At 37.1% G+C, this 141415-nt stretch overlaps 13 protein-coding genes and 1 long non-coding RNA gene across 19 annotated transcripts; 8 read left to right on the plus strand and 6 right to left on the minus strand.

Annotated features, from left to right (window-relative positions):
• Positions 1-14212: 14212 nt before the first annotated feature.
• On the minus strand, positions 14213-18376 carry LOC137735297 (uncharacterized). 2 transcript variants are annotated; one of them, XM_088697800.1, is made up of 5 exons: positions 18224-18376; positions 16996-17162; positions 15074-16145; positions 14534-14700; positions 14213-14428 (listed from the first exon to the last, which is right to left on the minus strand). In XM_088697800.1, the coding sequence occupies exons 2-5, from the start codon at positions 17127-17129 to the stop codon at positions 14320-14322; spliced, it is 1482 nt and encodes a 493-aa protein (XP_088553926.1). In that variant the 5' UTR covers positions 17130-17162; positions 18224-18376; the 3' UTR covers positions 14213-14319. The 2 variants fall into 2 exon arrangements, with proteins under 2 accessions (XP_088553926.1, XP_088553927.1); XM_088697801.1 differs by having other exon boundaries at positions 16996-17177; positions 18224-18311.
• A 1791-nt stretch (positions 18377-20167) lies between these two features.
• Positions 20168-33387, minus strand: LOC137734178 (UDP-Glycosyltransferase superfamily protein). The gene is given in 18 exon segments (XM_088697202.1): positions 20168-21018; positions 21097-21178; positions 21282-21434; positions 22553-22698; positions 22700-22921; positions 23053-23174; positions 23177-23452; positions 23455-23548; positions 23638-23841; positions 24150-24300; positions 24302-24465; positions 24587-24758; positions 27795-27913; positions 28000-28116; positions 28610-28696; positions 30320-30392; positions 31630-32311; positions 33048-33387. Coding segments are annotated over 18 exon segments (3594 nt in total). The 3' UTR covers positions 20168-20628.
• On the plus strand, positions 26159-27094 carry LOC148695497 (uncharacterized). Its single transcript, XR_015963958.1, has 2 exons — positions 26159-26213; positions 26896-27094. It is a non-coding gene; the product is annotated as an uncharacterized LOC148695497 (long non-coding RNA).
• Positions 33388-36279: 2892 nt separating the features above from the next.
• Positions 36280-39108, plus strand: LOC137734608 (SWR1 complex subunit 2-like). 3 transcript variants are annotated; one of them, XM_088697809.1, is made up of 12 exons: positions 36284-36516; positions 36615-36684; positions 36798-36869; positions 36971-37017; positions 37096-37342; positions 37474-37549; positions 37678-37797; positions 37933-38001; positions 38092-38134; positions 38253-38318; positions 38463-38660; positions 38798-39108. In XM_088697809.1, exons 1-11 carry the CDS (start codon positions 36446-36448, stop codon positions 38650-38652), a joined length of 1071 nt encoding a protein of 356 aa, XP_088553935.1. In that variant the 5' UTR covers positions 36284-36445; the 3' UTR covers positions 38653-38660; positions 38798-39108. The 3 variants fall into 3 exon arrangements, with proteins under 3 accessions (XP_088553937.1, XP_088553936.1, XP_088553935.1); XM_088697811.1 differs by having other exon boundaries at positions 36280-36516; positions 37678-37775; positions 38463-39108; XM_088697810.1 differs by lacking the exon at positions 38092-38134 and having other exon boundaries at positions 36282-36516; positions 38463-39108.
• A 134-nt stretch (positions 39109-39242) lies between these two features.
• On the minus strand, positions 39243-41454 carry LOC137734609 (uncharacterized). Its single transcript, XM_068473849.2, has 2 exons — positions 40994-41454; positions 39243-39497 (listed from the first exon to the last, which is right to left on the minus strand). The coding sequence occupies exons 1-2, from the start codon at positions 41348-41350 to the stop codon at positions 39468-39470; spliced, it is 387 nt and encodes a 128-aa protein (XP_068329950.1). The 5' UTR covers positions 41351-41454; the 3' UTR covers positions 39243-39467.
• A 1045-nt stretch (positions 41455-42499) lies between these two features.
• LOC137734610 (exocyst complex component SEC5A) lies at positions 42500-61688 on the minus strand. The gene is made up of 21 exons (XM_068473850.2): positions 60930-61688; positions 60682-60839; positions 60505-60593; positions 60177-60371; positions 59515-59642; positions 59262-59420; positions 58458-58562; positions 50979-51053; positions 48821-48958; positions 48542-48727; positions 47247-47390; positions 46604-46730; positions 46317-46527; positions 46053-46168; positions 45751-45976; positions 44912-45005; positions 44369-44446; positions 44210-44266; positions 43759-43908; positions 43218-43430; positions 42500-42950 (listed from the first exon to the last, which is right to left on the minus strand). Exons 1-21 carry the CDS (start codon positions 61365-61367, stop codon positions 42735-42737), a joined length of 3303 nt encoding a protein of 1100 aa, XP_068329951.2. The 5' UTR covers positions 61368-61688; the 3' UTR covers positions 42500-42734.
• An 814-nt stretch (positions 61689-62502) lies between these two features.
• LOC137734611 (SEC12-like protein 1) lies at positions 62503-67771 on the minus strand. The gene is made up of 10 exons (XM_068473851.2): positions 67514-67771; positions 67250-67350; positions 65385-65517; positions 65178-65269; positions 64329-64428; positions 64136-64208; positions 63927-64047; positions 63382-63501; positions 63064-63134; positions 62503-62971 (listed from the first exon to the last, which is right to left on the minus strand). The coding sequence occupies exons 1-10, from the start codon at positions 67697-67699 to the stop codon at positions 62775-62777; spliced, it is 1194 nt and encodes a 397-aa protein (XP_068329952.1). The 5' UTR covers positions 67700-67771; the 3' UTR covers positions 62503-62774.
• A 279-nt stretch (positions 67772-68050) lies between these two features.
• On the plus strand, positions 68051-74146 carry LOC137734612 (putative U3 small nucleolar RNA-associated protein 7). Of its 2 annotated transcripts, none has more exons than XM_068473852.2 (9): positions 68051-68166; positions 68602-68696; positions 69023-69091; positions 69173-69262; positions 69539-69671; positions 70518-70636; positions 71295-71362; positions 72147-72195; positions 72913-74146. In XM_068473852.2, exons 2-9 carry the CDS (start codon positions 68643-68645, stop codon positions 73948-73950), a joined length of 1620 nt encoding a protein of 539 aa, XP_068329953.1. In that variant the 5' UTR covers positions 68051-68166; positions 68602-68642; the 3' UTR covers positions 73951-74146. The 2 variants fall into 2 exon arrangements, with proteins under 2 accessions (XP_068329953.1, XP_068329954.1); XM_068473853.2 differs by having other exon boundaries at positions 68071-68166; positions 68596-68696.
• A 1001-nt stretch (positions 74147-75147) lies between these two features.
• On the plus strand, positions 75148-78563 carry VTE5 (phytol kinase 1 VTE5). The gene is made up of 5 exons (XM_068474846.2): positions 75148-75715; positions 76911-76978; positions 77111-77242; positions 77336-77451; positions 77764-78563. Exons 1-5 carry the CDS (start codon positions 75281-75283, stop codon positions 78063-78065), a joined length of 1053 nt encoding a protein of 350 aa, XP_068330947.2. The 5' UTR covers positions 75148-75280; the 3' UTR covers positions 78066-78563.
• A 27844-nt stretch (positions 78564-106407) lies between these two features.
• On the plus strand, positions 106408-112369 carry LOC137734099 (glucosamine inositolphosphorylceramide transferase 1). Its single transcript, XM_068473379.2, has 4 exons — positions 106408-107012; positions 107398-107520; positions 109964-110131; positions 110362-112369. Exons 1-4 carry the CDS (start codon positions 106413-106415, stop codon positions 112042-112044), a joined length of 2574 nt encoding a protein of 857 aa, XP_068329480.2. The 5' UTR covers positions 106408-106412; the 3' UTR covers positions 112045-112369.
• A 1036-nt stretch (positions 112370-113405) lies between these two features.
• On the plus strand, positions 113406-115488 carry LOC137735576 (pentatricopeptide repeat-containing protein At1g08070, chloroplastic). The gene has a single exon (XM_068475007.2). It carries the CDS (start codon positions 113531-113533, stop codon positions 115346-115348), a length of 1818 nt encoding a protein of 605 aa, XP_068331108.1. The 5' UTR covers positions 113406-113530; the 3' UTR covers positions 115349-115488.
• Positions 115489-117564: 2076 nt separating this feature from the next.
• Positions 117565-120071, minus strand: LOC137735658 (transcription factor bHLH91-like). The gene is made up of 3 exons (XM_068475103.2): positions 118769-120071; positions 118123-118551; positions 117565-117928 (listed from the first exon to the last, which is right to left on the minus strand). The coding sequence occupies exons 1-3, from the start codon at positions 119774-119776 to the stop codon at positions 117824-117826; spliced, it is 1542 nt and encodes a 513-aa protein (XP_068331204.1). The 5' UTR covers positions 119777-120071; the 3' UTR covers positions 117565-117823.
• Positions 120072-123285: 3214 nt separating this feature from the next.
• On the plus strand, positions 123286-130529 carry LOC137733309 (transcription factor bHLH91-like). Of its 2 annotated transcripts, XM_088696348.1 has the most exons (7): positions 123286-123495; positions 123533-123753; positions 128606-128922; positions 129110-129123; positions 129331-129495; positions 129641-130069; positions 130264-130529. In XM_088696348.1, exons 1-7 carry the CDS (start codon positions 123286-123288, stop codon positions 130363-130365), a joined length of 1458 nt encoding a protein of 485 aa, XP_088552474.1. In that variant the 3' UTR covers positions 130366-130529. The 2 variants fall into 2 exon arrangements, with proteins under 2 accessions (XP_088552474.1, XP_088552473.1); XM_088696347.1 differs by lacking the exon at positions 129110-129123 and having other exon boundaries at positions 123286-123569; positions 123619-123753; positions 128606-128925; positions 129299-129495.
• Positions 130530-133023: 2494 nt separating this feature from the next.
• LOC137735317 (COMPLEX 1 LYR-like protein) lies at positions 133024-134811 on the plus strand. Its single transcript, XM_068474734.2, has 2 exons — positions 133024-133346; positions 134534-134811. The coding sequence occupies exon 1, from the start codon at positions 133074-133076 to the stop codon at positions 133344-133346; it is 273 nt and encodes a 90-aa protein (XP_068330835.1). The 5' UTR covers positions 133024-133073; the 3' UTR covers positions 134534-134811.
• Positions 134812-141415: the final 6604 nt, after the last annotated feature.

Raw genomic sequence — 141415 nt, forward strand, 5'->3', positions numbered from 1 at the left:
AACACAATACCTTGTGAGTTGTGCTATAAGACAATATATCAACGGGAATCTGTTTCCATTTGTCATTTCTCTCCTCTTTCAATGTTTCTTTGAATAAATTATATACAAAGAATACTTTCATTTTTAATGATATCGATGGAAAAACCCAAACACGACGGGAAGATACAGGTTTGGGATTGAAATAATATCACTGTGATTATACTAAGTTGTTGATTCATCTTTCTAAAATCAAAAGAATGCATAAATAATTGTTATGAAGCTTGAGAATTTGAAAGTCCAACTCAAAGTTTATTATATCTTGTTCTTGTTCTCCAGTTGAGAAGATAACAGTGGACTGGTTTTAATAAGTTAATTTTCCTGTTTAAGACTGTAATTAATTTGCAGAGATAAAGAAATAAGGAACACGAGTTCTCAGAGTATGTAGGTTTGTTAGCCAAGTCATTTTTGTTTTCAGGATGCCTTATTATCGAAACAGACTGTCCAGTCAACTGCTCCACTGCATACGTCCTGGGTTCTGTCACAAACTGGCTTGGCCAGTTTCGGCAGTGTTAAAGACAAATGTCAACAAATTAAATATTCTTTTTAATATATGATTATTTTCTTAACACTATATAAAAATTTGGAATAAGATTACTTTAAGCTTATTGTTACCCACTTTTTGGCTAACATTTCACCGATTAATTTATAAAATATTTTCATTAAAAAATATACAATAACCAATGGATAAGTCCCATTTATAGCATGTCAAAGAAGGCATGAGTTGAAAGTATACCTTAGAGATTTTTAATTTATTTCCCTTTGTGTTTAACATTTTTCGTTGTCATTACGAGTTACTTTAGTACTGTGGCAAAAGCTAAAATAAAAACTTTCTGGGGTGTGCAGAAAATATGGGTTTAAAATAATTAAGTGTTTTTAAATAATTAAAAACACTTATGATCATGTTTTTTTTTTTTTTTTGAAGAACACTTATGATCATGTTTGGTAGAAAAATTAGATGTGATTATGAGTTTCAAAAAGGATAATGCTTGGGTACTGACTGTTCAGTACCCAAAACACTGACCAATGACATGGTCCAGTGATCATTTAAACTCTCCCCAAACACTCGTTGTCTTGTTAACCAAACACCCCACTTTCATCTTAAACCCATAACCAAACACTCATATTCTTCCTTGCTTGTTCCCATGCCCCGTGTCCCCCACCTATTTCTGTCAATCTCATCCCGCAAACCCCTCCTCCGACCACCATTCCAACCACATCCCCTCCCCCGTGGATCCACTCCCATCCCCTTCTCTGTTGTCCCCACCCCAATCTCATCTCCAATTCTCTTTCATAAATTCCATTCCTAACCCCACAAACATGGAGAAAGGAAGACCCATCCCCACCGTCGACCGAGCACTTTTCTCCCTTTGCCGGAGACCTCGTCGCCTCCATCCTTGATCTGGAAATATACCTTATTGCTTGTGAAGGAAAAATTAATAAGTGGTACTGAGATCTATAGCCATAGAGGTTGTTAAGAGATGGATGGTGCATATGGGCAACAAAGAGGAAGGACATGAAAGTGGAGTCAGAGAGGCGAGATGTTTGGTTGCAAGAATTAGCTGATAATTTTAATATATGTAAATTATACACGTGTATCATTGTTAGTGGGCCAAGTCATAGTCAGTATACTTGTGGCACTAAACAGTCAGTGCCCAAGTATTGCTCTTTCAAAAAAGTATTTGAAGTATTTTCTAAAATAAATAACTATTGATGAGGTGAAAATCATAGGCCAGATTTTTTTTATGTGTACGTCAACTTTGCACATGTAAATAAATATAAATAATTAAAATAAAAACAAAATGGTTACCAACTAAAGATATATATATATATATATATATAATAAAAAGAGAGGTCTTTTAAATTACTTTTTTTTAAGGAAATTGTTATTAGCACTTCTAAAATCTCATTTGGCACTCCAAAATTTATATAATTAGGAAGAAAAGTACACTTGTGTGAAGTGTAGAATGAGACTTTGAAGTACTAATAACAGTTCCCTTTTTTAATTGTCTTTTAAGTTACTTTGAAAAACATTTATAACTTCCAAACATAAAAGTATAAATCTTGGGAAGTAGATTGAAGTGAGACATGATTTAACTGTAATTTTGTGCTAATATATTGTTTTATGAGTGCATTTTTGCTCACCACCCTCAAGTGGTGGTAGTGTTCACCACCCTCAAGTGGTGGTAGTGCTCACCACTCTAGTTATCATCATTAGATGAGTTTGAATTTTGACATTTACGCATATTCACTACATTAATCTCGAAATTCAAACTCATCTAACGATGATAAATAGGATGGTGAGCATACATCATAATAAATGGTGGTGAGCAAAAATATCTCCTTGTTTTATGCAACTTTCTAGGTAGGCAATTCCAAATCCCAGGAAATTCTTTTCCCTATTTGCCAGAATAACATGATGATGTAGTATAAAGTCTACTATACTACCTCAATTCCCAAGAAGCAAGATTCCTTCTTAACCTTTCAATTATAAAAACCCCTGTCTTACCCTACTTACTTACCCTATGAATATTGAAAACGAACAAACACTAGAAGTACAAAATGGTTGGTCTTAAGCTACGAGGAGCCCTTTTCTTTCACTTTTCCACGAGTTTCTTTTCCAACTTGTCATTTCTGTTTGATTTTCTTTTCCTTTGGTCTCCCTTTTGCCTGGTTTTGCCTGAGATTTTGATTCCTTTTGGCATAAGAGAAAGCAATACGTATTGCAGACGATAGATATTGGATACTCTCTCTGTTTAGGGAAACTGAAAGTAAATAAAGCAGAGTTATTGGTGTGATGGCTTTAACAACACGTTTTTTGGACGGTAGACTCATCTCTCTTTTCCTCTTCCTTAAAGCTTTAATATTCTCAAGCTCTCAAGCTACTTTAGGACTTAAGAATGAAGCACCAAGACAATATCCCACACTTTCTTTGCTAAAAAAAAAATATATATATATATATATATATATATATATCAAGACAACTGAAATGAATTAGTAAGGAATATTGTATATCTTCCGAAAAAATATGAAGTAAATATGAATAACTACCGATTGATTTTTTTAAAACATTTCAATTAATAACTTAATGTCTTAAAAAATGGATATTTGTTAGGTCGCCAGTTTTAATTTTCTAAGTAGCCCTTTAAATTCCGCAATACTATTTGATAAACTGTTTATTTTCTAGGTCATCCTTTAAATTTAATCACGCAAAAAATCAACAAAATGAAAATTCATTTAACCATGTAATTATTGTTTCATAATTTAAGTATTTAATTGAAATCATGATCTTTCTATACCCAATGACAGTTTGATGACTGAGTGATATCATATTTCGTTGATTTTGACTGAGATTATATTTGAAGAGGGACCTAAAAAATTTTGATATACTTGACTATTTGCAAAACTGCAACATCTAGTTTCCTCTTAAACAGAATATCTTTTTTTTGGTAATTGAAGCCTTAAGAACATTAATACTGATGACTGCTGAACTTGTGGAATGAGGATCCTCTTGGGATTTTCAAATCGTGTCCATTTATCATATATTATGCAGTTAGAAATTATTTTAAATATTTTTATTTAAAATTAAACATAAATATAGTATCTTACGAAAAATGAGCGCATAATATACAATGAACGGACACGATTTGAAGATCTTCGGAATCCTCACAAAGAGAACCCTCGTTTGACGTTGTGTATGCCTCCCCAATTCCCGATGATGATCTCCTCCTATTTTTGTCTTTGGCAGTGACACCGCCAAACTTACGTACCAGTGATTGGACAGTCATTATTTCTTAACAGTGAGGAACTAGCTAGCTGGGCATCTTTCTGACGAGGAAAAAAAGGAACCACACATCGTAAAGTTTATGCTCATCTTTCTAATTAACCAACCACCCTTCTTACCGTCGTTAAAGTAGGATTATATAGTTGCCCTTTAATTTGTGCTGTCAAAATTAAGAAACTGCGAAAGAAAGAGTAGCTTATAATCTAAGCTCTCCTCTTGCGATCATATGATTCCCTTCTTGTCAATTTTATAATATGGTCTACGTACCCTACCTTGTATGACAACTTTAGAACACGTAAAACTCAAGCCAGCCCCTAATTTTAGGATTAAGATAATAGGCATGAGATCGATCTAGATATTGTGCATATGGCCCTTGTCGTCAATATTTGCAGAGATTGATGTGTCCCGGCTGGACGAGAGGCCTTTGTGCATGTTATTGCATGCATTATTTTAGGTGATTAACTAGTTTCCCTGATATTATTGGCACATGGGGTATCTTTCTTAATGAATAAATCCATTGCTCCCAAGTTATATTAACCAGTAATTAACCTTCATTATCAATAATCCATATCTTTTTTCAGAGATTGAATTTCTCTACCTTCGATTGTATTGAGAAAAACTACTTAATAAATAAATCCCTTGCACTAATTATTGTTTTTTTGTTTAATTAGAATCATCATTCTTTTTCATTATTTTTGTTTTTGTTTTTCAAATTCCTGATAGCCAAATTTGGTAGCATAGTCGATATATGTATGAATATCGCTTCAATTCACATATAATACACGAACATAATAATCTATATGTTATAGATAGTGAATATTTGTAATGTTATTCATGTTCCAGACAAACAGAAAAAGATATTGATTTGTGCACTGCTTACAATGATAAGACAGTTAACACTGGCCTTTTCTGAAACCCGAAGGGTTTTTCAACTTTTATTATATATAGATAAGATACGTGATGAGATACGATGTTAGGTTTGAGGGTTCCTCAAAATAGAATCCAATGAAAAAACTATTAGCATTAATAGTCAACGAAAACCAAAAACTACTTACGGCAATTTGAAAAAAAAAAAAAAAAAAAAAATTGCATATGGTGCTTTACTGGCAGAAAGTAATAATATTTTGGTGAATGTTTAATCCCTATCGATTTTCATTCCTGCTAACATTTAATACCTTAATTCATTAACAGCATTGTTTGTCTAAAGATATTAAATCGATGTTCCGAAGCACCATAATTTTTTTAGTTAAGAAGATGAAAACTAAGAAAGATCATGTATGATCATGTGTGCATTTAGAGCATCTCCAAAAGAGATGTCAAAATCCTAGGTGGAATGTTAATTACTGTGCATATTTGACATCAAAAGTCTTTCCAACTGAAGTGTTATTTGCTTATTGGATTTGAAGGCTTAATGATTTGATGTCAAATTTGACATCAATGTCAATTTTATTTTTAATTCATTTTAATAGTTGGTCCCTTATTCCACTAACATTTCAACCAATAAAAAATTTATTTCAACATTTTTTTTAATAATTACAATCATTTAAATCTCTATTTAAATAATAAATAACATTTGACAATTCGGTTGGAGAATTACAAAATTTGACATAAGGCTTCAGATTGCCACATTAATCATCAATTATATTTTGACTCTTATAATTTGACATTTCCTTTGGAGATGGTCTTATTATCTTGTGGAGAAAAATTTGTATATTATATGTATATATGTTTCTACAGTCGTCAAAACAGATAAGATACGAACATGCATTGAATACTAGCTAGTATGGTTTATGACATCCCATAATATGGATCATTCTTGGGATTGTTAAACAGTACAAATCTCTCATTGTCCCAAAGAAAAAGAGAGTGGATTAAGAAGGACCTAAATTTCTTTCTCTCTTGTTTCACACGCACGCACACACTATCTCACAGAAAACTTAAGAAGGACCTGATTAATCTAGTTAATCAGAGTTTATGGATCCCAAAGCCGTGTCAATCACTCAACTTGAAATGTCAAACGCTGGACAGATCAACCATCTTAACCAACAGCCATTAAATTACGCCACAAATAAACCCACCTAAAGCTACCTTAATCCTAACTTATCCTCTTCCTTCCAAACAACACGAACAAAGTAATATTCACACCAACCCCTCATCTACCATCTCTCTCTCTCCTCGTTCATCATGCCTGTCAAAAAAAAAAAAAAAAATATATATATATATATATATAATGAAATAATTTTTTCTTCATCCACACACTTGCATTGAATTATTCAATCTAACGAACTATAAAAAATAATTAGCAATGCGCAAGAAGAAAAAAGGAGAGTAAAAAATCACATTTGTGTATTAACCTCTATTTTCATTACTCATAATAAAAAATAAAGAGAAGAAAATTCAATCCAAATGAAAAAGAAAAGTCAAATTATACCAATGAAGAACCTAAATAATAAGAATTCAAAGAATACCAATTAGCTAGCTAGTAGGAAAGGTAATTCATATGATTGATTGAACATAATTAAACAAAAGATGTACATCCAGAATTTACCAATTGGTTAGTTGTGAAGGAATTGAAGTAATTCACACTCACAGATGATGAAGGAATACAAATATAAATCCAGATCCAACTGTCTGAAAAACCCATCCAAGTACCCCTCCTATATATAATCTGGAAATTCAATCTTGCCCAGCAGGCTTGAATCTGTCCATGAACTTGTAATACAAATTATACGGACGTGATTGCCACGTTTTGGACAGTACCTATCCCACATATATAAAACCCAGAAACCAAAAATCGTGAAAAATAAATAAGAAAAAAGGTGTAATAATAGTAGTCCGTTGAATTGAATTGGCACCGATCCATGAAGCAGCTTTGATTTATGTACATGGGCAGCTCCTTTTGGCACGAGAGTTGATCATAAAGCTCGATCTGAACATATCTTCAACCTCTTCGCTGTTCTTGGTCTCGAAGAACTGCAGTTTCCTCTTGCATGAAGAACCCACCCTTCTGGCCGGCTTTCTCGGCGCAGGCGGACATGTAAGAATCGTGGGGATTTTGTTCTCTTTGGATGTTGGCGTGCGGCACTCGGAGACAACGCTGTCGTCGATATGAGATGGCGATGGTTGCGGTCGTGGATGCGGGGCTGAGATTTTGATGGTGGGGAGTCTTGGATTTGGGAGGTCTTGGCAGAAGTCCAGACCAGTGGCCATGGTGGTTTTTGTAGTGGAGAAATGGAGGAGGTAGGAGATGGTGTGACAAATATATATAAAGAGGTGTTTTTGTTGGGAGCGATATGTATGTTTTGTGGGGCTATTATATATTTATGGATTGAGGGAGATGGGAGGAGGAAGGGATAAAGAGGTCTCATCACAACGTGTTAAAGAGTGGGAAGTCGTGCGTTAGAAGGTAATACAGCTGAGAGAGACAAAGAAAGAAAGGTCATTGATGCTTCTTTATTCTATCTTTTAGCTACAAGCCTTCTCTTTGGAAAATGACCCCCCCTCTTTTATCTTCTCCCTCCTATATCAAATTTACCCTCATTTTTAACCTCAACCACTATGTTACCAATACATATTACCAATCTCTCTCTCTCTCTCTCTCTCTCTCTCTCTCTCCCAATAAATAAATTCACACATAAAACTCTTTGAGTTTGAGACCTTGAATGAGCTGGAAAAATTACTGTTTTTTAGTGTTGTCTGATACTGTGAACCGTTTAATGAAATTATATTAGGAATAAAATAGTTATATGGGTTGAATAAGTTATTACCAAATTCCTCTCTCTTTGTCTAGCTTTGGGAAGGATTTCCGACCACATTGTTTTTGCATGCATTCTTGTTGCTTGATTGTATATGGATTGGATAAATCAAAGAAAAATTAAGGAACAAAAATAAATAGGGGTATGTAAAAGGAGGACAAGGGTTGCGAAAATCATTTTCGTATTACCAATCTTTCTCAAGTAATTAACTTTACATTTACAAAATTATAAAATCTTAAATTTTAAAAACATACTCACCCTTGGAGAGTCAAGGAGAGAATGTGTCTCAACAATACAAAAATTGAATTTTCATAAAGCTTTCCGAGCATGCGACCTTTTGTGAGCAGGAAAAGATACTGGGTTTAATGCTGCATGGTATTGTGAAACGTTTTATGAAATTTTATTAGGAAGTATCTATATATCTATATCATCAAAGAAAATAATTGTAACATTTTTGTTTAATTTTGGGCATAGTTTCTATTTTTGAGTGGTTGAGTTGTGAGGGTTATTATATGGAATGTTCTTTTAGGTCATCGAAATGAATGAATAACCAACAAGTAGCTAGGCAGCTTAGAGATTTAATTAGCAGATTTTTATCATCTTAGCTTTATCAGCATCTAGTGTCATGTCAATATCGATCCTTAATTTCCTTTTGGAGTTACATATTTGGCATTAAAGTTACATTCATTATTATCGTTTTCTATCTATAAATTGTCAAATTTATGGTAATGTATTAATATCGTAAAGAGTATTTTAAGTTACATAAGTGAGCCGGTCATGTTATTAATTAATTTGTTTCTTAAACGGTAATGGCCAATTTGATATGTTTACTGAAAAAGAAGTATTGATGGAAAATATTAATTCAAAAGTAACCGAAGACATCTCATCCGTGACATTTTTTTAGAAGATTGTGTTGTTTAACTGTGAATAGAATGCTACCGTTTTGATTCGAAAAAGAATAAATGGAGAGAAAGTAACTGAGATAAAAGATTTAGCTACCAAAGAAATATCAAATAAATAGTTAGAAATTTAGTCGATATAGCTGTACAATAGAAGCATCGAGTTTCTGGGAATCAGATCTTATTCTTCTTGCTTCTTTTTTAATTTTTAATTTTTTTAGCTTTTGTTTTGGATCGACATGTTAACGTAAATCCTACGATAGGGGCAAAAGGTGGTAATCAAAAGCCTTAGGTTATAACGACGCGCCCTGGAAGATGGTGTATCCCACTCTCTGCCAAAGCTGGGGCTTTGACATGATACTCACGTTTTCTTTTTCTTTCTTTTTGGCAGCCGGCACGATATTCATGCTCCGTGCATGTAGACCGTTCAACGGATCCGCAATTTCTTTTATTTCATAAATAAAATACTTATGATTTAAGATGAACTTCGTAAAATTTACAGGTATATTTTTCTCGTTTTTGATTATTGCATAGTTCGTGTTAATATATATTTAGACATTAAAGGGTGGAGAGCTTATTGGTCTGTAATCAAAAGTTACTTATATGGTACGTGTATCATGTTACTGTAATGTCTTGTGACAATGACATAACTATATGTGCAAGTTTCTCTATGTATGACGTGTATTAGCATGATACACTACCATAGCGATATACGCATACTATGTAAGTGGTTCTCTTATGGACAGACCAAATTTTTTTCAAAAGAAAAATAAACTTAAATAAGGATAGCCAACCCAACTTGGTCCAACTTTTTTCACTACATATAATTTTAGGGTTTTGACATTTTAGAAGTATACATTTCAGATTTTTTTTACATTTTAGACCATCCCTGGTACGCAAAAATCATATGTATCTAGTTCAAATTATGTTAACTGCATCCTTGGTCTCTAACAATTTAGGATCTATTTGGATTGTTTCCAACAAAACGTTTTCTAACAATTAAAAATGATAATAATTGTGTTTGCCAGTTTACTTCACCCATAAGTGTTTTTGAGAGAAGCTTCTACTATGTGCTTTTTTCAAGAATCAGTTAAGTTTTTAAGTATAATTCGACGTGCTTATGGTGCCACTTCTAGCAGAAATGTTATGAGCAAAAATATTCTTTTAGAAGCAATTACAAACATACCCAGTAACTTAGTTTAATTTGTTTTTGTTAACAAACATTAGCCAACCCCTTAGAAAATTCTAGTTCCACCCCTATGATTAGAACCTAAAATTTTGCCCGACCCTTATAAATTTACACTACTTTGTATACTAATTTTTTTACAATTAATATTCAAATGCTGTGCTAGTATCTATGTAAACTTTGGAAGTACATGGATTCAAATTTATAAAAAAAATAAAATACTTGTGTTAATTCCTCATATAGAACCTACTTATCTCCACACTTATAATTAATGTATCTTTACTGTGAAAATATTGTAATCAAAACTGTTCATTACTTTATTATCATTAAAGATATAATGTGCAAAAGATCATTCAGTATGGAGATATTTTAGCCATTCACATGCGTCAAAACAAATGGATAGTTCATCATAAGGATGTTGCTTGTTACCCAAACCATTGATTGGTTTGACATGTAGGGGTGGCTAAGGGGTTTCTAAAATGGTATAATTTTTTACAGATGTAATTTTTAGATGATGATAAAGAAAATGAACGATTCTGATTATGATATTTGTCCGATAAAAATATATTGATCATAAACAGGAAGACTTGGGTATCATTATTCACCTCATTAAATATGTGAGTAGTAGTGTATAAAAAAGTCATAGCAATTTCACCCACCAACAGGTATACTCTTGGAGTTGGAGCATTTTATCCTTTACGGTAGATGATACCTACCAATATAATTAAGTAGCCTAGCTTTAATAGGTGATCTTTTCTTTTGGACGTTTACATAATAATTGATTGAAATGTTTTTAGATTTATATGTTTTGGCCTCATCGATTGTGTTCAGTCCCACCATGTGCGCGTAGAGATGTATGTGTATATATATATATATATATATATATATATATATATATATTAGCCAAGTCTAATAAAACAGAGGAATCGTATAAGACGATCGATCGAAACGGTGCGTCCAGCAGAGCAGCAGCAGCAGCATAGGATTCCATGCAAAGAGCCTTGAATACGCTTATCTACCAGCTACCAAACATGCATGATCTCTCTCTCTCTCTCTCTCTCTCTCTCTCTCTCTCTCTCTCTCTCTCTCTCTCTCTCTCATACTATTAAAATCTAAAAAAAAAAAAAAAAAGAGTATAAAATATGAAGTGTGGATTAGGATTACCAAATACCAACCCGTCGTGATATATATTGAATTTTTCCACGTGAAGTGTCCCCTTCCTTGCTTGGTTTTCAGCGTCAATCTATATAGGAAAGTGATATATATTGACATATGAGAAGAATAATGTTTGATTACTCAAAGAGGAGTAAACATCATGTTTTGTTTACAGAATTTTGTATTTATAATATGAACCATTCATATTATAAATCACTATATAAAGGTCATCTTATTAAAAATAAATTAAAACTAAGGCAGTTAAGTAAATCAACTGTAGTAAATAAATAAATAGTTTGTAATGTTTTTACCATTTTCGTCCATTTGTTCATAGACAATTCGATGTCAAAACGATCTTAGTTTTAATTGATTTGCTAACATGATCTTTATAAAGTACTTCATAATATGATCGTTCAGATCATAAACACAAGCTTCCATGAATTAGAAATGAACAGTTTTGAGTAGGAGCTCCTACTCATTCTTTGAGTAGCCAAGTATTATTTATATGAGAAATGCTAAGGAGACTCTCTCAAAGTGAGACTCTTTATAGACTTTCTGCTGGCTATACCTCACAATTTAATGTTAATTCTCATTCCAATATTATAAACATTGTGTTAAAAATATGGGATGACAAAAAATCCATGGAGAGTCCAATTTTCAAGAGAATCTCTTTAACATCAGAAACTTCTCATGAAAATGCAAATATTATTCCCTTCACTACGTACCATACATTTTCCTACATTTTAATTATTTATATAACATGGTTCCAATTTTTGCCGAATGTTCCCGAAAGTAATATTATATTTTTTTTGTATGATATGATATGGTGCATGCATGTATCTTAATAGTTTAGATTCAAATGAGTTTAGAGCTACCAACAAATGAAACATGCACTACGTAAGCACTGTCATAATTTGAGATCCAATTCATGAGATTCGAATGTTTGGAATTGTCTTGTATGGTGTTTTTACCATTAGTCATTGTATACATTAACACTAATTCAACTTTTTGGACTTTGATGGCTATTATTATAATTGGTAGCCAAATTAAAAAGGGTGTTGTCAAGTTAAAATTGTTGTTTTGTGAGTATTGCTAATATATAATTAATGAGATTGTGTGTCTACAATTATTTGGATTAGACACATTCAATCTTTAAATTTGTTAGAATATTTCAAGTTCAGATCTTATGAACGGTGGATTTGGACAATAATAATAATGAGATTGTATGTAGGTATTTGAGTTTGGTTGTGTATCGTTCTCAAGGTAAAAAATACGTACAAGTGTGGCTTCAATGTTATGTAGTACTTAATGATATATAGCACTTACAGCTACAAGTGCTTTACGTATTAGATTCGATTTCCACAATTATTAGGTCCTTTATTTTTAATCTTAGTCAATTATTTTCTATATTACTTAATATTGAAGAAAAGTCCAAAAATACATGTAATGCTTACAATTATATAAATCGAATCCAAAGAAGTGTTCACATGGCTTACTTTATATATGCTAGCTAGAAAAGTAATACTTATTTGATCCCCTAAAATTGGTTGTCCTAATGGCCATACTATAAAGTATAAACGCTCAATCTGAATCATGCATATATTTACGGTGCAATGGCTGTGTAGAGAGCTAATCATAATTTTATCCTATGCAAAGTTTTATCATATGAGGTAATTAAACTAAGACAACAATATTCCGAAGCTTGCCTCGTTCTTTATTTAAAAAGAGATTAGTCGGTGGTCTTCATCAGTAGTCCATTCTTTCAGGGGCTGAAAGACTTAGAGAGACATTTCAGCCTTCTGGTTATCGTCGTGTAATTTACGAGTGTCAAGAATTGTACCGAGAACGTGGCATGTGTAACATGATCTAGACTTCTCATTAACCACTGGATCACTCCATGGTGGTTCCAATCTTACTTCGTTAAGTTTTTCTTTTCTATATTATTTTATTTAAATATTCAGTACGTATGACTTTTTACGTACACACAGATATATAATAATAAGAAACCCATATGTTGCATGATACATCTCCATTTAGTAGACAAAATATAGTCACGAGAAAGCTGTAGAGCAAAGGTTATTTCTTCTATCTAATTCTGCTTAGCCTTATTTAATTAATCAACTTTGTTAAGGAAAACTAAGTCAATTAGCAAAGGGGGAGGGAGGGACTAGTTTATTGTCTACTTTGACTCGAATACAAAAGTCAGGTAACTTGTACCACATCAATTCACTGAGATTAATTCATTTGTTCATGTAAGTAAAAGTATCCATGTTGTATGTAAAAAAGTTAATTTGAGTTAAATGGATACAGGAACCAATGGTGTAACATTAAGGGAATTTTTTTCAAATTTTTTAAAGAAGCATACTTAACTGAAACTATATCGGTATAGACTTTGCAGTTTGATAATCATTTTATTTTCAATTTTTGTTCACTTTCTTTGAAAATTGAAAAATACAAAAAAAATTTGTAAAACGATAGAATTTGTTAGATTAGATGTTAAATTAGCCGCTAGATTTTGTTAGTTTAGATGTTAAATTAGCCGCTGACTGGATCGAACTCACGCCATCATACAAGAGCTCAACTCCTTTCCACCACTATAATAAATGCTCACTTGCTTTGAAAACTGAAAATTGGATACTACCCTTTTTTGTGTATAAAATTTGTATAATTGCATGAAGATTTAAATCCGAGGCTTGCTTTCACCTGCAATCGCTTCATGAAGAAGCACATGTACTTTTGTTTACCTATGCCAAGCACGAAACACTACTGAAAACCAACAGTTTTGCTCATCCACTTCACCCAAACACATCAAAAGGAGTTTGTTTCGGTTTTCCAAGCCGTTACGATCTCGTAGCCATACTTTTATAGTGCTGACCATAAAATGCTTGAACAAGGTCCAACTGCCGTTAAACTAAAACATCCATCCGGAAACTCGGCAAATGGTGGTAGATGAAAGTTTGGGTTCTACTATAAAACCAACTGGCAATGTGGAGAGTAACCCAAACCCATGCAAGGTTTAATACATTTGCGATGTGAGACTGTCCTTTACATTGTCACACTAAAAACACCTGATTCTTGATGGATGACGAATCAGATCACAAATATTTACAAGAGAATGTGAATCCCTAAAATGTCACCAGAACAACTCTTTAACCATCACAAGAGTGCAACTGTGCGAAAGACCATCCCGCAATTTTACGAATTTAAGTATGCAGAGTACAAGCAATTATAGCACAACCCATCACCTAATAATCTTAATTCAGCAGTGTCTCTCTAAAACAACATGGATGCCGCCGTTTGATGAGTAATGTACAAGAGATAATTAGAAATTTTGTCGAGGAAAAGATGAAGCAACACATGAACCATGTCAAGTATGGAACAAGATAAAGCGATAATCTAGAGAAAGACCACACAATTAAGTAAGGATGAAATCACAAATGACTGGCATGTACATAACTCCTTGCTCACTCATCACTAGCAAAATTTGAAACTATACTCTTAAGTTCATTCAGACCAGAATTTCACAAAGGCGTCTAAAAACGCTTTAAATACATCCCAAAGTGGGTTACCTTCTGGTCTTTTGGACTTTTTAGATGCACCTTCCCATGATTCACTGCCCAAAGAAACAATTGACAAGAAAAATTAATCATCCTGAACAATCTTGTCAAATTTCCTAGTTATGTGATGTAACTGAACTGGGTTTACAACATATACTTACAGATTAATTCTGTCTAAAGTTGGTTTGCTTCCTTTCATCAAACTGCCGCTGGTCTGGACATCAACTTCATCTTCAACCACAAGCACCTCTTTGGTTTTCAACAGCTCGCTGCTACCACTGGTACCGTTGATATTCTTTGCATGTAAACTATCTGGAGCTTTATCAGCCTGTAAATATGCACCAACAATTTAACGTTTTTTGGTCAATGAATCTGAAATTTCCACTCTAACAAGTTTTGAACAATAACAGGTATACCATTTTTCATATCATTGTTAAGGAAAACAGAGTTCTTCACTCAACATGGTATGGACAATCAAGTTTTTGCCATCGCTATTAATCTAAGAGACAATGTTACAACAGTAATAACATCATGACTAGAACTAGATAATACGTATCACAATATTGATACTGAACACGTCTAATCCACAATTGTGAAAATTCAAAAACATGACAATATTGACATTTCAGTTGTGAAGTTTGGTTGGTAATTATGACAAAAAAAGATGAAAATCTACACAAGACATTCCAATTTAAAACTACCTTAGATCCCTCAGTCAGCTGGCTTTGTTCAAAGATCTCTGAGGTGGGAACATCTTTATGAGGTGATTTGACACTAAGGTCTGTGCTTCCTGTTTCATGCACAATACCTTCATTAAAGGTTGAGGAATTTGAGCTTTCAAGTGATGGATCTATGGCATGTCCTAGTGCTTCATCCACTGGGCTGGATTTGTTTTCAACCAATGGACTTGAAAGATTTATCTCTACATTATCATCCATGCCCTTCATGGAACTCAATGTATCCACCGGCGAACTATCAACACAAGCTGACTCCATCGCTCTAGTTCCTTTGTCCTCAGTAGACTTAGTCAAATCTGCTACTACTTGTAAACTTCCATCCAAGCTCTCAGGTTTCCTAGTTACCGGCTTTAATGGGAATGTCTCCACCATTACATCTGCTGCTATAGGAGTCACCTTAGGCCTAGATGTTGCCAGAACTTCTTCACCATTCTTCTTTGCTTCCAAAGGTTCAACTGTTTGCAGCTCTGTATATGTTTGTTCCTCCCTTTCTTTCACTTTCATATCTACCTCGCTGCCATTGATTTGTCCACTTCCAAAACTCAGATATTCAGGCTCAGTACAATGCCCATTAGAAACTATAGATTCAACAGCAACATGCTTCTCTATTTCCACTGGTCCATTTACTTCTAACTCTGTACTTTTCAATTCATTAAATTCTCTGTCATTCACTTCTACTTGAGTAGCGTTGATCATTCGCCCATTCTCAAACATCTGACTTTCAGGTCTAACTAAATGCCCATCAGATGCGAAAACCAGTTCTTCAATTGCACCCTGATTTTTATTGGTGACAAACTGTGATTCATTTGATGACACTGACAAAGAATTTTGTGGTTCTGCAGCAATGGTTCCCAATGGATTGTGTTCCCAGAACTGGTCAACGGTCTGCTCCTCTACAGTGAACTTAGCAGGACCAAGCACTCTATTCTCCTGGATTATATCTCGGACAATTTCTCGTACTGTGTAGAAAGATCCACCAACTTCTTTGTGGGTAAGATTAAGTGACGGGAAACTCCCATTGTTTAGTTTCTGGTACCTGTAAGCAAGACCATTAGACAGGCTGCACATTCTTTTCAGAAATCAGAAATTCAAAAATATTAAGATGGATGTGGAAGTCAGTGGCAAGAAAATACACAATAACACTACAATATACCGATCAAAATACTCCTATCAACTTCTAACAGGAACAGTTTTCCTACTGCATATCAAAAGTTAGTCCTACTAAACACAAGTGCTACACAACCATATGTTTTATTAGTTTCCTTACTATGATTTTCTTCAGTTAAATGGACTGTAAAGAACACAAACATAAAATTTTCTTAAAAGAGTGCTTCAACAGAATAAATTTTCTAAATCATTCTGGTGAACAAAAAAATATATATATCAAAGCATCATACTTCAATCAATTTGGCAGGCAATAAATCGGAAGAAAGCATTAATCTTCAAAGGTAGTCAAAATCTCAAAGTGAATATAATGGCTATATATATTGTATACCCACTTATGTATTCACAATAGTTACATAAACTCAACATATAAATGACTAAATCATAGCTTAAATAAGATTTTGACAAAGCTTATCCAGAAGCTAGAAACAGGGATCCAGAAAACGGTCCCTACCTTAAAAGCATACAGATGTACTAGTATCCTAGTCAACTAGAATATCAAGAGTACAAAGAAACAATGAGGTAATGCTGGATTAACAAATTTCAATATAAGATATTTCATATATATCATTATCCTGAGTAAGGGGTAGAAGATTAGTGCCCATAATCCTAGTATATTTCATCAGAACTATATTGGTTACAGGATTAGTGACTTCTCTTTTCTTTTTCTCATAAGTTACGATGGTAGAAAATTTTAAACAAAGAAACTATGATGTGATTACTTCTTTATAAAGGATTCAACCATTGCCTTCCTCTCTTCCTTTGAACGCCGAATTCTGGATCTCCTTCCTTCAGATTCATTGTTTTTAGCAAGGGCAAATGTCTGCCCAACCCAACTACCCTTTACAGAATGCATTACACTCAGTTCAGCACCTTCTGAAATTTAAGCCTGCAGATACGCAACCTTTGTGAGATAAAGAAGAGTTACATGTAAAATATCCTCATGAGAAAAGAAAACAGACACTAACAATCTAAGACTTGACATTGAAAAAATTTCTTTTGTTAAAATCTTATTTATCTTTTTTGGATATTTGGATGATGTCTAAGTAATTAGTATTAGCCAGTAATAACTGAAACAGAAGAAATAAAACAGATCAAGTAACAAGGAAAGACCAGTGAAGCAAATCCTGAACATTAATCAGAACAAAGATGAAGACATATATAAACATTCGCAACCATCATGAGTCATATTAGTCAAAAATGGAAACTCAACCGAGTCATGAGATGAAAGAATAAAACATATAAAAATGTATACCACCTTTATCTTATTCGATAAAGCTTACAGGGAGAAAAAGAAAAAAACCGATGGCGAAATTTCGTTTGCACATGAACAAACAAAAACCCAGCACAATGATACTAGAAACTGACCCAACACTCCTGGGAATCATGATTTGTTTGCAATTTTCAAATGGTGTGAAAGTATTGGTATTCAAAACAAGATCTTAGCTATAGAAGTCCTAAGTTCCTCTTCTCAAGGGTTATAAACTCTTGTTTATCATAATTTTGAATTATCTTTCTGGGTTTCAAAAGTTGAATATTTACAAATTTCTTTCATTTCAACTGAAAATTCAGCAAAATAGAAAGTCACCAAAGGAAAAATGAGGAAATTAAAAAGAATCCCAACGAATCTTTTCTTCGATCAACCGAAAGATTACACGGTCAGCTTTGAGTAACTGAAGAAATTGAGTGAGAAAAACATACATTATAAAGTGAGTTGTGTGTATTTGTATATATGTGTGTACAAAAGAGTCACGATTTGAAGAGGAAAAATCAACAGACAGTGACAGAAACAAAATCCAAGAGCAACCCACATGAGAAAACATCTATATCAACAAAACTCCACAAATCAAAACATGGATTTTACACAACTCAAGAATTTACAGCTGCGATGCCACTAATTATGCATTAATTCCAACAAATAAATTACAAAAAAGAGACAGAGAGAATTACCTGAAGAGATGGGGAGGGATTGGGTTTTGGGGTTTTTCCAAAACCCTACTACTACCAGAGTGAGAGATGACAGAGAGAGCGAAAGAGAGATAAAAGAAGAAGCCAAAAGTCAAAACATATATATTATATTTTTTATATAGGATAAAATTATATAAATATAAGGGCAAAGCGACTGTTGATTAAGTGGCAGCATTGCATTTAGTCGGGCTTTGAGAGGCCGGGATGCGGAGGTGTAATTATTAAGTTGGAAGGCGTGGTAACTGGCAAATTCATAAGGGTGTGCAACCGTCCTAAAAGTCTCCGCTTAGGGTCCTAGGCGCTAAGCTGCTAATTATCGTTTTGATAGTCTTTAAGAATTTAAAATTAATATAGTGCGTTTAGAACTGTCTAAATTTCCTAGGCACTTATTTAGGTTGCGACTTTCATTTAGATAGAAAATCAATAACTTTCATTTTGCATTTTATTTTTTCAATAAAATGTAAGAGAATTGTTGAATACTTGGACGAACACCCATTCTATGTTTGTTCCCTATATTTTTAATATGTTCTAATACTTTATAATATATATATATGTATATATATATATATTTTTTTTTTTGCAATTTATATCCCAATACAATTATGTGTTTGTGAAGTATAAATAGGCACTTATTTACACGATATTAATCAATTTACTTAAATCCGCCTATCCGTCTAGAGGCCGCCTAGCCACCTAACTAGCTAGCATCTTTTTAAACATTGCGGTGTGCTATCCACACACCGATTTTTACATTTCACACACTCTTTCAATTTTTGGTCATCGAATTAAATGAATTGAAGAATATCAATAACAGAAAATTAACAAATGTGTGTGAAAGTAAAAATAAATGTGTGATTAGCATTTTCCAATTCATAAATACTCAATTAGGGTTGCATCGGATTGTCATTCTACAAAGGGCAAATGGCACCCATGATTGTAAATTTGATTTGGGTCAACTCAGACGTAATAGAGTGTACAGGATAAAGTGATTTTTTGTGTGAAGTACAGTAAGCATAGCTAAAAATTAGGCGTTAGAAGAACATGAAAGTAGACGAACGAAGTGCGTAAGAAAGCTTAGCACATATTTGGTATTCTACTTGAATTTAATTTTTTTAATTCAAAAACAATTTTCAAGTTTTAGACTTTAAAAATTTGTTTGATAAGACTTATTTCAAAAACTAAACTTAAGACTAACTCAATATAGTCTATTATCTAAAAACATAAAAAGTGAGTTTTTAAAGTTTTTAAACTTAAGTTCACTCATTTCTTTTCTCTCCCTCCTCTCCTCTCACTCCAAATCTCTCTCTCTCTCTCTCTCTCTCTCTCTCTCTCTCTCTCTCTCTTCTTTCTCTTCCTCTTTTTTTTTTTAAACCTTTTTCATCGCTCCTCCAATCCGCTATCTTCATTCTCTCGATTCTTTCTCTCACACCTCTTCCTCTCTTGATTCTTTTTCGTCTCTCCTCCAACCATCTCTTACTTTCTTTCCTCCTCTCTTCTCTTTCTCCCTCTCTTGCGAGCCCTTCTTTTTAGATCTCTTTGTCTAGTTTAAGTCATAAGATTTAAAATTTTTAAATCGCAAACCAATCACGTTTTTTAGTCTTAAAGAAAATTGTTTTCAAGAAATGTTTTTAAGAAATATTTTGAAAAATGATAAAAAATTTCAAATAAAATACCAAACAGACCCTTAGTTACTTGCACCTTTATCAACCCCATTAGGATGAGAGATTATCTTTGCAACCAACGGATAGTGTATCATTTGAATACATGAAAAATGGCAAGCATCGATGTCATCAATAGTGTCACTAAGACAATACATTGGTTGTAAAAGAGTTTCTATGGAATCAAAGGACTTTTCAACGCGAAAATGATACGATTATTACACTTGTAACCAAGATAACATGCATATACATAGCACTCTCCTAATCGTACAATAAAATCGCTGGTTGATTCAGTGTCTGAAAATTCAAAGCAAGAAACTGCCAGCAACTGCTTTATTTTGATCAAAACTTCCCATCAACTTTGCCAAAAGAATACATTATGTTGTCAACTATGAAAAAGAATTTCAATGAATGTCGTGTGTACTGCTAAGAAACTTGATATCCCTGTGCGACTTGAAATGCGAAGGTTAACGCCTCGCATGCTAAGTGAGCTGCGATTGCCGGAAAAGCTACCGTCTTCCATCCACTTTGATTATCTAAGTTCAGTTCAGTCAGAGGAAAAATACCTACAAAATTCGTCTTTACGGACCACGCTGTCGATGTTAGAAAGAATCAAGCTCGTCCTCAATCCTCGAGAGTTCTTTTTTTCCACTCCACGGTTAGGAAATAGCTGTATCGCAATTCGAGTGTGACGAAAACTAGACAATTTCAACTAAAACTATAACCTTTCTATCCCCCAAGTGTCTTCTGTTTGTATCCATGCCTCATTCTTTCGAGTAATTTTTCCTTCGCTTTCCTTTTCTTGTCCTTCTTTAGCCTATATCTCTCTTCCCTCTCCCTCTCATAAATTCCTTCCCAATGCACTTCCCCGGTGAGTGGCCACAACCACATCTCCCATGGATGATCACCATCATCTGCGGCTTCTGCTAAATCTTCATCTATACTCTTTAGCAATGTACTATCAAAATACTTGGCCCACATAAATCCTTTCCGTAGCTCAACTGGGTGCTGCTCTTCCAGTGAACCAGAAACTGGATCTATTAAAACCATCTTTCGTCCACTATGATAAGCCCAGACATTCACGAGGACTTCTAATATCCGACAGTAACAATGCTTTCTCTGTTGACATTGTTAAAAATGTAAGTGATGAATGTATAACTCCAAGTGAGACCAGAAACCGTGATCTAAATAACGTACCTCAAGTTCTGAGGAAACCAACAGACACATATTTCTATTGCCAGAATTGGCGTGCAATGCATCCAGAGAATCAACAAATATCCTGTAGCTCAAATACAAAATTTCAGTTACAATAACCATCCGCAAGTTCCTTTTCTGTCAGGTGCTGTGACAGAATAAAACAGAAACCATAGTGATTAGATTACCGAGAAAACATGATAAACTCGAGGAAGGAGCGAGTTGGCATCACCCAACTATGCAAGGCAGACCAGTGACCACCATCTTCTGGCATGGGAGGGAGAGCTTCTGTATTAGATGGCAAGGTATACATCCAGCGAAATGCATCTTCAAAAACGTTTCTGCATTCGAGTGGACAAAAATTATACTCTTATCTTGATGAATTAATGAACTCATAACTATAAGACAAACACAGACCCAATGGCATTCGCATTACGGATATAAGAAACCGTAAGTGCCTCATAAATCTGTGTGAAGATCTATATGAATTAACGTTTTGCGGATGCAGCCATGTAAGTGTGTGGTTGGGTTCAGTATACCAAAAGTTTATTGCATAGAGTAACGCAACTGGAATCGTTCTTCTGTGGATTTGGTTCTAAGTGTACCATTGGCATTGGATGACAACAGGGAACCTCATGTTCTCATAATACCAGCCATAACAGCATCAATTGTTTAAAAGGACAAATTCTTCTACTGGACAGCCCTATGCACCCACTGTCCCACCCATTGTGAGAGACTGGCTGCATACGGTGTTATGCCTTGGCCCGTTCGTTAGTGCGGAACCGAGATTCAGATTACAACCTCACCAAAATCACACACAGTTGAACAAAATAAAATACAAGAAATAAAGACACAGAGAAATTTACGAGGTTCGGCAAAAACCTGCCTACGTCCTCAGAGAGATATTGCTCTTCACTATGAGAAAAACAGTACAAGTTACACATGAGTTAAATCGACATAACCCAATCCCATATCCCTTGTACACCCACTCACAGAATTTTCCCAAGAGCCTCACTCTACCCCAAGAGTTCTTTCACAAGAGATCTTTCACTCTAGCTCTCTTGATTTCTCTCACCCGTGCCCATGGTAGAGCCAAATGCTCTCACCATCTCTTTGGATGCTTTTCCACTCTTTCTCATTTTTTTCTTGCTCTCTACTACTCTCCTTTTTTTAAACCGAAATGAGCCCTCACGGGTGTTTAAGACACCAAAACTTTTTCCTTTTACTTTTCCCTTTTTTCTTCCCCAAAACAAGGAAATGTGTTCCAACTTTCTTTCTTTAGCCGAAAGTTATTTTGGACATTTGTCCACTTGGCCACAAACTCCAACATACGGCTGCCTCACCAAAAAAATCCTTGTTCTGTGGAGCATTGCATCACAAATTAGATTTCCAAACCTTTCACAACAATCACAGTTATAACTCATTCACCAAATTTTCAACTAATATTTCTTACAAGTACCTGCAATGTCCGTCATTCAAGATGTCACATACGGACCAAAACGTGAGTGCATCTTCACTTCCCGTCACCCCACCATTCACGTTCAAGCGTCCCCAAAAGTATATTACTTCGCCTTTTGTGTTGTCTTGTATTGCTTCTTCCAAAACGCAAGGAACTCACAAGGCTCAATCCACGGTACAGAGAGCCGTGGTGCAAGAATGGCCAGGTCCCAGACCCGCTGTATATCTCATAAATGCATATTGTCTGGCCTGTCCTCTCAAATTCACCCTCATCCCTCTCATTTGCTTCAAATCTAAGCTTTTCAGCTTTTCGGGCCTTACGATATATGTCATCCCAAAAACCAGTATCTTTCTCCATTCTTTCTGATAGCTACAAGCAAGAAGAATGTCCTGTTTCAGCCGTCTTTTGAGAACTACCACATTAAGATAAAAAGGGAGGGAAAGAAGAAGCAGGACTGAACTAGAGACACAAAAGTTCTGTAATTTCAGGAAATGACATACCTCCTCCATTTCTAACGTCTCATATACTTCAGAGCTTTCAAATTCCTTCAAGAGATCCCAATCTAATTGAGTTGGAATATCTAATGATGAATCCCAAGTTACATTATCAGAGATGTTTGGTGAGTAACCAAATCCAACAAGTCTTCTTCTAGGGCATTAACGACACTAGTGTTATTCCAGGATTACTGCTCGTCAATGTTCAGAATATTTCCTGTTCTATAATCTATTTCATTCCCAAACAAATTCCATTCCCATGTACCCTGTTGAAGCTGAGAGATTGGCCCTGGCAGCAGAGCATCTGACCGAAAATTTAGCGCATTCTCCATAAGCCTTGCATAACTGGTTACGCATTCCGATGCCAGCAAGTTCATAGCAAGCAGTCTTCCAGAAGAAGCAATTTTGAAAGTTTCCCATTTGAAATCATAAGCGAGAAAGCGCTCATTAAAGCATCAGGATTATGCTTTGGGAACAATATCATGTGAACTCCATCAACCACCTGTAATATCACAAATGTAAAAGACAATAAAGCAGACACCTTGACATGATAAGAAAATTACAAAGGACAAAGAATTTGAATGAACTCACATATTCCTTCAAGACATGAAAATCAGGCGCAATAACTGGGATCCCAAAGGTCATGGCACGGATAAGCAATGGCGGAAAACCTTGTACATCTTGTGTAGAACCGTAGAGAACAATGTCAGCCATCAATAACACACTGTTGACATCACGATTCAAGCCATAATACCGCACAGATCCATGAAGAAGTCCCAGATGTGAAGCAGCTTCCTACACAAGAGATCAATGTTCAAAATGGATCATACATAGTCCTATGAATAAATGCCAGTGAATGAGTAAAACAAGTCAGAAGATTAACCAGATATCACAACGAAATACAAAAGGACGTCAGTTTCAAACACTGTTATCATTCTGTCAGCAACCAGATTCACATCGCAATTTTTTTTTTCAGTTACCACTGGCCACAAAAATCATTTTTTGGAAAAATAGAGGCACTTGAATACATTTACATAAGATGCAAGAAGCTCAAATATGTGATAAGTACCGGGACAACAGCATAATCGATTAAGGATAATTACCTGGAAAGCATCAGCATATCCGTCGGAGGAATTACTACATAAGAAAACAAATTTGAACAACCTTCCTGCATCATCCCTCCTTGCATATTTTATTAGCAGTGGTCCTATAGAATGCATCGCCACAGCATAGTCCCATGAAAGCTTAGAAAAAAGAACTTCCAACAACTACAACCAGCATATCATCTTCACTAAACTCATTGCTCTTCCTCAACTGATTCTTGGAGTAGGTTTTTCTGTAGCTTTCCGCAGCCCAAACATCTATTGGTGATCCAGGAATGACGAAGAAGTTTCCAGTGTCAAGAACACTATATAACATCTGACACAGGATGGAAAGAAAAAATAAGACAATTTAAGAAACCACATAACGATTATTTTGCAAGGTAAGTGGAAATACGGTGCAACCAAATATTTCAAAAACAAAAGAAGGCAAGATCTACCGGCAGACTGAAATCTGGAAACACGACAACGTTAGCTCCGCTAAAAGCACTTTTCCAATGAGAAGTAAGATGTTTCAAGCCCATTTCTTCATACACGGGAAGCCGATTCGCAAGTGTATCTTCTTGAATTATCCATATCAGTGGTACTGAACAAAAAGGCTCCTGCATAAGGCTGAATGAATCTAAATCTCACTAATCATAGCAAGTCCAACTGAAGCACTTTATACATGCATTTCATTACATGAAAGTACTAGCTTGAGTACTCTTTTACCTTTCGTATTGTTACACCGCCCCTGCTTATAAGGATAATTCTGTAATTCTTCCTAAAAATTTATAGAATTATCACTTTAGTCCTCAATTTTTTTCAGCCAATCAAGATCTGAAAATTTAAGTTTTTACCCTATCCTAGGCTGCTACGTGGCAGCACCCCAACTCCCTTCCCTTTTTTCTCTTTTGTCCCCCACCTGCCGTGACTCCCTTTCTTTCTTTCTTTTTCTTTTTCTTCTTTTCCTTTCTTTTGTTTTGTTTTGTCTGCACTTGTTCTTCTCTCCTTCGAAACCCTCCCATTTCTCTCCCTCTTCTACACCGTGACAGTGCACACACACACCCACAGTTGCACCAGCTCAGGGAGAGTCACCAACGTCGCCATTAAACTGCATCTCTCTCTCTCTCTCTCTCTCCCCTGCTCGCGTCGCCGGGAGGACACCGAGCACCTCCGACGAGTTTCGTCGTTTTCCGGTTGGGTAAGCCTTGTTTCTTCCCTTTTATTCATGTTAAACGTTGCCTAGATGTGTTTACTGAGTTTGGGTTCATTAATTCCAAGGTTTTGGAGTGTTTTTGGCACGGGTGGAGGCACACCCAACTCCGGCAAGTTTCGTGGTTTCCGAGGGTTTTTCCGGCCACCACAGGCCGTTTTACGGCGAACCAAAGGTATAGAATTACTCCTCTCATCTAGTGTTTCAATTTGGTACCTAGATCGGGGTCTAGGTTGCATGTTTAGCGTTGGCCGGAGCTGTGAAAGCTCCTGCGTCCTCCTCCGGTGCACCCAGGTCTTCAGGCCGTCTCCACCGCCCACGGGCTTTAGGCCTGTTTTGGTCTTCGGCCCAAAACCCTAACCCTTTCCATTTTTATTTTTATTTTTGTTTCTTTAAAAACCCAAAGGCCTTAGGGCCATGTTAGCAAACCCAATACCCTTTTGTTTTGGGCCTTTGGGCCGTGTGATTTCAAACCCAAACCCAGCCCACCTAAAAGCCTAAACCCATTTATCCTAACCCAAACCCTAAAGCCCAAACCCGGATCCAATACCCAAACCACAAACCGAGTTGTCCCTGACCCGTTGACCCTGACCCGTTGACTTCGACCCTTTGACCGTTGACTGGGTCAACGGTCAGCGTTAACTTTTGACTTTGAACGTTGACTTTTGACTTTGACCGTTGACTTTTTGAGTTTTCGTGCGGGACCCCTCCTAGGCTAATTTCGACGTTCTAAACCCATTTACGATGTCCGTTTTCCCAAATTCAATCGTTTGAGTAGAGTTTGACTGAAAGTACCAATTGTGTGTTTAGGTGCAATTCTTAGCAATGTTTCCGTTATTCCTGTTTGGTACGGCTTGCACCATCGGTGTACGGTGAGTGGACCCCTTCTAAAAATGCATGTTTCAATAGTAGAAATGCATACATGAAAAGCATGATTTGATGATTATGTTTTATGAAACGTTTTACGAGATAACATGCTTATTGAGGCTAGTTTGAATTATACTATTTTTCCTATAACCTATATTCTTATAGAATATCTGATGGATGATGATATGATATTGAGAACATGTTTAGAACACCTCTTTATAGTATAGATGATGGATGACTTTATACTATGAAGTTGATTTTCAATATATGTATGTTCACTGGTTTTGTACCTACCTAGTGGTCATTTCCGCTACGGGACGTAAGGATAGATCTGATCCGTCCCGGGCGACGGTTTGGTGTTGGCATAGGGCCTGGAATGTGATTTCCTCTGACTGTCTGCTCAGAGACGGGTAGCCGGCATGGGCCTGAAGTGTATTTTCCTCTGATTGCCTGCTCAGAGGCGGGGAGCCGGCATGGGGCTTGAAGAGTTATATCGGACATTCACTAGTGTTTATTATTTTATGCGAATTATGATTTGAGACATTGCACGACATGCTAGATTTCGGAAAACCTATGTTTCTCATTATATATGTGTTTTCATAAAACCTGGGGGTTAGTATGTTGATAACTGTTTTATTATATATATATCAACTTGGTCCACTCATGTTTGTTTTGCGCCCCCTTCAGGACCTATGAACGAGGATTACGACCTGAGCTACGAGGCATTCCCCTACCAGTGATATTGTGTTATATTCGCTCCGTTTTTTCATCTATTGTAATAGCACTTCTCTATCTTAGTTTATGATTGTACTCTGTGATAGACTTATGCTCTGGACGTGTTGTGTATTTACCTAATTTTAATACTTAGAAGTTGAACTTTTATTTATGTATTTAGCCTTTATTTCGTACTTTAGATTATTTCTTAGTTTTTGTTTAAATTAATTGGCTTTCGTCACCCTTCAGGTGTCGGCCAGCACGTGACCATCTCGATGTCCCTAGGACCTCGGGGTCGGGGCGTGTCACGTATGCTTAACTTTTACCTTTCGTATGCTTAACTAGGGTAAGTTGCTGTTATAAAAGGAAAAAGAATGAGAAAAGAGAAGGCGGAAAATTCTATACGAGAAAATTTATACTGTTTCTGAAAGAACTAAAGACAGACAAAAAGTGAATATTAGTTAATGGAGTAAACCATAGCTTAAGTTTATAAAAATAAATAAACAATAGGTGACTTAATTTATTACGGTACAAACTTTGGTTATGGTTTAAATGCTCTCTAAATATATTACAACCACTTCTAACATCCATTCCTAACTCCAAATAAACAAATATGTTAGACATATTATTAGCAACCCCCATGTTTTTTATTATCTCCCAAGTTGGGTTGAAATAAATTGAATAACAAATAGGTCTAAACATTCCAGATAGTAAGATAATCAACCAAACAGTGAAAATATTTTGGTTTATGAGATGGAATATGATTGGATCCATGCTGAAGTAGGTAGTGCATGCAAGAGAGATCCTCCTAAAGTTAAATTACAGGACCATAGAACTCGGTGAGCCACAAAAGGAATGTCAAACAAACCCACCTTGAAATGGATTCTTTTGCCTCCAGCGAGTCAACAATAACGCCTCCAAAACTGTAGAAAATAACCGGTGTCAATATCTTGCCAAGTAAACCTAAGGGTAAGGGTAATTTTGAACTTACCTGTGAATCAACAAATTTTGACAACTTTCAGTCCAAGTAAAAACAACAAAACAAAAACTAGGGTAAAAACCCCAAATATAAAATACGAGGCGAACGTACATCGACCAATCAACAAGCCCATAACACTCCGGAGCTAGAACCGAAATCTGGCCACCAAGTTGCTCCCACATTTTATGTGCTTTACCATTCGCCACAGAAAAAATCTGTTACATAGGCATTGCAAGAGAGCATAAGTATGAATGACTTATTTTAGTAACACAATTAATTTGCACTTCTTCCTTTTCCCATATAAAGGAGCAGCCATCACACACTGCAATTCCATAAAAGTTTTGCATTCTCCCAATCGATTAGCATAAAGTCCTCAATTAGCAAAGAAATACATGAAAATTTGTTTTCTTTTGGGCATTGTTGTGGGCTTCGTTTTCCTGTGAAATTCCAAGATCGGCCTTTCTTCTTTTTTCATAGGCATTGGAAGGGCAGCTGTATCTTACGATATTGTTTAGTTTTTTGCAACTATAATCTGATAAGAAATTTATATGCACGGTTCTAGAAGATGGATTAAAGAGGCTGTTTATTTATCTTCAGAAAACAGCTTGTTCCCTAAGTTTCGACCTCCTATTCCTGCATTCATAAAGATATTTTGCTTCTCATCAGATGGCAAAAACAAAAAAATGAGCACATGCACTAAGAACTGACCTTAAGTTCATAACCCAGTTTCTTGATATTCTTCATGACAGTAATTAACATCAAAGATTGTGGATCTTTCTTCATGTTTCCCAAGATCTGACAAGTATCAAAAGTAGGCACAACCAAAAGTGAAAATCATCTCAATGCACAAAACTTGTTAAAATAAGACTGCCTATTCTGGTGAGTATGGTAGCCAAAGATATCGACACACACACCTCCAGATTCTAATTAGTATATGAAAATAAAAATTTGATCATGCCTGGCAGCTACAAGATACTTCTAACATCCATACATTTATATTCGGAAGAAAATTGCATGTACAATAAAGCCACTCTGAGATTGTACATAAACATAGAAAGAGAGGGACCAGGTGCCTTGTACATAACCATTAGCCACTCTAAGCTTTAATATGAGGCAGCATTGAGTCTATGACCATACAGAGATCAAACAGACTGTTTCGCTTTAAATAATACTGGTCGTGTGAGTTACTAGAAGAGAGCTACTAGTTACTAGAGGGGACAATATTGAAAGCCCCTTACACTACCATAAACCGGCTAGCTCAACTTCAAACAGCCAAATTAGTTTTCGAAATTATGAAAGAAGAAAACAGAGTATGAGAGGACTAGGTTTGTATTTTGATTTCAAGACCAAAGGATTTCGCCTATTCATCAAACCAGGGTTTACCAGAAATATAGTCAAATATATCGTCCAGCCAAAAACAAAGGATCTGAGGACTATTTCATGCCATGAAAAAAGAAGAAGAAGTTTTTCATTGTAAAATCTGCTTATTCTTGGTGGGCATCTGCTGCTTCAGAGTTTAAAGAGTTGTCCTTCGCCATTAATTTATTGACTGGGTGCATCTGTTGTGTAACTGTTAGGATATTTTACGATGTTGTTTCTATATTCTCTCTTATTACTGGTAGTTTTTGTTTCAGTTGTGGACTTCTTGTCCACCTTACCTGTGCTCTTTGATTATTAATAGAAGTAACCTGTTTCTTATCCAAAAAAAAAAAAAAAATGAGTGCTTTCTTTCCTTCAAGATTCAGCAGTGACAAAACTGACAGGCGCTCAAAAGAACCCGCATGCTGCAGATATGAATTGTTGAAGCTGATGGGGCATCTAAAGAATTATAAAGTCCCAAAATTTTGCAGGTATCATACAATGAAATAACTGAAATATGCGCCATGTAAAATCTATCAGGAATAAATTATTCTTTCGTGTGGCTGTTATAAGACATTAGGAATAAGCATGCTTAATTATTGACTTCCCAATCCAGAAACACGCTAATTTCCCACCTAATGCAAAATTAATCACCACCGGTCCACCCCTTCGCAACAAAATTGCTTTCTCCATCGTCACCTATCCTAACCCGACGAATGTTCCTCCTATTTCATTATAGTAAACTGTACGTCGGAACCATGAAATACATGCTAGGTTAGAACATTAGAATCAAAATCCTACTTTCCTTTTTGGCCAGATTAAAAAATCTAGTTTACCAGCTCCAGATATGCTCCCATTGTCCAAATGTGATGAATTAAAAGACCTCAAGCACACTTGATAAACACGATTACTACGAAATGTAATTTCAAATTCATAACAAACAATTCAGATTCAAGCAAATGCAGCAAGAAAATGACACTCACAAGAGCGAGCCTCGGTGGGCGAACACCAATCCTCGACTCCTTTCAAGCCTGATCAAGCCCATCACCCTCCACGAACCTTCTCGAAACCCTCCCAGGCACAAACCTCAAGGTGCTCCCAAACTTCAAGCCTTCCCTCTGTTGTGTCTTGGCTGATTATCTTCACCAACATACAAACCCACAGTTGAATCGTTTAAAATACAAGAAATAAAGACACCGAGAAATTTACGAGGTTCGGCAAAAACCTGCCTACGTCCTTGGAGAGATATTGCTCTTCACTATGAGAAAAACAGTACAAGTTACACATGAGTTAAATCGACATAACCCAATCTCATATCCCTTGTACACCCACTCACAGAATTTTTCCCAAGAGCCTCACTCTACCCCAAGAGTTCTTTCACAAGAGACCTTTCACTCTAACTCTCTTGATTTCTCTCTGCAACTCTCTCTATTAACCATAAGGCATAACAAATGCCTTAATATAAAATGTTCAACTTTTCCCATTGGAGAGCATTTTAATATAAAATGTTCAACTTTTCCCATGGGAGAGCCGAATGCTCTCCCCTTGGATGCTTCTTTATGCTTTCTCATCATGATGCTTCCTCATCATGATGTTCCTTCATCATTTTCTTATTTCTTGCTTTCGGCTTCTTTAACAAATGCTGCCAATTAAAACAATAGGAAAACCACCCCGTGGCTTTCACATGGACCAAATAATTATGGCTTTGAAAAAGCCACAAAACAAGGAACAAATTAAGCCACAAAACAAGGAAACATAATCCTCATCATGATGTTCCCTCATCACTATTGTTTTGTTTCCTAGCCTAATTTGGCCACTATCCAACAATCTCCACCTTGGCCAAATTGTACCAAAGTCCATTGGCCTTACGTACCAGCATGCACACTCTGAATCAACCTTGTTGGTCCTGTTCCGATTCAGTCACTGCCAATGCATGTGCAGCTGCTGCAAGCAAAAAAAAAACATTTAGCTTCAGACAGGATCTCGACACATCCTCGTCTCCTCCAGCAGGTTTTCCTCCTCTTCATTGTCTGCAACTTGGAAACTTGTCAGTGCACCCATTTCCAGCAACACCCGTCGAGCCAGACAAACATTCCTCACACTTCTCATTCTTCAGGACCATCTCATCACCTGTGAATCCCATAGCTCCACCTGCTGCAAAACCCCTGCAACACTTGAGACTATACATGTCCAGGAGATGTGTTGCTTCGAGTACCTAGAGGGCATACTCGAAGTCTTTCGCCACGAAATTGCTGCTACCTGGACCAAGATCATCCTTTCTTTTTCTCAAAGGACAATTTATCCTTTTATGCCCGAATTCTTTGCAGTCATAGCATTGTGGTCCCTTGCCTTTGGAGCTTGATTTGAACCTGCTGTCTCTCTCAAATCCTCCTCCTAATTTTCTTCCATGATTCCAACCTTGAACAGCTAAAGCAGTCTCGTGCCCACCATCAACAATGGTCTTCCTCTTTTGTGTATCATAAGACACCAAAGAAGCCTGCACCTGCTCCAAACTTACTGTATCTTTTCCATGCAATAATATTGTCACAAGATTCTCATACGAATCTGGAAGTGATGTAAGAAGTAAGAGGGCTTTATCTTCTTCCTCAACCTTAACATCAACTTTCCTCAATTGATCCAAGTATCCATTGAACACATTCATGTGGTCCATGAGATTCCCACCTTCATCCATCTTCAGCTTGTACAGCTTCCTCTTCAGATGTAACTTGTTGGTCAAACTCTTAGCAATATAGAGTTTTTCCAACTTCTCCCACAATGCAGGCGCATAATCTTCATCCATAACATTGTTGATAATGTTATCAGCTATGCAGTGTCGAATCGTGCTAACACAACGCGACTCTAGCTCCTCCCACTGGTCATCTGTCATTTCTTTAGGATTCCCATCTTTTCCCTTCAAAGCTCTAACCAAGCCTTGTTGAGTCAAGACATCCTTTACTCTCATCTGCCAGAGAGTAAAACTGTCCTTCCCATTAAACTTCTCAACTGAAAACGACATGTTTGTAGTCATCATGGTGAATAATAAATCTGAACCTTCAATGAACCAAAGCTTCCCACAAAGCTCTGATACCAATTGTTGTGCCTTGGCTAATTATCTTCACCAACATACAAACCCACAGTTGAATAGTTTAAAATACAAGAAATAAAGACACCGAGAAATTTACGAGGTTCGGCAAAAACCTGCCTACGTTCTCGGAGAGATATTGCTCTTCACTATGAGAAAAACAGTACAAGTTACACATGAGTTAAATCGACATAACCCAATCCCATATCCCTTGTACACCCACTCACAGAATTTTTCTCAAGAGCCTCACTCTACCCCAAGAGTTCTTTCACAAAATACCTTTCACTCTAGCTCTCTTGATTTCTCTCTGCAACTCTCTCTATTAACCATAAGGCATAACAAATGCCTTAATATAAAATGTTCAACTTTTCCCATGGGAGAGCCGAATGCTCTCCCCTTGGATGCTTCTTTATGCTTTCTCATCATGATGTTTCCTCATCATGATGTTCCTTCATCATTTTCTTATTTCTTGCTTTCGACTTCTTTAACAAATGCTGCCAATTAAAACAATAGGAAAACCACCCCGTGGCTTTCACATGGACCAAATAATTATGGCTTTGAAAAAGCCACAAAACAAGGAACAAATTAAGCCACAAAACAAGGAAACATAATCCTCATCATGATGTTCCCTCATCACTATTATTTTGTTTCCTAGCCTAATTTGGCCACTATCCAACACCCTGAGCAAGCGCCCTCTCTCGCTACCTTGCCTGAAGGCCAATGTCATGGAGCTCTGCAACACCAACGTGGCCACAGCGAATAAAAAGAGCGCGAAAATGAGGACCACGTAGAACGACGACTTTCCTTTGAAGGGAAAAAGCCACAGCAAGCCCTTGCGATAGAAGAGGTGGTGCGATCTCAGCGGGGGGCGGAGGAACGGTTGTCGATACGTGAAGCCCCCCCTGGCTGGGTCTTTTTGGTGGCTAGGGTAAGGGTTCCGCTTGAGAGGAAAACGATCGCGAATAGAGAGGAAACAGATATCGGTACCGTCGGCACCGCCACTGTCGTCGAGGATAGCTAGAGGAGACAATGAGTTCCGGCCCATTGCAAGGACTTAATATTATTTTCTCTAAAATGTTCTCGTAGGCTATATTCCCGGGAAAGTGACGAGAAGAAGACTCCGAGAGCTTTAGAGAGAAAGTGAAGGAGGTGATGGGGTGGTGGGGTTGCGTGGTCGTGAGAGGTTGCATGGGGGGAGAGAGAAAGACAGAGAGAGAGGGAGAGGGAGAGAGAGAGAGAGAGGAATTGCAGACTTTTTTCTTTTGACAAAAAGAAACTTTCATTAGATGAATGGGAAATTACAATACTACCCAAGGCTTGCAAGGTGGCCCGCCCACAAAGTGAAAAATAAAAACAGACGAACGGAAGGCCCATGCAGTTAACAAAACACGCTCATGTTGATGAACGAACCCAGTTTACTGCAGCAGCCACCATGAAAGCAGGCCAACTACCTTCAAAGTCACCAAAACCACCACCAGAATCGCAAATACGTCGGAAATTTAAACCATGTAGAGAAAAGCATATCATCAAGCCACCACAACCAACAACATACTTTCCTCTTAGATCCCTAACCTTTATAATAAACAGTACTTCAAATCTGATCCAAGATTCGCCTCCGAAGACCGGCCAGAACGAAGCTTTGACTCTGAAAATTCCACCACCAACAAAACGATTGTGGTGGAAGGAGGCGCTACAATGACCCAAACTGAGACTGTTAAGGCAGGATCCTTTTCGACCCTTGAAACAATACAAGCCTGAGAATAGACGCGTAGGGCAAGGGGCCCATAAATCAGCCCAATAGAACTAAAGGAATCAGTTTCGAGGGCTATGAGTGACCCCTCAATGGTCTGGCTCTAGGCCAAACATCTTATCATGAAGTACTTTCCGATCGTTTAAGGCAAGTCGGCAAACTAAAAACTTTATAGCACAAAGACCCAGAAATAGGCCTACTTGGAACTCTAAGCAATGTGTTAGCGATTTGCAAGAGCAGAAGCCTATCAAGGGGCATAAAGGCTGTCAGACCAAGCTTGGGTGTGGGTTTCCTCAAACCCCAAGGTCGAGCAAGGGGCTCAGTACGTGTTGGCCCAAGAAAACATGCAGACAACTTTGAACAAATGTCATTTCATCTCAACATGTCGATCGAATAATGAAGCAATAGCACGAGTCATGTCAACATGTTTGGTTCATTTAATGCTCAGCCAACATGTTTGGTTCATTTAATGCTCAGCGATGAAGTACTTGAAAGCTCTAGACTTTCGAGGCTCCCTGAAGGCATATATAAGGGGGATAGATACCTCTTGTAAACGGTCGGACACACAAGAGGAAACAAAGATTAGACTAATGTCGACCACTTCTTATAACCTATATCATATAAAAGTATACAGTAGACGCATCTCAGTTGTTTAGGTGAACCACTTAAATTTTGTTGTGCATTACTTACAGTCTTGATCTCCAAACCCACAAAGGGTTGACCATACTGGCCTTCGACCTCACAATTTTGAGCGTAAACAGAGACGACGATCTCGATTCTGCACACCTTTCCGTGCTTAAGTGAAAAGTTGATTTTGAAATGGACGGCATTTACATGAACCAAATTTGATATCCAAAATGAAGGAGAGATTATTGAGTGTTGTAGGATAAGTTGTGGGGAAGAACGAAAGAGGGAAAGGGAAAGAGAGGAGAGGGTGAGTAAAAAATTAGGGCTCTGATTTTGGGTTAAACTATAGGAAATTAGAAGAACAAAAAGAAAAACAAGTAGAAAAGAAGACAATATTTGCAATCTGTTGAAAAACGAGTTCAAATCACCACTGGTTAGACCTACCAATCCGGTTAGAATCGAGTCTAATCTAGAGACTAGCGTCTGGGCTGTTGGACCAGTTTATGGGTTCGGTTAGCTGGAGTAGGTCCGGCGCATGGGCGCATATTCAAGTTGGCCATCCAGGACTACAAGTTAACCTGAGAAGAAAGAATCGTTGGACCAGAGGCTGTGAGAAGAGAAGGAAGACTATCGTAGTCGATCAAGCATGTAATGCTGCTGGAAGACTGGAGCTTTTTCAAAGACTCGTAAGGACTTTGAGCGCAAAATTTCAGGTAAGTTTATAACTGTTTGTTTTTTGAGATTTGATAAATGAAGGGGACCTTAATATTAGGGCTTAAAGGTTGTGTTTTGATTGTTTTATCCACTTTCAACACATAATTCTTTCTCATTGCAATTATAGCCAAGGTTCTAAAAAATGCTAGGCGCTAATCGGGCAGCAGGTTGGGCTTAGGCTCTTTAGCGCCTAGACAGCTAGGCGAGTACTGTCTAGACGAATTTAAGTAAATTTATTATATATTGTATAAATAAGTGTCTACTTATACTTGAAAACACATACACATAATTAAATTGAGATATATAAATTGCAAATAGAATGACACATAAGTTATAAAATATTAGAACATATTAAAAACATGGTGAACATGTATAGAATAAGTGTTCATCCAAGTATTCAACAAGTTTATTACATTTTATTGAAAAAATAAAATGCAAATTGAAACTTATCGATTTTCTATCTAAGTAAGGTTTAGGCTAGTGCCTAGGTCGGCTAGGCGCAGATCTAGATGTATTTTTTTAATTTTTAAATGCTTAGACACTAATCGACACTAAGCGGAGATTTTTAGAACAATGATTATAGCTAATTGTTTTTGCAACTCATTCTTACTCAGTACCCAACCAGTCACATTTTAAGGCAATTTAAAGGTTGTGTTTTGATGAATGTGAGAAATTCTAATATTAAGGGTATATTAGTACTTTTATATCAAATTTTAATTACAATTATCATAAAATTAAAATGGTATGAAATTCAAAATTGACTACTTTTATAAATTTCTCAAAATTTAAGGGCCGAGTTGTGGAGGGTAATTGGGTGTTTTAGAAAATTTGAATATATTTTTGGTTAAATTTGTTAGAGGAGCAGAAGGTAGGCTAAAACTGGCTATTTATCAAAATTTCCCTAACTCAAAACTTTGGCGGGGGAGAGCTCGGGCACAGCACAGTCCGTCTAGCTGATTCAAAATCGAATCGATTTTTGTAGTTTCGTCCTCGAAATCTCTCTTGATTTTCCATGAAGGTCTCCAAGGATGAGCCGCCGGCTGTTTTTCTGGATCGGACCTCACGCGCCACCAGAGGGAAGAGGTAATTGAATTAACCGATTCATTCGAGAAGTATCGAGATTTTGGACTCAATTTTTGAGAATTTAATTTTTTTAATTTTTAATTTTTATGAATTTTCAGGATGACTAAGTTACTCGATGAGGAAATCGAAGATGATGAGATGTTCTGGAATCAGGAGGCTCTCAAAGAGGTGAAAAAATAAATAATATATTTATATTTGGACTAATTTTATATATTTTTCAGTGATTTTTTTTGTATTTGTAGTTTATGTTATGAATGAAAATTAAACTAAAATTGTGGTAGGATGAAGATGATGGAAACTATGAAGCAGAGCCTGAGGTTGCTGACGAATTTGATAGCGATTTCGATGAAGATGTGAGGTTTTTTTTTTTTTTTTTTTTTTTTTTGGATTGTTCACTTAAGTGTTAGTATTTTACTAGTTGGATCTTTCTTAGAGTTGCTTAATTTGTTGGTAGGAGCCAGACCCTGACGAAGGAGCGGAAAACAACGACGCAGATGAGAGGTGAGTTGAGTTTTTGCTTGAACAAATGACATTTAGATATCTTTTACTCAGAATTGATTGTGTTTGGCGATTTTACAGAGTGAGGACGAAGAAGCGGCTGATATATCCGGGAAAGCAATCGAGCAAGAAGAAGAAGAAGAAGAAAGTGATATCGGAATTAGAATCCAAGGATGGAAATGAGAAGTCTTCTCATCCCGAACAACATCAGGATGCTCCTGAGGAAGCAGAAGTAGAGAGAACTGTGAGAAAATCTACGAGAACTTCGGTGGTTGTCCGTCAAGCTGAGAGGGACGCAATACGTGCGGCCTTGCAAGCAACCATGAAGGTCAGTTTTCAATAGGTCTTGAATGAACTTCAAATTTAGATCGAAAATCTAGTGTTTATTGTTTATGAGATCGATGTGTTGATGAATTCATCATACCGTTTCTAATGGATATAAATTTTGGTTTTCATCAGCCGATTAAGAGAAAAAAGGAAGGCGAGGAGAAGAGGATGACTCAAGAAGAGATGCTCTTAGAAGCAGCTCAAACAGGTTTGGATTTCATGTCTCAGCTTTAGTGATTACTAATTAGTATGTGACGTGAATTGTGTGGTACTTGTTAATGTTTATTTGGAAGTGAGACTGTAACTAAGCTTGAATTGTTGCCTGTAAATCTGCAGAAATTATGAACTTGAGAAATTTGGAGCGTGTTCTAGCGAGGGAGGAAGAAGTTAAGAAAAGAGCCGTTGTACATAAGGCTGTCTATACTGGTCCACAAGTACGTTATTTTTCAAAAGATGGTAAGCTTTCAGCATTACTCTTTTCTAATCAAACTTGTTCGTTCAGAAAACAAGAGTTACCGTTTGCGTATGCAGATTTTGTTATCGTGGCAATATCAGTTTACTAGAAAGAAATCTAAATTACGTTTCCTTTAGGCCGCTCGTATCTGGAATTTAGCAAAGGATTGTCATTTCAGTCAGAAATCTCTACCGCACCTGTTCCCTGTAAGTAGTAGTTTTATGAATGTAACATTCAGGGTTTCTTAAAGCTAGGTATCATAACTGTGGTTTTGATGCTTCTATTTTTATTTCCAGACCCTGAGAAAGCTGTCTGTGCTGTTACTGGTTTACCTGCCAAGTAAGTGTTTAGGTTTCCGAGTAGTTGTTTAGACAAGCAGCTAAGAATGCCTATAGAGAATGTGAGGAGTGATGTTTAGGGTGCCTATCTGACCATCCCGTTTCATTTGATGCTTTAGGTACCGTGATCCAAAGACGGGGCTACCTTATGCAACAAAGGAAGCTTTTAACATCATTCGGCAACGGTATGGTCAAAATTCATTGTTTTACTTTTGTAGGCATTCACTTTCAATGAGCATATATTTCGATCCTGTGGTTTTAATATCCCCGTTTTTAGTTATATTTGTACTTATAGATTCCCTGATATGTTTTTGGTTGTAAATTTTCAGTTTTCTACAGGAAAGTGGTAGGGTCAGGAAAGAGATGGACCTGGGTGACTTGTACGGTTCACTTGCTGGCAAGGGGTTTTCGGCAAGGGGGAAGAGATCAGTGGCGTCAAATAACATTGATGCGTCGTACTCTCGATATTTTGCACGTTTCCGCAGAATTCCAGCTCTTGAAAGCGAATCATCTGATTAGGTTCCATGGTAATCTGAAGAGTATATGTTGAATCTGATATTATTCTCATAGGAAGCCCTTGCTCAATGTCTCATCGTACTCTCGGAAGGATTTGTTTACCCTGTGCAATTTATAAAGGTAACAAATGTTATACGTTTTTGGGCAGAGGCCTAGTTGGCATGGTGCTGAAGAACAACTAGGATATAAATTGCACGAGGAAAGACGATAAAAGCTCTGGGAAGTTGCGTAAGTATTTCAATCGTGTGCAGTTGTAAATTGAAATAAATCAATCTGCTTATCTAAGATTGAGATATATGATTGAATTTCTCTGTAATTAGTTTGGCAGTAGGGTTGTATGGTGCAAGACTTGATCGTACCCGCGGGATGGCTATGTCCAACTACTGTTTTAGAATGAAGAGCCGGCGAGTTGCAACAGATGGAAGCAGTGTGTTATATGATATGTTTTGCACTGCATTTTATGTCGCGTTGGTCATTGAAAGCTCCATTTTGTTGCTAATACCGAGCACGATAGCGAGTTGATTATGTGAACCCATGCGTGTGCTTCCGCAAGCTGCAAACAATGTCATAACAACGATAAGAACCAACCAAAGTGTCAAAAAAAGAAAAGAATGGTCCATAGCATCCTCAATTTCATGCTCCAAGCAAGGATTCAACGTTAACTCAATATATCAAATCCCTCTGCATTGCAGCAGAAACACATACAGAATTGTCTAAATTAAAACTCCAAAACATTTCTCTGTGTTGCAAATGACACATTGAAAGGAAATCTAGCAGACCAGCGTCGCTCCCCAGTAATACGCTTGATCAAACACATGTTACTGCTTTTTCTCTTCAGCTTTCTTCGGCTGAAAGAAACAACCGAATAGAACCGTGAGGAAAATAATATAGTTTAACAAAATAAATCCTTCTAGGCCGGAAGGTGAAAGATCATTTAAGATAACAAAAAGAAAAAAGCTACGGAATTGTCTCTCAAAAACCTGCAAAGGCACACACAAACACAGAAAGTGCAAGAAACATAAATTTTAAGTCCCCTTGGCACTGTAAGGAAATGCCGCCGAAGCATCCGATGGCCCTTAAGATGAATATTGAATAATCCATAAAATGTTGACCAATTTTGACAGACAAATAAGGATTTGGATGTGAACAGGTGATGCAACAACTATGATTTTGGATAACAAATCCCAACATCCCGGTTCCCAAATTCTTGCTTCATCTTGATGCATTTTCTATATTCAGGTAATCGTAGACACTAATGGTATTTGATGCATAAGAAACAAATAACACACCAATCGTAAAATATGAAAGCTGTGATCAAAATTGATGGTAAAGCAGATCAAGCAGCAAGGAAAGGCCAGTGAAGCCAATCCTGAACTTTAACACAGAACCAAAATGAAGGCATATATAAGCCATCAGCAACTGTTTGGGTAAAGACAGTGGTAAAGTGTTACCATCATGATTCATCACAATCACCACGGTCCATGGCTCATGTCACGAGTCATGAGTCTTACTTCCCATTTCAGAACAAAACGACCCTGACTGTACTATCATTATCGAAATCCACAAGCATCAGTCACGAACCGAAGCTTGAACAAGTCATGAGATGAAAGAAAAAATATGTAAAAACTTATCACCTTTATCTAACTGAATATGGCTTACAGGGAGAAAAATGGATAAATTGATCGCTAAATCTCTTTTGTACATGAACATAAAAAACGCAGGACAATGACACCAAAAGCTGACCCAACACTTCCGCAAAACATGAATTGTTCGCAATTTTTAAAACAAATCTTAAAGAAAATGCTATACAAATGTAAATATCAGTGTGATTTGGTTGTCATAATTTTGAATTATCTTTCTGGGGGTTAGGGTTTAAAAATTGAAAATTTTCAAGTTTTAAATACAATTTTCTTTCATTTCATCTGAAATTCAGCAAAAAAAGACGGTCACCCAAAGCGAAAACGGAGAACCGAATGGTTATCAATGCAGCTGGGGGTCAGTTTTGAGTAACTAAGTGAAGAAATTGAATGTGAAAGACATACACTGTAACATGTGATGTGTGTGCGCGCATACATGCGTGCAAAAGGGTCGGATTTTGAAAAGGAAATATCAACAGACGCACAGGGCCATTGTGCACTGCACCGAGCAAGAATGGCAATCAACAATGGTGACTACATTTACAGCAATCAAAAGAATAGCATAATTACAAGTTCCAAGCGATGCACGTTACATGTTCGACGAAATGCCACAAACAGACAGAGGATTCAATCACTAACACAAAAAAAAGCTCTTGGCCCTCAGCCTTAAGCTCTTAGAGAGAGAAGCAAAATGTAAATTCTATTACCTTGGTGCCCGGGGCCGGTTGGTGGAGCTCGCCGCCGGGGATAATAACGGGCCAGGACTCGCCGGCGTCGCGGAACATCTGCTCGGTCTCGAGGCTCTGACCCTTTTCGAGAATCATGTTGCGGATGTCCTGGGCGGGAGTGGTGGTGGCGTCGTAGACCTGCTCGACGCCGTTGACGAAGGTGACGGTGATCTTGGGGGGCTGGTCGTCGGTGCGGCGCTTGACTTGGACAGCGCAGGAGGGGTTGGACTCCTTGGCCTTGCGGGCGTTGCACTGCGCCAGGAACTCCAGACACGACGCCGTTCGAGGGTCCAAGGCATTGAACTCGATCCTCACTCTCGATAGGAACTTCAACATGATATCCGACTGACTCTCAGTTTGTTTTGATTGTTTTGAGTTTTGGTTACTGGAGCGAGGGCTCAACAAAACAATTGTTTGAGAAATGCTATACAAGAGTATATTCCACAGTAATGTTAGCTTGTTTGGTAGCGTTTTTAAAATAATAAAAATATATTTTAAAGAAAATGTTTTAGGTTACAAATGCTTGATGGTTCAATAGGTAAGGAGTTTATTCTCCTTAAGCAAGGTCTTGAGTTCGAGCCTTGTGAATGGAGAAGCCAGCATTAGGAGAACTTGCCCCTAAAATGGGGTCTAACCCGGTTCAAGGGATTAGTCCTCGCCTACGTGCGGTGAATACCCTGGATTCATCTAGAAAATGTTTGAGGTTCTAAAAGCATCCTAAATGCTTTCTGCAATAAACATTAGTTATGTGTTTTTTCCATGAAGCACTTTAAGTGTTCTTTTAGGATTTACTTACATTTTTACTAAGGATTGGTTCCAAAAACATTTTTTTTCAAAAATGTTTTCAGTTATTTTAAAAACATTTCAAAACAAGCTCAAGGGTTGTATTTTAAGAGTTGGAACTAGAACTATTTTGGCTCGTGTATGGAGTTTCCGTACATACATGTTGAGTTGGTCTCTTTTCCAAAATTCAGCTCTCTACAAGTTTGCAATTTGTGTCTAAAAGTGCTTTTAAAATAGCTAAAAACACTTTTTGCGAAGATACTTTAATATGATTATTTCTTAACAAATTAGTATTAGCAATTTGTGTTAGCTATACAATAAATTCTTGATTTATATTAAGTAACCAAAACCGCTTCACTGTAAAAAAAGCACACGAAATTGCTTTTCGAAAGAATATGCACTTCTCATAGAAGTGCTACCAGTAAAATAACCATTTTCAAACAAGCCCAATCATAATGGAAAAATAACTTCTAAAACACTAATGAACCTAACTACTTTCAAAGAAGCATTTCCAAACAAGCCATTACATCCGTCATAACGGCATGAAGACGGGGTGAAGGTCAAAATTTACCGTCATTGGTTCAAACTGCAAGAGACTGATATCTCAAATTGTAGAGCGTTTATACTTGCAGTCGAGGTCCTGTTTTCAGATTCCCCTCTACCCGATTATCGCTTGTATAAAGAAAAGATGGTGTAAAACCATTTAACAGCAGTAAAGAACGGTATGGTATTAACACAATGGACAAAAAGAAAAAAATATATACAAAGTTGTGCTTGAGACAGTCAGGTAAAACGAGAGAAATAAAGAACACAAAAAGCTCACAGAGGGCTTAAGCAATAAAAAGAATATGGGTTTCAGCTGATTAATTACAGCACAACACTAGCACATAAAGGGTAAAAATTTAATAGAGTAAAAAACCTTGGGTCATTTACAAATTCATCGACGCCTATTCCGAGTGTAGCTTGGGGATCCTGTGTTGCCTCTGTAGTTCCTGCTGGGAGAATCTAGTGATCCCCTAAACGAAGCATAAGCACGTTTGGCTGATTCGGGTACTGAGTCTAACGGAATTGACTCCACAAAACATGCCGTGTTGATGTGAGTCCTCTCAAGCTCTGCTTGAAGTAATTCAGAGCTATACTGCTGAGCAAGTGCCTGAGGCATTCAACAAATTACTTCTGAGTTATTTGCTTGTACGAAAAGAACCAGAAGCATAGAACTTCACTAAAAGGTCTAACATGAGAACCAATTGACGCGGTAAAAGATTTCTTTCATCCTATTTACAATTCAATATACTATTCTGGTCGACTATGAATATGCGTATGCACACAATGACTGTCACGATAACCAACTAGTCAACTTGGGGATTTGTATTTTAAACAATGTACTAGAAGAAAGCATAAGAGAACTGAGGTTTCTTACAATGAGGTCATCTGGTGACACACTCATCCCATCCTGTCTATCATCAGCAGCCTCTTCACTTCCACGTGTTGCTCGTCGATTATGCCCTGGATTCTCCGCATTTTCTGATACACTCTCAGTGGCTTTATCGAGAAGTACCCCTTGTAAGGACTTCAAAGACTCCCTTGCGTCCGCAGTGAAATATGGATTTAATATAGTCTCGAAGTATTCAAGCTGCATAATATACACAGAAGGCAAATGTCTTAGAACCACATTTTACTCTACATGATTAATGATGGTAATGACTTGTTCTCTCTCAACGAGATCACATGAAACAAATACTCCGTAATTTTCTACTTTGCATATGCATAACGTGTTGGATACATTAAAGATCTTATCAAAATCAGGTGCATTTAGACATAACGTTTCTCTCTCAGAACATTCATTGAGCACCCAAGGAATATGGTGCAACTGCCATTTATTGTTGCTCATCACCAAAGCCATATGCAAATTCAAAACCATCAAACTTCATACAGCATTTCTATTGCAAAAAATCTGTTACCTCCAGCATTAGCTGACAGAAACCATTTGCATCAAGTGACCTAAGCTCTTTCGATTTATTTTCATGGAACAGACTGATAAAAGTGTCAATTAGACCTTCCACAAGAATGCCAAGTGTCTTGTCCAATAACGGCTTAGCACCAGAGAACACCTGGAAAGAGGAAATTGATTTCTTGTAAGTTTATTGAGAAAATGATTCAAAAGTTAGAGCTAGGAATATGAAAATGCATATATGCATTACCACTCGAAAAATAAAAATAGAAAGAAATATTTACACGCTCACCTAAGTTGCCAAGCAAACAATGTATCATTTGATTCATTTCATACTATGGCCTAAAGAAGAAAGTCATCGTGAAATAAAAACTAGAAAACAGAAGTTAAAAACTGCATACTACTAAAATCCTTCTACAAGACATTAAAATTTAATATAACACATGGCTTTCCCTAAGTACCTCTGCATGCACAGCTACCAAAGTGTGCAGTAACTCGACAGCAGCATCACGCACACCCTGCAAGACACCACCATTGTATTAACTCATCCAGTTCAGTCATTGAAAAGAAATTGTTAAATATAAAGACAGCTACAAATTCTAAATTCTTTAGTTTCTTACTTTTACAGCAGGTGCTGCTCCCCATTGAACACCAGAATCCAACAAATAGTTCCAGGCAGCAGTTCTGATCAAATTTGCCTGAGAGGAACAGTGAATTGTGATGTTTCACATAAAGGACCACAGGAAAGTGCATCATAACTCCAATCCCTGTCCGCTTGAATTTTGTGAACAAATGATTGGAGCAACCAAAATGTCAGCTGTGTGTTGTTTTATTTGAAACAGGTGTTGAACCTGAAAAGTTGCAAACTCACCCCTTCCCTATAATCATGGGGAGAGGAGATGCCCTTTGACACAAAAGAACTGAATTGCCTTGTGATAAACTAAAAAGAGATTCTTTCAGAAAGTTCCTGCCAGTGGCACTTACATGGTTATATGAGGACATCAACAAAAGTGGACCTATAACTTAACTACATTTTCTGAGCCAAGAAGGCCGTAAGTGTAGAAAATGCCCACATAGAAACACAAAAAGACCAGAGAAAGCAAGATAATACAGTAGAACTACAAAAGATCTATGTGCGTCTGTGTTGGGGTGTTCATCTATACCTTAGCAAAAGTATATTGCTCAAGGACCTTCTCTTCAAGGCCAGAAAAGGACACCACTAGGTCCTGTATGTCACCATCCTCTTCTCCTCTTTCCCTTTAAAAAAATATATAAATAGAGAAGATAGCAGGGTAAATAGGCATCAGCAAATAAGTACATGAAAGTTTTAAACCATCAATAAGTGAACATGAGTCAACTATCAGTTGGCTGAGGCATATCACCAATTGGTCTAATGTTTTGTTTTTGTTTGGGTTTTCTTTAACCTGGAGCATCCGAATCTTTGACCCGACTAACTCCCAAGGAGGCATTTAGACCCTCCAATTCAAACGGGCCAGGAAAACCCATTGGTCCATCTACTTAACCGTAAATTCAACACCATGTTCGTTATTGCGTTCTTATCACAGGTGGAGCAAAATTTCTTATGAACTAGTAGATTTCAACAAACAAGTTTTTAATTTTTTTTATATGTTATACAACTGTTATTGGGGGAGGAGGAATTGAAAACCTCAAGTGGATGAGTTAATGCAGCTAACCATTTGAGCTAGAAGCCCCGTGCTTCAAAAATGAATCTGTAAACAAAAGAATTATATCCTAAAGCCTGCTCATATACAAATCCAGTCACTCTTTATCCAACAAAATAGTTACTGAATTGGACTTGGCCATTTGAATGTGAAAGATACAAGATAGTAGCCAATATTATTTCTGGTTCTTGGGTTCCCGCTTCAGTGGGTTATATAAAGCATTTCACATATCAAGTACATCCAACTGCTCCAATTAAAGAGGGCAAGAAACATGATAATATCTCTACAGTTCAATGAAGGGAAATGTAGCGGCCACATACCTAGACTGTAGCCAGATGTGCTTGTAATTGTTGTACAACTCATAAGAAAGTTCTTCTCTGCAATAGCCAATATTACTCAAGACTATTAACAACTGTTGATGTGGACCAACACTTCCTGGGAGATCAGACTTTTCAGCTAGGGTATGAGAATATCCATTTTGTACGTATGAACTTCCTTTGCTTGATTTGTTTACGGCAAGCTCACTTCCACCACGCTCTAGATGACCTGATTAATGGAAGTGTCATAACTGAACACTAAATACTAGCAACATGAAGTTGAGTTAGCCACTCATCCATCGTACCTGCAAAATCAAGCATGCAGTTCAAAAATGCAAGTCTGACAGATTCTTGTGTTTCTTGGAGTTGCATGAACATATCCTCTGACTTCGTAGCCTCAGTTCTTAAAGATTGAATCATCCTGAAATAATAATACCGTTAATGATGAATATATAAATAATGAGTGAATGTTCTGAATTTCTTCAGAGAAAAGGGTAATGAACACTTATAAAATCTTGAGCCTGTCTATCACTTGAAAACTCTTGTTTAAGTCGGGTTTAGAGACTTACAACTTGATTTGATCCATTGCTGAGGTCATAACATTACGGAATGCTAGAGGCAAGAAAGAGATTGTATAGGGAGATTTATTCCTTTCAAGAACTGATACTGGAACCCATGTCTCATCTTTTGAAATCTCTGCAGTTGATGCCCGCATCCATGAGCAGAGCCTTAGGATGTAAATCTTAGTAATTTCCGACTGAAGTGCTCGAGTTGCAGTTACTGTTACAAAAATAAGTCCAACCTTCAGAACACTTAAGAAATCAGCACATTGCAGGTTAAGAGAACGCTAAGATACCAGCAATAGAAGGAGCTGATTCTTTTGCTTGGAAAGTTTCACATGCTTTAGATATCTCTGTTATGGCATTCCTCATATACGGTTGCAGAATGTTTGATTCTTCAAGATCGCGAAATGTATTGCAAACCTGCATCAAGAGTAAATAAATTTATAACTACCTACCAAACCTTGGGTTTAAACTGAAGATATGCAAATACCTACAGTTGAATGCAGTTTGGCATGAGCTGATATTAAATTTTGATTTGAAGCATATAAATACAGCAGATGATACTAAAATACAGTTTAACTTTTATATTCGAGCAGCAATTTTTGAGGCTCCCTATCTCCCATATGAGTCACAAGACAAACAAAAAAGAAATATAACTTAAATTAGAAGTTGAAAATTCACATTTCCCTTTAAACTATCCAGGTAGCCTTATCTCTAAATAAAGTATCAACGAATGCAGAATAGAGTTGATCAAGGCAACTTGTCATTCTGCAATTACAACAGAAAATACTCAGTTTTACTAAAAATTACAAACTAATTTGGTATATTTTGTACTCAAACATATCCACAGTCATCTATGTACTTAAGCTTAATGACCTAAGGCTTCCATTTATGTAATGCTAAATGGTAACAAGCAGGTTCAGCTGGGATACTCACTTTGGCTTCATATGCAGATATGGTATTCCGTATCATTCCAGCAACTTCATCAAGGGAATGAGTGGAGTACTTCCCATCTCCAACTTTATCCTCAGCTTTATTTGCTGGAGTGTTAGCATTTGATTCAGTAGAAACTTGGGACGACTGAAAGATTGAGATTTACAAGAATAAAAGTGAAATCATCTCTCACAAACAAAAAAATTAGATCATTTCTTAAATATAGCAACACAAATATAAATATAAATAAGGTTCGTCCTGACTGAATATGCATGCCGCTGCTTCCATCACTAGTGAACAGGCGATAGGCTTAAAGTTCTCCTTGCATATTCTCACGTATTAGCAGCCAGCATAAATATGTATCAGCTTAAATATGATGACACTCATATTATGATGCTTGAACAAACATGATGGTGTTTGAGGTAAAGAAATCAACCTCTGGCATTAGAAATAATTAAACCAAATGGAGGGAAATATGCAGAGGCTAAGGAACTCAGGTTTTGCATTTGAGATAATAGTAAAAAGAAACCCACAGCGCATCAATCTTCATGCAGTTTGGAAGCTTACATTCTTTTTCTGAGTTATTTATGTTAAAAGGTAATTTTAAGGTTTGTATAATTGGATGACCATACTCCATGGTATAGCAGCTATTGACTAGGTATTCTAAGAACAATCTATAATTCTACCATTGCATTCTTCACTTGAAATCAAAAGTCTGATGTTAAATGAATGAATATATTACACCAACGGGAATTGGATACATAAAAACAAAAAAAATATAATTTAAGAAGTTATATAAAAAGAGAAGGTAAAATAATAAATGAGTGATGAAGTGGGTGATAAACATTTGCTGGGGAACTTTGTAACTTTACCAAATTACGCTGGCTGTTTATTGATACACTCATCTTATATTGATGGTTTTCTAAATAAATTAAGTCGGGTCAAAGCTTCCAGCCTACCTCCTACGGTTGACGTTATATAGTAGTATCAATGTGTGTGATAAAAGTAAAGTTGTGGTATAATAACAGACCATTTGCCATGCTATATTATCAATTCTATGAAACTGTATCTCTTATCATACTAATGCATTGGAAGACCAAACATATTCATGTGTGCACTATGTGCATGTACATACATGTATTTCTGGAACTGTTAAATAAAATGACCCCAAAAATTATTAAAGGTATATAAGATAAAACGCATGAGCACCATTAGAAGATAAATTTTATCAACAATTAAGAGTAGATCATACATAAATGCCAAAGCTTAGAATAAAGTGTTAACAGTGTTAACCATACCTTTGCGAATTTCCCACTGAAAACAGAAAGTGCCACTTTCCAGAAAGCAGGTACGTGATGGATAAGTACAGCAGTTAATCTGCGAATATACCTCCCTCTAAGAGCATCAACTTCTTCACCTGTCAAGTCCACTGGCAGAGAATCTACTGGAAGGTGGTTGTCCCCAAGAGAATAGTTGACATCTGACTGACAGTAGTGTAAAAGAACAAAGTGTTAAGCACTGACCCACTCTTTAGCTGTTAATCAGTGTAAGATGATCCTTCTAAGGGTCACACTTACAGATTGATTTATATCTTCTTGAATCTGTCTCCATCTTGCATCAGACAGAGCCCTTTCACGTAATTCATTATGTAAAGTCTCCATCCTAGCTTCATGATCCAATGTGCATTTCTCAAGCAAACCTCGAATTCTGTTATTCTGAAAAAGAAACGAACTAAAAGAATTCAGTATGTTGACAATGGTCCCCTCTCTAGTTTTTAATGCATAGTCACATTCAGGTGCAGTATCAGGGTGTTTCCCCAAGAAGGAAATTACAAAACACGTCCTCTGTTTTTATTCTGAAAGCTTTTTGTCTGGTGGTGTGAAGGGAGAGAGACTGTTAACCATTAGCTGTTAGTTGTGTCTGAAAAACGAACTAGGGTTGAACCTCTCTTTTAATAAAAACAAGACTCTAATAACAAGGAGAAGAGTGAAATACATAAGAGGACGAGATATCTACAAATTAAGAGGAAAACATAAATTTCAACCATCAACAGGTAAGACCAATCCATTAGAAATATATATTAAATAAATATGGACCACCCCATTACAACGCCATAACGTAAATCTAGACGCTTGATCAGGTTGATTATTGCCATTATCGTCCAGATTCAGAGTCTAGCAACAAAACGGTAATCCATTCAAGTAGACCCTTTAAATGCATATAAGCAAAGTGCAGAAGAGGGATCCCCATATATTTGCAAGAAATGAAAATAGCTTGTAGGCCCACCCCAGTTCATAGTGCAAGATACAAATCTAACTTGTAACTGAGATCAAATGAATAAACAAGGCTCAACTTTAAGTCCTTACCCTAACTGTGATCAAATAAAAAAACAAAGCTCAGCTTTAAGTCCTTACCTTTTGTATTGGTAATAAATGAGTCAACGGGACATATTCAGGATGATATCCCTTCGATCTATGTTGCAAAAGAACAGAGAATTGGATGGAGAATTACTCTCTCTCACATACTGTGGGATATGTTAGCAGTTGTAAAGTGATTTTGGTTGAGGTTTTCCTACTTGTAATCAGATCCTATTGAGAGATTTTCTTGTTCTGTTCTTGGTGGATTTCTTATCCACTTCTGTGTATTTCACTTTTCTTTTTTAATAAACTGTTATAGTTTCTTCTCAAAAAAAAAAAAGAACAGAGAATTGGATGGAGATCTCAAACATGGAATACAAGCAGGATGGACGAAGTGGAAGAGTGCATCAGGTGTGTTTTGCGACCGTCTCATGCCATTAAAGCTCAAGGGGAAATTTTAAAGGATGGCAACAAGGCATCAATGCTTTATGGCACGGAATATTGGGCGGTCAAGCATCACCACGTGCAAAAATTAAGTGCGGCAGAGATGAGAGTGCTTCTTTGATGTGTGGGCACACAAGAATGGGCAGGATGAGTGACCCAATTGAAGATAAGATGAGAGAAAATCGGTTAAGGTGGTTTGGACATGTGAACCAAAGACCTACATATGCTCCAGTTAGAGAATGTGATTATTAGATAGAGGGTCAAGGCAAAAAGGGTAGAGAAAGGCCTAGGAAAACTTGGAAAGAAACTTTGTGAAATGACATGGAGTACTTGGAGCTAACGGAAGACTTGGAGCAAAACCGAGCATAGTGGCACTCTAGGATTCATATAGCCGACCCCACTTAGTGGGGCAAGACTTTGTTGTTGTTTTTGGTATTAACGGTAAACACTGAAATTTCATGACAATAATCAAATGGTGGTTCTGTTTTGATTGACTTTTGCAAAGATAATCCTTGAATTGAAAAGTAAACAAATGGACGTTCAGATCATTCAAAGATATGGAGACAGTACATATTTCCTACTCTAACATTGCCGCTTACATGTTTGTGGGCCTTTCCCATCACTAGAGAGCCCAATATGTGCTTAATATACGTTGGGAATTACAATTGCAAAGATTCAAATCAAGACTTCCTGCTTAGATACCATGCTAAATTTGGTTGGTTTATCATTATTTCCAAAAGCTTAAGCTATTAGAATGTGGCACAACAAATATTTTATACTCTCTCTGCGAAACTGGCTTCAACAACTAAGCAACTGCAATTTCGAATTTTAATGGTAATAAACATGATGATTAAGATCACCTTCAGCGTTGCTTAGTTTACAATTAGGGAATTAAAAAGAAATAATAAATAAATCCCAAGTATAGTTAACTAACCTGTATATTTAAATAGTGCCATACAGGATCTGACTCAGGTTCCAGCTCCAATAACAGCCTCACTGTGTTTTCAACCTGCAGTAAGTATAAAAAGTGTTAGTAGACAATTATTCAAACAAAAAACAATAATGTTAATACAAGATATGATGAGTCTTACGCAACAGCTCTCTTTAATGCATGTGAATCATCTTGTCTAGCTAAAATCACCCTATCACCTCTCAAAAAGTTACAGATGAAAGAAGAAAAGAAAATATAATAGGTGGTTACCAAAGTCTTCTGTTTACCACTTTTTCGAAAATCTTAAGTTGTTATGATGTAGGCCAGAATCATTTTATATTTTACATTCTTGCTTACATGGGGGATTTGAGTCATACGATGGAGCTTTGGCTAAGAGTAATTGAGCATAAACAGAGGCATGAGACACGGGTCTTAGACAATCAATTTGGGTTAATACCAAGGCGCTCAACTATGGAGGCAATCTATCTCTTACGGAGATCCATGGAACGAATTAGAGATATGCAAAAGGATTTGCACGTGGTCTTTACAGATTTGGAAAAAGCATATGATAGGATCCCACAAGAAATTCTTTAGAAGATCCTAGAAAAGAAAGGAGTACGAGTAGCATATGTCCAAGCAATAAAGGATATGTATGATAGAGCAAGAACTGCAATAAGACCTCATGAAGGACAAACTGAGATTTAAGTCCTTACCTTTTTTTGCATTAGTAATGGATGAGTTAACATGACATATTCAAGATGATATCCCTTGGTGTATGCTTTTCACAGATGATATAGTGCAGAATGTAGATAGATGTAACGCAAGAAGGAGTAAATGCGAAGCTTAACCATTCACGAGAAGTGTTGGAATCTAAAGATCTTCACCTAAGTAGTGTTAGTTTTTGGCTCATCAATTTATGTCCTTTTCTGTTTAGGATTGTTTTAGGAAAAGGGTGCACCAATTCTTCTCCACTTAGGGTTAGGAAAGAATCTTAGTTTCCTTATTCAATGTAGAAATTCTAGAAGTCTATTTGGAATTGGAAAGGAAGTCTAATTTCCTATTCCACTTAGACTAGGAATTATAATCTGTAAAGGACATGTAAGCCAACCCTATATCTATAAATAGGGTGCGGCAAGGCTGATTTTCAGTAGAAGAAAACAGAAAAACAGCAGAGAGGTTTGAGATTAGTTCTAGGGTTTGCATAAGTTCTGTAATCTCTATTATTAATCACTGGACGTAGGCATAAGTTCTGCCGAACCAGTATAATTTCTGGTGTGTTTTCTAAGTATTTCTATATTTGCTAGTTGAGTCTATTGCCGTTGGTTATATCAAAGAATAAGGTCCAGTGAACGGGGTTTTTCAACAATTGGTATCAAGAGCTAGGATCAAGGTGTTCTACGATGTTAAAAGGGAAGATGAATGCGGATCAAGGACCTGCGTTAAAACCCTTTGACGGCAAGGATGACTTCACGGACTGGCAAAGGATGATGAAGAACGTACTGATACAGCAGGATTTGGATGATGCACTTGATGGTAAGAAGCCGGAAAGCATGACAGAAGCAGCATGGAATAAGGTTCTCAAGAAGGCCAAGAGTTCCATCGAGATCCATCTCACAAGATCAGTTCGGTCACACATCACCGAAAAGATGTCTGCCCAGGAAGCATGGGAAAAATTGGAGAATGTTTATATGGGAAAAACCGTGTCCAATAAACTTTTTCTAAAGGATGAACTATTCGGGCTTCGACTAGAAGAAGGAGGTGATATTGAAGATCACGTATGCAGGTTCCAGAATTGCATAGCTAATCTTCAGAAAGTCGAAGAAACTTACAAAGATGATGATATGGCTATCATCCTGCTAAGGTCTCTACCTTCGTCTTTCAAGCACTTTCGAACAACTCTAATGTTTGGAAAAGAGTCCTTGAAGCTTGAAGACGTAATTCAAGCTCTTCAATCATATGCTAAACTAGATGATATAACTGAAAGCTCTCAAGGCCTTTACGCAAAAGGCAAGGAGAGGGGGCGGGAAAAGACAAGAGAAGAAAAAACTGGCAACAGAGGTAGGTCAAAATCCAAGAAGAAAAAGGAAAAGAAGGAAGGTTGCTTCGAATGTGGTTCAGCCGATCATTGGAAAAGGAACTGCAAGATTTGGAAAGAAAAGAAAGCCAAGATGGAAGGAAGCTCAGGTTCCGCTAGTGCAGTCACCGAACATGAGAGTGACGGGGAACTTCTTTCGGTAACATCGGGCTCCAAGGCTTCCAATTGGATTTTGGATACTGGATGCACGTTTCATATGTGTGCAGAAAAAGAATGGTTCGATACTTTCAAAGAAGTCAGCAGCGGGGAAGTCTTAATGGGGGATGATTCTTCATGTCCTGTAAGAGGAATCGGCACTGTTCGAATCAGAATGTTCGATGGCATGATACGAGCTTTAGGGAACGTCAGGTATGTCCCTAGACTAAGAAAGAATTTGATTTCCTTGGGCACTTTAGATGAGGCCGGTTATGGGTACAAGTCTAAAAAAGGAAGACTTAGGGTAACCAAAGGATCGCTAGTGGTAATGCGGGGTGACCTACAACCCAATAAGTTGTACAAGTTAATTGGGACCACTATAGTCGGGGGAGCAGCTGTTTCTGTAAATCAAAGTATAGAAGACAAGACTGAACTATGGCATCATAGGCTCGGGCACATAAGCCAGAAGGGATTGCAAGAATTACACAAGCAAGGCCTGTTGGAAGGCGTGTCAGCTTGCAAACTGGACTTTTGTGAATACTGTGTTCTTGGGAAGCAAAGAAAGGTATCATTCGCAAGTAGCAGTGCAGATAGCCGAAGTAAGGAGCAATTCAGCTATATTCACTCAGATGTTTGGGGTCCTGCTCCAACTAAATCAAATGGTGGAGCCAGGTATTTTGTTACTTTCATGGATGATTTTTCTAGGAAGGTTTGGATTTATTTCATGAAGCAGAAATCCGAGGTTTTTGCAAAGTTCAAGGAATGGAAAACAGAAACCGAAAATCAAACTGGAAGAAAGATCAAGTATCTGAGAAGTGACAATGGAGGTGAATATACAAGTAAGGAGTTCACCGATTACTGCAAGCAGGAAGGCATCATAAGGCACTTCACAGTAAAGAAGAATCCCCAACAAAATGGAGCTGCTGAGAGGATGAACCGAACTCTCATGGAGAGAGAAAGGAGCATGCGATTTCATGCAGGATTGCCTGATAGTTTTTGGGCAGAGGCTGTTAATCATGCAAGTTATTTGATTAACAGATCACCATCTACCGTTCTCGGTTTTAAGAGTGTAGAAGAGGTATGGTCTGAGAAGCCGGTGGATTATTCCAAGCTCAGGGTGTTCGGCTGCAGTGCTTATGCACATATTCCAAGTGATGAAAGGTCCAAGCTCAAACCGAAGTCTATACATTGCATATTCCTAGGTTTTGAGAAAGGAGTGAAGGGTTTCAAGCTTTGGGATTTCAACAACAGGAAAAAGGTTGTCAGTCGAGATGTTGTCTTTGATGAGACAACCATGCCTTTGAATAAAGTCGAGAGCAGTAGGGAGAAGAAGGATGATGCTGGAATTGAAGCAACAAAGATTCCGTTAATCAGTTCAGATGAAGAAGAAGCTCAGGTGGAGCAAATTGAGCAAGAGGCCGAATCTGATGATTTTGAGGAAGAAGAAGAGCATCAGCATCATTCACCAGTTAGGAATCAGGTGGAGCAAGAAACAGGACAGATTGAAGGTACTCCAATCTGCCAGCTATCCCAAAGGAGTCAAACTCCACCCAACAATCCACCTGCATTCCAAAGATGCATAGCACTGGACAGACCTAAGCGGAACAAGAAGAAGCTTGACAGGTTTGGGTTTGACCAAAACGAAGTTAATTATGCTCTTAACATTAGTCAAGGAGATCCGACTACTTATCGAGAAGCTATAGCAAGTGATGAGCGAGATAGTTGGATAAGTGCTATGACAGAGGAAATGGAGTCTCTTTACAAGAACTCTGTTTGGGAGTTGGTTCCTAAACCCAAAGACAGAAAGCTAGTTGGATGCAAGTGGGTATTTAGGAAAAAGGAAGGACTACATGAACAAGATGCCGTGAGATTCAAAGCAAGGCTCGTGGCTAAGGGGTACTCACAAAGGGAAGGGGTGGATTATGATGAGATCTTTTCACCTGTAGTCAAGCATACTTCTATCAGATTGCTTTTAGCAATGGCAGCTCAGCATGACATGGAGATCGAGCAGATGGATGTGAAGACATCGTTTCTTCATGGGGATTTAGAGGAGACGATATTCATGGCTCAACCAGAAGGGTTTGTTGAATATGGGAAAGAAAACCTAGTATGTCAGCTAAGGAAGTCCCTGTATGGCCTGAAACAGTCTCCAAGACAGTGGTACAAAAGGTTTGATTCATTCATGCTGAAAATTAATTTTAGAAGGTGTTTGTATGACTGTTGTGTGTACTATCATGTGTTCCAAGATGGGATGATCATATTGCTATTGCTATATGTGGATGACATGTTAATTGCTTGTCAAGACAAGTCTAGAATTCAAGACTTGAAAAAGATGTTGAGCGAGGAGTTCGACATGAAGGATCTAGGTGCCGCACAGAAGATCCTTGGCATGGAAATTCAGAGAGATAGGACCGCTGGAAGGATTTGGATATCACAAGCCAAGTATATTCAGAAGGTTCTTGAGAAGTTCAACATGCAAGAAGCAAAGGTAGTTTCGACTCCTTTGGCAGCTCACTTCAAGTTAAGTGGACAACAGTGTCCTACGTCCGAGGAAGAGCAACAAGAAATGAAGAAGGTGCCTTATGCTAATGCCGTGGGCTGCCTCATGTATGCAATGGTATGCACACGTCCTGACATAGCTCAAGCAATCAGTGTCGTTTCCAGATACATGGCAAATCCAGGAAAGCAACATTGGGATGTAGTCAAGTGGATTTTGCGTTATTTGAAGGGTTCTTGGCGACAAAGGATTATGTTTGAAAAGCAAAAGGAAAATGCAGGGGTGTTAGGATATGTGGATGCCGATTATGCAGGGGATTTGGACAAGAGAAGGTCAACTTCTGGTTATGTGTTTACATGCGCAGGAGGACCAATCAGTTGGAGAGCACTACTGCAACCGATTACAGCTTTATCGACCACAGAGGCAGAGTATATTGCATTGGCCGAAGCTGGAAAGGAAGCAATTTGGCTTAGTGGCTTGGTAAGTCAAATGGGAATCACTCAAGATTGTGTGAAGCTTAAGTGTGATAGTCAAAGTGCCATTCATTTGGCAAAGAATCAGGTTTTTTCTGGAAGATCAAAGCACATTGAAGCAAGATATCACAGAATCAGAGATTGGGTGGAGTCTAAGGAAATTTGGATTGAAAAGGTTCATACGGATGACAATGCCGCAGATTTCCTTACAAAGATAGTGCCGGCCAAGAAGTTCAAGCATTGTTTGAACTTGATCAATCTCGTTGATTGATTAAAGTGGAGCACCTCCTCACCTGAGGTGCAATGAGGCAAGAAGGAAGTTGCCAAGGTGAAGACTCTTGAAGTTTTTCCAGAGCTACTTCAAGAAGGTTCAAAGATACTCTGGGGTGCAAACGATCAAGACTTGGTTTGACTCACCAAGGTGGAGATTGTTAGTTTTTGGCTCGTCAATTTATGTCCTTTTCTGTTTAGGATTGTTTTAGGAAAAGGGTGCACCAATTCTTCTCCACTTAGGGTTAGGAAAGAATCTTAGTTTCCTTATTCAATGTAGAAATTCTAGAAGTCTATTTGGAATTGGAAAGGAAGTCTAATTTCCTATTCCACTTAGAATAGGAATTATAATCTGTAAAGGACATGTAAGCCAACCCTATATCTATAAATAGGGTGCGGCAAGGCTGATTTTCAGTAGAAGAAAACAGAAAAACAGCAGAGAGGTTTGAGATTAGTTCTAGGGTTTGCATAAGTTCTGTAATCTCTATTATTAATCTAAGAAGCAGTGATTTCTCTACCTAGGGAAATCACAACTGGACGTAGGCATAAGTTCTGCCGAACCAGTATAATTTCTGGTGTGTTTTCTAAGTATTTCTATATTTGCTAGTTGAGTCTATTGCCGTTGGTTATATCAAAGAATAAGGTCCAGTGAACGGGGTTTTTCAACAAGTAGGTCAAAGAAAAAGCATATGAGTGCAATTTCAGTGGGAATGGGGGCCCAAATGAGATAAGGATGAGGATTGGAGATCACAAAGCATCAAAGAATGAACATCTTCGTTATCTTAGAACTATCTTGCAAAAAAAGGGAGAATTACATGGAGATCTCAACCATAGAATACAAGCTGGATGGATGAAGTGGAAGAGTGCATCATATGTGTTGTGCAAAAGTTGTATGCCACTAAAGATCAAGGGGAAATTTTTTTGGACGACAATAAAGCCAACGATGCTTTATGGCACAAAAATGTTGGGCGGTCAAGCATTTAAGAATGAGGATATCCGAGGTCAAGTAAGAGTGGCCTCAATTGAAGATAAGATGATAATATCGGTTCGGGTGGTTTAGACATGGGAAACGAAGACCTACAAATGCTCCGGTTAGAAAATGTGATTATGAGATAGAGGCAAAAGAGGTAGGGGAACACCTAGGAAGACTTGGAAAGAGACTTTAAGAAAAGACATGAAATACTTGGAACTAACGGAAAACTTGAAGCAAAACCAAGTGCAATGGCATTTTAGGATTCATACAGCCGACCCACTTAACGGGATAAAGCTTTGTTGTTGTTGTTGCTTATAAGGGGGGATTCTTTCCACCAATAGAGTTAAACATATGGAATTCAACTTAATATTTGGAGGTTGCAATATTGGGGTTTCAACAGACCTCTTCTGATACAGTTTGTTGGTTAAAACTATTCTTAAGCTACAAACCATAGGCCAACAATTATTTACAACAATAGTAGTGGTAGGTGGTCTACTCTTACGTAACAACTAAGTCACAGTAACCAAGGTGCAGACCATCCCTTGATTTCCATTAAACAACTCCTTCAGTACTACATGTAACAACATCATCTTAAAGGAGATGCCGAGTCTGGTCCAAACAAGTTTAACCTAACTGAATTATACAGAACAAACTCAATCACTGCTCAACAACTCAATCTCTAACTTATAAATTCAAGCTTGGCTTACAAGAACATGAGGACCGGCAGCCTCGTTGACTAGAAATAACTTAGGCTTTTCATCAGTTTTACAATTTTCCAATAATCTTTAATGTATTTGTAATCTTTCAGGTTTTAATCTGAAAACAAACCAAATAGCAATGGGTCCTGCACCCTAAAATATACTAGATAATGACCAAAAACGTGGAAGTAGGGTTGAGTTATAAAGAAAAAACTCTACCTCTGTCAGTGAAGAACCTGTGCTTTGGAATTCAAGACTACACTACTAAGGACAGAACAGCTTATGCTACTTTCATTACTGATAAGAGTTAAACATTACCAAGATTTATATATACAGCTTACATTTGTTAAATCTATTTGCGGATCTTCCATAGACTTGTAAAGCATCCCTTTAAACTCATGCATCACTTTCTCAACCTCTTCAAGTACCCGTTTCAGTATTCCCACCTGCGATAGCAAAGGTATATCTAATTTAGTAGAAATAGAGCACTCTAACTCAAATGAATGAACAGATTAGAGATACCTAAAAGCCTGACTAAGCAGTATTTAATCTAAATAAATTAGATGGTGGAATGAATCAGCTCTCAGTAGAGTCTTGTGACAACTATTATCAGTATCTTTTTAAATATTTTTACATAAGAATTAAAAACTAAATACAAGACTAGCACATATGCGACTTTCTTTCCAAACATATGTACAATGATTTTCAACAAATACTTTAGTTGATGCATAGATGCGACTTAGTGCTGGTTTGGTACTGAGGTGATTCTGAAAAAAGCTGATATCAAAAAAAGCTGGGAGCTGTTTTTGTGTTTGGTAAACATTCAGCTTCAGTTTTTTTTCACAGTTTTGGGTGAAAAAAAGCCAAAAACAAGAAGCTGCAAAACCCAGCTTTGAAAAACCGATTTTTTTTCACATCTGTTTTACATAAAAGTTTACCAAACACTATAATACTGCTTTTTTTTTTTTTCAAAAGCACTTTTACAAAAAAGTTTACCAAACACTCTGCTGCTTATTCTCACAACACAGCAGAAGCAGCTTTTTTTCAAAGCACAGCAATACCAAACCAGCCCTTAAAGAGCTTTAAAATTGTCTAATTTTACCCACAAAAAAACAAAGTCAAAATTAATACAGATTGTTTCATACATGAGAAGGCAGAGCAATTGATTTGGCCTTCTTGTATTCCCTAACTGCCAAGTCATATTCTCCCTTGCTTATGCTACCACGAATTGTACTGGGCAAGTTGAATAGCGTTCGGAACCTCTGTAGCATTCCTTGCACGGACCTGATCTTCTCAGCTTGAGCCTATAAATATTCAAAAACTAGATGAAGCTTATATCATCCAAGGTGCATAACCGCACATAAACCTCCAAAGGTAAAAAATTTACATATTACCAACCTGTCTCTCAAATAGAGGCTGGAATGCACGATTAGCCAACGAACTCACTCCCTGCATACAGTTAAACAAATGAGAAGTGCCTGAACCTTCAGGGTCTTCTTCAATCCGCTTTAACTTTGACTCAATATCTGTTAAAGTATCAATATATTCCACGTCAGAAATAAAAAAACATCCCAAGTATAACTAGTATCGATGCTTCCTGTGAGCTTTCACATGTTTATACAATAGGAAGAAATAAATAAATGCACAAGGCAGTTGTCTCTCAATCCAATAGAACTAAGCTCACAAGCAAATATAACTTATATATAAAAGTAAACCAACTGTCTTATTTTGATGTGCTTTCCACCAACGTACTCCAATTTACAAGTTCAAAAGTGGCTATTCCAGAAATGCACGACAAATGCTGATAATTTCCAGCTAGATGCTATTGGATAGTTACCTCATGAACATGATGTCTCCACAAGATTAACATGAGGGTAATGGAGTACGTTGACATAGTGATCATGACAACTAGCTACCTTTTCTTTTGGGTCTGAAATTAGGAAAACTACCAAACAATGTTTCTCTATTTTCTGTTTTACCTTTCAAACAAGTAACTAACTACACTATGTCTAGATATTACACATGGCCCAGACCCCCAAGTGAAATGAGACAATTTTTACCATCAATTGTGGTTTTGCAAGAGACAAAGCAGTCAAAATTGTCTTTGACCAATTGTTTTCTCTGCTGAGTTCGTCCTTTAAGATCACTTTTTAGAGCAAGAGCACCAGCCTCCAAATCTGCTGCACCAGTATCTTGGTGTATCCGTGAGATAAAGAGCTTGGCATCAAATTTCTCAGAGAAATACAACAACTTCTCTGTAAATAGTTCAGCTCGTGTATTAGTGTTTGTTAAGCAAAACGGCAAGGTGGTACTAGAAACTTGAAAGTCGACTAGATACAAAGAGTAAGAAGATAATGCAGCATAGCAAGAACGAAGATGCTACATTACCACGAAGGTTGTTATCCAGTTTGTCATTCTTGGACGGAGAATGGTCGGATGACTCAGTAATCAATCTTAAGGTTTTGTTGTCAATGATCCTGTACGAACAGTACAAATGCAAATGTAGGTGAAGAGTGAGACCCTCACACTAAATAAATTTGGAAAATAGCGGAATAAAGTGCTAACCCCAAGCCTAGGGGATCAATGCATTCCATGCCCCGTGGGAATGACTGTAAATTGTTAAGCCCCTTTCGTGCCAAGCCCGCTGTGGAAACTTTGCGCTCAACCTTTTGGGCCACTGGTGCTGATCTTGTCTCTCGCATTTCACGAACCCTACGAGCAAGCTGACAACACAAACCCCAAATCATTTCCCAAAATTGAAAACACAAAGCATTCAATTAACCAATTCTCTTCAAATGTGTATCAATGTATACCTCAGCCTCGTCGACGTGCTTCCAGCAACCAGGCTCTCCGCCGTCCCAAGCGGCATCATCATCTCCTCGAGAACCACGTCTGGCGGCAGCAGCAGAAGCAGCCTTGCCTCCTCGGAACCGCGCGCGCTGCTGATCTTTGGCGGTGGAGTCCTCATCGCCGCTGGATATGCTGAGCATGTCGACATCGGATTCGTCGTCCTCCTCCACCGCCCGCCGCCTGTTGCCGGTGTTGCTGGCTCTGGTGGCTTGGTTGGGGGCAGGAGAAGCGGCGGGTTTACGCGGCGGTTGTTGGTGGGGCTGCTGGACGTAGTTGGCGACGGGGGCAGAGCGGGAGTTGCTGGAGGTGGGTTTTTTGTAGTTGACGTCGCGCTGTGATTGTTCCTTTAGAGCCATCTGGAGGAGCTCGTCTTCGTCCAGGTCGTCGCCGCCGCTCGACATTGCTGCGGATTCTGCTTCTACCTCGACACACTTTCGCAATTTCAGATTTCAGATTCTGAATTTCTGAAATATCCAGAAAAATTGTGAATGCGGAAGGATCTGAAGTTTCCCAGCACAAAATTGAGACCCAATAACATCACACAGCTATGTGTTTACAGCGCTTCGCATTCAGTTCAAATTACCAAGAAGTCTTCCGTACTGAAACAATTAGCCTATATATTATGCTCACTAGCTATTGCTCGTACACCTTTTTCAACTTTTGTAATTTTTGTTTATTGATTTTGCTTAAATCATTTGATCTGAAAGTTGAAAATTAGGAATGATGTATAAGAAATAAAAATAAGTATACATAGCATCAGCCGTGCTCATTTCAAAAAAAAAAAAAAAAAATTTGTTGAAGACGGTTTCAAAGAGTCTTTATGTAATTAACTCATAACAAAGCACATTCATGTGTTAAAAAATTTGATTCGGTGTTCGAAAATTGAGAATAGTGTGAAAAATAAAAATAAGTGTGTGGATAGCACCAACCATGCTCATTTGATAGTTTATTTTTGTTTCTTTTTATTTTTAAAAGACTGTCTCAAGGAATATTTGTGTAATTAACCCATAACGAAGCACTTCTAGGTGTTAATAAATTTGATCATACGGCCGAAAATTAAGAAAGATGTATGAAAAATAAAAATAAGTTGTATGAATAGCACCTGCCATGCTCATTTCATAGTTTTCTTTTTTTTTTTTTTTGGTGTAAGACTGTCTCAATGAGTGTTTGTGTAATTAACTCATAACAAAGCTCTTCCACGTGTTAACAAATTGGTTTCCTACCCCCATTAAAAAGAACTGAAGTTAAGTCACACGACCCTTTTTTTTTTTTTTCTCAATTTTTTTTTTTTTTTTTCAAATTACCAAAAACAATTAGTCGAACAAATTTTAAAATTTGAGAGACTTAAAATGTAGCAAATCATATGGTGTTTAAACAATCTCCACATCTTAGACCATCAATCTTCTCAAATATTACTACTTCTCATCTGTTATTGTCAATTCAAATAGGTCAGCCTGAAAAGAAAAAACACAAGGGCAGTAAAAACCCGATGATCATCGGGAAGTCTGGTGTGCGCGGTCCACTCCCTTATACATATGAGAAGAAAAATCAAAATTTATTTCGTAATCAAGAACGTCTCTTAGTTGTACGAAAAAAAGTTTATACACAAAACGCATTCACAGAACCCCCCAAGACAAATACAAATCAAATGTGCATTTTGAAAAGCTAGACGCTTCTCTTCTCCGTTTCTGTGAATGCTGCATAGACCACTACAAGAATACGTTCTGCGGGCCTCAAATAACTGGCATAGTTTGTGTCCAGTCGCCGATGCTACTTTCTGTGGTTTCTACAGAATGGATGATAAGTCATCACATATCCACCGGACCCCAAATATTTCTATCATCAGAAGACGGAGACTCTCTTAAAAATGCTCCAAATTGCGGTCTTGCTGGTTGATTTCTTCCAAGAGGGAAGTTCCAAAATGAGTCAGAGTTCTCAAAGAAGATGTAAAATGCGACAGCGGATGCTAAAAACAGCCCTAACAGCACCAGATAGATCTGCCACTCTGCATTTTTTGAAACAGAGGGTAAACAAAATTGTCAACCACATACGCACACGCACGCTCACACACACACAGACACAGAGGGAGAGAGATACCTTTCCAATCTGCTGGAACAGTTAACTTAGTCACCACAGCTCCCCATTGATTAGAAGTACTAAGCACAACCCTGAAACCAAGGAATATGTTAGTCTAAAAGAACCAAAAGGGGAGCAAATTGCAGATAATTTTTTTTTCCAGGTGACAGATACAATATCTGAATATACTACAAAGACTCATCTCGAAGTTGAATTTCATTACACGTATCAAGCAAGGGTTAGTACTCATTCCAATGCAAAGTATCAAGAATCAAGACAAATGTTGTTCAGCGAAGACCAACAGAATCAGGACGTGTAGAACTCGTTGGAAAGCCTTACCTTTCAGTTGGACAGAACTCCAAAGTTTCAATGCCTGTTCCCAGATGTAGCCTCTTACTCCAGTGGCAAATTTCCATTTTCTTAACTTCCACCACGCATACATCACCATCTTTGCTTCCCCTTCAATTTTAAGATTAAACAAGTGCATATTAGCCAAAGTGATATCATAAACCATGTTACACACGCGGCATTCTCAAATTTACCAAGTCATCAGAACATTGTCTCCTAATGCTTTGTTACTCATCGTAGAATTGAAGAAAGAACGTAATGAATCACTTTGTTTTAATAAATAAATAGAAAATTGAATATACGTTGTCCTCCCTCTTACACGTGTGTGCATGAACAGTGAACGAATACATGTGTAACCACACCAATATGTGTGTATCAAGTTATAAGTATCAACAAACCATCAATAAAGTATCCACCTACCAGCAATCTTTAACTTTCAAATCGATGCACCAGCATAGAAATTTGTTGTCTAACAAATTGTCAGATAAAGCCTAGTACTATAAACAAAAGGATCAAATGCAAAGTTAAGTGCTTACAGTGCAAGATATTTCCCGTCTTTGCTGACAGACATAACAGAAGCAGACTTTTTAAGTAGCCGCTTATGCCCAATTTTACTCCATGTACTTATGTCCCAAACTGCAGTGAAAGCTTTATCGCCTGTTTGATTCATACAAGTACATTTAGATGCCAAGAAACAATAATATAGCAGTCTAGATTATTTGCTTCACAGTTCAGAGAGGTAAACCTTTTTGAACAGTGCAAAACAGAAAGGGTTTTGTCCCATCTTTAGAAAACCGGCATAGTTCAATCTTTTCATCCTGCACAAATAAAACCCCGAACATTAGGCCGATCCGACCAAAGGAAGAAAAAACAAATATTATACCAATATAGAAGAAAATCCACAATATATATTCAAAAGTTAAAGAAATCATCCATACTGAGGTGTGGGTCAAAGTAGTCAAAGGAACACCATCTTCCAGCTTCCATATTCTTGCTGAGCCATCAGTAGATGTTGAAGCTAAAAATTCGGTGTCTAGGCTAGAATATAATATGAAAATAGATCGGAATATTCAAAATCTAGAATAGGACATGTATGGAAGTCGTCTTACAAATAAAATTAAGTCAATAGACAAAAGAAAAAGAAATCCGTTAACGCCTATTATTTTTCATTATATTACCAACTCGTAATTTTTTATACTAGATTTAATCAAGACTAAGGGCTGGTTTGGTATTGATGTGCTTTGAAAAAAAGCTGCTTCTGCTGTGCTGTGAGAATAAGCAGCTGTGAAATAAAGCAGCAGAGTGTTTGTCAAACTTTTTTGTAAAAGTGCTTTTAAAAAAAAAAAGCAGTATTAGAGTGTTTGGTAAACTTTTATGTAAAACAGATGTGAAAAAAAGCCGATTTTTCAAAGCTAGGTTTTGCAGCTTCTTGTTTTTGGCTTTTTTTCATCCAAAACTGTGAAAAAAAACTGAAGCTGAGTGTTTACCAAACACAAAAACAGCTCCCAGCTTTTTTTGATAGCAGCTTTTTTCAGAATCACCTCAGTACCAAACCAGGTCTAAGATGCTTCAACAATGAGTTCAGAGATTCTTTGATGAGTGGAATAAGTACTGCAAGAAAGCATAATGGTGTTCTTCTACATAACTACATTGACGTTGTTGAAAATATTCAACTCCTTTTACAGTCATATCCCAATGCAAGGAGATGAAAAAAAATATCGGAGTTTATAAATTTTTTTTTGTTTATAGGCGTTGTCCTGCATAAGCAAAACAAGCTTGTTTCTCACCTGAAATCCATATCACGCACAGAGTTATGCGCATTTGGTTCATCTAAGATTATTCGCAGGCTTGGCCACTCCAGAATTCTCAAATGCCCATCCTATAGTTGATTAGGACATAAATAAAAACATGTTTGGAACAAAATAAAAATTAACTAAAATAGAAGCACAAGAAGTCAAATTATAACAATAGGGGAGTTAAAGTTTATTGCTTACCACACCGCCAGTAGCCAATTTAGATCCATCAACACTAAAAGCTAGGCACTTCTGTGGACCGATTCCTTCCAGAGGAGGTGGTTCCTTTGCCAACAGCTTTGCAGTTGATTCTTGGCCATATAACTCAAACAATCTGCAATCACCACAAAAACCTCATTCAATGGCTAGTTGCGTGGGAGGCATTGACACACTAGAATGTCAATAAAATTTCAGCTAAAATGTCAATAAACGTACAAGCTAACACAGGAGGAAGAGCATAAAGAGAAGACGATGGACTAGTCCATGAACAATAGTAAGCTGGACACGAAATTCATAGAAAGTATCATCATCATCCTTTTGATTCTCTATTCATATGAAAATTATGTTCATCGGTTTCAGTGGGATCAAAAAATAAAAAATAAATAAAATAAAATAAAAAAGCAGATATATCAGGACAATACAGAATCGCTAAGAACAAGACCAAATTATCTTTTGGGTTCTAAATTCCAACTGGCTCAAATGACTAAGATATCCTTTCCAATGAAACGCGGGAATATATTTCACAGATCGGTGTACCTCGTTAATCCTTTTGCAGCACTAATAGTATACTTTAAGGGAAGTGATTTTCCCACACCATTTTTAGCCTTTTACACACTCCTCTTAAATCATGGCCGTTGATTCCGTTTGATTTATCCAATTCGATGACCATAAAAAAAGAAGGGTGTGAAAATCACTTCCGACTTTTATCATAACATTCAAGCTGTGAATCATGTGGTAAACTTTTTAACAATCAAACAGAGAGCTACAGTTTGCCCAACAACATCAGACAGCATTTCCATGTCAAAGTTGAGTCCCTAATTAGATTCCAAACTGGTTTGTGATACCATAGAATGTGAAGGCTTCATTGAGAAATTCACCGGTTAGAGAGAAGAGGATCACTTTAACTATCACAAGACCCAATCCAAACTTGGTTTATAGTGATGATCAACATTGCATATCATATTGTTAGAACATCTACTATTGTTTAACCTGTACCACGTTAGACATACAAAATGATAGAGATTACGTTGATTTTGTATGGGTCGCACATGCGTCACATGTCAAGGAAAAAGAAAAGCTCCAAGGGAACCATAAAATGGAAATTTCATGCTCACACGAGAATGACATATCCCTCTGCACATGAATTGTGAACATGGTAAGGGACCGTTTGGAAATGCTTCTCTAGAAAGCCCTTCTGCTCTTAAGTGCTTTTATTTGAAGTGTTTCTATCATAAGCGCGTCAGAATTTTTAATAAAATTTCAAATTCTTTGGTAAAAAACAATTCCAGGTGCTTTTCTAACCCATAAGCACGTTGAATTTTTGCTGCCCAACAATGTTGGAAGAGTTTTTGGTTATCTAAAAGCGCTTTTGGCTTAAAATCACATCATACAGGTCCTAATTACCACTAATTAGTCACTTGACTGTGTAACATAATTAAAGCGATGGATTTCTGACTAGAAACTTATATCTGTAGACTCAACCTTTATTCGATACAAGTTTTAGCTATGAGAAATGCCTGGAAAGAGTAGATAAGCACATGTAAACCTTCAATTTGAGGATAAGAAACATACTAAATTTGAACAGACCCCACAATCTTTTCTCTTTTGAATATCTTAACAACTCACCAAACCTAAATATTCTAAGAATACTAATTCAGTATCAAATTTGAAGATTAATTACAGTTAAGAGCAAGATTTAATCATCATTATTTAATTATCATAACACTATAAAACTTAAAAAAATAAATAAATAACCCAGAACCGACAACGGTAGGATTGATATAAAGCAACAAAAAAGTTGATAAATTTGGAAATATAAAATACAAGTAGAAGAGAGAGAAGCTCACTTGCAGACACCATTGGAGGTAGAGCAGACGATGTCGTCGCCGCTTGGGTGCACCGCAATCGAAACTACATCACCCTCCACTTCTTCAAGCACATATGTGCTCTACAAACAATCAAACCACCAAAACAGTCAACCCCACCCAACAGAAAAGTCAAACCCAACCTTCATTCGAGCTCTCTTATGTTAACCCCTCAAACAAAACAATAAGTACCCAATTCACAGAGATTACAAAAAACACAGATTTTAGAGAGAGAAAGAGAGAGACCAGGGGAGAGGAGGAGTGAGAAGTGGTCTTGGGGTCGAAGGAGAAGACCTCGAGAACTGACGAAGAAGAAGAAGGAGAGCCCTTAGGCCTGGACCTCCCGAACACCACCCAACTGGCGTTTTCGGGCCGCCGGATCCACGACCCGCACGTGACCGGACCCTGCTGATCGGACCCACCACCCGCCATTCAATTCTATTTCCGAGATAGAGAGAGACAGAAAAACAAAGAAGGAATTCAGGAATTCGTTTTATTATTATGTTGTCGTCGTTTTATAGAAGGAATGAAAAGGTCGAAATCGAAAAGGATCACGTTGTTGTCGTTGTGGGTCCTACGTACGAATGTACATCAACGGCGGTGATGCTGATGACAAAGTTGTTGGTGGAAGTGGAACAATGTCAACGCCCTTGTCCAATTATCGGTAATGGATATTCGCTCAAAATTCTACGCCTTTTATCCTTACACATTTCTGGGCTTGGGCCCAATTAAGGCCCATTGATAGTTTGGGAACGGCCCATATCCAACCTTAGGCAATTTAACATTTGTCTCTATCAGTAAAACCCCTGCCCTAGTCCGATACAAAAACCCTACCGTTTCTCCTTCTCCCTCTCCCTCTCCCTCTCGAGCAGCAACAACTAAATCGCAGAGTCATAGAGGTATTGCTTTTGTTCATCCAACGTTGTATCAGAGAATGCATACCAACTGTCGGATGATGATATGTCCTGTCAACATTTCCAATCTTGGTGTTTTGTTTTTTGCTTGCTCGCTATGTTCTAGTGTCTTGTTGCGTAGTTCTTTGTCTTATGTTTCTGTTTAATTTCTTACGTTTGTGATGGGGGTAAGGTTTCTATTCCTTCGATGCTTGAAAAATCCCGGAATTTGATTATCTCAAACTCCGTTGTTTTTCTCGTGCTTTTGGTGTTCGTTTATAACAAATTCACCATTTGAATTGGGTTGATTTGTGGGTGTGGCGCGTGAAAGATGTGGGTTTTCAAGCTAAAAGATTTATGTGCACCAGTTTATCATTTTTTTTCTTTGGAAAAATAAAATTTGAATGTCGTCGTTGAATTGTATTGCTCATCAAGTTTCAGGGTATTTTGCGTTTGAAGGATACGAAACTGCTGTAAGCTAGATGGGTGTGAAACAAGACGGTGGCACTATTGACATTGTGCCTGCAATGGAACAGGTACGCGTGAAAATCAACTGATTATAATTTTATTACGGAAATCAACTGGTTATATTTTTTTTTGTAGCAGTCCCACAAGATCTGCTTGCAGTCATGATTCTACTCAATCTCATCGAATATGTTTGTTAGATGTTTTGTTATTTGGAGATTTTCGAGTTTTGATATTTTGGTATTTTAGTTATGATGGCTCTTGATTAAGCCCTCACCTTTTGTGCATTGCACTATTTAACTCACCAACGTGAGAGCTGAACTCTAGGATCTTATGTGCACATAATTTTCTTAAAAGGGGAATGAGAAAATAAAATGGGCAGTACCTTAATTTGCAGGAGAAGATTTCTGATGAGTTAGATAAGAGAGTGAAGAAGTTTCTTAGAGGAGCAGAAGCAAATTTGGAGGTATGGCCTAGAAACTTTGAGTTTTCATGAAACTTATGCGTGTTTATTTGTCACTGCATCTTGGATTTTTTGTGTTTTCAGGGCTTGAAAGATAAGAAATTGAAGGGTCAACTTGCTGTTAGAGAAGAATTGTATGGAAAATCTGCACACGCTGCTGCCAAGGCTGAGAAGGTGATTTGTTTTCCTTAATGTGATATGTTGGTCTGTTCAAACTTTTACGGAAGGGAAAAGAATCTTACATAGAGTCATGCTCTAGCAGTAGACTGGACTTTGTACACTCTCTTTTCCAGTCGTGCACTGTTGTATTACATTTTTCTCTAATTTACTGGATTTAGTTTATACAAGCGATCTTCTACATGAAATCTTGCTTCCCCTGTTCTTTTAGTCCATGTAATACTGATAACAATTGATTTGAATGTTTGTTTTGTTTTTTATCAAAATTATCAGTGGCTTCTACCAAGTGAGGGAGGCTATTTGGAGACTGAAGGCATAGAGAAGACATGGATGATCAAACAAGAATCAATTGCTCGTGAAGTAGATATCTTAAGCTCAAGAAGTCAATATGATATTGTCTTACCAGGTTGAAACCCAAGCCTTATTATTGATCTCTAATGATGTTTTAGTCGGTCGGAGTTTTTCATTAAAACTTTGTTGTTTTCCTTATTGAAGTTTAAATTTTGCATGGATTGTATCTGGTGTGTCTTTCTCATATCAGTTACGAAAATTTTGGTTCACCTGGTCTAAACAAAACTAGTCTGTCTGAATTTTTCATTGAAACTTTATTCTTCACCTTATTGAAGTTAAGAGGCGGCATGTACTATATCTTGTTGTGTGTCTTTCTCATATCAGTTATGCAAATTCTGGTTTAGCTGGCCGAAGAAAATTTAGGTTTAGAATGACCTGAACTTGGACTCAGATAGTTCCTTACTTTTTTATGCATTAGCTCTTATCATGCAGATGACTCCATTTCATGTTATTGTCGTTGTCTAATTCACTTCATTGTACACCAATTTATTTAGTAATACGAACCACCTGAACCACTGTTATTTTTGGTAAGACAAATTCTTTCTTACAATCCATAGGCTTGAGATTAAATTAATTACTGAATTGTCTGGATAACTGTGCTTAAATTGTTTATTTTGAACTGCCTAATTAGGAGCCAGTCCAGGATATTGAAAACTCACTTGACTATCACATGGCTGCTTAAAAGATTACTAGGGACATAACTTTCATCTACCAATTCCAATAGTGAACGGAATATAAAATGCAAAAAAATTCAAATAAAAGATAAGCAACTAAAATCTGAAGCTGACTACAACCCAAGCCAAGGTGGTTACCCGCTAGGTCTTGGGAATGCCTTGTAAATGCTCCCACATCACTGAAATTACTCTAATATGTGTAACTGAACCATAACTCTTGACTTCAGATCTCGGTCCATACACGCTGGATTTCACCTCAAGTGGTCGATATATGGCAGTTGGTGGACGCAAGGGCCATCTGGCTATTCTAGACATGAAAAATATGAGCCTGATCAGAGAGATTCAGGTATCTTGGGCAGTATGAGTTCAAAATAAAATAGCCAAACTATAGTTTTGACACTCAGTACAGATACTTTCTTAGCCTGATGTTGTGACCTTGTGTTACACAAAATTGTCCATCTCTTGCTGTATTGATTTAGATGTGATCCCATGTCGTAGTCTTCATATGTGAAATTTGAATATATTAGTGGTGAATTTAATGGCCTAGATAGGATGCTGAACTTTGTAACAAGCATTTTAAGTTTTTATTGTTTGTTGAAACTAGTTACCTTCTGTAGTTTGTATAAAAGTAGTGGGAAGAAAGAATGAAATTCATTATGCAAGTATATTTTAAACAATTAATCTTTGCACCTTATCAAGTTGTGTGATTGTTAAGGTTTGAGTCAAATTATTGGTTCAATTTCATTGGAGTTTTTTATTGTCTAAATGTGAAAGTTGTGTTTTGAGTCAAATCATCGGTTATATGTCATTGGAGTTTCTACTGTCTAAATGTGAAAGTAGCATGAAAGTTGTGTGATTGTTACGTTTTGAGTCAAACTATCGATTAGTGTGAAACATGTTTTTCTCTGTGTTTAAGAATATGCTGGAGTGTTGGGAGCTTCTTTTATTTGTAACTCAGGGTTTGACTGGAACATTTGACCGATTACCCAATTGTTTTTGTTCAGGTTAGAGAAACAGTGCGTGATGTGGCGTTCTTGCACAATGAATTGTTCTTTGCTGCTGCTCAGAAAAAGTATAAAACTGTTTTCTGCACTTAATGTTATTTATGTTGGTAATCTTTCAACATTTACGGGTAGATTATGAAATGGCTGTTATAAATGGAAATTTGCTTCCGTTGCATGTGATTGTATTGCCAAACATTAATATCCCTGTCTTATATTTGTATTTATTTATTTTTATTTAGAAAAACGGATGACTACTCAGATATTTTTAGAACCTGGTCGTCTACCTTTCAACTTACATGTTGGTTCAGTGAGTTATACATTTATTTTGCAACCATATTTTTCTATTCTTGGTGGTTGCGTGATGATGAATTTTACTCCCGTTTTACATACACTGAGTTGGCCGATGAACTCCATAAAGAGGCATTCTTCTTGCTAATTAGCAGTGCTTAAAATATTTTACTCTGCACTTAATGCTACTACAATCATGATACAGGTGCAATGCTTGGTTTATGTTGCTGAAAACTATTTTGTCATTGTAGTTATCCTTCTGCTTCTATTTCCAAACAAAGTTCTGTAGGGCTCATCCTACTGTACTTATTCAACCATTATAACACTCATGTTTCTTAACAATCCATTACAATCTATCGTGTTTTTTTGGGTCATGTACAGCTTATTTTGTCTTGCAACATGAATGTTTACAAGAGTTGGATTTATAAGCAGCCCGCATTTTGTAATTGGTATCTGTAGTCTGTACTAGTTTATGTTCTTCTTAAGTTTTCCTGAATGTTGTTGTGCTACATAAGATTGATGTTTATCTTATTTAGTATGGCTAACCATTTTCATTAACAACAGGTATCCATATATTTATAATCGCGATGGTACTGAGCTTCACTGCTTAAAGGTCAGTATACAGTAATGAATAGATTGTGTCTCAACACTCGGCTCACAATCCTGCAATCGTTTTAAAGGCTTTCCTCAACTATTAGCAACACATAACTAATTACTCTAAATATTGCAAGTGCAATTTTCATTTCCCATGTCTCTGTTTGAGTTGTCTTATTACAATGTATGTATTATGAACCAGCTAATCAATTATTTCTTGACTTATGTTTCTGACGAGTCTGTATTATAGATGGAATAGAGTTTTAAAGCTCTCCAGATAGGTCTGTGATGGTCTGTGAGAGTTGAAGCATTTTAAGATTGCACTCAAACCATAATCTGTGATTCCTTGTCTTTTCATAAATAGATGCATAATCTGTCCTCAGTTCACAACTAAAAGAAATTTTCTGAACTGTGATTTGCCGCTGTAAAAAGCACTGGTATTCTGTTAATATAGTGGTTAAGGTAAATTCTTAGGCAGATCAGGTTAAACATGTCAAGTAATAGGAAATGAAGCCTCCATAACTGGGCCAGAGTCTTTAAAGTCAGTTGCGTACTTGCCTTGATTTTATGTGTAATTGTGCTCTGGACCTTGAGTTCTAGGAATCAGTGCTCCTCATATATGTAATATTCTGACAGACCAAAGAGTTCCTTGTGATCATGTTGTCTCCCTTTATAGTCAAGTGGATGATTTCAGATGCATTGTTATGGAACTAAAGTCATACTTCTTATCATATAGGAACATGGCGCAGTTTTAAGGCTTCAATTTCTGAAAAACCACTTCCTCTTGGCATCGGTAAACAAATTTGGGCATCTTCGTTATCAGGATGTAACAATGGGCAGGATGATAGGTAGTTACAGGACGGGCTTAGGCCGTACTGATGTGATGCAGGTGAACCCCTACAACGGGGTTGTTGCTTTGGGTCATTCGGGTGGTAAAGTTTCCATGTGGAAACCTACAAGCTCTGCTCCCCTCCTGCAGAGGCTGTGTCACAAGGGGCCCATCTCAGCGATGGCATTTCATCCTAATGGCCATCTCATGGCCACAGCTGGGAAAGAGAAGAAAATCATGCTTTGGGATTTGAGGAAACTTCAGGATGAGCCAATTCAAACTTTACCGGGCCATGCATCGACTTTGGATTTCAGTCAGAAAGGTCTGCTTGCTCGTGGATGTAATTCATATGTGCAGATCCTGGGAGATTTTTCTGGGTCTCAGAACTACGAGAATTATATGGGCCATGGAATGATTAAAGGTTACCAAATAGGAAAGGTGTTGTTTCGACCTTACGAAGATGTTCTGGGCATAGGGCACTCCATGGGGTGGTCTAGTATTCTAATTCCTGGTTCTGGGGAACCCAACTTTGATACCTGGGTGGCGAATCCATTTGAAACATCTAAACAGAGAAGAGAGAAGGAAGTGCACTCTCTACTCGACAAGCTCCCACCTGAAACAATCATGTTGAATCCCACAGAGCTTGGCACTGTGAAGACTCAGAGGAGGAAAGAGAAGCGAACAAAGGAGGAGAAAGAGGCAGAGATGGAAGCTGCTTTGGAAGCTGTCAAGGGCATTGAACCGAAGAAGAAAACAAAAGGGAGGAATAAGCCGAGTAAGAGGGCCAAGAAGAAGCAAGAGATGATTGTGAGTGCCAAGAGGCCTTTCTTGGAGCAACAAAAGAAAGAGGAAGAACAAGCTACTAGGAAGAAGCAGAAAGTAAGCGAGCAAGTAGAACAACCAACAGCTTTGCAACGGTTTGTTCGCAAGAAAGCAGCTACATGACTGTGCTAATCTAGGTATCGTTTCTATGTTGTATTTTATTTATTTCAATGTTACTCGTCAATGATTTTTCTTTTTGTATTAGAGGTAGAATGTGTTGCAAAATTTTGTTTTCGTTTTATATATCGGAAACTTCTCCTTTTCTGTAAGAAGATAAACATTCGAAATTCTATATCCCAAGGGGAATGTTTGTTTTCTATTACAAGTGTTATTATTGTTCTAAACTACACTAAGCGGAGGGATATGATTTGAACCCGAGACATAAGAGATGTTTGATAGGCAGAATTAAGAATTCAATCCATGTTTGCTGGCTATGAATTCAGTCAATCTTTGGTGGTTATTCGGATTGGAAGGTTTTTCTGCTATGCACTGTGGAGCATGGTACCGTTAGAGTCTTTGGACGTTTTGAACAAGTACAGAAACAGAAATCCTCCACCCTCCGAAATTCTATATTATACTCCGGAGCATGGTAGAATTTTTGCAGATTGATTCGTGAGTCTGGTTTTACTCTGACCTGCTTTGCACCTGCTTGATCTTTTTAGCCTCTGTTCTTTTGGTGGGTTTATGCAGGGCTATTTTTCAATCACGTATGCTTCTCAAAATTGAACCAAATCAGAAAGCGCTTAATCCGTTGGATTCATATGGTTCATTCCAAATTTAAAGTGTTTGTGGTACTGGTTACGGTGCATCGTCGGAGAATGATAAGGAGAACCAGAAAGTAGAACAAAAAAAAAGCACACAAAGAAAAAGATTGCTGTCGTTCCACTAGTTAGAAAGACCCAAATGACCAAATCACGTTTACAGACTTCTCATTCGAGGACTGATCAAATCATGTTTACAGACTCATGATTTCGAAAATGACTTACATAACATGAGTATAACGCTATGGTAACATTATGTGTCAATGAAATAAAAACATAAAGTTTTTTTTCCCCGTACCTTTATTTCATTAGCATTAGACACCTTGTGATGATGACCTTGTGTCACATAACTTGTCATCCATTATGAGAGCATTTTTGCTCACCACATAAATTGTCATCCATTATGAGAGCATTTTTGTTCACCACCCTCATTTAGATATATAATCATCATACACCTAATCATTTACAACGTATCATTTTACTTAACCTAACCTTGGTTAAGTTTTTTCTAAAATTAAAAAGTATTATTTAATACGAAAGTTAACTAACTGCGGATTTCAAATCCAAAACATTGAATTTTTAATTTGAAAAAAAATCTCGCAATCCGTGATTTATTACTAGAAGATCAGCTCGTGGCAAGTTGGTTCATCATTTAAAACTATATGCCTACGCCGTAAAGACAGTTGAGCTTAATGCAACACTCCACACTGAATTCTCACTTCTCTCTCTCTCTCTCTCTCTCTCTCTCTCTCTCTAAATTCTCAACAATTAGTCAGTCAGTCTCGCTATCCAGATTCCAAATAGATCGATCCAGTTTAATGACGAATCTCTTATCCTTCACCCCAACCACTCCTCTTTTCCGCCACCTCTCCGTTTTCTCTGTCGTGCGCCGTCGCCACAACCCCACCACCCTCAAGTCTCCACCACATACCCTCTCACAGTCACCTCTCCACGTCCTCTACCGTGCGCCGCACCCTCCCCCACGCCCCTCCCGCTCCGTGTCCGCTCTACCCGCCCCCGCCGATGGCCTCATGCAGGACGCCGGAGCCACCGCCGTCGTAATCGCTGGCGCCTACGGCCTCGTCCTCTGCTTCGATAATCTCACGCAGCGAAATCTTCTCCGACAGGTGATTTTGCTTCCTCCCATTAATTTTCTTCATGTATTGTTTACCATTATTTTTTCCATTTTATTTAAAATATTTTTTATTTTATTTTTGCTACTGTTGGTCATGCACAGTTGCACACAGCTTCAAAAGTCTGAAAAGTTGAAGCTACGAGGGGATTGTCTTGTCTGCTCTCTCATTTTCATACTTTTTTCATGCCTTCCTATTTGTGTGATCATAGTTAAATTATGTTAATATTTTATATTTTTATTACTTTTTGTTTTATTATTTTTATAAAAAATTAATATAAATTATTGACGTGATTTAACTGTGATCACACATCACATGAGGATACAGGAAGAGTATGAAAATGGGAAGGAAGACAATCCACTCTCACTCTTTCTGTTTTTACCGGCGACAACGTGGTACTAGTTTGTTTTTAGCAAGTGAATAGTAGGATGGTTGTCTTGCCTGTCAGAAAATAATATGAAAATAGAAAGAAAAATAATGGCATAATCTTCGATTTTCATTTGAGGTTTAAATTGATTTTCATTTTTGTATGAATAGCTGTTGAATATAGTTGAGATTATATTAGGGTAAGTCCGATTACAAACAAATGAAACATAATTGTCTCGTTTGGTCTCTATGATTGGATTGGAATGGATAATTCACTGTATTTAACGTATACTGAAGGTAGAGGTGAATGATTTTTCCTTTTGAGGGAATTAGAAGCCTAGAAGGGGATTAGACGTAAAGAAAACTTACCCGTTCTAATCCTTTCATTTTGGAAGGGATTGAAATTAATGTTTCTTTAACGAGTATTCCATCTTCTACCTTTGAGTGGGGCACAACTTTTCCATTTCTTCCTTCAACATACCTTGAATATAGTGGGTTCCATTCAATCCAATACCGAACAAGGACAATAAGAAACGTTAATTCTAAGATATGGAGGAACTTAGGTCTTGTTCATAAGGGGCATAAGTATAACCCAATGTTTATACAAGAAGAGTGAACCAAACTATAAGCTAGACAATGGAGAAAATAAAGGAATTAATCAATCAACGGAGTTAACTAAACAAAGAAGTAAATTTTGACGAAACGAGAGCTGGAGACAATGGAGGGATCCCGTCCTTATAGCATTACTCTTTAAATTGTACACCTAAATCATTAGTAGCATGCATTGTTGTTTACAGTTCTTCTTTGCTTACTTTGAATGCAGAATTTAAGCAGAAAATTGGTGCATATATTATCTGGGATATTCTTCATGCTTTCCTGGCCAATTTTCAGGTATCCTTTTGCTCTTTTGACACAAAATCTCTTGTACTGTTTCTTGTTCATTAATTTATACCACCAGTGGACAGTGAGTTCTACAAGGTTCCCTGACTACTTGAGCTGATCATCGCTTTAATCCTAGAATAGCACCTCAACCGATGCTCGTTACTTTGCCTCTGTGGTTCCCCTTGTCAATTGCTTGAGGCTTCTTCTTCACGGCTTCTCCTTGGTCCCCAATGAAGGACTCGTCAAATCTGTCACGAGAGAAGGAAACCCAAAGTAATTTTTTGTTTCTAAATATCTAACCTTATTCTATGAAGCTGATCATGTCTATTTTCATAAAGGTAGTGTGCTTTGGCTTCTGTTTTGCAGGGAGTTGCTTAGAGGTCCTTTGTATTATGTTCTCATATTGATCTTATGTGCTCTTGTGTTTTGGCGTGAGTCTCCCGTTGGACTGATCTCGTTGGCAATGATGTGCGGCGGGGATGGTAACTCCTCAAGTTTCTCCATCATATTCACCCGTCTCTTACACATTCTTCCATACAACCATTGTGTCTGTCTCTAAAGAACTTACATGCAACTGGTTTACTACCACTCTCTCTATCTATATCTGCAACCCTCATAGTGAACCCGTTGCTGGAAAGTTTTGCTCTTGTCTCTCTGGTCCGGACATCTCATGTGATGAGAGAGATAGACGAGTGGTTGTATGCAACTCATGGTGCGGAAGAAAAACCCCTGTTAATTCTCCTCCCTCCATTAGTGCAATTATAACCATTTCAATTTCTCTGTTGACTTTATAGGTGTTGCTGATATCATGGGAAGAAAGTTTGGGTCGATAAAGATCCCTTATAATCCAAAAAAGAGTTGGGCTGGTAGCATATCGATGTTTCTTTTTGGGTTCTTGATTTCCATGGGGATGCTCTATTATTACTCCTTTCTGGGATATTTCGAACTGAATTGGATCCAGACAGCTGAAAAGGTAGCGTTCGTTGCTTTGGTGGCAACACTTGTGGAGTCTCTTCCAATTACAGAGGTATTAGATGACAACATATCTGTTCCATTGGCAAGCATGGCAGCAGCATATTTGAGTTTCTCTTTGTAGCTTTCCAATTCATCTCCCAAATTCCATATCATCTGGTTCGATGATTCATTACGTACTATGGAGATTAGAGGAGCAGAGGAATAGCTGTCGTCGAGCTCTGCAGGGACTGCGACTGCATACATAGTCCAAGCCACATTCCTTGAGCTCTATGGACACATTAGCAAAGACATACAGCAAAGCACAAAACCAACCAGCTTTGACTTGGGTAAGTGTCTTTGTTAACAATTTTCAGTGGATACTGTATGTTCAAGGTCCGATCAATTTTGATTGGTGTTGGTATTTTGGCGGATTGGGCAGCCGACCCCACTTGGTGGGAAAAAGCTTTATTGTTGTTGTTGGATTGGATCCTAAAATTCCAAAACCGAGAAGTTTGGATCAGATAGCAGATTTTCTTCTAATTCTTGCACCTCTAATATCGTTTGTATTAGTTTTATCAAAAAAATGTCGTTTGTATTAAAGAAAAAATCATGGAAAATCTTCTCGCATCTTATTTTGTTATTCTCAAGAGCATACATAAATATAGATCGAGTAGGTTTTGAATAAAACAAAAATTTTAGGAAGCATTCGACCCACAATGCTTGACCTTACAAAGTTTAGCTGGGCTTGTTGCCTGAGCCCGAGGTTGCTTTGCTTAGCCCAAAGATCCAAAAACATGATTTATCTCTAACATTTTTTTTTTTAAACAAACGATATTATCTACACTAAGGGAACGGATGAGCTTAGCCTTAGAATGGACTAGCAATAATTTGGTTTAAACAGAAATGTTCTCCTCAAGTGGTCCATGGCCTTGATGGATAAAGTTTTCATCTTTAACCCACCGTGTCCTGTCAAACACTCTCTCATCTTTGTAATCCAGCTTTAAAGTAATTATATCACATGAAATAAAAACAAAAAAGCTCTCTTGATAATCAGGTGATAAAGAAATACAAGGTCACTCATTCTTAAATTTAATATCAATGGTGGTGAATAAATGGTGGGCTTTAATGTTTTATTCTCAATTCTTGATATTAAATCCAACAGTAGGTGACTAAGAGAACGACAATGTAATGTATTAGCAAAGCTACTTCCTTGTACAATACTAAGTACTGGTTTGGGATTTACTTAATTTTTCAAAAAGCAGCTGTGAAAAAAAATCTGGGTTGCAAAATGAGTTTGGTAATGAAAAATCTGCTTTTGTTCAAAATTATGGGCCAAAATAATCAGAAAAGCTGAAGCAGCTTCTCAAAACCGGCTTTTTTTTTTTCACAGCATGCGGATGAGCGGTAACCACTTAATGGAGGTTACTAAAAGGCAATAGCATCCTCACATATTTAACAAAATGTGTTCGACCCCTCCCCAATTCCTCTCTACGAAACACCACCCTGAGTCACCCACTGACCACTTCCCAACCTCCACAGCCAGTCCTCGCTTCCCCCTTCCCCCTTTCACATTTAACAAAATGTTTATATGAATTTTTCTAGTCTCATCTGGTGACATCTGTATACAATTAATGAATTTAATTAATTATTTATATGCACGGACTGGACATTTGCGTTTTGATTTAGTATTTGAAAATGATTTGTTTTGTTTGTAACTTTTAAATGCAAGCATGCAAAAAATAAGTAGACTTTGAATACCATTTTGGTTTGGTATTCCAATGATTTAGTATTCCGAACCGTAAACCGGCATGAACCGAACTAAAATTATCGTGAATCGAACCGTACTGTTTTAGTAGTAGTTTTAAACAGAACAACACTAAACCGAATCTTTGATATTTTCCGGTTCCAGTTCCGATTTGAGGGTGGAACCGGGCGGAATCGAATGGTGCCCACCCCAACCTGTGTGGTGGCCACTAAGGGTTCGTTGCTACTATCATATCTTGTGATAGATCTGCATTGGTGGTGTTTTGTTTGTTCGTGTTTGTGGTAGCCATGTAAGGGTGTATTCTACTTTGTTTTTTTTGTGCAAATTTATTACAGATCAATTTCTTGGTCACTGAAGTAATCTACTCAATTAGCACCCTTGTATTTATTTGTATTGAGTAATGAAATGCCACTCTATCGTTTCATGTAAAAAAGAATTATGTCGAGAAATGTTATCTTTTTTTTTATCATGAGATATGTTGGCATTAGTCATTAAGTAAATTATTAAAAACCATAGTTAGTTCAGCACTCGTTGATTAATTAATGAATATAGTTGTACAAGCAGATATTAGCAATCAAACCTTTTAACCGCACTTGGTTTAGTGATATTTATTGTTTTTGTTTAATCATTGAAAAAAGTTCCAAGTTTAAATCACTTTCCCCATCCTTTGAAACAAATTTCTGTAAGAGTATCTCTAACAATACTAGCTAAATTTTTATTATTATAGCTAGTCAAATAACCCAAATACTAATTTGGCTAGCCGCCGCTTCCAACAATACTATCTAGCCCACAAAAAATGCAACTTTATTTTGCCACAGCAACTTTACAATCAATTTATTAGAGGTTGTGTTGGTTGCCTAGATCGCATGGCTAATCCTGCAAGTAAGTCTTGCTTCCTATATTTGTATATTAATACTACATGTTGACAACGATATAATATATAAATGTAATCTAGTGATCTGGTTGATCAAGTTATTTAAGTGTCTAAATTCTAACATGTGGTATCAGAGCCAGGTTAGTTGAAACCAATAATGCAAAGTTTGTTGAAGAGTACCAATCAATGCTTTCTCATTCCAAAAATAGTTATGTATTTGAGGAAATGGATGTAATGGAAATGAATACTGACAATGGTGGCACAGTTTTGACTTTGCCCGCAACTGTTGTATCCAATAGTTCACTCACACAGGCTCAAATAGAGCCTTCTGCACTCATTGATCAGAATCTTCCTTCATTTAGTTCTACACCAGTTTCAATTACACAAGAACCAGCAGTACCATCATCAATTTCTACATCAACTGAGCATGCAGGACCATCCAATGTTGCAGCATCCTCCACTACTGCAACACTGAGGAAATCACAAAGAACTAGAAGATCTGCATTGTCTAGTGATTATGTGACTTATCTTAATGTGATTGAGTATGATATTTGAGATGAGGATGATCCAACTAACCATAAAGAGGCCATGGAAAGTGCACAAGCTTCTTTATGGTATGCTGCCATGCAGGAAGAATTGTGCTCAATGGAAAAGAATGGAGTCTGGACGCTAGTTGAGGGATGCACAGATATGAATCCTATAGGGAATAAGTGGGTTTTCAAGACCAAACGGGATTCCAATGGTAATGTTGAGAAGCTCAAAGCCAGATTAGTGGCAAAAGGTCATGGTGGCAGAACCTTTGACAAAAGCAATACATGTTACGGCCTTCCAAAGGCATGTTGCGAGCATGGGTTTGTGAACATGCCTTGATCATGTTTGAATGTGGGAGTAAGGTACGTTATCCTTACTCACATTAATGAATTTATATTTATGCAGCAATGTTGTTTGGTGTAGTTTCAAACTTCATAACTGATGTGTACTGCATGCGTTTTGTTATTTCAAGTTTTCATGAAAAGTTTTGGCAATGCAGAAAACATAACGAATACATAAATGTATTAAAAGAGACCAATCTTATGTGGGAGGATTCCTGGTACCATTGAAGATCCCTACTGAAGTTCCCTAAATTACAATGTCAGCACTTACCTTAATCAGTTTGTGATTTTAGAGTACTTATACAATATTTTATGTATAATGTTTTCTTGAGTTCAATTGATAAGCCCGTGTTTGATTGTAAAAGTCATTATGATTAACATAAGTTAGTGATCACCTTGGTTGTCTTAACATATATTTTGCATATGGTTTAATTATACTCATGTGGGAGAATGTAAAGTTTTCAAAGGAATGTGAGTTATAATAAAACCATGATATCGAATATGTTATGAGGACTAATTGGACTTATATTAATAATGGACTTACAAGTATTTTAATCATAATAAAATACATAAGAGAGAAATTATTGGAATTAAAGATAGTGGAATAAGAGTTGGTTACAAACTCTTAAAACTGCAAACACAACTGCTACCGTGATACGAGGAGCAGTTGTGATCTCACGTAAACAATATAACTGCGGTATGGTCTCTCTTCTCGAACATGAGGTTTTATATGCACTAGCCCTATTGAGAGTGAAACTATTCTGAGTCATAGAGAAGAGAAACCATACTGCAGTTATATTGTTACGAAGATACGATATCATGGTTTTAGCAAAAATTTAACTTTCTCCCTCCATGTAGCTAAATTCAATTAGTTGTTATTCACAAAGTTAAGATAGCTAGTCATTCTTACGAAGATACTATAGTGATTTTATTCATGAATCAGGGAAGCATATAATAATAAAAAGTGGGTGTCCTGAATTGAATTTAGAGACTTCTCGAACCAACAACCAGAGACCTTGAATTGTAAGGCCAACTTGACCTATATATGCGCCACCAAATTGACAGTTTTTATTAAAGTAGTCATTTAACTAGCCCTTCAGGGCCGAATTTTTCTCCATTTTATATTAAAGTAGCCAAACAACCTTAACCAGGTTTTTGAAGATGCTCTAATGCAATAATTTTATATCTATTTTATTTGAGATTTCAAATTCAAATCTCTGAACATGCAAGAAAAAAAGCTCTTTATACAATAATATATGTTGAAGATTTGCCAATAATTTATCCAAATAAAATAAGAGTGGCCAATACTGACCGGGATCAACTAATCATCTTATCAAGATCACACCTTCATAGATTGTCAAATAAAGGAAATTAAATATATAAAAATCATTGAAAAAGAATGAATACGCCCTGGAATATTTTAGTATTTGGTTTCGTTTTAGCGTAAAAAGGGAAGAAAGCTGAATTTCGTGTTGGAATGTGATGAAATAATAAAATGTGAGAAAGAAACCACTTTATGTATAGGTATAGATTGTTGAACAAAGAAAGATTTGAATCTGCCAACCCAGATCATTTCCTTTCATTTGGAAGGAATAATGACCCCTTTCCTCTCATGTGAAAAATGAGAATTAGAAAAGCTCCACTTTTAAATACTTTTAGGAGGTGCGTTGGTTTGTCATCATTAGGCTTTATAAAGTGGACTGGACTGGATTAAGAGTTAGTGTAATCCTCTGTTTGTTACTTGTATGGATTATCTTTAATTGGATTACAAGGGACTCGTCTCGACTAAATAGATTGCTAGACGGTCTTAACAAGAACCCCAACACCCCCCCCCCCCCCCGGGGCGCCGCGGTGGAAAGCAGAGGACCTGCAGGGACTAGCTTTAGGGGATTTGAAATTTAAAATTTCGGATCTAAAAGAATTCTCACGCTGGAAGCGATGGTTGTGCCGCTACGTGATGGCGTGAGTCATGGTCGTTGTCATGACTGATTGGCGATATCCAGTTTGTCGGGGAGGAGAGTTAACTTGTTAAGTCCTAGGATAATTGTCAACATAGAAATGTAGGCAGAGGGACTTGTCCCAATTGTTTGTCATAGGTTTTTTTTCCCAATTGTTTGTTCTTGTTTGTCAAAGGTCTAGCCACCGGAACCTTCAAGATGTAGCACAATTCTTCTTTTTCTTCTTCTTCTTCTTCGCCGCAAATAATGTTGATTAAAGAAGCACGCCACATCTTAAAATTATTTTATATAATTCATAAACCCAATTTATATACAAATATTCATAAACCTAGTACAATAATGTTTGCGCTTAAAGCATTCCTCGTAGTACAAAAATTCATGTTTGCGCTGGAAGCATTCCTCCAAGTGCAAAAATTCTTAAACCCGATTTGGGTGCCTCTGCTCCTTCCTAGTTGTATCATATTCAGAAAATAAGACAGCAACCGACATGGCTTGGCTTTATTAGGTGTGATCCTCCTCACCAACCGTACTTTTTTCGAGGGATTTTATGCATAATGCAACTATAGTCATACTGATGTCATTGAGATCACTAAACAATGAAAAATATGAAGTATTACTTTATGGGAAGATTCTGAAATGTGGATTTCATGTTCCATTAGTCAACAATAAATTTTTTTAATCAGCATGTTTGTAGTTTCATTGGTTAATTATACAATGAAGAGAGTGATTTTGAGAGTTAAAAAGATAAATAATCTTAGAATATACAAGTTAAAAGTGATTTGGGGTGTAAGTAAGAATTTTTTTTTTTTTTTAACTTTACGAGGTCAAAATTATCATTACATATTAAGACAAATAATTTAAAATTATATTTCAATGTAGGTTGTATTCAACATTACATGAGATGGTAATTAAAAATAAAAATAAAAATAAAAAAACCTTTTTCGTATTACAATTATAAAGGAATGGACCTCTTACTAATGGAACTTTTGACCCTTTATAATTACATCATGAACTAAAGTCTAAAAGGTCATTAAATAGGAATGGACTTTCACTCTGAAAATTTGGCCTTGAGAGACGACAGTCAAAGCTGAAGCCCATGAATCCATAGAGTTTTCTAGAGACTCTCTATGGAAAGATTTTCCTACGAATAGTATTCGGAACATAAGTTGATACAACATGTACCAACTTTTGGTCCCCTTACTAATGAAACTTTTGGTCCTTAATTATCTTAGTTAATTACATCATCAACTAAAGTCTAAAAGGTAATTAATTACTAATGAACCTTCGCCTTGAAAATTTCACCTTGCGAGAAGGCAGTCAATCCTATTCAGCCCATGAATCAATACAGTTTTCGAGAGACCATCTTTGTAGAGAGATTTTCTTGCGTAATCGGAACATAAGTTGATCCAACATGTATCAAATTTTTTGGTGTTCATTTACTAGTATTATGAAGCTTAGTGTACCGATTGACTTGTGTTATTGCACTAAAAAACCTCTCATCTCTATACATGTATATATAATAGACTTTGAATGCGGTTCCTAATCACCAATGTTCTTTAATTGAAACCGTATTCGTTTCAATTATTTTGATCAAGGTGCGTGAAGTTCCTTGTCGCAAGTGGACTGTCCCTTTATATATTGTATTCACTTTATATAGTAGTGTTCTAAAAATCGCCTAGGCGCTGGGCCGCGCGGATCCCCGACTTGATTTAGGTCAAAGCATTTACTTAAGGCGGGGAGGATTTAGGCAACCGCCTAGTGACTCTAGGCAGCACTAGGCAGTTGTGTTAGACAAATAAGGAATATGGTTGGAGTCCTTGTGTAATTGTATATAATATTATTATTGGAAGAATAAGCCGTCCTACAGCCGTCCTACCTTGTCCTACCTACACACTAGGACGGCTACCTTGTCCTACCTACACATTTGTATCATGTATATATATCCTTGTAATCTTGTAGAGAAAGATAATGAAAAAATTAAGCATTCTCTTCCATTTGCATTCTCTTCCATAAGCATTCTCTTCCATTTGCATTCTCTTCCATTTTTCCACATTCACGTATCAATAACAAATATATTTTTTAGCCTACATACCTTTTTTCTACATGGTATACAGAGCAGGTTTATAACCCTAGCCCTAATTTTTTTTTCGGCAGCTTTCTTTGCCGTTCCCATGGTTGTTCGTGGCCCGTCCCGTCCCTCCTCTGCTCGTCCTCCCCTCCACTGCACCTACTGCAATTTTGATTATCATACCCGAGACACCTGCCATAAACTTCATGGCTATCCCGTTGGCCATCCCCTCCATGGCCAACCGTGGCGACCACCGCGCCGTGCCACTGCTTCCAGTTCTTCCCACAGCCATGCACCTTCCAGTCCTCCCCAGCAGCCACGGTTTTCTGCTTCCCGGCCCCATAATTTCACCCAGGCCCATCACGTGCAAGGCACCCAGGCCCCCGCCTCCTCTTCTACTCTAGCGACCCACCAAGTGCACGGGACCCAGCCCACTTTGCATGACTTGCAGCTTGCCATGCCTGACCTCTCTGCCAAGCAGCACTCCCGTGTTCTAGCTGCTCTACGTGACACCACCATCCCTCCTCAGGCCAATGCCGTGCTCACTACTGATTTTGCCCAAGGTTTGTTACCTGTCACCTCTCGTCATGGTCAATGGATTCTTGACAGTGGTGCTACGGATCATATTACTTCTTCCGCTTCATGTTTGGTTAATCGTTCTCCTTCACATTTGCCGCCTGTTTCTTTGCCTAGTGATGCTTCCGCTCCCATTACTTTTACCGGCACTCTTCCTTTAAATTCCTCAGTTACTTTGAAGGATGTTTTATGTGTCCCTAATTTCCGAGTGGACCTTTTATCGGTTGGTAAACTTACAGATGGATTATCGTGTTCCATAACCTTCTTTCCTTCTTGGTGTGTTTTGCAGGACTTGGTTTCAAAGGCGATGATTGGTGTGGGTAAGCGACGTGGCGATCTGTATTACCTTGTGGCCCTTACCTTTTCTCTCCCCACCCGTCAACCTCTCTGCAACATCATTACCATCCCCTCCTCCCTCTGGCATAGGCGTCTAGGTCACCCCTCCTCCACTCGTTTGCAAGCTTTAGCATCTAACTCTCTTAATTGTACTTTTGATTCTAGTCATATTTGTGATGTTTGTCCGTTGGCAAAACAAACTCGTCAACCTTTTCTTTTGAGTTCAATTTCATCAACTTTCCCTTTTGCTTTAATTCATTATGATATTTGGGGCCCGAATCGTCAATCTTCTCTTTCTGGTGCTCATTATTTCTTAAGCATTGTGGATGATTTTTCTCGCTTTACGTGGGTCTTCCTCATGAAACATAAATCCGACACTCAACAATTAATTAAGGATTTTTTTGCTTATGTCACTACCCAATTCCGCACTACCATCCAATGCATTCGTACTGACAATGGTGGTGAATTTTTATCTCTTCGTAGTTTTTTCTCTGATCATGGGGTGCTTTTACAAACTTCTTGTGTTTATACCCCCCAACAAAATGGCGTTGTTGAAAGAAAACATCGTCATCTTCTTGAAACCGCTCGCGCCCTTCGTTTTCAATCCCATCTTCCTATCAAGTTTTGGGGGGAATGTGTTCTTACCGCTACTTATCTCATCAATCGTCTCCCTACCCGTCTTCTCCATCATAAATCCCCATTCGAGGTTCTCTTTTCGAAAACCCCATCTTATGACCACTTCCGCGTCTTTGGTTGTCTGGCATATGCCACCTCTTTCACTCCCACCACCAAATTTTCCCCTCGGGCTCATCGTTGCATTTTTCTCGGTTATCCTCATGGACAAAAGGCCTATACCCTTTACGATCTCGACAATCACCGCATTTTCACTAGTCGAGACGTCATCTTTCACGAAACTACTTTCCCTTATGCCGTTTCTCACCCTCCTATCCCATCCTCTTCGCCTACCCTACCCATCCTACCCCCTCTGGACTTTACATATAACCCACCCCTTCCTGCCCCGATGTCTCACCCTCCTCCACCTTCCTCCCCTTCCACGCCTCCCACAGATTCCCTTGCTGCCCCATTACCCATTCCTCCCCATGCCCACCCACCCCTTCCTGCCCCGACGCCTCACCCTCCTCCACCTTCCTCCCCTTCCACGCCTCCCACAGATTCCCTTGCTGCCCCATTACCCATTCCTTCCCATGCCCCTGCCCTCTCGGCATCCCCTCCTTCCCCCCCCCCCCCCGGCTACTTCCTTACCTTTCACCCTTTTACCCACGGACATCCCTACCCCTTCCCCGCACCTCTTCCCGTGCCCATAAACCTCCATCCTATTTAAAAGACGACGTTTGCTCGCAGGTGATTCTGCCATCCCACCCATCTTCGACTTCGCAACCTGGTTCTACACAAGGTACGCGATATCCACTTTGTAATTTTCTCTCTTATCACCGTTACTCTCCCAGGCATTTTTCTTACATTAACTCTGTCAGTCGGACTGTGGAGCCTTCCTCCTTTGCCGAGGCTGCCACTGACCCCAATTGGCAACGTGCTATGACTGAGGAGCTTCAAGCTTTACATGCTAATGGTACTTGGACTTTAACTTCCTTGCCCCCTGGCAAAATTCCCATTGGTTGTAAGTGGGTGTACAAACTCAAGCACAATTCCGACGGCTCTATTGACCGCTACAAAGCTCATTTGGTTGCTAAAGGCTTCACTCAGGCTGAAGGTATTGATTATCATGACACTTTTTCTCCTACTGCTAAGATGATTACGGTGCGTTGTCTTCTTGCTCTTGCTGCTAGTCAGTCTTGGTCTCTTCATCAGCTTGATGTTAATAATGCTTTCTTACATGGTGACTTACATGAAGAAATCTATATGTCTCCTCCTCCTGGTCTTCGGCGACAGGGGGAGAATCTTGTGTGTCGCCTTCACAAGTCACTTTATGGTCTTAAGCAGGCTTCTCGCCAATGGTTTGCCAAATTCACTAGTGCCATCATTTATGCCGGTTTTCAACAATCCAAAGCTGACTATTCATTGTTCACTAAAAAGTCTAGTATTTCTTTCACAGCTTTGCTCATTTATGTGGATGATATTGTGATTACAGGCAATGATGCTAATGCCATTAATTCTCTGAAGTCTTTTCTCCGTGATCATTTTCGGATAAAAGACCTTGGTGATTTAAAATATTTTTTGGGTATTGAGGTTTCTCGTTCCAAACAAGGGATTTATATTTCTCAACGCAAGTATGCATTAGAGATTCTCAAGGACTATGGTTTTTTGGGAGCACGACCCATTGCTTTTCCTATGGATAACACAAAATTATCTGATAAAGGAGAACTTCTCAAGGATCCTGAAAAGTATCGACGATTAGTAGGTCGGTTAATATATTTCACTATCACTCGGCCGGATATCACCTATTCTGTGCATGTTCTAAGCCGTTTTATGCACGAGCCAAGGATATCTCATATGGATGTTGCGCTTCGTATTGTTCGTTATTTGAAGGCTACTCCAGGTCAAGGTTTATTATTTCGTTCTGACAACCAGACCAAGTTAACTGCGTTTTGTGATTCTGATTGGGCAGGTTGCCCTATCACTCGCCGTTCGACTACTGGGTATTGTGTATTCTTGGGCGGTTCTTTGATTTCTTGGCGGACGAAACTACAGAAAACCGTTTCGCTCTCTTCAGCAGAGGCGGAATATAGGGCCATGGCAGGTGCTTGTTGCGAGATAGTTTGGCTTCGTTTTTTGTTGAAGGATTTGAACATTCCTTTGGATGGTCCTTCCATTTTATTTTGTGATAATCAAGCAGCGTTACATATAGCTGCCAATCCTGTTTTTCATGAACGAACTCGTCACATTGAGATGGATTGTCACTTTATACGAGATAAGATTGTAGATGGCACAATAGAGACCAAGCATGTGGGTACGGCACAACAGTTGGCAGACTTGTTTACCAAACCTCTTGGGAAAGAAAAGTTTTCGGGTATGTTACGCAAGTTGGGAGTTCTTGACATCCACTCTCCAACTTGAGGGGGAGTGTTAGACAAATAAGGAATATGGTTGGAGTCCTTGTGTAATTGTATATAATATTATTATTGGAAGAATAAGCCGTCCTACAGCCGTCAAGCCATCCTACAGCCGTCCTACCTTGTCCTACCTACACACTAGCTGTCCTACAGCCGTCAAGCCGTCCTACAGCCGTCCTACCTTGTCCTACCTACACACTAGGACGGCTACCTTGTCCTCTACAGCCGTCCTACCTTGTCCTACCTACACACTAGGACGGCTACCTTGTCCTACCTACACATTTGTATCATGTATATATATCCTTGTAATCTTGTAGAGAAAGATAATGAAAAAATTAAGCATTCTCTTCCATAAGCATTCTCTTCCATTTTTCCACATTCACGTATCAATAACAAATATATTTTTTAGCCTACATACCTTTTTCTACAAGTTGCAAATCCCAAACTTGTTCGCAACAAATCTGAAACTATTGATGTCGTACATAGCAGCAAAGCCTCGACGATCTTCTGCAGCTTGCCATCTATGAACAAATGAGAGAGAGAGAGAGAGCGAGAGAAAGAGAGAGCGAGGGTGTTTAACATTTAATTTGAAGTGGCGCGAGTTGCAGATTCATTGATTTAGTTTGAGGCTCTAGAAGGGCTCTAAAGGGGCTAAAGGAAGAAGAGGAAATGAAAAGGTATAATAGAAAGGGTTTTTTCAAATTTCAAGGGGTCAAAATGTGTGACGATCTGGGGACTCCACCTTTGGGGAACGTGAAAGAGGTGGATTGGCACATGGTTTTGAATTATGAAACCACCCACTGCATGGGCTTTTTGTCTTTTCAAAAGTTTGAGATATATATATATGTTATATGAATTATTTGGATAATGTTTTTTATTTCCTTAGACCATCAAATTATGTAGATAAAATAAATAATATATAAAAAAATTATCTAAATCCACCTAGCCCACCTAGGCCCCGCTTAGTAGCTTAAACATTAAACTCCAACTCACTACCCGACTAACGTCTAACATCTTTTAGAATCATGTTATATAGTAAATAAGAAGCTACTCGACCGAGCTCAGTTGAGCTGAGTTACTGATCGAGTAGCCCCAAAACAAACAATTATTAGACAGCATTGGAGAAAGGCACATCAACTTTAGTTGTCATTTGTCGACATTCAATATTCATATATTCCGGAAGATATCCATGCATCAAACTAAAGAAGTACTGTGCATGGTTTTTATCCAATAAAATATACTCATATGAACACGTTTTCTGCATCTTAATCAAGATTATACCAGTAACTGTCTATATCCTATGCGTTTGATTTTGTAGTATGACAAAATTGCATTGGTATAAACTGGGGATATGATTCATATTTTTATTTATAAAAATTATATAGAAGGATAGGAGAAATAAATCTAGAATCTAAGGTGTGCAAAGGGGCACATAGCATTTAGTGATATTTAAGAATTACAATCTTTAAGTAAAGCATCATGAATAATATTGCATAATACATGAAAATCATGATTAAAACACAAAGCCAACTGCCAGCCTATGAATCACATGAAAATCATGAGCAAAATTATGATTTGTTGTCTTGATAGTGAATGAAATTGTTTAAATTTCAACATCAAGAAGATTACACAAATCTAATTCACGTGTAAAGTTTTTGTCTAGATACTATATATGAAATAGTATTGCAACTTTTATATATTCATGTTTGTTGAGTTTTTCATTTTATTATTCAAACTTACAATACTCGCAACACGTACTGATATAAATTTCTAACTTCATCTCTAACCCTCTTTTTACCAAAGTACTATATTTGTGATTAAACCAGCACCAGAAAATTTCCCACGTATTGCATTGGATATGAGAAGACAATTAATAGAAGGTTCATAAGGACATGCAAGAGAATTCCCAAGTGTGAAATGATGACTTGATATACAAGTCATCAATCTTGATCAGCTTCAGATCGCTGTCATACTTTTGTTTCCCATGTCCATATCGGAACCTTCCAAGGAAGAGAAATTTCGCATGACTTAAGTTCCGTAAACAAAATGCGGATTGGAGGGACTCAGGGAATCTTTGGGGCCATTTCTGCAAGCTGATGAAGTTTTATTTGTGTTAATCCATGCAACTTTTTTTATAATAAATTTGGAATAAAGTCATAATTCATAAGTACATACATTGGATATATATTATAAGAAAGCCTGGATGGTGGCAAGGGAATTTTTTGTTTTTTTATACGATCATATTTTATTTTAAGAAAATATAATATTCTACTATTAGGAAATGATGTTTGGATTAAGTAGTATCGAATCCAAGATAATTATAATACATCACCATCTTTGTAAGACCTGGTTTGGTACTGAGGTGATTCTGAAAAAAGCTGCTATAAAAAAAAGCTAGGAGCTGTTTTTGTGTTTGGTAAACACTCAGCTTCAGCTTTTTTTCACAGTTTTGGATGAAAAAAAGCCAAAAACAAGAAGCTGCAAAACCCAGCTTTGAAAAACCAGCTTTTTTTCACATATGTTTTACATAAAAGTTTACCAAACACTCTAATACTGCCTTTTTTTTTTTCAAAAGCACTTTTACAAAAAAGTTTACCAAACACTCTGCTGCTTTATTTCACAGCTGCTTATTCTCACAGCACAGCAGAAGCAGCTTTTTTTCAAAGCACAGCAATACCAAACCAGCCCTAAGTCGAATCTAAAACATCTCCGTCACATGTTAGGAGGAATATCAGATGTAGGAACATTTTGTTTCTAGAATGAAATAGAATCCAATTCAAATACAAGTAATTCTAAAGTCAAAAAATTGGGAAGTGGTCAGAAAGTGGAGGGAATGGATTGTTTTAAGTTACGATCGGACCTTCAACGCCCACAATTCTGAAATAATATTGACATATATTTGAAAAGAAATCCAAAAAGGGGAGCTGCAACTTCATTGATGAGCGCAGCAAACTCATTTCCTGACCAAAAAACTAAATAAATTAGACCAAATACACCACAATTAATTATTTGAAGGAGAGTTTGAGGGCATAAAACAATAGAATCAACTTATTTATATATGATTTTTCTAATGTAATATGAACTTATGCTCCTTTTTTACTTTGTCATCTCTATTAATTAATGAAATCCTCTTTGTCAATCAAAATAGGATGAAAAGATTACAGATTACTTAGTCTTCTATCACACAAAAAAAAGTATGGGCAATAATGTAATTTCATAAGTCCAAATTTTACTATTTTTTATTGAAGCCTCACCTATAGGTGATGTTAAAATACCTCCAATATTAAAAATAAAAAAAAACCAAAAATAAAAACCTCTCGCTGCCCCCACGTTCTCTCTCTCTCCCTCTCTCCTTCTCATTTTCTAAAAAAATGTATTTATACACACAAAGTGTGTAGACAAATGCTAGTAAAAACTAAAATTTTAAACGATTTGTCATATCAAGTTTAAAAAATTCTTAATTTATCATCTCACCTAACTACTTCAAGTTTTTCATCCAAAATAAGCCATGTGCAAGAAACATAACTTATTTCAAGGTTATATTGGATATTTCAACGCCGCATTTCGATTCCCTTCAAGATTATTTTGACATTTCAACTCTTTTTTTTTTAATGAACATGATTGCTGCATTGAATTCTCAAAACTTGTAGTTAGTTAAATTTACAAACCCAAATGTACTTTTTAAGTAATTCACCATAAGTTTATGAAATGAATGTGACACGTCTTTTTCGTACCAAAAGATAAGTAGAAAACTTGTGAAAAGGAAATCAAAAGTTGAAATCCAATTTATTGCCCACTGTAGTTTAAAAAATAATAAATAAATAAATTTGTGAAAAATGAGGTCCAAAGTCCAAAATAACCTTCTTTTGGATGAAAAACTTAACGGAGTTAAGGTGAAATGACAAATTAATCATTTTCACAAAAATGAGATGACAAATTAATGATTTCAGAAAAATCATATGATATATTGCTTAAAATTTTAATTCATATGATAAATTAAAAAATATGTATAAGTTTATATGACATTTCAAAAAAATTTCCTTATATATAAACTAAACATGAAGACTTGACTGTTCAAGGATTCAGGTGGAATTTAATCCTATAGATGTATGAAAATTAAACACATACATACATATTTGGTATAAGCATTAACTTAGACCATTTACTCATAGAAATGTATAAAAATATACAGATGAATTTGGTAAAAACATTATAAAACGTTTTATTTATTTTCTACAATGATCGACTAAACGATCTTAGTTTTAATTGATTTTTTACAGAGATGATTTGTACAAAGTGATTTATAATATAAATGGTTCCGATTATAAGCATGAAGTTCATGAATAGGCCATTGAGTGTTTTGAGGAGGAACTCCTCCTCAACCTTAAGGAGCCAAGCAATTGAGGGGGAGTTACTCTTCAATTTACTTCGTGACCAATTTACGAAACTTTGGTCTTATAATCAGAACATTAATATTAAAATTACTCTATAAAGCTCATCTTTGCTAAAAAAATCAATAAAATATGAGATCTTAGTCATCAAATTATAGAAAACCAAATAGACGATTTGGTAAAAGTATTATGAACTGTATATCTTTATGAACTGCTCATCTTTGCTACCATCGGTTGAATAAACGACTTTAGTTTTAATTGATTTTTTGTTAAGATGATCTTTAAAAATGATTTATAATATAAACGGTTTCAATTATAAACGCAAAGTTATATATGTGAATCAAACATAAAGTAAATTAAAAAGGAGATCATCCTAAATTTTAAGGAGCCAAGCTGCTCTATTTCAGCAGCTCCCCAAAACAGTACATAAAGTTTTTGGATAGGACAATTTTTAAACACACAAGATAATGTCAATAGTTAAGGGTGAAGGATTAAGGGCAGTCAATTACATATTTATCAAGGGAAATCATAATTCTTAAGCAACAAACAACATGCTACCAACAAGAGTGATGCAAAGGAAAAACGCTAATACACACACGATGACGGTTATTGTTAGCACAACTCAATCATTTCTCTTTGTGCAATTGCAAAATTACGTAGGTAAATCATGCCCTAGGCTATGGATATTTTATTCATTTTTAACATAGCTAGTATAAAAAAGTCATATTTTTCCGTTCAACGATAACATCATGTTCCGATCGAGTCTATCGAATTTCAAAGTGAGTTTCAAATTCCATTGCCTGTTATAGAGTGATTTCTTTCAAACCGTTTAGTCCATGCCACATGCAAATTGCAAATAGGTCGAGCATTACCTCTTGTGCCGATTTCTATCAAATGCATGGGTTATCTAGATTGCTACTGTTGGCAATAAGATTGGTTGGCTATATTCTCAAAATATGAAGGCATCCCATTTTCTATCCCATGAATTGGGCTAACTATTCAGCCGTGAGCATCCGACCACACACACTTTTCTTCTTTTTGTCTTTTAGGGCAGTGGGGACTGGGGAGGGAGGATAAGGACTACATTTCTTTCCGAAAATAAAAGCCAAGTGCTTACTTGGAAAGAATAAGCTTATTAGACCATTAAATTATGTAAGTTGATTGCTACCAAATAAATTTTAAGGGGCCGTTTTTAAATTAATTTTTTATTTATTTGTTTTTTAAATTGAAAACTAATGTAACTACTTTCAGTTTTCACCACAGATGTTTAAATATTAACAAACTTCACCACAAAAATTTATATCTTAATTTTTTTACTACAAGAATTATCTTTCGACTATCCTGTTAGACTACGAAAACGATTAATTCAACTTAAGCCTAAAACGGTGCTTGCAGCTTGCCAGTATTATCCGATATACGTAAAGTGCTCCATGTTTTTTAATGCTTTCACCTTCTACGTACATATGATTATCAACCTTCCAAACGACAAAAGTACTACAGTTCTACATAAACAAAAATAAAACGACAAAGCACCTGACCCACCAGGCCACCGTGGTAGTTGACACAACTTAAGGCAACAAAATACAAATTCTAGTTTCTATATAAAAACTTGTTCAAAACGACCACCTTTTAATAAATGCTTATAGGATGACTGTTAATGCACAAAATCAGCATCGGTCTTGAGATTTTGGGGGTTATGTGCGAAACTTTAATGGGGCCCTTAAATTGTATATAATTTTCATTGCTATGTTTTATTTTACATTTTAATTTTTAGGATTATGTATGAATTGAGATTATAAAATAAAAAAATAAAAAAAAAACAATTTTAGGTGTGGTGGACCAGTGGTTAGGTGCTTAGGCCATCTTTAACCGAAGGGTCCAGATGGTCGAAAATAGCCCAAAATCGTCTCCAACCGAGGGCTAGGTCAGAGGGCTCGTGGAATCTGAAGGGCCCCACGAAATATGAAAGGGTCAAAGGGCTGGAAGGTTGGTTGCATGCAGCCAACCAGCCAGCCCGAGGCTGGCCAGAAAATAGAGCTAACCGACAGGAGTTTTTGAGAAAAAATTTGAATACAACAGCTAGTTAGCTAGTCGTTGCATTCAATTTTTTATTTTTTATTTTTTTTTGGTTTTTTGGGCCAATTTTTTTGTTTAAAATTCTTAAAAATTCTAATTTTTTTTATTTTTTGGGCCAGTTACCATTGTAATTTTTAAATTTAAATTGTAGTTTTCAAATTTAAGTTGTTGTAGTTTTTAAATTTAAATAATAAAGTATGTTTGGCCCTATGGCCCTTTGACCCTCGGTTGGAGACAGTTTTTTGTGACAGGGCTAAAACGAGCCATCTGGCCCTTTAGCCCTCGGTTGGAAACGGAGGCAAATATGGCCCTGTACTGTTCATTAAAATATTAATATCTTGGAGGGTCAGAGGGCTAAAACGAGCCCTTTGGCCAGCCATCTCACAAAAAAGTCTCCAACCAAGGGTCATAGGGCCAAACATAATTTATTATTTAAATTTAAAAACTACAACAACTTAAATTTAAAAACAACAAACTTATATTTAAAAACAACAAACTACAGCCAGCCCTCTCCGATTCCGTGGGGCCCTCTCAAATTCCACAGCCCTCTGGCCTAGCCTTCGGTTGAAGACGGTTTTCAGGCTATTTTCGGCCCTCTAGACCCTTCGGTTGAAGATGGCCTTATTTGCATCCCTATGTTTTTGAGTTCGAAACTCCTTATTTATAAATACAAAAAAAAAGAAAGAATAAAAACCCTTAAAAGGTCTAACATTATAGTTGTTATGTTTTCTTTTACATTTTTATTCATAAAAAATGATAATATAAATGAAGAAAAAAATTCTTTGTGTGGTAGCTAGGTGCCTTTTTGCTTCCCCTAAGTTTTTGGGTTCAAAACACCATGTTTTTAAATACCAAAAAAAATTCAAAATAAAACACTAAACCATGCTTTTAGATACCAAAATAATTAAAAATAAAACACACAAAAAAGCCACCACTGGGAAGACTCGAACCCAATTCTTGGATCAGAGATAATACGCTAGAGAATTGCATTGAGAGAAAAATTCAGTATATCATTGTACGTTTTATATTTATATATGAAATATGACAGACCCCGACCGAGATTAGGGCGTGCTGGCCGTCACACGAAGGTGACGTAGCCATGTGCACGTGCGGAAGCTAATGAGATAGTAATATAAAAGTATGAATAACTAAAACTAGCATACAAAGTACTAAAACAAGTGCTAGCGTATGTGAGACACAAATTCAGAGTAAGTCTACAGCAGTCCAAAAGGAAAGATGCGACATAAATACACCCGAAGGTGACCCTACAATGGTGAGTGTCTGTCAGAAATACCGGGACGCCCTCTGGGAAAAACCACCGAACCTGCTAGACCACTAGAACCTGGAGGGGCGCAAAAACAAAAGCGTGAGTGGGCAAAAACAAAGCTCTTTGAAAACTTTATAGCAAACTACATTCTAACCCCTCGCCGTAAAACCTGTATACTTCCCAGAAAATGAACATATATACGTATGTATAGATATGCCAAACATGCTCCAAAATATGCCAATCATGCTCGAGAGTATGCCACATCAGAATCTCATAATAAAATGTAAATGCTCAAGCATAACTCATATCAATATCATATAATCTGGCAGCCGGGAGTCACCTAACGTGACCTGTACGGCTGCATATAGAGCTCAAATCTCAAACTCAATAACTGAATCTGCACACGAGTCGGAACCACCTAACGTGGTCTGTACGACAAGACTGGGTGTAATATATATACGCTCTAGTGCTACGATCACGTGAAGACTGTGCGAATAATCGCGGGTCACCTACGAGTCGGAACCACCTAATGTGGTCTGTACGACAGGACTGTGCACCTAACTTGGATCCAAGCTGAGCGTGTGGTACGGGAGGTGAACATCACGTGAAGGACTGTGCCCTGGCCACGGGCAGGAGCACTAACACCGGGGGTGCAGATTATGAGCTCTCTAAGCATCTCAAGCTACTACTGAATACAAACATGAATACCACTTACCTGGCACTTACCTGTGTGTCCACAGCACCAAATACACATATATAAATGTATGCCGCTACTAATGCATGTGATGATGCATAAGCGATAATAATAAAGTGCATGGCATAAATCAATTAACCATTTTTAATCTATTTCTGGGAATTTAGATGTATATAGGTATATACGGAAAACAAAAGCCCACTCACTGATAAATGGAAGGGTCATAGCCCCCCTGCCTCGAGTATGCACGCTCGTCCTCGGGATACGAATCACCTATACGCGAAATAGCTACGAAAACGTTAATTTAAAAGCACATAACCAACTTCTCGTAATAACTTCTCATACATTGCTCAAAATGGACAAATGAATATACCAACGTGCTCTACACAACCTCAGGATCACAACCATATTTTTAGAATAATTTTTCTCCGCCGCACGCGCCCCCACGCGCCGGCCAAGGCACGGACCTACGCGCCCCCCACGCGCGGCCACGTGCCATGCACACTGACGGCGTCAGGAATATTCCGTCAGTTTTGACAGATTCCGTTAACGGCGTCAGGAATATTCCGTCAGATTTGATGGAATATTCCGTCACCTTCTCCAGCGAGACTCCGGCGCCGGAAAACTGGAAAAATTTCAAACTTAGTTTTCTCACTCGTTTCTCAACCAATTTTCATGATTTTTGAACCAAAATGAAGCTTAGGACTAGTAGAATCACGATAGACTAGTTTTAAAGCCTAAAAACCACGCGATCATACCTGTCTTCAAACTCAAAACTCGGCCAACTTTGAACCAAGCTTTCCCGACGTCCAAACTCGTCCAACGAAACACTCCGAGGCTCCTTGGGACCTCACTAAGACATCTACAAGCTTCAAAATCCCAAAAACAGGCTAGTTTAAGGTTTGCATGAATAGTAACTAAAACGGACCTCGTCGAAACGACGTGAAAACGTTAGAATTCTTACCTGGAATTGGTATGGTTGTGCTCCTCACAACCTCACGAGTTCAATGGTGTAATTGGTTTCTTGATTTGTAATGGTTTGAGTATGTTTGTGTGTGTGTCCGTACGAAGAAAAGAAGAAGAAGAAGAAATGGAGGATTCGGGGAGAGAGAGAGAGAAGAGACAGAGAAGAGGCAAAGAGGGAGGGAATCACGGGAGAGGGAGAGTGATGTGTGAGTGTGTGTGTGGTCCTACAACACCACACTACACAACACTAAACGTAAACAAACAAATTAGGGGTAAAATCGTAATTTCCCACGTATGTTAAAATGAAACTTGGGACGGGATGTCACAAAATATATAGGTAAAGTAAAATCGTAAATCAGGACCCTTCCGAATTTAAGGGTCCTGTGCAGTGTCACCACTTGCACCCTCACGGCCGACATTGCACAAAATAATAGTGTAATATTCTTTCTTAGGTCAGACGACACAGTTGGATACAATCATTTGGGATCCCCATTTACCTTTAACTGTTGTCCTTAAATGGTAAAATAAATCCAAGTAAGGAAACAGCAACAACATTTTTGTGGCCATGACAAAATTTTTTGGGTGTTATGGAGTACGTATCACTTGAGTATTATAACCGTAAAAATCTTTAATTTTATATTTTTAAACAAATTTTTAACATTTAAAATACATGTCACTCCGGGTACTCCAGAGTACCCAAAAAAGTCCCAGCAATGTCTTGATCGTGACATCTTCAACCACATTCACAAACGACATTCTCGTGACCAGTATTCTAAAAAGCTCGGCCTAGTGCCACCTAAGCGCTGGGCGGTTGGCCGCCGCCACGATTAATCTCTACATGCTATAAGAAAGGGTGCTTTGTCTAGGCGGTAGCGTAGCCCACCTAGACCTACCTATGCACCCACCTAGACCGCCTAGACCGCGACTCTCAAATGAGAAAATAAATAACTTCTATTTTGCATTTTATTTTTTCAATAAAATTGTAAGAGACTTAGTGGATACTTGGATGAACACTCATTACATGCTTGTTCCTAATGTTTCAATAAGTTCTAGTACTTTATAATTCTATGTCATTTTATTTACAACTTATGTATCACAATAAAAATATGTTTTTTTTTAAGTATAAATAGACATTTATTTAAATGTTGTATAATAAACATAATTTAAAACTAAAAAAAAAAATAGCCTAGGCCCCTGTCTGCTGCCGACTAACGTCTACAATTTTTTAGAACTTCGCTTGTGACACATATTAACCAAAAGAAAACGTTCTCATAATTATATATATATGTATTTGATTTGTGCTACATGCTCAAGCTACAGCTTTAAGGACAATTTTTTAATGTCATTTGAACAAAAAAAAGTCAATATTAAAGTAGATTCTAAAATCATAGTACAAGCAATTAAGGAGCAGATTCAAATTCATGACCACTTAATCTCTCATCAAGGATATATAAATATTTGTTGGGCCATATCCAAGTTATATGATTAATCACATTTACAAGGAAGAATATGGCAATTGATGTGTTTGCTAGCCTATCATATTGACTGTTAATCGTGTATTTGATTTTTCATAAAAATATACAGGGTAAATTACAAAAACTACCTCAACTATAGGTCGAACGATACTTTTATACCTTATCTTTTAAAAATGACAATGTTATACCTCATCTTACGAATTTGTGCAAATGTCAGACATCCGTTAGTTTTTCTATTAATTTCTCTGTTAAGTGCTGACATAGCTAGAGACGACGTTCACTAACTAATTCAATTAGATTAAAAAATAATTAAATATATTTTTAATAATTAAATATTCAAAATTAAAAATTAAAAAAAAAATTTATATAAAATTGTGGGACCTCTCTCCTCTCTTTCTCATCCCTCTCTACACACCTACATCCCCAAAACCCAGAAACATTCCCACCCGCCCCTCAACACCCCCCAACCAACCTTCCCCCACCACCCTTTCTCTCCTCTTTCTCTCTCGCCTCTTTCTCTTCTCAGGCACCGAGGATGATACTAGAGCCGAAATCGGCCCTTGACCTGAGCAGAAAAGTGTAAATAAAAAAAATAAAAAAACCAAGTTTGTCTTCCCCACCCGAGCCCATTCCTAAATCGGACACACCTCGTCTTCCCACCCGTCAATCCTCTGTGCCGGGCACCACCGAATCAGGCCCTGCATCCTCGTTGCCTCGCCGATCTTGTCTCAGGCCCGACGAACCCACTGCCAAAAAAAAAAAAAAAAAAAAAAATCTGGATTTTTTTGGTCCAAATTTTTTTTAAATAAAAAGGTAAAGAATGGACGAAGGAAGAAGGTGAAGAATGGATGAAGGTGAAGGTGAGAGAGATAAGAGAAGGATAGGAGAGAGAGAGAGAGAGAGAGAGATGGAACACATGGGAGAATGGGAAGAAAGGGAGAGATGGGTACGGATCAGGAAGAAAAATGAGAGAAAGGGCGAGAATTATGGGGGTGGGTCCCACATGTTTTAAAATAAAAATATTAAAATAATTTATTTGATACTTAATTAAAATATTAATATTTTTATCCACTTGGTTAGGAAGTGGGTTCCGTCTCAAGCCACATCAGTATTTAATAGAAAAATCGATGGAGGTCTGACATTGACACAGATTCGTAAGATGAGGTATGATATTGTCACTTTTAAAAGATAAGATATGAAAGTGTCGTGAGACCAATAGTTAAGTTAGTTCTTTTGTCATTTACCCAAATATATATGATGAAGGGTACTTGGATGACTCTACAAAAATCTATTTATTCTCTAATTTTCTTGTGCAAAGCAGCCATCAATCTATTTTTCTTTTGTCGACTGTCATGGATATATATATAAGGGAGTTTTAACGAAAAGCTTATGATACTGTTCATTTTAATGAAAAATCACATTTTTACACTAAAAAGTCAATCATGGAACTATTCACTTTACCCTTTATTTTGTTCTTATCGTTAAAACTCAAAGTTTTCAAATTATTTTCATTAGTTTTCCTTACATTAAAAGGAAAAAAAAATTATATAACATAACGATAAGACAATTTTGTTTACACCACTAATTATTTTTTAATTACAACAGATATTCCACAAATATCCTTTTATTCTCTAATCTTCTTGTGCAAGGCCTGACATCGATCTATTAAAAGGAAAAACTTATTTGTAACATAGTTATGTGCACAATTGTGTTTACAAGTTACAACACTAGTTTTTTTTTTTTTTTTTTTTTTTAACTACAACTTATGTTGTACAACAATTTACATTAAGAGCATAAGAGAGGGTTTGAACCCGGAATGCAATAGGTTAAAATTAAAATCTTAACCACCAAGACACCCTAATACCTCTCACTGAATGACAACGGTAAATGAGGTTTCCCATGACTGAACATTAAAGCTACAATTTAATTAAAAATGGCAAGAGACCCCTGTAAAGAGTTTTTTTTTTTTTTTTTTTTTTCTTTCTAGTCAAACGATAAATTTGTTAGATTAGATGTTAGATTAGCGAGCTGACGAGATTCAAATACATGTCATGATGCAAGGGCAACAATCATCTCTACCACTGTGGTAGAGGGTCACTTGCGACCCCCGTAAAGAGTTTGATTCTCGTAATTTTCTATTCAATGTATATAAATCAAGCAATAAGCCAAATATAATTAGGTATCAATTTTACTATCGATAAGCTAAAACTTCTCGCTTATAAGTTGAGAGAAACACAACTAAATCATAAAAATTAACATAAACTAACCCTAAAACTCATTTATATAATTATAAAAAGAAAATGATAGATTTGAAATTGTGAGTTTGTATTTTACACTTAATTAAACTTGTTTTTTATTTTTATTCCTTCAAGAAAGAAGAAAAACCTTTTCCGTTCCTTTCTCCAAAACATCGAAAGCCAAATTTGACATGAGTTTAGTTTTCTGACCCAAAAGAAACAAAGTCCAACAAAATGAAAAAACCAAATTGAACAACCACCAAACGGCTTTGGAATAATAAATTCCACCATTGGTTCGGTGCATTTAATCGAACTTTTTTCCTTTCTTTTTTGTTTGCTTTGCAGCAAAGACAAAGAAATTTTCAAAGTTGATGGATGGAATGGAAGGGTAAACTTGTTTCGGTATAGGCAAAGTGCGCCAACAAATTTGAAACCGCCGTCCTCCAGCTATCTACGTATATTTAAATATGTGGATATGAGTTCAACTTCTACTCTGCAACATGATTTATTTTATTTTATAATCATTGGCAATATGTGGATTTTGAATTCAAAATATTATTGAAAGAAATTGTTATTGACACTTGAAAAATTTAATTGTCTAATACAAATCTTTTATATTTAGAAAGAAAAATACTTGTAAGGAATACTCAATAAGATTTTTGAAGTGACAATAATAATTTTCAAAATTGAATATCGTAGGCCAAATAGAGTAATGACTGCACATCATTCTTTTTTTGGCTAATACTTGCATCTATGAGTGGGGGTGCATAAATATTTATTGCAAATAATGTATTTTCATTGTATAAATTTGATAATTAGGTTTATGTTTTTAATATTTATTTAGAGATAGATTACCTCTAAAAAACCATTTGAATCATATATTGCTTATGCATCCAAATGTATGAAACAAATTGACAGGCAAACATCAAATTACATATTTATGATCAATCGTTAATTTGTTTGATATATTTAGATGACAAAACGATCTCCAACTAAAATGAAATTTTAGATGATCTTAAAATTAAGATTATGACATTGCATGGTTTTAATTACAGAATTAATACAGTGAAGATACATTATTCATGTATTTCTCCACAAAAGAATGGAAGCATTATCCTCCCATTTGTTTTTCCTATTCGACTTTCTTTGTCAAACTTGTGCTTTGCCAACGTCGTCCTCGACGAGGATTGACGAGAAGTCAAGGTCAAGAAGCACTTGTTCGTATATTATAATGCCTCCTCCGAACAAGCCCTCCCCAAGAATCACTGGTTACAAGGTAGCCGGCATTCGCTGTCATTTGTTTAGGGTCTTCCCATTCAACACCTCCCCGATATAATCAAGCCCCAAGCCGGACCTCAGCTTTGATGACAATGTAGAAAAATCAAGTTGCATATGTTATATATCCGAACAACTTATGTAGATCGAAGTTGTGATATATATTGTTTTTTTTTTTTAAGTAATTGAAAAGTAATAAAAAATTAATCAAATTTTGTAATTAACCACCCGTTGGGGGGGGGGGGGGTGGGATATTGAAACCCAGAGTGGTGGTACACACTAGCATATGCCCAGAAATTTTTTTATTTTTATTTTTAAAATAGGAGTGAGAGAAAAAGAGAGTAATAGAGAACGTGAGAGCGGAAATGAGGAGAGAGATGTTTACTTTTTACTTTTTATTTTGAAATATGTTAGAATTATAGGTAGGCTAGACCTGTAAAAAAACAGCAAAATTTGGTTATGAGAAATTACATTATTGTCCATGTTTTTTTTTTTTTTATCTATGTTCAATCTTGAATAGAGAGTTAGAATAATAACTTCATGGAGTTTTGGTTGATAATGAGAATTTAATTTTTTTTATTTTTTATAAAAGACGAGATATATTTCAAACAAGCCAGGAATAGGCTAAGAAGTATAAGGGATGGAGATATCCTCCTCAATTAAATTACAAATCAAAGAGGGAAGTTCATTATCCCAAGTACAATCACCTCCAAAATGGAGGGCAAAATAGGCTAGCCAATGGGCTACGGAATTGGCTTGGGGGCAGATGTGGGTCGCAGTAACTTCAACGACCGAGTGTAGCAGGTACTTAGCATCCTCTATGATTGGTCAAATGGGGGACATATCCGTAGAAGACTCATGTAAAGCTGACATGATCTGAAGCGAATCACTCTCCAAAGAAATATAATGTAAACCCCACCACAAGGCCTTCTCTAGCTGCTAAAGCCTCAACTTGAAAAGGAGGGAACACATCATCACATCTCTTACTCGCAGCAGCTATGCAAACTCTCTTCGAATCCCTAATAACAATTCCCGCGCCTCTGAGGATCAGCTCCTTGTGCCAGGCACCATCAACATTCACCTTGAGTCGTCCCTGAGAAGGTTGTGACCATTTCGGGACAACCGGGTTGCGGCAAGACTCAACATTTTTAACATTAACTCTCATAAAATCCTGCCACCAATTCTATTAATATGTAGTTTACATATATTTTAACAGGATGTTAATTATTGTTTTATCTTTACTATATTCGTTTTTTTTTTGTTAATTTAGGAGTTATTTACACTTTTTTAAATTAAAAACTCATTTTACAATATTTTAATTTTTTGAATTTTCAAAATTTGGCTTTCAATTTTTTTTTTTTTTTTTTGAAAACTGAATTGTGTTTTTGCAAGTTAAGCTCCATATAAATTTTCTCATAACTTAAACTTAACCGAATTAGCTTAGAGTTACATATTTCCTGTCTACACCGAAACTCGCCTCACTCTTCCTTGTACAAAAGGAAAAAAAAATTAAGATAATGCTAGAGAAACTAAATTTGTAAACAAAATTTTAGAAACTAAAAGACATTGAAGTTGATGATTAGTTTATTACTTAAGCGAAAGATTCTAAAAAACGTTAGGTACTAGTCGGACAGCAGGCAGGGGTGTAGCGCCTAGGCGCCTAGGCGGGGCCTAGGTGGGTGCCTAGGCAGATTTATGTAAGTTTATTATATATCTTGTAATTAAGTGCCTATTTAGGCTTAAAAAAAAAACTATACTTGTATGGATAATAAAAGAACGATAGAATGTAAAAATAGAAGTAGAAGAATACACAAAGTACATCCATCCAACAAGTTCAATATTTAAAAAACAGTAAACATATAATCATAATGAGGAGTATTCTTGGATGATAGACTAAATTCTTCTTGTTCATGATATTTGCATTGGATTCGATATAGACTAAATTATTTAACCTTGTTGTATCTAATTTTTTTTTCTTTGTATGTATCCTCTCAAAAGTTCTCCAATTCATTTCACAATTGGATGAACTTGTAGTCCAATCCATCATTTGCAAAATAGGTACACCATTTCCATAAGTATACTACCATGAAACTAAAAAAGAAAAAGGAAAACTAATGAAAAGGGTTTGAAAACTTTGAGTTTTAATAATAAGGACAAAATAAAGGGTAAAATAAATAGTACCAGGTTTGACTTTAGAGTGTAAAAATATGGTTATTCGTTAAAATGAATAGTACTGCGGACTTTTCGTTAAAACTCCCAAAAGAAAATAGCACACAATTAATTAAAACAAAAAAAAAAAAACCAAACTGCCTAGGCTGCCACCTAGCTCTAGACCAATTTTTTGAAACGATTTGCCCTAAATAGGGGGCGGGCCTTCATTGCCTAGTGCCTAGGCTGATTTTTAGAACACCGCTTAAGTGTTGATAAACATGCATATTACTATTTGTGACACATCATTTAGTTTGCAAATTTTAGGTTCAAATTTAACCGCCTTAGCATTACCGTAAACTTTATTAACCTTTCTCCCTTTCACTAAAGCTGTAAATTAAAAAAAAAAAAAAAAGAATTAGAAAAAAATATAGTTTTTTTTTATAAAGGAGTAAATTGGGATTTTATAGTATTTTAATTTGATGGGCGACAATTCACATCACTTATATCCAGTAAAACGCTTTCCCTATAAAATCACCAACTCAAATAACATCTCTCGCTCCGTCACCTTTTTCATTTTTCCCAAAAACCTAAAACCGCTAAATTTCAAACATCACATACTAATCACACAATTAATCAAACCCAAATGCTCGCAGCGGTTGTTAAGGCGTTCTTCCTGCGGCTTTGACACCCAATCCATCGTCTGCGTCCGGTGGGGTTCTGGGAAAAAAATGGGTTCGAGTCTGGCCTCCGGCAGCGGCGACGGCGGTGGCGGTGGTGCTGTGGGTGGTGGTTGTGCGAATGGTGCGAGTAATAGCGGCGGCAGCTGCTGCAACATGAGCGTTAAGTGCAGGTGCAGGTGGAGGTGCCTGATGTCGTCGGGGTTGGTGTTCTTCTTGGGGTGCTTTGTGTTGTTCGGATCAGTCGCCACGGTTTACGTCTGGTTCGCCTTCACGCCGTTTTATGCTCGGACGGCGTTGGCCTCTCCCTCCATGCTTGGGTGTCAGGAGGACAATGAAGGTTCATGGTCTGTTGGTGTTTTCTTCGGTGACTCTCCTTTTTCCCTCAAGCCCATTGAAGCTGTAAGATTTCTTTTGTCTTTTTTTTTTTTTTTTTCACTGTATGGGGTGTGTATTATTTTGAGAATATTTTTTTCTTAATTTTAGTTTGGTTTTTGGTGGGTTTGGCTTGGATTTTCAATTTAGTCTTCTTTTGGTTTGACTTGTTTGGGATGAATTGGCCTTGCTGGAAGGGTGGTTTTGTTTTTTTTTTTTTTTTTTTTTTTTGTTTTTTTTTTCCCCTGTATTAAATTAATTTAGCTCTTGGAGGAAAAGTTCTTAAGGAAAACTCTTTTATTTAATTTTATTTTGTTAGTTTGGAATTTGTTTTTTTTTTCTTTCAATTTTTTGTTAAATTATGGATTTTTGGAGATTTCGAATTTTGAAACTGGGTTGCAATTTGGTGTAGATGAATGTATGGAGGGACAATTCTGCAGCTTGGCCGGTGGCGAACCCGGTTGTGACTTGTTCTTCAGTTTCTGATGCTGGTTTCCCAAGTAATTTTGTTGCCGATCCTTTCCTTTACGTCCAGGTATTTGCTCTGCCCTTCAAATATTTTACGTTTTTACAGTTCTAATGTATGATTGATTGCATGTCAATTGAGTTCGGTACTGATTTGCAGAATTCGAAGGCCAATTTACTGTACAGTATAGTCCGGAACTTGAAATATCACGAGTTTGTATATTTTAAACATTGAGTGAATTGTTACAGCAGTGTGTTTTGGTCATCTTTCTCACTAAACTTTGAGGACTAAATGATTTCATGTGAAGAGCACAAACGGATATGGTAGGGTATAGATTATAACCAACTTTCCTTGGGTCGAAGGTTTAGGGCTGGAATCGGGATTTGGTACACTTGAGTTGTAAGGTTTCAACAATATGTTTTCTGCTCTTGTTTGTGGCAACAGTGATAACAAGTTTAAGTGAGTATAAGCGAGATGGTGATATTGTGTTGTAGTCTGTTGACATTAGTGATATTTTTTGTCATCTGTGTGTGGTGTGAAGTAGACAGGTCATTTGTTGGAGAGTTGTATTAAGGAGAGGTGTGTGATGGACATTAAGTGCATTATGGATGCATGATGGGTGTGGTCGTTCATTGGTTATTTAATTTCAACCTTTCATTCATACACCATTTGACGTTGTGCTATGGCTATGTTTGGTTGATTCGTCTTTCTCAAGCAAAACATGATTTTGATTAGGACCCAGATGGTAGTGAGAGAGTCCCTCTTTGATGCTAACATGGTATTCCTTTTCTTCTCTGTATTGTTCTTGTGGCAAAAAAAACTTGCCTTTGTCATTTTGTTAATGGATTGTTCTGATAGTGGTATCACCTGCCTTTGTCATTTTGTTGATTGATTGTTTTGACATTGGTATCACCTGACTTTACTGGGTGCTGACCATAGTGGATATAGATGCATTCAAGTAACTTGATAATATAAGATCCTGTTTGTTTTCCAATAGTGCTTTGCACGGGATCACCACTTGCTAAAATTGTCATGGTATTGTGTGTTGGGTTTTATAGCCCATGATGAGTTGTCCTAAGTCTATTAGGAATTATAATCTTAGAGGATAAGATTGTTTATCGAATTGAAATTGTTTTCTGAATTGGAGTCATTTTCCCAATTTAAATTGTTTACCCAATTGAAGTTGTTTTCCCAATTTGAGTTGTTTTCCCAATTGAAGTTGTTTACCCAATTTAAATTTTTTACCCAATTGAAGTTGTTTTCACAACTGGGGTTGGTTTCTCAATTGAAGAAGGATTCATAAATAGATTCCAATTAGGATTATTAATTCTTATTGAAGACCCTTATTATGTCTAAGGGGCTATTGCACTAGTTTTTAATTGGAGCAAAACAATATGTCAAGGAGTTAGAGTGAGAGAATATTGTGAGGGCAAAGTGTGTGCGAGAGAAAAGAAAAGGGATAAAGAGTGTATTTCTTGTTCGTGAAGGAGTTAGAGTGAGAGAATATTATGTCCCTTTTTGGTCAAGAAAAGAGAGAGGTATTGCAAGATTATCCATAGTACTCATTATTGATACAGTGAAAGATTGTTGTTCATGCCCCGTGGATGTAAGCACATACAGCCGAACCATGTTAATTCTTGGTGTTGCATATCTTGGTTATTTTGTTTCGATTTTCCATGTTTGTTCTGTTTTTCTCATTCTTAAACGTGATATGCACAACACCTTGAAAGGGACAGCCAATATAGTTGTCAATGATATTTTGTCATTGTAATTGGTTTTTGTTTCATCCCTTATATTTTCAAACTTAAGTCAAAATAGGGGATGTTATGTCTACTTGATTGAACCAAGGATCCATTTGCTTTGGTAGAAAATTCTTCCAAGAAAAATGATTTCCTTGAGGAAAAAACAGGTCATTTTTCATTGTTTGGCTTTGAAAAAAAGGAAAACTACTGTTTTATTTGGTTCATGGATTAGAAAGTGCTAAAGTGAGGAATGATTGTAGTTATTTTGTGTATTCTTATTTCTTTTAGATCCTTTCACTTCAACCAGGATGTGATTGTCTGTCACCATGAAGGACAGAAATCTATTTTTTTATTTTAAGACAGGCTCTCCTTCCTTCCCTTGTCATCCTGCAGGAGAGAAATTATTTCCTGAACAAAAATCAAAAGTTATTTGACGAGTTTTTAACAATTTAATATTTTTTCCTTTTGGGCAAGAACTGGTTTTATGCTGACCAAGTTGTTTACAATGTGGTAAACAGAAGAAAATCCGGAATGTTGTCTCTGTTGTTTTTTAATTGAGCTGTACTATGATTTTTCCAGCTCATAGACCTTTTGGAGACTGTTAGCGGTGTTTGCATGTGTGTGTTGTGTGCATGTGTTTTGAATGCGTGTTTACTTGGATATGCATATTCTGATATGTCGGCATTGCATGTATTAAGGTCTTAACTGTTAGTCACTTTTCTTAGAATTACTCGGGTCGTGCTACTCAATATCTCTGCTTTTTGTTTCAGGGAGATATTTTTTACTTGTTCTATGAAACCAAAAATTCAATCACTTTGCAAGGAGATATTGGAGTCTCGAAAAGTATTGATAAGGGAGCAACATGGCAGCAATTGGGCATTGCCTTGGACGAAGAGTGGCATCTCTCTTACCCGTATGTCTTCAACTACCTTGGCCAAGTAAGAACACATTTCTTTTTACGTGCACACCAGCCCATTTGATCCTGTCACCAGTGTGAATGAAAGTAAAGATCTGTAACAGATTATTTCTACACAATTGTTTGATGCATTTTTGGTCAAGTTGCAGCTTAACGGGACACACTGATTGCATAAAAAAGCACCTATCACCTAATTTTCTAGGGTAAATTCGATATCTGTTGTATAACTTATTTTTTTATTGTTTCTTACAGATATATATGATGCCTGAGGGTGGTATGAAAGGGGATGTTCGTCTATACCGAGCACTCAATTTTCCTTTGCAATGGACTCTGGAGAGAGTGATCATGAAAAAGCCTCTTGTTGATTCTTTCATAATTGATTATAATGGAGTGTATTGGTTGTTTGGTTCAGATAACACTGGATTTGGCACCACAAAGAATGGACAGTTGGAAATCTGGTATAGCAGCTCCCCTCTTGGTCCTTGGAAACCACACAAAAAGAACCCTATATATAATAGGGACAAGAGCTTTGGGGCTCGAAATGGAGGCAGACCATTTTTCTACAAAGGAAATCTTTATCGTGTTGGTCAAGACTGTGGTGAAACATATGGGAGAAGAGTGCGTACCTTTAAGGTGGAAGTTCTTTCCAAGGATGATTACAAAGAAGTTGAAGTTCCCTTGGGCTTGATAGAGCCAAGTAAGGGCCGTAATGCTTGGAATGGTGCTCGCCATCATCATCTAGATGTGCAGCAAATAAATACTGGTGAGTGGGTTGGAGTGATGGATGGAGACCGGGTACCATCTGGGGATTCAGTTCGGAGGTTTATTCTTGGCAGTGCTTCAGTTTCCGTTGTTGCTGTACTCATTATATTGATGGGTGTACTACTTGGAGCTGTGAAGTGCGTGATTCCTCTCAATTGGTGCACTCGCTACTCAGGTAAGCGGAGTGATGCGTTCTGGGCCTGGGAAAGATCACATTTGTTTTCTTCCAAAGTGAGACGGTTTTGCAGCCACTTGAACAGAGGAGTTTCATTCCTCAGAGGTAGGATTAAGCCTAATACCTGTGCTGGAAGGCTGGTTCTTGCGATAATTTTGGCATTTGGAGTTGCAGCGATGTGCACAGGAGTTAAATATATCTATGGTGGTAGCGGTGCAGAAGAAGCTTATCCATGGAAAGGTCATTACTCACAGTTCACCTTATTAACAATGACCTATGACGCTCGTCTCTGGAATTTGAAAATGTATGTTAAACATTATTCCAGATGTTCCTCAGTGCGAGAAATTGTTGTGGTGTGGAACAAAGGAATACCACCTGAAGTTAGCGACTTTGACTCCACAGTGCCGGTTAGGATCAGAGTAGAGAAACAAAACTCACTGAATAATCGGTTCAAGTTGGATTCTTTGATAAAGACCCGAGCAGTTCTTGAGCTTGATGACGACATTATGATGACTTGCAATGATGTTGAGAGGGGATTCAGGATATGGCGCCAACACCCGGATCGTATTGTGGGTTTCTACCCCCGACTAATTGACGGAAGCCCATTGAAGTATCGAGGTGAGAAATATGCCCGGACCCATAAAGGATATAACATGATTCTCACGGGGGCAGCTTTCCTTGATAGTCAAGTAGCTTTCGAGAGGTACTGGGGAAAAGAAGCTAGCCAAGCGAGGGAATTGGTGGACAAGTATTTCAACTGCGAGGACGTACTGATGAATTACTTGTATGCAAATGCTAGTGAATCCAAGAATGTGGAGTATGTGAAGCCAGCGTGGGCAATAGATACATCGAAGTTATCTGGTGCTGCAATAAGCCGAAATACAAAAGTTCACTACCATATAAGGAGCAACTGCCTCCTGAAATTTTCTGAGATGTATGGAAGTTTGGCTGGGCGCAAGTGGGAGTTTGATGAGCGGAAGGATGGTTGGGATGTATAGCCAGGGAGGTATAGTAGCTAGTCGCTTACAACTCCTGAATTTGTTAATCCTTCTCTCTTCGTTTAGTAAACTTTTAGTAATCCATACTCCCTTCACCCATGTGAATTTCTTGTCAGGGAATTAGTTTATCAATAGATTTGAATTTTGATCACTAAGATGTGCATTGTTTTTGTGTTTTCTGATGTCTTGCTGGACTTTGATCCAGTATGTGTTTTTATCGTCTTGGTTTTGGATGTGCCATGGCCTCTGCAGCAGGGAAATTTTGTGTTGTGACATTACTCCGTTACATGTATGTTGAACTAATTTGATAAATGATGTTTTGCCATATACTTTGAATGCTATATTGCCGGAATGAATCATGAAAAAGGTTTTAACTGTTATGTGTTTAGTCAGATAAGTAGTGTGTGTACAAATTTGGGTGGAGGATATGTAGCATCTGAGGAAATTGGATGATGGTGCCTGATGGTTTTATATGGTTGATAACTGTAATTGTGTAGGTTGTGTATGATAGGAGAGAATCTTAATTAGTGTGACGGTATTTCAATTCAATCACGTATTGTTATACGTTTCAATTTTGTAATATGACATTTGTAATTGACTTGGAATATTATCATATTGTCATTCCCGTTGCATGAACATATCCTCGAATATGCTGACCTTTGTGGTTTTGCCCTCAAAAGGGCATTCGTGTCATTTTAAAAATGGCATTCATCTACCGGTAATATGGTTGAAGAAATATAAATGAAACCATCCGACCAATACAACGAATGAAACTGGATGTTTAGTCGGTTGGAGCATCTAGAATCGACGGTATATATGGCGACGAAAAGTATGTATACATTAGTTGTTGGTCCAAAAACTCTTCCATGGACAATTCAAATGGGAGGTCAAATAAATCTTCCATGGACAATTTAAATGGGAGGGCAAATATTTGTTTGAGTGGAAACTTACTTAGTACTATTACCATCCGACAGTCATAGATGCTTATTGAATGTCACTAAAACCTATTTTGATTGTCATATAGTAATAGTAATAAGTACTTGTAAGTATAGTAGTCAAATACATAAATTTATATGTGGTTTTACATCTTCTGAAAATGTAAATGTGATGAAATAGGATGCAATATTGACTTTTACATCTCAAATTAACATTCGTAAGTTATATTGTAGTTAAAAAAACTTATCTTAAAGCATCTCCAAAAGCTGCTCCAATATGAGAGATGTAAATTTGAGATCCTATTTAATTTTATCTCTTAATTAGTGGGATTGTCACCAAATATATAAAAAAAGGAATGTAAATTTAGGTTTTTACTTATATCTTCCAGCAAAGATGTATAATTTACATTCTGTCGTTAGAGAATTTAAGTTTTTAGCCAAAAATTACTATAGAAGAAAGAAGGCCAAAGGAAACAATTCAGTGTCTTCCTCAACCTTTCTAGTCCTCTTCCCATTGTGAAAACCTGATATGCCCCCTATGAGTGTATGACATGAACTCCCAAGAATTATGGGTCCATGTTTATGGGAGACTCAAATCATGCAAATCAATAAGCACAACACAACTCAAACAGTTGCATTCATTTCTCATCAAAACAAGGCCTCTCCCTCTCAAATATCCCAACCTCATTTCTTCTCCTCCATCTCCTCCTCACAAACACAAACACTCACATTCCACTCACATCCTCTCTTTCTTAAACCACCTGGAAAAGCCAGACCTCTGCCTCTCCCTCTACAATGCCATCATCCAAGGCCTCCCTTCAAATCCCACCACCAAAACAGCCTCCCTTTTCCAACTGTTTGAATTGCTTGAACACATGCTTGCCAATGGCATCCTTCCTGACCATTACACCGTCCCCTCTGTTCTCAAAGCGTGCGCGCAGTTGCGTGCGCTGAGAGAGGGGCAGCAGATTCACGCCTACGCTATCAAGACCGGGCTTGTTTTGTCCAATGTTTACGTCAATAACACTCTTATGAGGGTTTATGCTGTTTGTGGGGTTATGAAATGGGTCCGGATGGTGTTTGATGAAAGTCCTCAGAGGGACTTGGTTTCGTGGACTACGCTTATTCAGGCTTATGTTAAAATGGGGTTTCCGAGAGAAGGAGTTGAAGCGTTTTTTAGGATGTGTGACGCAGAGATGAGGGCGGATGAGATGACGTTGGTCATTGTTCTCTCTGCTTGCTCGAAGTTGGGAGACTTGAGCTTGGGTAGGAAGATCAATGGATACATTTACGATAATGGGGTATGCCGAGATGTTTTTATAGGCAATGCGTTGGTCGATATGTACTTGAAGTGTGGGGATGCCGACTTTGCACGTAAAGTCTTTAATGAGATGCCTGTGAGAAATGTGGTTTCCTGGAATTCGATGATATCGGGTTTAGCACACCAAGGGAAATTTAAGGAGGCGTTGGACGTGTTCCAGGAGATGCAAAGAATGGGTCTTGAGCCAGATGATGTTACTTTAGTTGGCGTTTTGAATTCGTGCGCGAATCTTGGAGTGCTCAAGATGGGGGAGTGGGTACATGCTTATGTTGATAGAAATCAGATCGAGGCTGATGGGTTTATAGGAAATGCGCTTGTGGATATGTATGCTAAGTGTGGAAGTATAGACCGAGCCTTTAGAGTTTTTCAATGCATGAATCGCAGAGACGTATATTCATATACTGCCATGATTGTTGGGTTAGCTATGCATGGGGAGGTAGAGATGGCATTGGATATATTTGCTGAAATGCCTAAAGTGGGCATTGAACCGGATGAGGTGACATTTATCGGAGTCCTTGCAGCATGTAGTCATGGAGGACTTGTGGCAGAGGGTCAGAAGTATTTTAGGGAGATGTCAAGTGTGTACAAGCTCAGACCTCAGACAGAGCATTATGGCTGCATGGTTGACCTGTTAGGCCGTGCCGGGTTAATAAACGAGGCAGAGGAGTTTGTTGAAAACATGCCACTTGAGCCTGATGCCTTTGTTTGGGGCGCTCTATTGGGAGCCTGCAGGATCCATGGGAAAGTAGAGCTTGCTGAAAGTGTGATGAAGAAACTACTGAAGGTAGAGCCCGAGAGAGATGGTGCATATGTGCTCATGTCAAACATATATTCCTCTGCAAATAGGTGGAGGGATGCAGTGAAGTTGAGACGGGCGATGAAGGGAAAGAACGTGAAGAAAACTCCCGGGTGTAGTTCAATCGAACTTGATGGTATTGTTCATGAATTCAGAAAGGGTGACAAATCACATAAAAGAAGCAAAGAAATATACAAATTGCTAGAAGAGATTATGAGCCACATAAAGAACCATGAGCTTTTGGCACACTGAACTCCATTCTTTTGATGATCGAGGCATATCAACATAAACCGTCGGCTAAACTGGGAAGGAAGAGCGCTGGCAGTTTGGCACATTGCGGCTGGCATGATCGATCAACTTGATCCCATGGTTCAAATTTACGGGCTTTTCAGGAGCTAATGCATCTTCTGCGAGGTAAGAATTAAGCAAGAAGATCAAATTTAATAATTTTGTCAACCTACCGAGTAATTCTTGTAAAGATTCATCTTGTAAACTATCAACTATACTTCATAATCCACACCAAATTTATTTAGTACTGGTGTCACTTGTACCGTGCTTCATTTTTTGTAAATCAGTCCATTTGTGATGTACTAGGATCTTGGTTTTCCTCAGGCAGAAGCTGCATTATTTCATCTCCGATGCACATAATCGCATAGCTAACCTGTGTGTCGATTTTATCCTGTTTTAACGCTCTTCTCAGCAACTAGGCATTCCAAAATTTTGCAGCAGGGGGTGGTTAAAACATCAAACACATGATAATACCATCCATCTAGTGCTTAAGATTTTGCTTCCAAGTCCTTGTGGTATCCATAGCTAAAGAAGGGGTGTGATATTCACACACCCTTCTAATTTATGGTCGTCTGATCGGATGAATTGAAGAAAATCAACGGATAGAAATTAACAAGGGGTGTGTAAGAAGTAAAATGAGGTGTGTGGATAGCACACCCCCTAAAGAAAACTTGAACTTAGTTGAAGCTATACCTTGAATATCTAAGTTTAATGAACTTCTGGTAATGGGATTAATTTGAATATACAAATCTGATAGGGAAATGATAAACACACACTTTTTTTAGCATCCCACACGTACTTAATCTGTCTGTTGATTATGTTTGATTTATTCAATTTATGACTAAAAATACAAAGAGGTGTGTGAGAAGTTAAAAAAAATGTGAAATCACATCTCATTTTATATATCCTAATGAAAACTTGTAGCTTCCTTGTAACAAGATACGGCAAAATAATGCATGAAACAGTCGTACGACACAAACGTAGTTGAAATATCAAGGACCCGTTTGAGAGTGAGGAAAAAACACACAAGATGTTCTTCTCCCCATAAGTGTTTGTGGCCCCCAGTCCCAGAGTTGATCCGAAACGAACGTTAGATAGGGTTGGATGACGTGCATGCATATCCTAGTTGCCAAACAGAAGACGGTGGAAGAAGGGAGAGGGCAATTTTAGATAGAACCACACAACTAGTTTGCCTCCTACAAAGTGTACAGTTTGGTGCCTGTAGAATTGGCTTACTTTGGAATTGGATCCCATCCGGATGCACGCAGATTTTAAGAATCTCTATATCTTAATAATTCATTGTGTATCATGCGATCAGAAATCATTTGATTTTTTTTATTTAAAATTAAACACAAATAGTATTTGACGAAAACTGATCGCACGATGTACGATGAACGGCTTAGGATCCTCACAAAATGGATTCGGAGAGGATCCTTTTTCTAATTCGGACTTTGTTATTAATTTAATTTGTCCGACAGTTTTGCCAATTGCCATAAGCTTTGGAAACTATAATTATTTATTAACTACTCTCTGTTGGCTGCCCATTTGTTTCCCTTCCGTTAACAATTAACAAACTTCCATGGATCAAAATAATAATCTAGTAGATCATGTTTGAAGCGTCTGCTATACCCTGTTCGGTTCTCAGAGAGGCATCTACTACCTACGGTTGAGTATAAACACAAAACCGGAAAATCTTAAAATACGTTAGCTAAGTATTTCGTTCTCAGTTTTTAAGTTTATTTTTATAATTTGAACTGAAATATATATATATATATATATATATATATATATTAATACCACATGTGAGGTTCACATGCTAAGGATTGACGAAACTTTTATTTTTGAACATAAATTCTAATAGACTTTGCCATAAAGATCTGAATCCTCATATTTTTTTACCACATGGGTTATCTTCTAACTATTATATATGACGTTGACCGGTAGTAATGTATAGTGTAACAATTTGTATCTTAGGTTAACTTCAGTCAGGTTACTACTCTCAACTTTATCCACTACAGCATGTTGCATGTTAGTACTATTTGAATTTTAACATTTAATGCCCGCACGTTCGGAGATTTTGACAATCTAGTTCTACCATTAGGATGGTGTTTAAAAATTCGATAAGTTATGATATGTTACGTGTGGAGTCAGCTATTTTTTTTTTAGAAAAAAACAACATATTAGTAGAAAGCTTAATAATTTATCAATGACAATGACAGATTCTTAGACGAACTCGAAGATAAAGAAGGAACACTGCATGTTTGTCTACATACTAATTCGACACCACAAATTTGTAGAATTTTTATGAATTGTAATAATTAAAGAGGGTAAAGTAAAGCACCACTAAACCATGGAAATATACTCTTTTAATACTATCTTTAAAAGACTTAATTGGTATTGATCCAATCCAAGCATGCAGGTTAATCTCAGGCCTCCTTCCTAATAACTGCTGGTGGGTGGAACCGCTGCTGCATATTGTCTGTCCAGAACCTCAATGAGCTTCCCAGCTATTGCACTTGCATACAAACAAGACCCTTCATACATCTGCATAATTAAAACCAAACCCTAATTAATTAAAAACCAAAGTTAAACCAAGGGGCGAAACTAATCGTGAAATTAATTGTGTTGTTTCTTGCGGTGCGTGTAACTTCTTAGATTACGTTTGGCATGTCTGTCCTACATACGTTCTTGATTGTTATTAACGAAGTTTCATTTGATCTCACGAAAGACACACAAACCTTGGTATTGAACAAGAAGCTGTAGGAATTGCCAATGTGGCCACCAGCAACATGGTGAAGATCAAGCTGCAGCTCATCAAGGATCCTGGACACAAACAGCAACAGGTTGATCTTCTTCCTCTGCACCAGTTTGATAGTAACTTCATCGTCGATAATGCGGATATCGACTTGGGTGTCTTTGGATTTCCTTTGAAGCCATGAGCTCCTCAGAGAGCCATTGCTATAGGACTGGTCATGATGCTCTCCAAGAGGCTTCACATTACAGTTCTCATCGTCTCCGGTGGAACCTCCATCGTGTTCAGTCTTGTGCCTCTTGATCCTCTCTCTCCCACACCTTTTCTTCTCCACCAGCAACTTCAGCTCGTCCACTGTCCTCAGAAGCTCGTTTATGTAATCAATTGCATCTCCCAGAATTGATGCTCTATCATTCTTTCCTCCAATTAATTGTACCCAGAAAAATAAATTAAGCAAAACAAAAAACCGAGGAAATGGTGTTTCAATTAAAACTGCAAAACAACTGATGCATTTTGTTTTATGAAATCAACACGGGATTTTCTAGTATGCTTCGGAGTATTCTATGCTGGGGATTTTTGGTCGTTACGTTCGGATACACTTGATGTGAAGTTTGTGAATTTTATGTGCGTACCTTTGTTGGGTTTGGAACCAAAGTCTTCAAGATATCGTACTTGCCATTCAATTGCTGTCTCCTTTGGCGCTCAGTGGCAAAGTGTTTGGTCCCTTTGAGATCTCTTCCTCTCCCATTAGAAGCCATTTCTCTCGAGAACTCCAAAACTCCGCCATCAAACTGCCTCCCAAGACTTCCATCTGGATCTGGGTCATACAGAACTCCTCCTCCGCTCCCCTCTCTCTCATCGCCGCCGCTACTGAACAGCGACCCGTTTCCTGAGCCAGGCAAGGTGTACCCATGCGGCAGAGATTGAAGCAACTCCCTGAATATTGGCGGCTGTGGAGGGAGGTTCAAATGGAAAAGAGGGTCATAGAGAACGGAAGAAGCCGTCCCTTGTGGAGTGTCAACGGCGCTGGGGAGGTCTCCGAGGGACCCCAAAGAGCTCGGAAAATTCGAGGTTTTTTGGATGGGGTTTGTGAAGGTGATGGATGGATTTTGGAGAAGAGAGGAAGGGGAGCATCTGGGCAAGCTGAAAACGTTGAGAAGGTCAGGTGGTTGTGGGTATGGAGTAGAAGTAGCAGTAGCAGTACCATCCGGGAATTGTTGCTGCATCTGATCATGGACTCCATGAATATTGTTGTCCCAATTTGTTGGGTGCCCAAAATACACCAAATGTGAATTGTTGATGCTGTTGTCATGGTTAGTGGTGTTGTTGTATGGGTTATCGACATGGAACCCAAGTTCGTTTTGGAGCTCGATGTCCATGGAGGAATGATGATTTTGGTGACGGTGATGATGATAAGAAAGCTCTTCTATGGAGAGTCTGATGTTTTCTTCGACACCAAACCCGCTGTTGGTGGTGGTGTTATTGGGGTGGTGGGTGTCTGAACAAGGCATGAGAACTTGCGGTTGTTGTGGAGGCGGCGGTGGTGGTGGGGAAAGCGGGTTGACGTCTAGCAAGCTCTCTGCTGCAGAATCAGGGATGGAGTTCGGGTCCAAGTTGCAGCCTACTGTGTCTTGATACATTTTTGGTTTTGGACAAAAGCCGTCTCCTTCTTTTTCCCTTTAGGATCCGTTATTTCTTCACAAGTCACGACATCAAGAACTGGTGGAGATAGAAAGAGAATTTGTGAGAGAGAGAGATTGATGGTAGGAGAAAGAAGGGACTAGTTATAACTGCAAACCTCTGTGGAGAGAGAGAGAGAGAGAATTGTTTCTTTTTCTCAGTGATTTTCCAATTTGGCACAGCAGAGCAGAAGCACCAGCTGGGAGTTTGTTACTGAGATCCCACCAGTGGGTCCACTCACAATCTCCGTATTTCTAAAAGAATGTTGTTGTCTACGTATTTATTTTTATTTCTCACGTATTTCTTGTTATTTTTTTTTTATTTTCTTCAATTCATTGAATCTGACGGTCAAAAATTGAGAAAGATTTGTAAAAAGATAAAAAAGAGTGGATTTCACCACCCAAAAATTCTTGATTGCTCGCCTGATTTTGCCCTCTCGCCCTCTCATTCTTTTCATTTGCTTTTTTCTACTTCGTATCGGTTCTCAAGTTAAGAACTTGTTTGCGTTGAGAACTTGGGATATACATTGTGGTAGCTATGGGGTGGGTGACTGGGGTGGGTGACTGCTTGTAATATTCTCATGACATGTATTTAGAGATTTACCTTAATACTTTTCTAATTCATGAGAAAATGCGATTGTGTTTTTCTTGTTACTCGATAAAAAGTCATAAAATTTGTTCAATCATTCACAACGAGTTCAATATAAAATAATGTAGAAGATGACTTACAAAGGTATTGATTTTCTGGACTCATTTTCTCTTTATACACTCTTTTAATTTCTTTCAATCTTTCGATTAAATGAATTAAAAGAAAAAAGCGAGAATATAAAAAATCACTACATTAAACAAAAAACCTTTTGAATATTAATGTGTTAAAATATCTAAGCCCTTAACAAGAATTTTTATAATCCTAATAACTTTTATACATAGTGAGCAAGGTGGGTTCTCAAGGTTTGTTTATAAGAAGAAACGTCATGGATATTCTTTTGAAATTACCTACCTGTCCAAAAGAGAAGGACGATGACTTGGTTCCTTGCTGTACACCAAAACACACTTCCACATTTTAGACTCCTAATTTAACTCCCCTTCTGCAATATCGCTTATATATTAAATAAAAAATTTCATTTTAATCTTTGGCAAAGATGATTTTTAGATTAAAATCATGAGTAATCAAAATCTAATTTTAGTCCCTTGATGGATTAATACCTGTATTTATTAATTATATTTTAATTATTTCTCTTTTTCTTCCTAATTTTTAATGTATTAATTTTATTTCATTATAATTATAATTTTCATTTTATTTATCGTAATATATTTTGTTGTAAACATTTAGATAAATTAATTTTTGTTATACAATATATTTCGATGTACTTTGTCTTCTTAATTTAGGTACATTAAATTCATTATAATACATTTCGGTGCATACATTTCGGTACACACATTTAGATACATTAATTTAATAAAATACATTTCAGTGCATATATTTCAATACATACATTTCAATACTAACATTTAAATACATTAGTTCAATATAATACATTTCGGTACATTAATTGAGTCTTTCAAGTTTGAAGAATGTTAAATAAAATTAATAAATTAAAAAAAAAAAACTTTTTTTGGTCAAAATTTTTAAACTTAAAATTTTTTATTAATAAATTTAAATATTTAATGGGAGACATTAAATAAAATGCACATTGATTATTTTGAATTAAGGACACATCAGGAGACTATAATCAATATGTAATCTAAAACCATGTTTATTTTAAATTTCAATTTTCTTGAAGGATTAAAGTTAAAAAAATCCCTATACTAAATAATAAGTTTCTAATATATCCTCAATAGTTTTGTAGGACCATTTTGCCATTAAGAAAAAATTCAACAATAAGATTTATACTTGTTTTTGTTTATGTCTCAAATTGTAATTTAGAGAAATAATGAATGATTTTGTGATAATTATAAATTATAAATAGAGCTTTGGTTGTGAGAGACAAATATAAAAGAACTAAAAACAGGAAGACGAATAAAGAAAACATTTTTCGAGTATTTCACGCAAATTTGGTTATTCTCCAAGAGTGAGTTTCGGTAGGAGCCCTATTTTTCATACAGTTTATGTGGACCCCACTTCTCACTTCTCCCATGCAAACCGCCATCCCAAACTAACCATTCCTACCATTTAACAAGAAAGACTGAATTTTTATTTCATTTTAAATCCTCTCTCTTATAAAGGACTTACGAGAAATTTTAAGGGACTTTTTTAAAGTGAGCTAGGTTCATTATAGATTTTTTATCATCATATAATTTAACGTTAATTTTCGTGCTAATGTTATAAAAACTATACTAAAAGCATGAGAAGTTAGAGAGTCTCACTTTTGAGAGAGTTCTTTTAGAATTTCTCAGGACTTACACGTTATATTTACATTTATATTATGATGTTCTGTGTGAATAATTCAATGTATAAATTTCTCTCTACACGACGTTGTAGCTTTTAATACAGAACAACATAATAATATTGTATTCATGTCATTTACGTTTGCTATCTCTCATACAATATCACTCATACAAAAAAAGAATCTAACTAATTCCATAATAATGAACTGAAAGTTGGACAAGATTGTGCAAATTACTAAATTTTAAGGTTGTCTGTGACTAGTTGACAACCTTGTCTCCATTTGGTCAGAGAAGTTCTCATTTTTGACTCATACGGATGCAACGATCATATATGATGTACACGTATATTAATCATTTCGACTTATTTCCAAGTAAGTAAACGTGAGATGATTGTTAACATGTTGTTGACTGTTTAGTCTAAAGTATAGAGAGCTAAGGTCCTTGATGTTTAGGACGTGCACGCATGTCCTAATTGCAGAATGGAAGTGTATAGAACCACACAACTAGCTTGCAACCCTACAAAGAGTACAGTTTGATGCATGTAAAATTGGGGTCGGACATTGTTATTAACTTGGGTAAACTTTGGTTCTCGTTCTTGATTGATTAAAATTTTAGATTGAAACTTTATTAATTTGAATACTTTGATTGAATGGTACAAAATATTAAATTTTAGTATTAATTAATCCTTCTTAAATCATGCAAAAACTAATACCAAATAGAGATTTTTAATTTTTTTTTCCTCAAATTTGAATTGTGTGAAATCTGATCAGATTTTATATTTTTTTAAATATAATATTTTATTTTTATTTTTAAATATTTGTACATTTTACATATATATATAACAAAGTGGCACATTGTAAGTAAATTATGAGTACAAATAAGAGAGAAAAAAAGTTAACAAATAAAAGTTAACAAATAAATTTTGTGAACAAACAAATCTGTTGTCAAATTTGAGGCTCTACTAATCTCTTACACAAGGTTAGGAACGTAGGACTTGGGTTTAGTTCTCACCTTACATGGTTTATGTTGTGTAAATGCTGCACAAAAAGGCAGAGGCAAACACACAGAGACTTTCTCCAAAAATGTATCAAGACACACTAAGCTGCAATTTTGACCCAATCTCCATCCCAGAATCTGCAGCAGAGAGTATACCCAACCACGACCCTCTCCCTCCTCTACCACCGCCGCCACAACCACCGCAAGTTCTGATGGATGAGCTATCTTGTCATCACCATCGCCGTAATTATCATTCCTCCATGGACATCGAGCTCCAAAACGAACTTGGGTTCAATGTGGATAATCCATACAACACCACCAGTGGCCATAAAGACAATATCAACAAATTTGGACTATCCAAATGGGCTCGATGTCCAAATGGACTATCCAAATGGGCTCGATGTCCAAATTTGGACTATCCCAACAAATTTGGACAACAATATTCATGGAGTACATGATCAGATGCAGCAACAGTTCCCAGATGGTACTACTTCTACTACTTCTACTCCATACCCACAACCACCTGACTTTCTCAACCTTTTCAGCTTACCCATATACTCCATTTCTGTTAGCGTTTTGAAAATGGAAGAAGGAAAAAATGCACTGAGAATGAAGAAATGCTGCTATTCTCTCTGCAAGTTACAGAGGAACCTTTTCATTCTTTTGTAAAGTATATTTTTCCACTCAGCACACACAATCGTGCAAAAGGGAATAACTCTGTTAACAAGGCTTAGCTGGGTACACACACCAACAATACAATCTCAGCCTTACACTTGTCATAATCTAAGACTAAGTGAATACACAATTAGAAACAAGGCTTATTTACTTTAACTTTACTTAGCTCACAGCTTATACACTAATACTCCCCTTTAAGCTTTGAGCAGATATAACTCCAAGTTTGTCCCTGAGATAGTTGAATCTGTCCTTTGGTAATGCCTTGGTGAAAATGTCTGCCACTTGTTCTTTGGTAGGACAGTAAACCAAGTCAATTATCCCTTGCTGCAAGGCATCCTTGATGAAGTGATATCTCCTGTCAATGTGTTTTGTCTTCTGGTGAAACACAGGGTTCTTGGATATTGAGATTGCAGATGTGTTATCACACTGCAGAGGAGTTGCCTCAGCTTGTAATTCTCCAAAATCTTCAAGAACAAACCTGATCCATATAGCTTGAGATGTTGCTTCGGCAGCACTTATATATTCAGCCTCTGCTGTGGATAGTGCAACACAATTTTGTTTCACAGAAGCCCATGAGAACACTCCACTGCCAAAAGAAAACGCATAGCCTGAGGTACTCTTGCTGTCATCTATTGATCCTCCCCAATCACTATCACAGAAACCAACCAAAACTGCCTTCTTGCCTTTCATATAATGCAAACCATAGTCCAGTGTTCCCTTGATATATCTGAGCACTCTCTTAGCTACCCCATAGTGCTTGTTAGAAGGGCCATGCATATATCTAGCTAACAAACTAGCTGCATACATCACATCTGGTCTTGTAGCAGTAAGATACAATAAACTGCCTACAAGTTTTCTGTATTTCTCTTCATCTGCTGCACCACTTCCATCTTCTTTACTTAACTTTTCAGTAGCCACAAGAGGAATAGAGACAGATTTACATTCTTTCAACCCAAATTTATCCAACAGAGAAGAGGCATACTTCTTTTGATGAATGAAGATGCTAGATTCTGTTTGAATCACCCCCATTCCCAGAAAATGGTGAAGAAGACCCAAGTCTGACATCTCATACTTCTCCTTCATATCATCTTTGAACTCATCCAGCATATCTTGATTGTTTCCAGTATACACAATATCATCCACATATATGGAAACTATTAGTATATCCTTTTCTCCCCTTGTCTTAGTGTATAGAGTTGCTTCACTTAAGCTTTTCTCAAACCCACACTTAGCAAAATAGCTGTCAATCTCTCCATACCAGGCCCTAGGCGCCTGTTTCAAGCCATAAAGAGCCTTGTGCAGCTTGTAAACCTTATCTTCCTTGCCACTAATCACAAACCCTTCAGGTTGATCAACATATACTTCTTCCTGCAATATTCCATTTAAGAAAGCAGACTTAACGTCTAATTGAAATAGCTTCCAGCTTCTGTGTGCAGCAAGTGCTATTAGTGTTCTGATGGTGTCCAATCGGGCAACTGGAGCAAACGTCTCATTGTAATCAAGTCCTGGTTTCTGCACATATCCTTTAGCAACCAGCCTTGCCTTGTTCTTTTGTACTGAGCCATCCAAATTTAGTTTGGTTTTGAACACCCATTTCACACCAATAACCTGCTTATCACTTGGTCTGTCTACAAGCTTCCAAGTCTCATTTTTCTCAATCATGGACAATTCTTCTTTCATAGCTTTTATCCAAGCTTTATCTTGTGCAGCTTCCTCATACTTCTCTGGCTCCACAATACAAAGATTGCATTGTGCTAGAATATCACTGATATTTCTCCATTTAACTGGTGTATGATCATATGGACTAGTGATCTCAACAGTTTCAGAGACATCTCTATCTTGTTCTTCCATTTGATTACTGTCTACTATTTCTGTCACTTCTTGTAGACTGAAATCATTCACAGTCCTATACTGATCTTGAATGTTAGTTATTGCAATAGACTTCTCTGAATTCTCCTTCCAATTCCAAGACATAGTTTCATCGAAGACCACATCCCTTGATAGAATTAGCTTCCTTGAACATGGATCAAATACTCTGTACCCTTTCTCACAAGTTGCATAACCCACAAACACACCTTTGACAGACTTTACATCAAGCTTTTGTCTTCTTTCAGCTGGTACATGAACATAACAGAGTGATCCAAACACCTTTAAGTGACCAATTCCTGGTTTTCTCCCACTATAGGCTTCAAAAGGAGTCATGTTCTCAAGAGCTTTTGTAGGCGATCTGTTCAGAATATAAACAGCTGTATGTACAGCTTCTGCCCACAGAGAGTATGGCATGCTCTTATCATGAAGCATTGCCTTAGCCATCTCTACAACTGTTCTATTCTTTCTCTCCACTACTCCATTTTGCTGTGGAGTATAAGCAATGGATAACTGTCTTTGTATGCCTTCAGATTCCAACAACTTGCTGAATTCAGTTGAGAGAAATTCTCCCCCTCTGTCACTTCTTAGACATTTCACTTTAAATCCACATTGTAACTCCACCATTGTTTTGAACTTTCTAAAACAGATTAGTGCCTCAGACTTATGTCGTAGGAAATAAACCCATGACATTCTTGTGTGATCATCAATAAACAACATGAAATATTTATTCCCAGCAATTGATTCATTATTCATGGGACCACACAAATCTGTGTGTATCAATTCTAGAGGATTCTTGGCTCTCCAAGCTTGTCCTTTTGGAAACCAATCTCTGTGTTGTTTTCCCATTTGACATCCTGCACACACACCATCAACATTTTCAAGGTGCGGAAGACCATGCACCATTTCTTTTTCTCTAAGCTGCTTGAGGCTTCTAAGATTTAGGTGTCCTAGTCTCTTGTGCCAAGTCCAGGTACATTCAGCTACACTAGTTTTCAATGCAACTTGATCAGTTTGCATTAAAAACAAAGGGTAGCACCTATTACTTTTCATCTTAACCTTGATAACCAGACAATCAAGTGAAGGACCATCAAAGATACAACACTCTCCTCCACCAAATAGCAAATAATATCCATGTTCGTCCATCTGTCCCACACTCAACAGATTTTCCTTCAAACCAGGTAGAAACATGACTTCCTTGATGCATTTACTACCAGAATTTGTATCAATTATAAGTGAACCTATTCCAGCAACATCTACCAGATTTCCAGTGGGCATTTGTACCTTTCCAGTGACATTTGTCCTTACATCCCTAAGTAGCTCAGCATTTCCAGTCATGTGGTTACTACAACCACTATCAATGTACCAGTTTTCATTCACCTTGACCTCAGTAATTGCACTGTTAGCATAAAACAGATTACCTGTCACTTCTGCCTGATTAGCACAGTTTGCCTTCTGAACAACCTTGCCTGCTGTGCATTCTCTAGCCCAATGTCCAAACCTATCACAGTTGTGACATTTGGATTGCCCCTTGTATCGACATTCTCCAAAGTGAAACTTAGAGCACACTTTACACTGTGGTTTAACTATATCTTGCTTCACATACCCAGAAGAGTTTGAGTTCTGTGTAGAATTAGTGAATGACCTCTGTTGAAACTTAGGCTTAGATTCCCATTTCTTTCCCTTCGAATTCAAGTGCTTATAGGATTTGAATGTACCAGATTGAGCATTTCCACTGGTTTGTCCTTTTGAACTCACAGAGAATGAGGCAAAAGCCTTTTCAGTGACATCAACATTATGCAAATCAAATCGTTGTTCTTGACTCTTCAAAATTGCTACAACCTCCTGCAGTTCTACAGTTTCTAAGCACTTGGTATTTTCAATAACTAGACATATGGGATCATATGGTTTACTGAGACTAATGAGCACTTTCTGTACAAGCCTTTCATTAGACAGATTCTCACCAAATGTTTTCATCTGATTGATCAATTCATTTAGCCTAGTAAGATACCCAGACAGAGTTTCATCATCACGCATCCTAGCATACTCAAATTCACGTCTCAGATTTTGTAGTTTCACAGATCTTACCTGATCACCACCATGGTACTCACCATATAACAGATCCCATGCCATCTTCGCAGAGTCTGCATTGGCTATTCTAGGGAATATCTGATCTGAGACTGCGTTCTGAATAATACCCAGAGCTTTTGCATCTTGCATATATGCTGCGACCATTTTCTCATCGTCTTCTTCTTCCTCTGAGCTTCCTTCAGCCTTCTTCTTCTTCTTTGTTTCTGAGATCGTAATCCCTTTTTCAACTAATTTCCATAACCCATGAGATTTGAAGATCGTCACCATCTTGATTCTCCAGAACTCGTAGTTCTCACCGGAGAAGATCGGAGTTCTCACCTCAGAACTTCCAGGTCCAGCCATCTTCGAGCTTTGATGATGCGAATATAAATCGAAATCGAGTTTTGTAAATTTCCAGCAACGTCACCCAACCCGGAACGAGTTCGAGTGTAGCTCGATTGGTTTTACGCCCAGATCTCAAACAATCGATCCTGGCTCTGAGGCCATGTTAGCGTTTTGAAAATGGAAGAAGGAAAAAATGCACTGAGAATGAAGAAATGCTGCTATTCTCTCTGCAAGTTACAGAGGAACCTTTTCATTCTTTTGTAAAGTATATTTTTCCACTCAGCACACACAATCGTGCAAAAGGGAATAACTCTGTTAACAAGGCTTAGCTGGGTACACACACCAACAATACAATCTCAGCCTTACACTTGTCATAATCTAAGACTAAGTGAATACACAATTAGAAACAAGGCTTATTTACTTTAACTTTACTTAGCTCACAGCTTATACACTAATAATTTCCACTCTTCTCCAAAACTCATCTACTACCTTCACAAACCCCGTCGCCAAAACCTCGAATTTTCCGAGCACTTTGGGGTTCCTCGAAGACCTCCCCAGCGCGGTTGACACCCCACAAGGGATGGCGTCTTCTGTTCTCTATGACCCGCTTCTCCACTTGAACCTTCCTCCGCAGCCGCCATTGTTCAGGGAGTTGCTTCAGTCTCTGCCACATGGGTACACCTTGCCTGGCTCAGGAAACCGATCATTGTTCAGTAGCGGCGGCGATGAGAAAGAGGGGAGTGGTGGGGGCATTTACCCAGATGATGGCTGTTGATGTTTAACCCTTTGAGCTGATATATTGGAGCCAAAGTCACAAGTTTTGAATTCCATTTTTATATGTTTAAATTTCTGATGTAATCTGAGCCATTGGATCATAGTCCAAGTGGTCTCTTCTCTAGCCTAGGATTTAAGTGAGATTATGACAAGTGTAATCGTGATAGAATCAAAGGCTAGGATTTAATCTTGGTGTAAAGTTGTTAGAGAAGAATCTCACTTCTCTCTCCTCTAACGGTTATATTTGATTAGTGGAGTGTGAAATACAATAAGAACCTTCATCATTCTCGCATCACCATAGCTGCATTTTCTCTGCAATTTTCCTTCTTCCCAAACACTCAAAACCTTCATAAAACTAAATATTAAAAGCTATGAACTCTAGCAATGGCACTATTACTGAGTCTTTTTTTGAGGATGGAGTTATCGAGTTCTCCAGAGAAATGGGTTCTATTGGAAGAGGAAGAAATCTCGAAGAGTCCAAAAACCTTGCCATTAATCGCGGTCGGAGACAGCAGTTGAATGACAAGTTCTTCACCTTGAGGAATTTGATTCCCAACCCAACTAAGGTGTAGGCACAAATTTTAGAATTCCAAATCGCATTCTAATTTGAATTTGATGTGGCAGTTTGGCTTGTAGTTTTCCAGTTTTTCCCTCTGTTTTTTTGGCTTGATAATTTTATTCTTTCTAATCATTTGTTGCTTGGGATACAAGAATGATAAAGCATCAATCGTGGGAGATGCAATTGATTACATAAACGAGCTTCTGAGGACAGTGGATGAGCTGAAATTGCTGGTGGAGAAGAAAAGGTGTGGGAGAGAGAGGATCAAGAGACACAAAACTGAACAAGATGGAGGTGCCCCCGGAGACGATGAGAACTGCAACATTAAGCCTCTTGGTGAGCGTCATGACCACTCCTACAACAATGGCTCTCTGAGGAGCTCATGGGTTCAAAGGAAATCCAAATACACCGACGTCGATATCTGCATTATCGAAGATGAAGTTACCATCAAACTGGTGCAGAGGAAGAAGATCAACCTGTTGCTGTTTGTGTCCAGGCTTCTTGACGAGCTGCAGCTTGATCTTCATCACGTTGCTGGTGGCCACATTGGCAATTCCTACAGCTTCTTGTTCAATACCAAGGTTTGTTTTTTTTCACTAGTCCGCAATTAATCTCAATTTTTTCTTTTTGATAAAACGATATTCTAAATTCGTCTAATATATGAGAAGGAGAAATCACATTTGTGTGCAATGAGGCAAACACACTTGACCAACTGTGTCCTAATTCACTTAATTAGTTTGGTTTTACTAATTAGGGTTTGGTTTTAACTTTGCAGATGTATGAAGGGTCTTGTTTGTATGCAAGTGCTATTGCTGGCAAGTTCATTGAGGTTCTGGATGGACAATATTCAGCAGTTCCACCTACCGGCAGTTATTAGGAAGGCATTAGATGGTCCTTGGATTATTGTTTTAAGTCTTTTAAATAGTATCTTTTACTGAAATGTTGGAGAGTTGGATTGAGTAGTTCACTTGAATATATTATTGTGGTGTTTTCTAAATTTTCTAGAGTCAGAATAAGAATAGTGTTGATTTCATATAAGTTGTTTGCAAATTTACTTGAATCGGAATTAAAACTAATTTAATTACTAAATTGTCGTCATTCCAAACAGATTCTTAAAGTGAATGTAAACTTAGATGTTTAAGCATCGTTTGGTACAGAAGATTGGATTGTAATGAATAAATTATTATATTCAAGATATGTTGAATGAAAAAAATAATAGAATCATGCTCAACTTTAGACAACGGACATGTCAAAACACTATATGTTAAGCCACTGAATTTTACAGTCTATTAGTATTTCACTTCACATATAAGTGAGAGGTTGTGTACGATTTTTATCCAAGGTGAATTTGAACCAAATTATTATGGCTAGTCCATTGTGAGGTTGAACTTAGGCCATCTCCAACCGATGGCTGGCCAGATGGCTCATTTTAGCCCTCTGGCCCTCCAAGATTCTCCAAGATATTAATATTTTAATGAACAGTACATAGCCATATTTGCTTCTGTCTTCAACTGAGGGTCAAAGGGCCAGATGACTCGTTTTAGCCCTATCACAAAAAACCGTCTCCAACCGAGGGTCATAGGGCCAAACATAATTTATTATTTAAAAACTACAACTTAAATGTTGTTTAAGTTTTAAATGTTTTTTTTAACAAATATGAAAAACTAGAAATGTTTTTAATAATTTGTTAAATGTTGTTAAAAACTACAAATTTTGTAAAATAAAAATTATACGAAAAAAAATAGAATTTAAAAAAAAATGAAAAATAAAAGTTAGAGGAAAAATTTCGTAAATAAAAAATAATAATAAAACTGTAAAAAAAAATTCAAATCAATCCTGTCGGTTTTAACCGACAGGATTGATTTGAATTTTGGCCATGCAACCAGCCCTCTAGCCCTCTCCGATTCCGTGAGGCCCTCTCAGATTCCATAGCCCTCTGGCCTAGCCCTCGGTTGGAGACGGTTTTTAGGCTATTTTCGGTCCTCTGACCCTCTGGACCATTCGGTTGAAGATGGTCTTACTCCTCCACCCTTTAGTATAGATAATATCGTATGTATGCACAATACACTAATGGTTGAAGAAAACAAGTATTAATGCTGCAGAAAATGTAATTCCAGTGCTAACCAAATTCTACATGAAAAATGTGTTTTGTGTTATCAAAGGGTATCAAATTACAAAACCCTTCTAATCCAACATTTTATTAACTTTTCACCAAATAAAAAAGCACATTTTATTGACTGAGACTTTTTATCGAATACTAGATGTGCGTTCAACTAAAATTATATCGTACAACTTAAACCGGTACACAATAAACAGTTTAGTTGTTACTAGTTGTTATAGGGAAGAAAATCGGTGAATATCAGTTATTGCGATAAAACGCTATTTGTAAGATATTTTAATTTTTAAAATAGAAGCGTCAATTAGATTTCAATTTAAAACTAGCAACCAGCACTCACACTATACGTGTGCATCTCAATTTTCTTTTTATTGTGGTATGAGTTATAATCAATGTGCAATGTATACAACATTCCGAAAAGAAAAAAAATCTTTTCACTGTGGTATGAGTTACATGAACTTATGAAAACAATTACTAACATTAGTGAAATAAAACCAAACTTATGAGTTAGGCAATACTTTCAGAATTTTATAATAATTTGTAAAGATATTGTTACATAAAACACTAAAATCATCACTAACTTCAGTACATCTCCCAAAAGTTGTATAATGTGAAACTCTACTTGGATGAAACCAAGCCCTGTAACAAAGTAAAAACAATCGAATGCAACAAAATAAGTAATTGAGGAGTGATAAATCATGATTAATATATGTATTTCAATAACACATTGAAAGTATTGCAAGAGATTTTAAATGCTTAAAAATTTCTTCCTCCACCCTCGCATAAGATGCAGAAACTAAATAATGAGGTTCATACTTTTAGAACATTGGATGCCCATTCATGGTGGGAGGGCCTCCAGTCTAGGATTCATGGGTCAAAGAGGCAGGGGGCGGCGAAATAGGGGTCATGGGGGAAAACGCAGAGGATGTGGGAGAAGTTGTTGGGTGGTGGGTCTGGCGGAGGGCGATTAGGGTTGGAGGAGAGGATGAGCCTACATAATTTGTAGGTGGGTTAAAGGCAGGCGGGGTGGGAGAAGGGAATGAAGGAGGTGGGGTGGTTAGAGCGGTTGAAGAGGATTTTGGCGAGAAAGATGAATGATAGAGAATGTGAGAGTAGGAAGTTTTTATTTTTGTTTTTGTTTTTATTTTTACAAATTAGAAATATGTTAGAATTACATATAGGTGAGGCTTTGAAAAAAAAAACAGCAAAATTTAGTTGCGTGAAATTAAATTTTTGCCCATATTTCTTATTCATGTTTTGTTTTAATTAGAGGATTAAACTGATAATTTCATAGGATTTTGATTGATAATGAATGTTTTATTAGTTAATAGAGATTTTTAATTTTAAAATAAATAAATAACAAGAACATAAAAAATTAGGGTATTTTCGTCAAACAAAGTGATCTGATTTTAAAAGAAACAATAAAAACCCCACTCTGAGCAGCGAACGAAAAGTGAAGTGAGAGAAAAATGGGAAAGGGAGTAATTTGGGCGACGGCGGAGGACTTGGCAAGAAACAGAGGACGCGTCCTCTCTCTGTATCGCCAGATACTCAGAAGCCTTAACTCGCCTAGCTTGCCGCTGAATCTGGCCGCAAGGCTGGCCAAGAAAGCGGAGGCGCGCGCAATCTTCATGTTGGCGGCGGAGGAGAGGTCCCTTCACAACATTGACGACCTCGTTGATGCCGCTCATTACTCTCTCTCCCTCTTGAGGAAGGGGGAATTACCCAAATACATTCAATGAGTAGGTTTCTGTTTCCTGTGGATTTTCACTCGAATTGGAGCTTGACCCAGTTGGGTTTTGGTGTCCAATTGGGTTTCTGGGTTTTAGGGAATGGTTATGATTTGATTTGGTTGTGAATGTCTTGATCATTTAATTAGTAGAAGAAATTGGTTGCTTTCTGATCATTGGTGGAAGTTTTTATGTGCTTTCAATGATTGATTGATTTGTTACTCATGTTTCAGTAATGTGATTTAGTTAGTTTTAGTCTTGCAATTGTCCAGGTTGATTGATGTTTGGTTATTTGGGAAGTCGTTATTTCGGTTTTAGTTTTGAAGTCGATTAATTTGTGAAATATATTGTCTTTTGTGGTGGGCAAAGTGAGAAAAGGAGCGTTTTAGAGACTAGCAGATAAAATTCATTGATTACTTCTTGAACAGGGATGAAAATTTTGTCTCTGCTGCTGTATGTGTAGTGGGGTGCTGAGGAGTAATTACTGGAGTGTTAGTGGTAAATGAAGTGTTAATGGGGTTGTTCTGGTATTATATAAACTGGTTTTGATTGGAAGAATTTGATGCATTTTCGATTTGTTACCATCAAATCCGTACACCTCTAGCTCTGTATACTGAATCGGCCTACTATGAATGTTAAAATCCATCAAAATATAAACTGGTTTTCTTGTCCAATCTGGTGTGTTTAACATTCATAATAGGCCGGTATCAGTATACAGAACTAGGGCTGTATAGATTTGGAATTTGGCTAACATATCGGGAAAGCATCAAAGTCTTCCCTGCATATTATTTATGGCAGTTGGCATCTTCCAAGTTTTGTTGTCGAATGTTTGGTTTTGCATGTCTAATTCTGGTTTTCTGTTTGTTTTTGTGGATTTTCTGAACTACTGTTAGCACTTGTGTTACAATTATTTGTAATGGAACCAAATCAACCCATGTATTTGGATATTTGAGTCCTATTTTCTTGTATAAGTTAAGCATCAGGCATTTGACTAATGGCATTGTGTGAAATTATTTATAGAATTATTATCCATTCCACTGTCGATAGCGTAGCTGAGAGTTAGAATGGATGATTATAATGTATGGTTGTGCAGTAACCAATTTTTTAACGAATTGGTACATAGTATGTTTGCATATTCATTTTTTTTCCTTATTAAATAACAGCAGTTTTTATAATTTTGTCTTGCGGAAATGATGCAGGCCTTTTCTGTAAGATTTCAGTTTCTCCCTTGGGTGCTCTTGCAAAGAGATAGGAAGTAGAGCAATTTGTCTATTCTCGGTTGCTCTCCTGTTTGCTAGATTGACAAACTAAACTGTCAAACGTTTGCGACAATGTGAAGCTGGTAGGCCTACGCAAAATCGAAAGATTTGTGTGCATTTGATTTAAGATTACCATCTATTGTATATACTTAAAAATATATATACCATGAACAATTCGTTCTGCATATGGTAGTTCAATAATATTTTGCTTCCTTTAAGACTTATATGATTCTTAATTTGTGCTGCATTTTGGTAAAAATTTGTTGAATAGCTTCTCCATCAATAAGATTGGTTTATTCGTTGGATTAATATGTTACATCAAATGAAACAAAATTCCCAACTTTTGCCTTTTTAATGTAACAAGAAAAACTAGAATGGCAATATAGTTAAGTGCCACGGCAACTAATCAGTTTTATTATTTTCCTAGTTGCTCCAGGTCCCCACCAAAATCTTCATTGGTCTCGTTTATGGCTTGATCACTTCCATTAGCAACTTGATTTTCCCTGTGATTGTTATTATGGTCTCTCTTTTGCTTTAAATAACATCTGTGGTGTATGCAGGAAATATTATTGGGGTGGGCATTAAATTAAGAATAGAATGCACAGTATGCGAAACATTTTAAGAGTTGAGCATGCAAATTGGCATTTCATCGAGCCTTTATAGGCTCGAACAAGCCTAGCTAACTCTTTCTCTATCTTCTCCCTTTCTATGGATATTTAAATGGAGATCTTTGATGACCCACATTTTTTTGTTTTGATGAGTGCTGGTTGAGATTTACTCAAATCTCAGCCGTTCACTATTGAAGAAAATGTACGGGGTTGGGGTGGGGTTTGAATTTCCATCTGAATGGATCTATAGTTTGCAGCATGCATGCTATAGCTAATATAGGTTTTGTGCAGCATACAAGAGATTACTGCTGCGTGCATGGGATACTGGCAGTGATTAGTTTCTCACATAAGTGGAACGAAACTACTTTGGTTAGAAGAAAATCAAAACTTCTACTAACACTAGGTCAGCTGGTTTTATTGTTTTTGAAAACGGTGGCGTGGGACGGTTCGAGAGTGAAGGAATCGTAATGGTACTATGGCATGTATGCAAATTCGGCATCGCCTAGTCAGGGATTGTTGGATGTGTACACTGATTGACTCGGAATCGCTGGTGATAGTTTCCAAGAACGTGACATTCAGAGGCCGTAATGGTTAGTACCTCAGCGCTCCATCTGTCGATGGGAACCCATATCAGCAGTTTGAATCGACTGACATTGCAGACTTAACAATTGGGAAGCAGGTCTTCACCAACGCCGACGGAAGCCTCCGCTGCATAAAGTCCAATTCCTCGGGTAAATTCTCAAGGCTTACAAAGGATGATTGGATTTGCGCCGACGAACCCACGGCTCCTTGGAGATCACGGCATGTTCAACTTTGTCACAGTTTCACTCCTCCAATACCACAGCTCACAACCTACACAACTTCAAACCTGAAACAGGAAAAATTCTCAAGGCTTACAAAGGATGATTGGATTTGCGCCGACGAACCCACGGCTCCTTGGAGATCACGGCATGTTCAACTTTGTCACAGTTTCACTCCTCCAATACCACAGCTCACAACCTACACAACTTCAAACCTGAAACACTTCCTACGGATCCGAGCTTTGGCAGCCCCAAACCCCAACTCACGAAGCCCACACAAATTCGACACAAAACTATCGAAGCACAAACCTGCTTCCACGGCTTCAGTTGCTGCTTCTACAATCTGTGCACCAACACCAGACCCCTAATCAATCTACGAGAAACAAGGCAATTTTGCCAGCAAGTGCTGAAGATGGGGATGGGGTTTTATTATTTTAATATTTTAAAAATATTAAAATTTTTTTTTTAGTTTTTAATAATATTTTATTAATTTTTTTAATAGAAAGTGGATTCCGAATCAAGCCACATCAGTATTTAATTAAAAAATTCATGGCCAAGTAACGGAGGTATAACATTGGAACAAATTCTAAAGATAAGGTATGACATTGTCAATTTAAAAAAATAAGGTATGATAGTGTCATGAAATTAATAGTTGAAGTAATTTTTTTGTAATTTACCCTATAAAAAAATAGGCGCTGAGAAGGAAATGGCTGCAAGGTGTAGTGATTGAAGAAAAAGGAAGCTGGAGGCACAGATTTTTGAACCCAGCAAGTTTCTAAAAAACACATAAGAATGGGAGGTGGGCTGCAGCAACAGGAAAAGATGGTGAGAGGTTGGGCCCCAAGTTGGGCCTAGCAGACAACACAAATGAAGGCCTTGGGCTTCAGACCTTGGAAAAGTAAGGTGGAGCACTAATTAAGTTGGGCTTAATAATAATAAAAATATATATACTTGGGCTAAAGTATATGCAAGAAAAGGATGAGAGAATTTTTCAAGTCTTTTTTCTTGAATGACTCGGGAAATTTAGGACACATCTTTCGGTAATTCTCCTTGATAGGAGATTTGGAGAGACTTCCATTATATGCTACTACACTTCATCACTTGAAAGTTTTATGATTATTTAGTGACTTGGATTTTGCAAGTTCCCAACTGAGAAACTTTCTTCGCTAGGGACTTGGGTGAACACTATTTGTACCAAACTTCACCAATCCCGAAACTACCGAGCATGATCAACTTTATACTTTCAGAAACCCACTAAAGCTTCTTGTTGAGGTACCCTGTTGAAGCACAAGAGTTTCTCTCCAACCAGGAGGCTAATCATAATGGGATACGTGTCAACATCAGAATAAAACTCCTAAAGCTCTACATTGACCATGGATGAAAGCATGCGACTTGCTCAACTATAAAAGGAGATCATTCTCCTACAATTAATTTCTAATGATATTATTTTACTTAACCCATTATTAGAACTCACTAATGGTGATTATGTTTAAACCTTTGTATTATGTAAACTCTACATTGTTAATGAAAATTCCTTTACCCTCGTGACTTTGGGTGAACTAGGTACATCTTGTGTTTGTTTCTCTGTCTCTATCTCTTTACATATTACCTACACTAGGTGACCGAAGCAACCTTACAAAGGCGACACTCTACGCTGTTCCAAAGTCAATCCGATTTTGTGCATCAACAGAGGTGATAATAATTTGTTTATCTTTTGTTGTTTTTGCTTATTCTATTTACAGGATAGAAGTGAGAATCAGATTTGGCATCAAGCAATGTTATGGTTTAAACAGTAACATCAATTTTCCTTTTAGCCTTTTTTTTTTCCTATGCTCACTCTCTTTAAACCTTTTATTATGCTTTTGAAAATATTTTGATTAGTTTTTTATTTTATTTTCCGGGTGTTCTTTGATTTTATTTTCCTACCATCCTGGATTATATGTTTTGTTTTTTCAACAAATTATATCTTTCTACATATCATCTACAGTTGCTAATTGAGTTTTGCTGGTTAGTGTTGATTTGTGGGTTCAAATACTTCTCCAAGCCCTTTGTGCCCAAATAAGAAGAATTAGAAAAGGCAAGGTGACAATGGAAAGAAAGTAATTGTAATCTAATTGCACTGATAAGAAAATAAACCGGATTGCACTCCTCTAATTTGCTGACAGTCATCAACACATCATGCATGGTTTATTATTGCCCAATCCCCCAAATCTTTCCATGCATACATATTTACAAACATATATGGAGCTCAGTGCAATCATTTTAGTCATAGTTAGTATTTAAAATATTCATGAAATTGTTAAAATATATATATATATATATATATGTATATATATATATATATATATATATGAAAAATCAAAGATTGATATGAAAAGTAGTGAAATATAAACTTCATTCTATATGGCGAGATATAAGAAAATCAATGAATATCGGAAATATTTACAGTTTGCTACAAAAATTTGGTCGGAATCCATTGCAGATTTCCAACTTTTGATTTCACCCATTGCAAATTTTTATAACGTCCGTCAAAAACAGCCGATACCGATATCGATATATTCATTAATATTTTTATAAATTTGGATGTCGACATTTCCACCAATGTTGATACGTTAAAAAATGGTTATCCTATAGCAAGTGATAACTATCTTCTGTATTTACCAGTGTAAAACTCCACCTTTCAATATAAATACAGAGGGACTGATCAGGTCATTATACAATTTCCCTCTTCTATATGGACAATATTAATTTTTTATACAATAATTAAAAAAAAAGATTATATGGGCAGAACAATAATACATAATAAAAAATGATAATATTAGGGAGATCAAATTTTTATACATAAATTTGCAAACCAAATAAGAAATAAGCATGTTAATCAACACTTACAAATAATAATTTGTTCATCGACATTCATATAATTTGGTTTTAAAAATTTGGTCTCTCTAACATTACTCAATTAAAAAAACCAAACCAGGTCAATGTCAATGGATTATAGTACATTTACACAAATATAATGCTAGCTAGTCTTAAATTAAGCTTCCCCTTAATTCCTACGATATCATGCATTCAAACACTCATTCAACCATAATCCTTTTTATTGACCAAAAAAGAACATTAACCATCCTTTTTAATGGACCTATATCCTCTTGTGTTCTCCATCTCTATTAGTAATGCAATGAATGTGCACAATCCAGAAAAATCAGTAGCTGTAAATATTTAAGATTTCATGCTTCCAGTATCCACAGCAAGATATTCTACCATATTAACCACGCTTAATTTCACTATAAAGCCATCTGTTGGAGCACCCAACTGAATCAACAAATAAAGCCACCTCCATTCTTTATACTCGAGCAACTCCTAGCAGCAGCCTAACATATGGAGAAGTCTTCCTTTAAGTTGGTCTTTTTACTTACCATTCTGGTTTTTGCATCTGTGAGTCTACCTTTCACTGTTTGTTTTCCATTTTATTTTAGGGAACTTTAACGAAAAGCTTCCGGTACTGTTCACTTTAACGAAAAATCACATTTTTACACTAAAATGTCAATTCTGGTACTATTTATTTTACCATTTATATTGTCTTTATCGTTAAAACTTAAAGTTTTCAAGTCATTTTCATTAATTTTCCTTTTATTTTATTAGTTATCATCGTTCATGGAATTTGAAGTCAAACTCTCCTTTTTATATTTTTTATTTTTAAAATTGTCTACCTATTGACAGTGTAGTTATAAACTGTATTTTCTTAAAATTTTGAATCATTCCAACGAGTTTGTTAAGAAAGTGTGTCTACTCCCTTGCACCAAAGTTTCATCCCCCTTCATGTAGACAAGAGGACTTTAGGCCATATCTAACCGAAGGCTGGCCAGAAGGCTCGTTTTAGCCCTCTGGTCCTCCAAGATATTAAATATTTTAATGAACAGTACATGGTCATATTTGCCTCCATCTCCAACCGAGGGCAAAGTGCCATAGGGCTTGTTTTAGCCCTGTAACAAAAAATTGTCTCCAATCGAGGGCTAAAGGGCCATAGGGCCAAACATAATTTATTATTTAAATTTAAAAACTACAATAACTTAAATTTAAAAACTACAACAACTTAAAAAGGGTGAAAATTATGTGAAAAATGGTGTAGGAATGACTTAGATATTTATAGGAAAAAAGGGGAATTCAAAAAAAAAAAAAAAAAAAGAGGACAATACTATCGGCTATATCCGATACTAAAGAGGACAATACTGTCGGATATATCTGACAAAAAATGTTTTAATAATGAAAAATCCAGCCCTGTCCAGGGCTAGCTGGCTAGTTGGATTGGGCTAGCCAATTGGCCTTTTTTTGTCCCGTGGGGCCCACGAGCCCTTTGGCTTGGGCCTCGGTTGGAGACGGTTTTCGGGCTATTTTCAGCCCTCTGATCATCTGGACCCTTCGGTTGGAGATGACCTTAGAATACTGTCTTGTAAAAAAGAAAATATTAATATCCGGAATAATTACCAACTAATTAACCCTAATTGAGATGATATTGGTACTTTTTTTATCAATTGCGGAAGGTTTTGAATACAAATTTATGAAATCTTATTATCTGTTGATGATATTGTTATTATGTGTTTGTCTTTAAATGTGTTCGGATGCAGATACTCAGAAAGGAGCCAAAGCAAGAAATGTAGTTTCGTTACGATGCCATGAAGATAGAGATTGCAATTGTCCGAAATGCACATCCTGCAGTTGCCGTGACACATGGTGTGCATGCCCAGGTGACCCCGTCCCACCAGCTGCACCTGCATTCTTGTTTGAAATTCTCAGTGGATATCAAACAGCGAAGCATAAACCAGAACATTGATTTCTACTCTCCTAGTGTGCTCCTCATAGTCGTTTCTCATAATAACAATGCTTGAATGAAATTTACATTATGGTTCTATAAAAAAAAAACTATCAAATAAATGTACCTCATAGCCGTTTCTCATAATGACAATGCTGGAATAAGATTGATGTTATGATTTTATCAGGACAAAAAAAAAAAAAAAAAGAAAAGAAGAAAGAATATCTTATTAAAGATGTTCATGTTGACGAAAAAAATAGACATGCTTGCCTTTAGCTTATTGAGGAAATATCCATGATTGCTCCCTAAGCTTAAACCAAAAAGAAACGAAAATATTAAAAAAGGAACAGCATTTTTACGTACTCATGGAAAGGGCCTTGATTAATGTCTGAAAAGGAACAAACGCAAAGCGCCATGTTTACATTTATTGTAAATGAAAAAAATAATATTTAAAAACTAGTACGGGCTCTCTAAAAAGTCTCCCATTGTCTCTTTAAAATTCTTTGTGAAAGACTTCCGTCAACTTCACCGTCGGTCCTAGCCTTTGGCTTAGGTGCCTGAGGCATCCACCCTTCCTCCCTTCCGGATTTGGATCCTTTCCTAA

Source organism: Pyrus communis, chromosome 7 (genome assembly GCF_041283825.1).
Source record: "Pyrus communis isolate YQ-2024b chromosome 7, ASM4128382v1, whole genome shotgun sequence".
Lineage (NCBI taxonomy): Eukaryota > Viridiplantae > Streptophyta > Magnoliopsida > Rosales > Rosaceae > Pyrus > Pyrus communis.

Bases quoted from the DNA above. Each gene is read 5' to 3' on its own strand.
- LOC137734611 (XM_068473851.2), bottom strand. From the start codon at position 67,699: ATGGCGGGTGGTGGGTCCGATCAGCAGGGTCCGGTCACGTGCGGGTCG. The intron at 64,209-64,328 runs GTATGGATGATT...TTATTTGTGCAG, and splicing joins CTACTTTGACCCACACCTCA to GATGAAAAGATTGAACTATG. The intron at 63,135-63,381 runs GTAAGGCTTTCC...CCTTGGTTTCAG, and splicing joins GAGTTCTGTCCAACTGAAAG to GGTTGTGCTTAGTACTTCTA.
- LOC137735297 (XM_088697800.1), bottom strand. From the start codon at position 17,129: ATGCATTCTGTAAAGGGTAGTTGGGTTGGGCAGACATTTGCCCTTGCT. The intron at 16,146-16,995 runs GTAATCACATCA...TCTTGCTTACAG, and splicing joins GTTGAATCCTTTATAAAGAA to GTACCAGAAACTAAACAATG. The intron at 14,701-15,073 runs GTAGTTTTAAAT...GCATATTTACAG, and splicing joins AGCTGACTGAGGGATCTAAG to GCTGATAAAGCTCCAGATAG.
- LOC137734612 (XM_068473852.2), top strand. From the start codon at position 68,643: ATGGGTGTGAAACAAGACGGTGGCACTATTGACATTGTGCCTGCAATG. The intron at 68,697-69,022 runs GTACGCGTGAAA...CTTAATTTGCAG, and splicing joins TTGTGCCTGCAATGGAACAG to GAGAAGATTTCTGATGAGTT. The intron at 69,263-69,538 runs GTGATTTGTTTT...CAAAATTATCAG, and splicing joins CTGCTGCCAAGGCTGAGAAG to TGGCTTCTACCAAGTGAGGG.
- LOC137734610 (XM_068473850.2), bottom strand. From the start codon at position 61,367: ATGTCGAGCGGCGGCGACGACCTGGACGAAGACGAGCTCCTCCAGATG. The intron at 46,169-46,316 runs GTAAGTCTCTAA...TTATTATTTCAG, and splicing joins GCAATGGATCAAATCAAGTT to GATGATTCAATCTTTAAGAA. The intron at 42,951-43,217 runs GTAAGAAACCTC...TGAATGCCTCAG, and splicing joins TGTCACCAGATGACCTCATT to GCACTTGCTCAGCAGTATAG.
- LOC137734099 (XM_068473379.2), top strand. From the start codon at position 106,413: ATGGGCGACAATTCACATCACTTATATCCAGTAAAACGCTTTCCCTAT. The intron at 107,013-107,397 runs GTAAGATTTCTT...AATTTGGTGTAG, and splicing joins CCCTCAAGCCCATTGAAGCT to ATGAATGTATGGAGGGACAA. The intron at 107,521-109,963 runs GTATTTGCTCTG...TTTTTGTTTCAG, and splicing joins ATCCTTTCCTTTACGTCCAG to GGAGATATTTTTTACTTGTT.
- LOC137734609 (XM_068473849.2), bottom strand. From the start codon at position 41,350: ATGTTGAAGTTCCTATCGAGAGTGAGGATCGAGTTCAATGCCTTGGAC. The intron at 39,498-40,993 runs GTAATAGAATTT...TGTTTCTTTCAG, and splicing joins AACCGGCCCCGGGCACCAAG to CCGAAGAAAGCTGAAGAGAA.
- LOC137735317 (XM_068474734.2), top strand. From the start codon at position 133,074: ATGGGAAAGGGAGTAATTTGGGCGACGGCGGAGGACTTGGCAAGAAAC.
- LOC137734608 (XM_088697811.1), top strand. From the start codon at position 36,446: ATGAAGGTCTCCAAGGATGAGCCGCCGGCTGTTTTTCTGGATCGGACC. The intron at 36,517-36,614 runs GTAATTGAATTA...ATGAATTTTCAG, and splicing joins CGCGCCACCAGAGGGAAGAG to GATGACTAAGTTACTCGATG. The intron at 37,776-37,932 runs GTACGTTATTTT...CGTTTCCTTTAG, and splicing joins CTGTCTATACTGGTCCACAA to GCCGCTCGTATCTGGAATTT.
- VTE5 (XM_068474846.2), top strand. From the start codon at position 75,281: ATGCAACACTCCACACTGAATTCTCACTTCTCTCTCTCTCTCTCTCTC. The intron at 76,979-77,110 runs GTATCCTTTTGC...ATCCTAGAATAG, and splicing joins CTTTCCTGGCCAATTTTCAG to CACCTCAACCGATGCTCGTT. The intron at 77,243-77,335 runs GTAATTTTTTGT...TCTGTTTTGCAG, and splicing joins ACGAGAGAAGGAAACCCAAA to GGAGTTGCTTAGAGGTCCTT.
- LOC137733309 (XM_088696347.1), top strand. From the start codon at position 123,286: ATGTATCAAGACACACTAAGCTGCAATTTTGACCCAATCTCCATCCCA. The intron at 129,496-129,640 runs GTGTAGGCACAA...TTGGGATACAAG, and splicing joins TGATTCCCAACCCAACTAAG to AATGATAAAGCATCAATCGT. The intron at 130,070-130,263 runs GTTTGTTTTTTT...TTAACTTTGCAG, and splicing joins GCTTCTTGTTCAATACCAAG to ATGTATGAAGGGTCTTGTTT.
- LOC137735576 (XM_068475007.2), top strand. From the start codon at position 113,531: ATGAACTCCCAAGAATTATGGGTCCATGTTTATGGGAGACTCAAATCA.
- LOC137735658 (XM_068475103.2), bottom strand. From the start codon at position 119,776: ATGTATCAAGACACAGTAGGCTGCAACTTGGACCCGAACTCCATCCCT. The intron at 118,552-118,768 runs GTACGCACATAA...ATTGGAGGAAAG, and splicing joins TGGTTCCAAACCCAACAAAG to AATGATAGAGCATCAATTCT. The intron at 117,929-118,122 runs GTTTGTGTGTCT...TTAATTATGCAG, and splicing joins GCTTCTTGTTCAATACCAAG to ATGTATGAAGGGTCTTGTTT.